General features: G+C 29.5%; 8 protein-coding genes and 3 long non-coding RNA genes across 19 annotated transcripts; 4 read left to right on the top strand and 7 right to left on the bottom strand.

Annotated features, from left to right (window-relative positions):
• Positions 1-49,736: 49,736 nt before the first annotated feature.
• Positions 49,737-51,724, bottom strand: LOC130445087 (transcription factor Sp9-like). The gene is made up of 2 exons (XM_056780586.1): positions 51,647-51,724; positions 49,737-50,627 (listed from the first exon to the last, which is right to left on the bottom strand). Exons 1-2 carry the CDS (start codon positions 51,707-51,709, stop codon positions 49,737-49,739), a joined length of 954 nt encoding a protein of 317 aa, XP_056636564.1. The 5' UTR covers positions 51,710-51,724.
• Positions 51,725-59,160: 7,436 nt separating this feature from the next.
• Positions 59,161-61,125, bottom strand: LOC130445030 (uncharacterized). The gene is made up of 6 exons (XM_056780501.1): positions 60,840-61,125; positions 60,604-60,764; positions 60,090-60,218; positions 59,784-59,839; positions 59,497-59,704; positions 59,161-59,436 (listed from the first exon to the last, which is right to left on the bottom strand). Exons 1-6 carry the CDS (start codon positions 60,886-60,888, stop codon positions 59,224-59,226), a joined length of 816 nt encoding a protein of 271 aa, XP_056636479.1. The 5' UTR covers positions 60,889-61,125; the 3' UTR covers positions 59,161-59,223.
• Positions 61,126-63,898: 2,773 nt separating this feature from the next.
• On the bottom strand, positions 63,899-87,839 carry LOC130445466 (syntaxin-1A). Of its 5 annotated transcripts, none has more exons than XM_056781087.1 (11): positions 87,648-87,786; positions 87,245-87,334; positions 86,717-86,816; positions 79,782-79,856; positions 78,119-78,301; positions 77,547-77,620; positions 76,838-76,975; positions 73,011-73,121; positions 71,666-71,736; positions 71,537-71,580; positions 69,872-70,619 (listed from the first exon to the last, which is right to left on the bottom strand). In XM_056781087.1, the coding sequence occupies exons 1-10, from the start codon at positions 87,678-87,680 to the stop codon at positions 71,574-71,576; spliced, it is 882 nt and encodes a 293-aa protein (XP_056637065.1). In that variant the 5' UTR covers positions 87,681-87,786; the 3' UTR covers positions 69,872-70,619; positions 71,537-71,573. The 5 variants fall into 5 exon arrangements, with proteins under 5 accessions (XP_056637063.1, XP_056637065.1, XP_056637067.1 ...); XM_056781089.1 differs by lacking the exon at positions 73,011-73,121 and adding an exon at positions 72,526-72,636; XM_056781085.1 differs by lacking the exons at positions 69,872-70,619; positions 71,537-71,580; positions 71,666-71,736 and adding exons at positions 63,899-65,324; positions 65,496-65,589.
• LOC130445468 (GTP-binding nuclear protein Ran) lies at positions 87,241-91,497 on the top strand. 3 transcript variants are annotated; one of them, XM_056781092.1, is made up of 3 exons: positions 87,241-87,557; positions 88,601-89,044; positions 90,337-91,323. In XM_056781092.1, exons 2-3 carry the CDS (start codon positions 88,613-88,615, stop codon positions 90,550-90,552), a joined length of 648 nt encoding a protein of 215 aa, XP_056637070.1. In that variant the 5' UTR covers positions 87,241-87,557; positions 88,601-88,612; the 3' UTR covers positions 90,553-91,323. The 3 variants fall into 3 exon arrangements, with proteins under 3 accessions (XP_056637070.1, XP_056637068.1, XP_056637069.1); XM_056781090.1 differs by lacking the exon at positions 87,241-87,557 and adding an exon at positions 88,038-88,173 and having other exon boundaries at positions 90,337-91,497; XM_056781091.1 differs by lacking the exon at positions 87,241-87,557 and adding an exon at positions 88,230-88,482.
• On the bottom strand, positions 91,317-93,960 carry LOC130445465 (elongation factor Tu, mitochondrial). The gene is made up of 6 exons (XM_056781084.1): positions 93,775-93,960; positions 93,419-93,709; positions 92,974-93,351; positions 92,564-92,878; positions 92,224-92,425; positions 91,317-91,752 (listed from the first exon to the last, which is right to left on the bottom strand). Exons 1-6 carry the CDS (start codon positions 93,809-93,811, stop codon positions 91,566-91,568), a joined length of 1,410 nt encoding a protein of 469 aa, XP_056637062.1. The 5' UTR covers positions 93,812-93,960; the 3' UTR covers positions 91,317-91,565.
• Positions 93,961-95,964: 2,004 nt separating this feature from the next.
• On the bottom strand, positions 95,965-114,060 carry LOC130445475 (uncharacterized). The gene is made up of 2 exons (XR_008910055.1): positions 113,820-114,060; positions 95,965-96,176 (listed from the first exon to the last, which is right to left on the bottom strand). It is a non-coding gene; the product is annotated as an uncharacterized LOC130445475 (long non-coding RNA).
• LOC130445476 (uncharacterized) lies at positions 97,341-106,192 on the bottom strand. The gene is made up of 2 exons (XR_008910056.1): positions 105,994-106,192; positions 97,341-97,663 (listed from the first exon to the last, which is right to left on the bottom strand). It is a non-coding gene; the product is annotated as an uncharacterized LOC130445476 (long non-coding RNA).
• On the top strand, positions 98,090-115,232 carry LOC130445474 (serine protease nudel-like). 2 transcript variants are annotated; one of them, XM_056781104.1, is made up of 10 exons: positions 98,090-98,305; positions 110,427-110,580; positions 111,300-111,431; positions 112,024-112,367; positions 112,424-112,586; positions 112,648-112,859; positions 113,230-113,345; positions 113,509-113,690; positions 114,737-114,913; positions 114,976-115,232. In XM_056781104.1, exons 1-10 carry the CDS (start codon positions 98,255-98,257, stop codon positions 115,005-115,007), a joined length of 1,563 nt encoding a protein of 520 aa, XP_056637082.1. In that variant the 5' UTR covers positions 98,090-98,254; the 3' UTR covers positions 115,008-115,232. The 2 variants fall into 2 exon arrangements, with proteins under 2 accessions (XP_056637082.1, XP_056637081.1); XM_056781103.1 differs by lacking the exon at positions 98,090-98,305 and adding an exon at positions 109,864-110,036 and having other exon boundaries at positions 114,976-115,230.
• A 111-nt stretch (positions 115,233-115,343) lies between these two features.
• Positions 115,344-118,164, bottom strand: LOC130445086 (uronyl 2-sulfotransferase-like). The gene is made up of 7 exons (XM_056780585.1): positions 118,117-118,164; positions 117,841-117,913; positions 117,291-117,547; positions 116,872-117,029; positions 116,655-116,777; positions 116,207-116,373; positions 115,344-115,603 (listed from the first exon to the last, which is right to left on the bottom strand). The coding sequence occupies exons 1-7, from the start codon at positions 118,162-118,164 to the stop codon at positions 115,452-115,454; spliced, it is 978 nt and encodes a 325-aa protein (XP_056636563.1). The 3' UTR covers positions 115,344-115,451.
• Positions 118,165-118,588: 424 nt separating this feature from the next.
• Positions 118,589-123,097, top strand: LOC130445337 (protein kintoun). 2 transcript variants are annotated; one of them, XM_056780913.1, is made up of 4 exons: positions 118,589-119,350; positions 119,954-121,208; positions 121,563-121,926; positions 122,027-123,097. In XM_056780913.1, exons 1-4 carry the CDS (start codon positions 118,946-118,948, stop codon positions 122,223-122,225), a joined length of 2,223 nt encoding a protein of 740 aa, XP_056636891.1. In that variant the 5' UTR covers positions 118,589-118,945; the 3' UTR covers positions 122,226-123,097. The 2 variants fall into 2 exon arrangements, with proteins under 2 accessions (XP_056636891.1, XP_056636892.1); XM_056780914.1 differs by having other exon boundaries at positions 118,684-119,350; positions 121,566-121,926; positions 122,027-122,512.
• A 2,062-nt stretch (positions 123,098-125,159) lies between these two features.
• Positions 125,160-126,348, top strand: LOC130445627 (uncharacterized). The gene is made up of 4 exons (XR_008910072.1): positions 125,160-125,297; positions 125,493-125,651; positions 125,706-125,918; positions 126,238-126,348. It is a non-coding gene; the product is annotated as an uncharacterized LOC130445627 (long non-coding RNA).
• Positions 126,349-133,553: the final 7,205 nt, after the last annotated feature.

Here is a 133,553-nt window from a genome sequence, read left to right as displayed (position 1 = left end):
ATCTGGAAAATAAACTAGCGACTAACGTGATTGAATTTGAGTTTTGGATGTTGTAGTACATTCAAAGTGTTTTCTTCTTCTCTCCAGTTAAAAAAAAACGAATTTTGGAAACTAATAGTTAATTTATATACTTAGTTTTGTTTCTAATGAGAAAATGATATTAAAAAACGTTTTTTCGTAGTTTTAAAAACACGTTCGTCATTAAAAATATCTAAAATGTCAGATTTGACATAATTAAAACAGCGTTGCCATATCAGGAAACTAAACTAGCGACTAACGTGATTGAATTTGAGTTTGGGATGTTGTAGTACATTCAAAGTGTTTTCTTCTTCTCTCCAGTTAAAAAAAAACGAATTTTGGAAACTAATAGTTAATTTATATACTTAGTTTTGTTTCTAATAAGAAAATGATATTAAAAAACGTTTTTTCGTAGTTGTAAAAACACGTTCGTCATTAAAAATGTCAAAATTGTCAGATTTGACATAATTAAAACAGCGTTGCCATATCTGGAAACTAAACTAGCGACTAATGTGATTGAATTTGAGTTTGGGATGTTGTAGTACATTAAAAGTGTTTTCTTCTTCTCTCCAGTTAAAAAAAAACGAATTTTGGAAACTAATAGTTAATTTATATACTTAGTTTTGTTTCTAATAAGAAAATGATATTAAAAAACGTTTTTTCGTAGTTGTAAAAACACGTTCGTCATTAAAAATGTCAAAATTGTCAGATTTGACATAATTAAAACAGCGTTGCCATATCTGGAAACTAAACTAGCGACTAATGTGATTGAATTTGAGTTTGGGATGTTATAGTACATTCAAAGTGTTTTCTTCTTCTCTCCAGTTAAAAAAAAACGAATTTTGGAAACTAATAGTTAATTTATATACTCAGTTTTGTTTCTAATGAGAAAAATGATATAAAAAACGTTGTTTCGTAGTTTTAAAAACACGTTCGTCATTAAAAATATCTAAAATGTCAGATTTGACATAATTAAAACAGCGTTGCCATATCTGGAAACTAAACTAGCGACTAACGTGATTGAATTTGAGTTTTGGATGTTGTAGTACATTCAAAGTGTTTTCTTCTTCTCTCCAGTTAAAAAAAAACGAATTTTGGTAACTAATAGTTAATTTATATACTCAGTTTTGTTTCTAATGAGAAAAATGATATAAAAAACGTTGTTTCGTAGTTTTAAAAACACGTTCGTCATTAAAAATGTCAAAATTGTCAGATTTGACATAATTAAAACAACGTTGCCATATCTGGAAAATAAACTAGCGACTAACGTGATTGAATTTGAGTTTGGGATGTTATAGTACATTCAAAGTGTTTTCTTCTTCTCTCCAGTTAAAAAAAAAACGAATTTTGGTAACTAATAGTTAATTTATATACTTAGTTTTGTTTCTAATGAGAAAAATGATATTAAAAAACGTTTTTTCGTAGTTGTAAAAACACGTTCGTCATTAAAAATGTCAAAATTGTCAGTTTTGACATATTCAAATCAGTGTTGCCATATCTGTAAACTAAACTAGCAACCCTCGTATAGAAATAATACATCCTATGAGGCAAATTGTAATTTTATATGTCTCATTCTAATAATAAATTATTTTTCGAATATTACGACACATATTAACAAGTTTTCGTTTAAATACTGGCCTACAACCAGACTGTTACTATTTAGTCAACGTTTCGCCTTTTTTGCAGAATCACTTTTTGGTATTATCATTATGAAAAGTGTCAATTACTGGCAGAATGTTGTATACGTGAGTTAACGAAGAGATAACGAGGTCGTTCCAAAAAAAAATAATTCGAAATGAGTATTATTAAACTCAGATTCTTACTATTTCCATACGTAAAATATTTAAGTTAGTAGTTTATTCTAGAAATATCTGTATGAAATTTAAAATTATAAGTTGTCATTTACCAATAACCATCGATCTATATCATTTCGAGACACGCCAATAACTGAATTAAGAGGTAGACTAGTTATATGTCAAAAAAATAAATAACCGTTCCATCAACACAATTTCTATAACACTTTAAAACATAATATTAGTTTTTTAGTATATTTATTTCCTATTAAGTTGATACTTTTGTTGTATTCTATTACAAAACGTCGAAATAACATTTCGATTTCCAAAACAACGCGCCCAACTCAATTTTATTGTCTTTCTAACTGTCAGTCGTCGATCTTAGGTTATGATACGTTTGAAGTGTTGACATTAGAAATAATTAGAGTAATTTCAGTCGAAGCTATTAAAGGCACTCGCAATTGCGAAAACAATTGCTTTTTATTTTTTTGTTTTCAATAGAATAATTCAAACAAAACACGAACGATATTCAATAATAGTTTTACCGGGTGTAGTCGTTATATCTTCGAATAAAATTCTAGTAAACTAAAGTTGTTAAAATTTAGACTCGGTTTATAAAAATCGGTGCTGAATTAGTTGTGGTATTCTCACTAAAGCACTATTGATGTATGGAATTATGATAAAACTATAAATATAAGCAAACGGGGATGATATTTCACCCTAAATACTAATCGAATCCTAACCTAACCTAAAATAAATAATAAATTACGTTTTGCTTTCGCTGTTTGTTTTAAACGAATAATATCAAGTAAGGTGAGATTAAATCGGGTTATTTGGTGGTCGATTTCAATTTTCTACGTACAATTAATACAGAAATAGACGTTTAATTTTTACATACGAATGTTTCTATTTGAATTCGAGTGGAACGGCCTCAATTTCCGAGGTAGTCGAATAGAAATTTGCATACCGACTTTCCAACCCTACCTTTAATTACCCTCGGCGAGCGATTCCATTTTCTATTTAATTTAGTTATTTACCGGTCCGAAACACGTCAAAAAACATTCAAATGAAATTGATTCGTTTCGAATTTTATAAGTACAGTTAAAATAGGTTGGTCACATTAAATAAATGTTATTACTTCAAATTTTCGATTCGTAGTTCGTAGTTCATAGTTTTCGGTATCCGTTCGACGCATAAGTCTTCAGATAGGTCCGATGTCTTTCGAGAATTTTCCACTTGGACATTTCGATGTCGTTAAGCTGGTTGCGGGGTTTGTCTAGGTGTTTAAACCTCGGCGGGACATTGAATTGTTGAAAATAATCGATTTTTAAAGAACTTTTGTACTAATTTAGCGTATTTCCTACATTTATATGAAGATGATTGGCGTTCGGACATGTCTAACCGCGTAAACCATAATGGCTATATAAAGACGAAAAAATAATAAAGAAATTATAAGATTACAACTCCCTCTATTCGCTAATAACATTATTCGCGTGTTTAAACGGACATGAACTAATTTTGTGGCTAAAAACCAAACAACGTAAAGTGACAGATGGTTTCCCCTCGTCGTCACACATGTCCCGCACACGTTATTAGACTGGTTAGAAAATTTTCCTATTACTCAATCAATTTTATTACCAAATTATATTATTTTCGCCTCTAAAGTTAATATAAATGATTATTTTTCTTAAACGACAATCGAAATCGCAAATTTGACATATTTCACATCACGTGACACAAATGAAATCGTCGTACGTGATTTTATAGGTTAAATTTTCGAAATACCCCGTATAATCGCATTATTCGGGATACTAAGTATTTGGAAACATTAAAAATGTGTTTTTTAATCGAATATTTACATAAAATAACATTTAAATCAATATAAAGATACGTAAATAAATAGTTTGAAATAAAACGATCGATATAATGATTGATAAATTATTCTATAATCGAAAAATTACATATTCTGATTTAAACACTTGCAAAATGTGTGTTAATAATATGGAAATTGTCTTGGGGTACAACCTCTGCCTTGGGCAACATCATAAATTGTACAGGTAGACACATAAGTCGTCGAACGTTATACGGGGCGCGAAAAAATAAGTAAATGACGTGAAAATTCTTTAATACGAATAAGTTACGAGCCTTTCGAGTTGTTAAATTGCTAAATATAATCCCTAGGGATAATCTAAAACCAATCGGCGTAGGTTAGTTTTACCGGGTAATTCCCTACTTCGATGGCACGCATTTTTGTAGATCTAAGTTCGAATAAATATCCTATTTTATCAAGCTACTCCTTTTTTGTTAAAAAATCGTTTACAAAACTCATTTAAATCATAGAATTTATCTCTTTGAAAATCACGAATTGTTAACCATCGGGCTGGAGCCGCCCCTGTTCTTTAAATACGCTACAAGTACGTCGTAATTATCCATTAAAACTTGATAATATTCAAAAGTATAATTTAGAAAGTATATTTAAATATAAATTCTGATTTCGAAACCATAAAAGGCTGAAACGACGAATAATTTTCAATAAAACAGTTTTTTTTTATTGATATTTAACAAATTACCTGTAAATAATCAACTCCGGTAGCCGAAGGCGGTGATTGGGTTTGCATTTGATACGTATAAGTACAATTCATCTCGTAATAATCACTATTTAGTCCGCATTTAGAACCGATGAAACCTAACCTCAAATTTATATCACGAAATGAAACAATATCGGCGTCCCGAAGGAAGATGATGGACCGGAACACGTAAACTCGAAAACCTCCTTTCACTTCTTTAAACGTATATGTGTGTATTATGTGCGAGTGTGTGTGGATTTGTAACGGTACGCCCCCGCGTCGATGGGGCCCCCTTATTGGAGGCTTACCTGACGCACGCCCCGCGGCGAATGTATGGCTGTTGAAGTCCGGGATTACGCGGTATCTCGACTAATACGTAAAAAAAAACTAAAATGAAAGACTTGTAATACTTTTATTTGTAATAAGTCGAATTTTCAATCTTATATTACGAGATTTGCGAATTTGGAATTGAAATTTCACTTTCCGGAAATTATAGAATACGAATTCGTGTACTAAGATACGTTTTTTAAGTTATGGATATATATAACAGAAGTTTTTGTTTTAATTTTTCGTTTTTATATTAAACGTATCATCAAATGGCGTAAATTATAGTCCGGAATTAGCCTTAAGCTTGTATCTACCGAATAGTTATATCTTACCTGTTATTAAATATTATATAAACTATAAATTAAAAAGTTTTAATAATGATTTATTCACGTGCGATGTCAATTTTGATATCGGATATCGTCGATCGGGATTCGTTTCGAAAAATGTAGAAAAAGATCGTATTTCGTAATTACCTCGAAAAAAAGAAAAAAATAGTGTATCGAAACTAGATTCAAAAATGAACCGGAAAAAGAGTGTTCATTTCATTTATTGTCGATCCGTTCGCTCGGTAGGGTTACGTAGTACAAAGGGATGATTGCCGAGAATGAATTGAAACTGCAAGGAGTTCAGGAGGAGTGTCCAAAGTAATTCGAATCTTACAGCGGAACTGGGAGGATCGCTTAGAGCACGTGTGAAAGGACAGACACCTGGGCATATACTTATATATATACGTTTAATACAGGGTACAATCTAATTTATGATAAAGCTACGATTATTACCGTTTTAAATTACATCACTTGATAAATCGTGCAACTGACATATAGATGACGCTGTCATTGTCAAAGACATATGACGTTTACGAAGTACCAACTTTCAAGAAACTATGTTTAAAATTTTAGAACATTTCGATTAGTCAATAAAAAGTTACAGTCATTTAAGTCAAGTTAGTTTTTAACAATTTAGTTTGTAATTTATTATGGATTCTTGAAAAAAAGCGTTGAAATTTCGTACAGATATTTGTGGAACTCAATTCTTTGGTGACATTTACGAAGTACCAACTATCAAAAAACTATGTTTAAAATTTTAGAACATTTCGATTAGTCAATAAAAAGTTACAGTCTTTAAGTGGGGTTAGTTTTTAACAATTTAGTTTGTAATTTATTATGGATTCTCGATGAAAAGCGTTGAAATTTCGTACAGATATTTGTGGAACTCAATTCTTTGGTGATATTTACGAAGTACCAACTTTCAAAAAACTATGTTTGAAATTTTAGAACATTTCGATTAGTCAATAAAAAGTTACAGTCATTTAGGTGGAGTTAGTTTTTAATAATTTCGTTTGTAATTTATTTATGGATTCTTGATAAAAACCCGTTGAAATTTCGTACAGATATTTATGGAATTTAATTTTTTGGTAATGTTTTTTGAAACATTTGAATCGAATAAGTGACATATTTAATGGAAAAACTGCTTAAACGTATACAGTGCGAACTAAAAATAACGTAAAAACGTTATCTTATTTGTTTATTATTGTTATCCGTTCTTATCGTCGCACCTAACCGCAATATTTAGTAGATAGTTGAATTCGTTTGGCAGCACCACCCATCTGACGATATAAAAATCCCGAAACAATGGGATCAATCGACGAAAAAGCATAAAAGGATAGGGCTGCATAGGGCCTTCTGGGCAGAAGCATGCGGGATCTACACAGAATTCTTAATCTCCCTATTATTATGATAAAACACGCGATTCTCGAATCGAAAGATTTTTTTTTTTTTTTTTTATTAATAAATACAATGGGCCTTGATATCGAGACAAATGAAAGCTGCGTGTAGGCGAAGTTTGTTATTCGATGGGCGTCGAAAGATGCGATTATTGATTGTTTTGTTTGTACGTTTCGTAAAGATGTTTTATTGAAAATACAATGGACTCTATTAAAAAAAGAAATTAATTAATTTCCAATCATTTATTTCCATGCACGATTTCGTACGATAAAATCGTCGATAGACAACGAAATTTCCCATTTAATACCAATCTAAATACTGAAAATGTCCAATCTCGTCATCAAATTCAAAACTAACTTACAGATAATTCGAGTTTGAAGACACCACGTCGTTTAATAGGCCTAAATACTACCCTGGATGATATTAATCCATCAAGAATAAACCAAAACTAATGAAACAACTAACTCATACACTCTATTCACCAGATTTAGTCCCCTCGGATTATTATCTGTTCCCAGACGAGTGAATCGAACTTTTTAAACAACCCTGTATGTAGTTAAAAAGTGATTACGTTGAAAATTAAATATATTTTCTTTCAAATATTTCAAGTACTTTTCGAATCATCCTCGTAATCATCTTCGAGGATCGAAGTTTACTTATTTAACACCAAAATTAAATGAGAACGACCGAATATTTTTTTAAAAAATGTTTAATAATCTCGGTATTGAATTTATATCGATTTATAACCGAATGTTAATGTCAGATAGATACGAACCCCTCCCGTATATCAATTTTAATTTCCTACGTTCCATACCCATAAGTCACATGTTAGAAAGTAATAATCCATCCGTGCATCTATCAATACTAATTAAATCACAAGTCAAATTTACTAGACTGTTTATCATCGAATAGTTCCTTTAACTATCGTTCCTCACGTGACCTTAAATTTCGACGCGTCCAAAAATACACACAAACACACACACACACACACATATGTAGGTGGATAGTGACACGCCACCAGCGTAGTCGGTAAAATAGAAATCTTCGATAACATAGAAATCATTAATATCAACTTTACACTCGTATACAATATTTTTAATAAATAAAAAACTTGATATTACGTATCTATAATAAAAAAAATCGATTGTTTAATTATACGGGATAATTTGTTTTATAACTTTAATAATAAACATTTGATACGGCTATGAAAATATTTTTATACTCATTTGTCAAATTTAATGAAGTTGACAGTTCTAACGTTAGGTGCTTCGACACCCTCGACTAGACGTTGCTATGGACACCAGAGGGCGTGGAGGTCGTATATATACCTGGTTGTCACCGTAGTTTCTCGATCAGGAGGAAAAAAAAATAACAGTCACAGATAATTATCGTCAAAAACGAGAGATCGTAATATAGGATTAGATTTTGAAGAAAAACCGCAGAAAATTTGAGAAAATTGTAGGAATCTTTATTGGAATCGATATAACGATATAACGATTAGTTTTTTTATTGAAATTTATTACGAAAACTGTTTTGCTTCGTGTAAACTTTTGAATAGAAGTTCGATTTAATTGGTTCGATGCAACAATTTTAAAAATTTCGATCGATTAGAAAAGAAAAGCTTCGGTGTTGTTCGACCTCGTACAAAATGGGTGCGTCACCGTATATTTTCCGTTTAAGACGCGTTTAATCTAGCGGTTAATGTAATTCATAGAAAGAGGTTATTCTATGCCGACCACACAATTCAAAACCGATTAATTGCAGTTGGATCGCCGTTAAATCGCTAACAGATTAATGATTCAGAAGTGGTTGGTAACGGAGAACTCAATTAAAATTTTCCGGCGTTCAAAAAATCGAAACGTACTACATTATACCGAAAAATACGATGTGAAGTGCGATTTGAACATTCCGAAAATGAAAAACGACATTTGCTTTTGCTTTTTAACTAGCTCAAGATATTTAAATTTACCAAAAATTGACATTTTATTACCTGTCAACGGAATACGTTCTTGATTTGAAATTCCGACATCTGACAGATGTCAGAATTTAACGTTTCGACTTGTTTTAGTTTCTATCGAAGTATAATTGGTTTAAAGGAGACTAATTTTAAAACAGAACGTTTAATTTTCTTAAAAAATATGTACAATAATATTCCCCCCGAGTACGACACTGTAAAAATATCATCGATATATACCTAGTTCCGACGCTGTCTAATTTTTCTTCTTCTTTCCATACATACGCGACTTCTGTCATTACTTTGAGAGAGTTGAAGATCATAGATAAAATGATAAAATACGCCACGGGATACATCGTGTCATTTATTGGAAAATTATACGTTTCGATTTATTGTGAACATATATTTTTTTCGACTGTACGTTTATTAATTATATAGTTATTATAATTCTATTGATGTTTTTTATTAATTATTATCATTTCACAATTTTGAAACGAACCCATACATTAATTCATTTTGTTATTGCGTTTGACAGCTAGAGTCTGTGTCGGATTCATCTTGCATCTAGTCACGTGGACACTTTAAAACGTTTTTCTAAAAAGGGTGCACAGACAGTTCGAAGTCAAGGGGTGAAACTACCACTTGCCGTTGTCGCTTTATTGTTAACTATGATCGATTAGATAAAAGGGGGTACCTAATCGACAATTTCATTTTCGGTAAAGAATCATTTTGATCGATCGATTGACGTAAAAACCGTTAAATCAAATTATCAAAAATTAATTCGACGATTCGTGTTAACAACGGGGTGTCGAAAGGGTGGGTTTTTGTTAAAAAAATATCAACGAAAAACTAGTTGATACGTCAATACGGTCAACCGGATATTCAAAGATCTATACTAGTTGAATCCGGATTGACGATTTTTATATTTATAGGTTAGGTTATAAAAGTTCAATCAATTACTTTAATTTAACCCCTATCCACGGTAATTATCGTGTGTGGGGGTGTTAAAAAGCAGTTTGAATGTTGTTTTAGTCGGTATATACAGAGGTAAAATCGAAAAGTAATAAATAATAATATAGATACACACACACTCACACATGTTTGTGAAGTGATGGTTAAATTACTGTGATCGAGTCGATTCTTGATTTTTATTGCCCATCCGTCAATCCATTCATCATATTTTCTTAATCGTTTTTCGATATAAAAACAGTTATAAATTGCATATAAATTATTGTTATTATCGATATTTATTAGGTGTTATCGCTAAATTGATTTGTTTGTTTTATTTTAATTAGTTGTCAACGCGAATTAAACCCATTATTTAAACGCTACATTAAATAAAATTTTTTTTTTATTAAAATTTATAAATAAAAGAAAAATCTTGTATTTACGACGAATTTATTAACGAATCGAGATATCGTTATCTAATTTTCTCACCCCCTAATAATCTTTGTTACTCTATTTTATCTAATTTGTCTTTAATTGACCCAAAAATTCCCCGAGGTGGAGCTCTATTGGATAAAGCCACTCGTCGTAACTAAGTACGCGTGCATAATCGTTGATTTTAAAACAGCGGCGGAGATATATAAAAAACGGATTTATCTAAACTAGAGATCCATCGTCTATTCCGGACCTTACACCGTCAGATTATTATTTATTCGGATCTATAACGAAAAATGTTTGAATCTAAAGTAGTACGCGACGAAATTTTCAATATAATGAATCAGGATTAAATTATTAGGGAAGAAATTGTAAATATTTTCGTATTGTGACGCTAATGGTTTTAGGCTATTAATAAACGTGGGAGATCGAGGGAAACTTTTGATATTGGACTCACCCTGACGGGCTTTAATCGGATTTAGTACAACTACTGAATACAATTTGGGGTATGGAATTATATAAACAAACCTCCTCTTCGAAATTAATGTTTTTTTTTTGATTATTTATTATCTTTCGATACTAGAAAAGGTGTACCAAGATTACGTCGTAAAAATTTGTGTTAAAACGTACCAGGATTTTTGATAATTTTGATAATTTAATCCTTTTAAAGTTAGATTTCAACAAGGGTTAATTCCTGTGGATCTGTGGGTGAACTAAAAGCATTGAGAAACTGATAATTTCGTCGATTTTTCTTCTTATAAACAACGTACGGAATATAATTATATCAAAAATCGAATACGCAAGTTTAAATTGAGTTTTCTAGTTCGAAATAAAACTACTTACAATAAATTCTATACCATTTAATATTGAATATATAATAGTTTATTAAATCATAATTTTTGATAAAAAAAATTGATAAATTTTTGAATTTATTTTGAGGGAAAACCAGTTTGGTACCCCGGGGAATCCGGGATATCCACGCGGAAAATTAATTACCATTAATTCCTGATCGAAATACTAGTTTATTTAATTTATAATGGCTCCGGATTACGGATACACTTGGTATATATATTAATTGGTAGTTGTGTATGGGAGTATCTATGGCGATTCTAAATCATCCTCGTTATAATTATCGTCATTCATATACAAAATAGAAGCCGATAATTCATATTGAATCTCTATCGTTCGTAAAAAATTTCAATGAAAATTATCTGCCCCACAATTTTCCGATTAAAAAGAAAATCTTGAAATTATTTTTTTGTATTTACGATCGACGAAATATAAACGATTAATTAACAAAAAAAGTTACGAAAAAACCCGATCAGATTTGATCAAAAAATGAATTGAAACTGGATTTAGATTTAAGATAACGAATTTTTAGATATGAATCTACATTTTTGAGATATTTCGAGTTATTTTTCACTAAATTTCAAAAAAAATTAAATTGATTTAGATAAAATAAAACACAATTTCGAAATATGCGAATATCTTCTGTAAAACTGATGTGGTAACATTGAAAAAACTGAAAAAAAAACGTAGAAAACTATAATTCGATAATTATATTTTAAATGATCGATTTTCATGTCTGGAAAATCAAACGACTTGTTAGTTTCCAATTTTTCTAATGGTATCTCGATTATAATTACATTTGGGGTCACCGGAGGGGTTGTTATTGTTGTTTTTTTTTTGGAGAAATATCTAATAATATTTAATTTTTTCCCTAGCTACGAAAAAACCGATCAGATTTGATCAAAAAATGAATTGAAACTGGATTTAGATTTAAGATAACGAATTTTTAGATATGTATCTACATTTTTGAGATATTTCGAGTTATTTTTCACTAAATTTTAGAAAAGCTAGTTCGATTTTCATATGGAAAACACAATTTTGAAATATGCATTTCCGTAGAAACCGCTTTCGTAGGTATTTTCTTACCAGATGAAGATCAGACACTAAATGCAGCTACTGAAGATGTTGCTGAAGATTCTGCTCCAGATGAGGAGTAATTAGAAACTTGTATATCCAGAAATATGAACAAAGTTTCAATACCTACAATATAGGAAAAAAAGTCCTGGAAATACACCTAAGAAACGATTAAAAAAATGCGGGAGTTGACTGGATTTGAATTTAAGATAATGAATTTATAGATATGAATCTACATTTTTGAGATATTTCGAGTTATTTTTCACTAAATTTTAGAAAAAATTAGATTGATTTAGATAAAATAAAACACAATTTCGAAATATGCGAATATCTTCTGTAAAACTGATGTGGTACATTGGAAAAACTGAATTAAAAAAAATGTAGGAAATTATAATTCGATAATTATATTATAAATGATCGATTTTCATGTCTGGAAAATCAAACGACTTGTTGGTTTGTAATTTTTCTAATGGTATCTCGATTATAATTACATTTGGGGTCACCGAAGGGGTTGTTATTGTTGTTGTTTGGAGAAAAATCTAATTATATTTAATTTTTCATTTTTCACGGTAATGTTAAAAGATTACTAACAACTCAATTATATAGTAATTGTTTCTAATTTAAATAAATACGAATATTTGGATGATCCATTAGAATATTAAAAGGAGATTTACACTTTTAATTAAATCGATATATAGGGTGTTTCGTTAAAAATAATATGCTGTGGTGTATTTTCATTTTACATTGTTTTTGGAGATCGAGATCTATCACAAATACCGTTTTATCTTTTAGTAAACCATCGATTTATATAATCGGTAATAATTCCAATTAAACGTATTGATTTGGAGATGAAATCAAGTTTATTTTGATAATAATAATTTTGGAAAAGATATTAACTGCATGTCGATTCGATTGCGATCAATTAGATATTTATATTTTGGTTTTTTTCCATTTATAGACACGCAACTAATATTTTCCCAACAAAATACAATTATTTTTATTATATTTGAGTGTTTTTAAACATCGAAACTTATAAAAATAAAATGGTAAATTTATTTATTCTAATTTTACCATTATTAAATATTTATTTCTCGACAAGGTTATAATTTATCGATTGTTTTTTGATTCATAATTTACTAGTGTAAATATAAAAATTACTAACAGAATAGGGGTGAATTTGTAGGGCAGAAACTACGGAATATTACTGATTAAAACCCCTTTGGACTTTCGCATTTTTTAATCGTTTCATAGGTGTACTTCCAGGACTTTTTTTTCTAATAAACATCCTATATTGTTAGCATGGAAACTTTGTTCATATTTCTGGATATACAAGTTTCTAATTACTCCTCATCCGGAGCAGTACCTTCAGCAACATCTTCAGTAGCTGCATTTAGTGTCTGATCTTCATCTGGTAAGAAAATACCTACGAAAGCGGTTTCTACGGAAATGCATATTTCAAAATTGTGTTTTCCATATGAAAATCGAACAAACTTTTCTAAAATTTAGTGAAAAATAACTCGAAATATCTCAAAAATGTAGATACATATCTAAAAATTCGTTATCTTAAATCTAAATCCAGTTTCAATTCATTTTTTGATCAAATCTGATCGGTTTTTTCGTAGCTAGGGAAAAAATTAAATATTATTAGATATTTCTCCAAAAAAAAACAACAATAACAACCCCTTCGGTGACCCCAAATATAATTATAATCGAGATACCATTAGAAAAATTGGAAACTAACAAGTCGTTTGATTTTCCAGACATGAAAATCGATCATTTATAATATAATTATCGAATTATAGTTTTCTACGTTTTTTTTTTCAGTTTTTTCAATGTTACCACATCAGTTTTACAGAAGATATTCGCATATTTCGAAATTGTGTTTTATTTTATCTAAATCAATCTAATTTTTTCTAAAATGTAGTGAAAAATAACTCGAAATATCTCAAAAATGTAGATACAAATCTAAAAATTAATTATCTTAAATCTAAATCCAGTTTCAATTCATTTTTTGATCAAATCTGATCGGGTTTTTTCGTAACTTTTTTTGTTAATTAATCGTTTATATTTCGTCGATCGTAAATACAAAAAAATAATTTCAAGATTTTCTTTTTAATCGGAAAATTGTGGGGCAGATAATTTTCATTGAAATTTTTTACGAACGATAGAGATTCAATATGAATTATCGGCTTCTATTTTATATATGAATGACGATAATTATAACCAGGATGATTTAGAATCGCTGTAGATACTCCCATACACAACTACCAATTAATATATATACCAAGTGTATCCGTAATCCGGAGCCATTATAAATTAAATAAACTAGTATTTCGATCAGGAATTAATGGTAATTAATTTTCCGCGTGGATATCCCGGATTCCCCGGGGTACCAAACTGGTTTTCCCTCAAAATAAGTTCAAAAATTTATCAATTTTTTTTATCAAAAATTATGATTTAATAAACTATTATATATTCAATATTAAATGGTATAGAATTTATTGTAAGTAGTTTTATTTCGAACTAGAAAACTCAATTTAAACTTGCGTATTCGATTTTTGATATAATTATATTCCGGACGTTATTTATAAGAAGAAAAATCGACGAAATTGAAAAATAACGATTCTCCACTGATCGGTACTACAACGACGAACGAGAAGAAAAAGAATCGATGGAACCACCATCTATAATTAAATATCGCAACCCTATAATTATGGTCAGTAAATTTCTATATGCGGGGGCCCAAATGTATACAGATAAAGTTCCGATCGTTAGGTCCCATCGGAATTTAGAGCGTTATTAGGGACAAATATTAAAAATAAAAAAAAAATTTGAATTACAAAAGTTTGAAATTAATGAAAATAATTCCGAAAACATTATATTCAAAGTTTCTTTGTTGAATAAGAGAATACTTCGACAATAGCTACTCCACCTTCTTCTTCGAACAATTCTTTTTTCAATTTTATCGATGGCATAACCAAATACCGAACCACTATGTCATTATATTTGTCCATCGCCGATGATAATTATACGCCTCACAATTTGTTTATATTGATTTTATCTAAAGCCGGGGTCTGCTTTACATAATTGGTTACGAAAATCTATGAATTATTTATTATTTCATATTCGTTTCCATTGAATTTATCGATTTGTCCCACTCGACGCGCCATTGAATTTAACGACCTATCTATTATGTCATTTCATTCTAATTTATTTCAATTAAAAAAAAAAACGTAGGCATATTGTCGTATGAAATTTAGAAATTACCACATTCGCCTCGTATATAAATACTTTTTTGAATATTATATATACAAAATAACTAAGAGTTACACATACGAAATGACAAATTTCTATTAAACAACTCATTTTATTAACTTCAAACATCATGGAATATGTAGAAATTTACAATCGAAAACAAACATTTTACCAGTAGACCGAGTTCGATCATTTTCAAAACAAAAAAATAAATAATAGTTGAATAAAACTCATGGAAAATTAATTTAATCGAGATCTGAGTTTTAAAACGTAAAAAACATTTACTTCCGGATATACCGGAAGCGGCCATTATCTCAGAATGGCCAACATATATCGAACCATAGATAAATTTGTTGCACAGATCTCGTCAAGATTTATGTATGCGTGATGATTGACGCATGCGCAGTGCAAAAAGGTATCATTTATAAATATAATATAATAACGAAAATCTGAACCGAAAATTACTTTTCAAAAAAGATTTTCGAATGTAAAAGTTATAGATTTAAGTCCAATTAAAATATTTGTTCGGAGCGAATTATTTTCGTTTATTTTTATTTCGGTCGTTACTGAATTTTCATTTTATCTAATGCGTTTGATAACTTTTAAAACAGAAACTGTTCTGCGCTTGCGTCAATCATCGTACACAGATCTTGGTGGGATTCTATCGAACAAAGTGATCCATGATTCGATATCTGTTGGTCGCCACTTCCGGTACGTCCGGAAGTAAATGTTTCCGATATAATGAATCGATTTCCCGTATCATTGTTAGTCTAGTGTATAGAGTTGTGCGGGTGAACAACTTTTGTATTTACGCTTTATACACATAACCTCAAAATTTATGTGAAAAATTGAAATAACCGAGTTTTTTGATTTTTTTGATGGAAAGTTACCTTCTTATGTCCTAAATATAATTTATTCGATTTGAAATATTCATTTTTTAACTTTATTTTGATTTCGTATCGAAAATTATCCTAATTATCAATTGAAATAAAAAAAAATCGGAAAGAAACTCGCATCCGAAATTTTTTTTTAATCATTATATGTACATTTTTTAGATATTTTTGAAAATTTCACACTGTTATTAGTTAGGTTTATCAATTTAACATGATATCTCAGAGTGTAAAATTTTCATAATTATCTAGAAATTGTATATAATTGAAAATTAAATCAAAATAAGGTTATATTTAAGTTATATTCAGGACATAAGGAGGTAATTCTCTAAGAAATTTTATAAAAAAATGTTTTTTTGTAAAAGATAAAAATATAGAAGCAAAAATCCGGTTATTTTTGAATTTTTCACATAAATTTTTAGGTTATATGTAAAAAGTGTAAATACAAAAGTTGTAGATCTTTTTATTACCTACAATTTAACTATTTGACTTTTTTCCATAGGATTTGTAGTTTTGTCGGAAATCGAGATAAACCGTTTTTTACCCCTTCGCCTTTCTTAATTCAAATCACCCCTAAATTATTATTCCTTGCATTTTTAAAGGCTTCCATCCTGATCTATAGACGCGAAAAAACTGAATTTCGTAAATAGTTATATCAATTTATTTATTGATAAGTAGAGTTGTCGTATGAAATTTAAAAATTATCACATTCACCTCGTATATATATACTTTTTTGAATATCATATAAATATATATACAAAATGACTAAGAGTCTCCTATACACATACGAAATGAGAAATTTCTATTAAACGACTCATTTTATTAACTTCAAACATCATGGAATATGTTTTTTTTAAATAATTTATTTACTTTAGACGTTGTACAACACAGAACATAATCTAAGCAGAAACGCCACGTTAGTTGTTATTCTGTGTAAACAAATCTTGACAATTGACATTGACAGTAATATTACATTTTTATTGGTGTCAAAACTAAATTTGTGTTTTTGAATTTTAATACAAAATTACCTTCTTATTGGGTATATACAGGTCGACTTTATTCAAATTAAGAATTAGTAAACGCAATTTTTGTTACTAATATTGTTACCGAATATAGATATAGGACTGAATCGATTGATTGAGTCTACCTATCGCCATATTGTACGAACCTATCTGGACGATGAAACAACGAAGAAAACTATAAAATAATAAAAGAAAGAAATAATCCAAATAATAAATGTGCGACACCAGATACGTTGAGCCTTGATACGATTTATCAAACTTGACTTGGAAGCGACCGGTTGGTCGAAAAAGCAGCTGGTCAGACCTGGTCGGCGTGCAGCTATTTTTTAATTGGTCTCGGCCGGTGTGGGAGGCCAGCGAGGGTCAAAAAAACAAGTGAGAGTCGTTGCTGCTTCGGTCGTAGGTACATATAGACTTGATTAAAAACCGGCTCACTGTGGATTTATGTGTTCGCATATATGTTGAACAACATCGTTTGTAGGTACCTAACATTACTGGGGGTTATAAATATTACTAGATATATCGTAAATTTATTAATCTACCTCCAGTGTATGAAATACTAACTTATAATGTGAGACCTAAACTCCAAAAATAAGACTCGACATAACTTTTCTTGTTGCGAATATTTCGCTCGGCGTGGTAGCCACTGTATTCTCCTGATTTGAACCGCATCGATTCTATGATGAGCGTACGTACGATTTAACAATTTCCAAGAACGGTATTATCATCTTTGGAAACATTAAAACTAATTTAAACGAAAAACTTTTCAATGACAATAATTTTAATTCGTAATGAACTTGTTTAATTGGTTTATAAACGCGACATGGCATGTCAATTATCAAGTTGCGGTAATTATCTATCAAATATTAAGTAATGTCCTACTTTTACCGTCAATGATCAAGGAAATACGGCAAAACACGTCAAAAACGTTTTTTTTTTTTTTTCGATTGTGGCAGATATAGTTCGTTATATTAATTATTATTGGCAATATAATTGATCACGCGACATTTTAATTATTTACTCAATAATTACAAACCGGTACCAAAAAAAAACTATTTTCGGACGGGACAAACCAAAAGTCAACTTGTGTATTAAAATTCAACAACACAAATTTAGTTTTGACACCAATAAAAATGTAATATTACTGTCAATGTCAATTGTCAAGATTTGTTTCCACAGAATAACAACTAACGTGGCGTTTCTGCTTAGTTTATGTTCTGTGTTGTACAACGTCTAAAGTAAATAAATTATTTAAAAAAAACATATTCCATGATGTTTGAAGTTAATAAAATGAGTCGTTTAATAGAAATTTCTCATTTCGTATGTGTATAGGAGACTCTTAGTCATTTTGTATATATATTTATATGATATTCAAAAAAGTATATATATACGAGGTGAATGTGATAATTTTTAAATTTCATACGACAACTCTACTTATCAATAAATAAATTGATATAACTATTTACGAAATTCAGTTTTTTCGCGTCTATAGATCAGGATGGAAGCCTTTAAAAATGCAAGGAATAATAATTTAGGGGTGATTTGAATTAAGAAAGGCGAAGGGGTAAAAAACGGTTTATCTCGATTTCCGACAAAACTACAAATCCTATGGAAAAAAGTCAAATAGTTAAATTGTAGGTAATAAAAAGATCTACAACTTTTGTATTTACACTTTTTACATATAACCTAAAAATTTATGTGAAAAATTCAAAAATAACCGGATTTTTGCTTCTATATTTTTATCTTTTACAAAAAAACATTTTTTTATAAAATTTCTTAGAGAATTACCTCCTTATGTCCTGAATATAACTTAAATATAACCTTATTTTGATTTAATTTTCAATTATATACAATTTCTAGATAATTATGAAAATTTTACACTCTGAGATATCATGTTAAATTGATAAACCTAACTAATAACAGTGTGAAATTTTCAAAAATATCTAAAAAATGTACATATAATGATTAAAAAAAAATTTCGGATGCGAGTTTCTTTCCGATTTTTTTTTATTTCAATTGATAATTAGGATAATTTTCGATACGAAATCAAAATAAAGTTAAAAAATGAATATTTCAAATCGAATAAATTATATTTAGGACATAAGAAGGTAACTTTCCATCAAAAAAATCAAAAAACTCGGTTATTTCAATTTTTCACATAAATTTTGAGGTTATGTGTATAAAGCGTAAATACAAAAGTTGTTCACCCGCACAACTCTATACACTAGACTAACAATGATACGGGAAATCGATTCATTATATCGGAAACATTTACTTCCGGACGTACCGGAAGTGGCGACCAACAGATATCGAATCATGGATCACTTTGTTCGATAGAATCCCACCAAGATCTGTGTACGATGATTGACGCAAGCGCAGAACAGTTTCTGTTTTAAAAGTTATCAAACGCATTAGATAAAATGAAAATTCAGTAACGACCGAAATAAAAATAAACGAAAATAATTCGCTCCGAACAAATATTTTAATTGGACTTAAATCTATAACTTTTACATTCGAAAATCTTTTTTGAAAAGTAATTTTCGGTTCAGATTTTCGTTATTATATTATATTTATAAATGATACCTTTTTGCACTGCGCATGCGTCAATCATCACGCATACATAAATCTTGACGAGATCTGTGGAACAAATTTATCTATGGTTCGATATATGTTGGCCATTCTGAGATAATGGCCGCTTCCGGTATATCCGGAAGTAAATGTTTTTTACGTTTTAAAACTCAGATCTCGATTAAATTAATTTTCCATGAGTTTTATTCAACTATTATTTATTTTTTTGTTTTGAAAATTATCGAACTCGGTCTACTGGTAAAACGTTTGTTTTCGATTGTAAATTTCTACGAAAAAATTAACAAAAGGAAATTCGTTTCAACCGTCTAGTGTAAAGCAGCCGTACAACAATAAAATACTTGAATTTCTCGACGTACACACTCATATTCAGTGGACTTTGCGTGATCTCATTTCTTTTAACAAGTTTCGAGAAATATCTAATTGTTTCCATACATGTAATACCCGCATACGTATTCTAAACGAATAGCCCATATTTCAACATGCGAATATTTGTTTCCCACTCGTTAAAAATTACGCCCTTTAAAAAAAATCGGAATTTTTAACTATGGGAACAATCGAAATATCAATAATTCGTCTCGGTACGTGTTAAAGTTGAGGCTTCTGCATTCGTTTCTTGCGACGCAGTGTAAAACAGTAAAATTGTTTTAACCACAAACTTATTTATGGAATTTTGAAATATATTTACATCGTGTAAACGAAATATCATTCAAATTTATTTATAAAAATTAATATAATTGATTCTTGTATAATGTACGTCAATGTTTATTTTCGTGTATGCGATATGGATGTAATTAGCAACAATTAAAAGTGAATTTACAAAATATTACTCATTTAAACGACTTGCTACACGGTAAAAGACAAAAAGTTATTTATTGACCGACGAACATTTGGTTCGAAGTGCCTTGTGTACGAACAATTTTTATAGTCCGGTCAAATTAGACCGAAAGAGTGAAGTTACGTAAATTCGAATCAAGCTGAAAATTATTAAAATTGTTTAAAATTGAAATTGAATATAGAATTTGAATGTGCCACATCCTTTCTGTGTATGGAAAAAATTTATTCAAGGTCAAAAGTGAAAAAAATGAGTTTTTCGCGATTATCAGTAAAACGATGCATTTTATCATGAAAATACCTTCAACAAAAATTGTAGACCATCAAATTATCTACAAAAAGCGTATTAATACTTTTTTTCTTACGAACTACCGTTTCTGAGATATAACGATTCAAAAATTTGTATAGGTAAAAAAATGAGTTTTTCGCAATTATTCAGAAAAACGGTGAGTTTTATCATAAAAATACCTTAGACAAAAATTGTAGATCTTAAAATTATCTACAAAAATCGTATGGATACTTTTTTTCATACGAGCCACCGTTTCTGAGATATAAGGATTCAAAAATTTGTAAAGGTAAAAAAATGAGTTTTTCGCAATTTTTCAGTTAAACGGTGAGTTTTGCCATAAAAACACCTCAAACAAAAATTGTGGATCATAAAATTATCTCCAAAAAACGTATTAATACTTTTTTTCTTACGAGCCACCGTTTCTGAGATATAACGATTCAAAAATTTGTTAAGGTAAAAAAATGAATTTTTCGCGATTATCAATAAAACGGTGAGTTTTATCATAAAAATACCTTAGACAAAAATTGTAGATTATAAAACTATCTACAAAAAATGTATTAATACTTTTTTTCCTACGAGCCACCGTTTCTGAGATATAACGATTCAAAATGTTATAAAGGTAAAAAAAATGAGTTTTTCGCATTTTTCTGCAAAACGGTGAGTTTTATCATAAAAATATTGAAATCAGAAATTGTGGATCATAAAATTATCTCCAAAAAACGTATTAATACTTTTTTTCTTACGAGCCACCGTTTCTGAGATATAACGATTCAAAAATTTGTTAAGGTAAAAAAATGAATTTTTCGCGATTATCAATAAAACGGTGAGTTTTATCATGAAAATACCTTAGACAAAAATTGTAGATCATAAAATTATGTATAAAAAACGTATCAATACTTTTTTTCTTACGAGTCACCGTTTCTGAGATATAACGATTCAAAAATTTGTAAAAGTTATAATGTCGTATTTAATCGCTGATTGCACGAGAAATACCAAAGTTGCAGAACAACATCGTCGAACTTTAGCAACATCTTCGTCAATTCATAATTTATTTGATGAACAATTTATTACAAGTTTTGGTTCATTTTAATGTTAATTAAATACAACTTTTATAATTTTTTTAATAATTATATCTCAGAAACAGTGGCTCGTAAGAAAAACAGTATGAATACGTTTTTTATACATAATTTTATGATCTACAATTTTTATCGGAAATATTTTTATGATATAACTCACCGTTTTACTGATTATCGCGAAAAACTCATTTTTTTACCTTTACAAATTTTTGAATCGTTATATCTCAGAAACGGTGGCTCGTAAGGAAAAAAGTATTAATACGTTTTTTGTAGATAATTTTTTGATCTACAATTTTTGTTTGAGGTATTTTCATGATAAAACTCACCGTTTTGCTGCAAAATTGCGAAGAACTCATTTTTTTACCTTTACAAATTTTTGAATCGTTATATCTCAGAAACGATGGCTCGTAAGGAAAAAAGTATTAATACGTTTTTTGTAGATAATTTTTTGATCTACAATTTTTGTTTGAGGTATTTTCATGATAAAACTCACCGTTTTGCTGCAAAATTGCGAAGAACTCATTTTTTTACCTTTACAAATTTTTGAATCGTTATATCTCAGAAACGGTGGCTCGTAAGGAAAAAAGTATTAATACGTTTTTTGTAGATAATTTTTTGATCTACAATTTTTGTTTGAAGTATTTTCATGATAAAACTCACCGTTTTGCTGCAAAATTGCGAAGAACTCATTTTTTTACCTTTACAAATTTTTTAATCCTTATACCTCAGAAACGGTAGCTCGTAGGGAAAAAAGTATAAATACGTTTTTTATAGATAATAGATATAGATCTACAATTTCTGATTTCAATATTTTTATGATAAAACTCACCGTTTTGCAGAAAAATGCAAAAAACTCACTTTTTTTATCTTTACAACTTTTAAATCCTTATATCTCAGAAACGGTGGCTCGTAAGAAAAAAAGTATTCACACGTTTTTTATAGATAATTTTATGATCTACAATTTTTGTTTGAAGTGTTTTTATGGTAAAACTTACCGTTTTGCTGAAAAATTGCGAAAAACTCATTTTTTTTACCTTTACAACTTTTTGAATCGTTATATCTCAGAAACGGTAGCTCGTAAGAAAAAAAGTATTCACACGTTTTTTATAGATAATTTTATGATCTACAATTTTTGTTTGAGGTATTTTCATGATAAAACTTACCGTTTTGCTGAAAAATTGCGAAAAACTCATTTTTTTCACCTTTGCAACTTTTTGAATCATTATATCTCAGAAACGGTGGCTCGTAAGAAAAAAAGTATAAATACACTTTTTGTAGATTAAAAAATGATCTACAATTTTTGTATATAGTATTTTCATGATAAAATCCACCGTTTTGCTGAAAATTCCAAAAAACTCATTTTTTATAACTTATATCACAGTATATCACATGAAAATATTCAATCGAAACGACTTGAGAATCCCCAAATACCATAATAGTTTAGTTTTAATTTTTTATACTATCATGCTTAAATAAAATATAGTTATTACAAAATTAGTACGTGTCATTACAGCCTACAATTCTATTTGAATATAACATTAAAAATGGTTGATTAAAAAACTATGAATTGAACTATAATTTTGGTTTAACATAACCTCACTTTTATAGCATAATGGAACAGCTCTAGATAAAATCGATAAAAACTCGTAACAAAGTTTTATAACTGTTATTGAAACATTAGCAGAAAATTAAATGATTTTGATATCGGTTTATACCAGGTTGATCACGAAGAAGCTTATTTTTTTAACTCTTCAATCAAGTTGATTAAGGGATGAAAGGGTTATGAAAGGGACAGACATATATACGTAACTGATCCAAGTTACTCAAATTTACATTTTGAATTACGTAATTACTACTATCTAGTAGTTAATGTAAATACTACGCGTCTATACTATGTTAGAACGTGCAAACTACGAGAATTTAATATAATCGATTTTCCTTACATTCACCTAAACGATTTTGTCAAAAATTCGTAAAATGGAATCACAATTAACTTATTTATACCATCGATGGGAGTTTTGTAATTTCGGACGCAGATTTGTACTAGTACGTAAGCTTTTCAAAATTTTTTTCTCCTTTTGACATTCATTTGTATATCTCGCATTCGTTTAATAGAAAAAAATTTTGTTTTTCTCTTGACTGGGTTAGAATTAACGAAAGAAAAATTCTAGGATACGTCGACTTGCGTAGAAGATAAAATAGGGATACCGTCGAGGGTCTTAGAAGCACTTTCGTGATGCGGTTTACTGATTTATACCACTAGACACGCCTACTCTTCAACCCTTAGCCCTTCGGTAGTATCGCGGGGGAGCTATACACCCCCAAAATTCACCCTTAAAACTTCGATGTTGTACGCATCTCGTTGTACGCACAATTTTATACGATCCTGATCCAGTTTCCCGACCGAACAGGGACGAAATTTTATTATTAGATTAGATTTTAAAAAAGAAAAAAAAAATAAATTTGAATCATAAGCACGCACTTTTAATCTTCTAGTCGTTGATATTGATCAGTGTTTTTTTTTTTGGTTGTTTTTCGAAACACAATTTTGTCTTGAAATAAATTAACTCTGCGATCAATATTAATCGAAAGCGTATTAGATTGAAGATAGGCACTGAAGTAACGAAACGATCTTGATGGGTTATCGGTTGGTATATAGCGAGAGAGCAATTTTAAAGTAATGGGACCAAAGGGGAAATGAGCGATCAAGGTAGACAGCTGTCGTTGACCCAAGTTTTTTTTTTCTTATTTTTTTAGTTTTTCGAATCATTTTTTTTAAGTTGTTTCTTGTTGTAGGGAAAAATATATAACAGTCGATTTGAATAAAAAGAAATTTCAAATACTTTTGATGTTGTAGATGGTAGATTGTTAACCCGAAAAGGAAATTAATTACCATGGAATTTTATTTTATCTACAATTTTTTACAATTATTCGTAAAAATATTGTATTGAAAATTTTTCTCATCGATTTTGGGCATCCGCTGGGAAATAATGTATATGGATAGGACCGGTTTAAGAACCAATTTCGCGAGCTTGTTCGTAATAGTATTTTAACATACTACAAAATGCGAAAAACTCATTTTTTTACCTTTATAACATTTTGCAAATTTTTAAATCATTATATCTCAGAAACGGTAGCTCGTAGGGAAAAAAGTGTCGATACATTTTTTATAGATAATTTTAAAATCTACAATTTCTGATTTCAATATTTTTATGATAAAACTCACCGTTTTGCAGAAAAATGCAAAAAACTCACTTTTTTTACCTTTACAACTTTTTAAATCCTTATATCTCAGAAACGGTGGCTCGCAAGAAAAAAAGGATGAATACATTTTTTGTAGCTCACAAAATAATCTACAATTTTTGTCTAAGGTATTTTCATGCTAAAATTTATCGTTTTACTGATAAACGCGAAAAACTCTTTTTTTTTACCTTTGCAAATTTTTGAATCGTTATATCTCAGAAACGGTAGCTCGTAGGGAAAAAAGTGTTAATACATTTTTTATAGATAATTTTAAGATCTACAATTTTTGTCTAAGGTATTTTCATGATAAAACTCACCGTTTTGCTGCAAAATTGTGAAAAACTCATTTTTTTCACCTTTGCAACTTTTTGAATCGTTATATCTCAAAAACGGTGGCTCGTAAGAAAAAAAGTATTAATACGTTTTTTGTAGATAATTTTATGATCTACAATTTTTGTTTGAGGTATTTTCATGATAAAACTCACCGTTTTGCTGCAAAATTGTGAAAAACTCATTTTTTTCACCTTTGCAACTTTTTGAATCGTTATATCTCAGAAACGGTGGCTCGTAGGAAAAAAAGTATTGATACGTTTTTTATAGATAATTTTAAGATCTACAATTTCTGATTTCAATATTTTTATGATAAAACTCACCGTTTTGCAGAAAAATGCGAAAAACTCATTTTTTTTACCTTTATAACATTTTGAATCGTTATATCTCAGAAACGGTGGCTCGTAGGAAAAAAAGTATTAATACATTTTTTGTAGATAGTTTTATAATCTACAATTTTTGTCTAAGGTATTTTTATGATAAAACTCACCGTTTAATTAATAATGACGAAAAACTCTTTTTTTACCATTTACCTTGAATAAATTTTTTTCCATACACGGAAATGATGGGGAACATACAAATATTATTTTCAATTTTTATTTTAAACTTTTACTTAGTTTTAGCTTGATGGGAATTCGAATGTTTAATTTCACAAAAAGTCACATAAAGATATTCAGTCGAAGCGAATTGAGAACCCCCAAATACTATGATTCGTTCTTTTCACTTCGACCATTTATCTAAAACTAAACTAACTCCGTTTAAACAAATCATTTATATACTTAAATAAAATTCTACAAAGGTCTAGAACAAAAAGAAACAAAAACTTTTCTTCAAATTATTCAAAAGTTCATTAAAAGCGCATTCACCATTTATAAAACAAAACAGATGAAAAGCTCCGCGCGAATTTCAAAATTCGTTTGTATCTGGACAGTACCGGGCTAAGGAGCAATTTCGAGAACTTATTTTGTGGATCTTTCGGCAACTTCAGATAATGAATATCTGAAGATATTAAGACCTGCAAAATATTTTATAATTGATGTTCTTTTATGTTTAAATATTATTCGGTCTCTATAAATGTCGAACAACATATTTCCACTCATACATGACAAATAAATCTAATGGAAAACGTTTTATAAAACAGCGTTTTCCCTTTTAATTCACTAACAGCTTATTTACATATATGCTATTCGTTTTCGAAAATACCACGAAAGGTAGTCACGAAACGAAAATACGAGGGCTTTCCGAAAATTTCCGCAGTAATTATTGCAAACGCTTGTTATATATTACGTATAATCGTTAAGTTTTAGATCAAGTGAGTTTATTTGATAAAAAAACATCTACATTTACATTAAATATAGGAAATTTCCGTTTTTTATTTCAAAATTAACATCAACTTCAAATGTCAAATCGAAATTTGACGGGTACGTCATTATGGAGAGCGTTTTTCAAACGAGATATATAAATTATGACTGATATGTCAGAAAGAGCACTCTAAGAGCAGCTTTGTTTGATACAACGTCATTTGGTTGAATTACAATCAATTTAGTGATGATTTTTTAAACAAATCGTTTTGCAAACATTTACATTTACACTAAATTTCCGTTTTTTATTCCAAAATTAACATCAACTTCAAATGTCAAATCGAAATTTGACGGGTACGTCATTATGAAGTGCGTTTTTCAAACGAGAAATATAAAACGATGACCGATCTGTCAGAAAGAGCACTCTAAAAGCAGCTTTGTTTGATACAACGTCACTTGGTTAAATTACTATCAATTTAGTGATAATTTTTTAAACAAATCGTTTTGTAAATATCTACGATTCGATTAGATATCGAAAATTTACGTTTTTTATTCCAAAATTAACATCAACTTCAAATGTCAAATCGAAATTTGACGCGTACGTCATTATGAAGTGCGTTTTTCAAACGAGAAATATCAATTACGACTCATCTGTCAAAAAGAGCACTCTAAAAGCAGCTTTGTTTTATACAACGTCATTTGGTTGAATTACAATCAATTTTTTTAAGCAAATCGTATGGCAAACATCTACATTTACAGTAAATTTCCGTTTTTTATTCCAAAATTAACATCAAATTCAAATGTCAAATCGAAATTTGACGCGTACGTCATTATGAAGTGCGTTTTTCAAACGAGAAATATCAATTACGACTCATCTGTCAAAAAGAGCACTCTAAAAGCAGCTTTGTTTTATACAACGTCATTTGGTTGAATTACAATCAATTTTTTTAAGCAAATCGTATGGCAAACATCTACATCTAGATTAAATATCGGAAATATCCGTTTCTCATTCGAAAATACGAGGGTTTTCCAAAAGTTTCCGAAATAATTGTTGGAATCGCTCGGAAATCGTTATATATATATTACGTATAATCGTTAAGTTTTAGTTCAAGTGAATTTATTTAATAAAAAATCGTATTTGATATTGATATTTTGCAAATGTTTCCAAGTATTTTACGAGTCGCTACTGTCTAGCGACTTCTTAGGAACATTTTAGTATTTTTGCTGTGCTTCAACGATTTGACAGATCTAGATATAAACAGTTGCGTGCACGAACGCTTTCCTAGAAACCAACACAAAACGACCGACGTAGAAATTGTTAAAATTTCATTTTATAATAAGGGAACCTCGTTTTATTTTAAACTGTTTGTTTCCTTCTATAATAATAACCGGCGGTTAAATGCCATCGTATATATATATATATATATATATATATATATATATATATATATATATATATATATATATATATACTGACTAGTGTCCGATTTAATTAATTAAATTACCCTCCAATTTTCAATTAGAACGGAATTCTTTGAAGCAATTACCGACTTTTGAATAGCCTTGAAACGCAATTGACCTTTAACGTTCGCGTCTTTTTATTCCGAAAGTTGTAAAACGTAACCCTTAAAAACCAATTAATTCGCGTTACAAATAAGTAAAAACCTAAACTGACGTCAAGGGCTGTTTTCTATTATAACTTGTTTAACGTTCAAACATCGACCGCGCCCTAAATGGGTGTTTTGAGACATAAAACCGATTTGTGTGTGCTCCGATACGACATTAATTAGTTCTACCGTCAACAAAAAGTACCACAAAAAAAAAAGAACGATAACGTATAATATACACTGAGAAAACACTACACACTAGTCTACTAAAACTTTCTCGACGCGTAATAGAAACAGAAAATAATCTGAGGAGATTAAATCTGGTTAATTTTAGCGTTTGAAATAACGGATATAAGACCTGGTATACTCGACGTTGATTATTTTTTCCTTTTTCATGATAATTATCGAAAATTATCCCCCGAAAAATCGTCACCTGCAGGTGGAACTGTGTTTGTCTTCTTCGGAGCCGATTTCCGCGCGTTGCGGTATTTTTCTAGCGACTAGGTCATACCAGAAACCATCACCGTACGTAAACCGATAAAGAATGTAATTTTTTTTTTTTTTGTGATATTAAAAGTATTTTCGAACTTTTTTCAAGAAGATTTGTATAAATGGAAAATATCTTTTTCAGTGTACGACGATGTTATAGACAAAGTGTGAAATCGATTTGGCCAGTTGGTCAGGTATCAAGTATAAGAAGTAGTCGGAAGCCGAGGCGCCATGCCGGCGGCATTTGAACTCCCCCGCCCCTTTCGCCTCCCTTAATTAGAAACGGGGGATATTAGCGATCAAATTTAAATACACTATTATACTTTGTGTTAACCGACTTTTTATTTATTGGAAGGAGGTGCACGACGCCGTTCCGGGCCGAGATGAAGTTGAAAATAGTGAAATGTGCAAAATATATAAAAACTCGGTATATTTTCGAAGCGATTTTCTCGTAGTCGAAATGTAATTACACCCTCGACGGCGGGGTCTATAATTTGATAGAAGGGCGGCATTTGTTGTATCACCTTTGATACTACTATGTCAATTTACAACTTCGCTTTGGAATTTCGTCACTTTGATCCCCGTTAGTCGACTAGAAACATTTGTGAAGCATTAATTTGATTAAATTAAGTATCGGATTACTGACGATGATGATGATAATGATGGTTGATTGCAGAATTGGGTGTAGTCGAACTACGCATTGCGGCAAAAACTACACGGAGAAAACTCGAAATATTTAATTAAATTCGTTTATTTTGGCACACCGTGTATACGTACGGCGGATACTTCGATGATCAGTTGAAATTTTTATTAAAAAAAAATTTTGGAACAATAAAATGAGAACCGAAGACTAAAAATGATGTCCGTAGGGCACGTGTGTGATCTCCACCCACGTGGTTTTATCCAAGAGATCTAAAGAATTTTTTAATGTCGCTATTATTGAGACCAGTAATGGTATAACACACACGCATTTTATTTTATTCACCGCAGACCGTGCCTTCGACGTGTTTTCTGTCTTTTCCTTTTTTTTTACAACGGCGCGAAAGATGATAATCCCGCCAGATAATACAACGTGATTTGGTTAAATTACCGTCAATTTTTTTTAGCGAATCGTTTTGCACAACATCTACATTTACATTAAATTTCCGTTTTTTATTCCGAAATTAACATCAACTTCAAATGTCAAAGCGAAATTTGACGCGTACGTCATTATGAAGTGCGTTTTACAAACGACAAAAATAAATTATAATGATCGATCTGTCAGAAAGAGCACTCTAAGAGCAGCTTTGTTTGATACAACGTCATTTGGTTGAATTACACTCAATTTAGTGATGATTTTTTAAACAAATCGTATTGCAAACATCTACGTTTCGATTAGATATCGAAAATTTACGTTTTTTATTCCAAAATTAACATCAACTTCAAATGTCAAATCGAAATTTGACGCGTACGTCAACAGGAAACAAATGACGATCGATCTGTCAAAAAGAGCACTCTAAAAGCAGATTTTGTTTTATACAACGTCATTTGGTTAATTACAATCAATTTTTTTAAGCAAATCGTATTGCAAACATCTACATTTACAGTAAATTTCCGTTTTTAATTCCAAAATTAACATCAACTTCAAATGTCAAATCGAAATTTGACGCGTACGGCATTATGAAGAGCGTTTTTCAAACGAGAAATATAAAACGATGACCGATCTGTCAGAAAGAGCACTCTAAGAGCAGCTTTGTTTGATACAACGTCATTTGGTTGAATTACAATCAATTTAGTGATGATTTTTTAATCAAATCGTATTGCAAATATATACGTTTCGATTAGATATCGAAAATTTACGTTTTTTATTCCAAAATTAACATCAACTTCAAATGTCAAATCGAAATTTGACGCGTACGTCAACAGGAAACAAATGACGATCGATCTGTCAAAAAGAGCACTCTAAAACCAGCTTTGTTTTATCTTTGTTCATGAATTTTATATGTGGAAACACTCTTTTTGGTTATTAACAAGTCGGCTTTGAACAAACACAGTGTTAAATAAGTTAATCACCGAAGAAAGAAAGGTAAATGGGCAAAGACGCCGACTAAGTTATGGTAATTTGAGGGTTAGTCTCGGTTAGGTAAAGAAATATTAGTTACGATGATTCGGTAAATGTACTCGATATTTTCGAATTGATAATTTCTTCATTTTTCTATTGTGATATTAACATTATCTAATATCAAAATTTTTATTAGCAATAAAACATAAACGGTGATAAAGCAGATTCCATAATTGAATTAAAACAATTACTATCCGGTATCGGATAATTGTTAGTTTATACCAGAAAATGATGATAATTCAAATATAAATTAATTAATTTCGACAGGATAAACAAATTTATTACTTGGTTCGAACGTACCGAGACTTGTAGTACCTACTTTTATTATAACGAATATATTAGTCGTTTATTATGAACAGATGTTATGTTTGATAAAACGTCAACTACATTCACGATAAAACCATAAACAATATAAATAATTGTTCATAATTAAAAAGGTTTGAAATCAATTTAAATCAAATTTGAAATTTTTCTACTATAAATTATCCTTATAAGTGAAAATATCCTTAAAAGTGACGTGCAAACTTTTGAATGTTTGACTTATGACATTATACAACAAACAATTCTAATCGGGATCATCGACATCAACACCTACGTTCTACAAAACATAAATATCACAGATATATATCTATATAGGGAAAACCATAGAAATAATCGGGAATTAACTACTTATAAGTCAGTCAGTTGTCAAATAATTGACAGATAAAATAACCTAGTAAGTACGTATTTTATATAAACGTTTCGTAAATTGTTGATTTAAATGTAAAACGTTTACAATAAATGATGTATATATATATATATATATATATATATATATATATATATATATATATATATATATATATTCAATCGAAACCGCATAATGAACGGGAAAATTAAACTACGTTACCACCGAAATTTCTCGGTCTATCAATCGTCAAAAATTCGCCGCAAATTTGAAAGTCGTTTAATAATATTTTTATTATTTTTTCACCCTAGCTAAAATAGCACGCGAATGTGCGGTTCGACGCGTTTCCTATCCTACCATATGCCGTGCAATTAATTCGTTACGGATCAATTCAACAATCAAATATAAATTAACAAACTTATTAGGCCCGTTTTATACGTATACGGTTCGGTTTGGAACCGTCTAGCACGTACACTGTTTTAGCAACGTTTTTTTTTGTCTATTTAGGTTTGTGGTGGTGAATGGGGGTCATGTTTAGATAATAGATTATTTTTTTTTTTAATATCTACTATAAGATATCGATTAGATCATTTAATGAATTGCTCGTGAAGTTAGAGGATCCATACGTGTGAAACAGGCTTTACTATTATTACTAAAAGGAAAAAGATTTATACGATGAAAACTAATTGTATCAACGTTAAATTGATAAAATGATATAATACGAATCAAGTAAATAAAATTGATGACGTCTCGTGACAAAAGTCTCCGAGTTTAAGAATGAGACGCATCTCAAACATCCGTTTCCAATCAAGGAATGGTGGTCATCCGAAACTAACGACTTTAGCACATCGCAGTCGGATAAAGAATTATTGTGGAAATGTTTTCGATATGGTTTGTCGATAATGATGGGCGTCGCCGCGCTGTCCGACGTCCACTATTCCACACACATATATATATTAGTGTCCCTAGAATGTGACACACGTGCTAGGAAAAGTGATCTCTCGCTTCAAAATTTATTATCCCATTTGCCGGTATTTTTCTCGAGAGGATATCTAAGAGGGTCCAAAGAAGTCCCGTCTGGATTGTCAAAATCGAAACGTATCTTATTGTTAATAAATAACTTAACTATAACAAAATGTATGAAAATATTTATCGAATATTGTGTTAATTGGGGGAAAAATAATGAAGATTCAAAAAATTACGTTTCGTGAATTGGAAACAACCCCGAAAATCCCTTTTTATCGAAATATTTTCGATAGAAATTGCTTCGTTGATAAATTTTCCTAAATAAAACAGATTTTTGTTTATATTTTAGATTTTAAGCTCCTTTTTATTCAAATTTGTTCTACCTACTCGTTCCTTGTTTATTAATAATAATAAAAGATTAAAAACAACCCCGAAAATCCCTTTTCATCGAAATATTTTCAATAGAAACTGCTTCGTTGATAAATTTTTCTTAATAGAACAGATTTTTGTTTATATTTTAGATTTTAAGCTCCTTTTTATTCAAATTTGTTCTACCTACTCGTTCCTTTTTTAGTAATAATAATAAAAGGTTGAAGACAACCCCGAAAATCCCTTTTTATCGAAATATTTTCGATAGAAATTGCTTCGTTGATAAATTTTCCTTAATAAAACAGATTTTTGTTTATATTTTAGATTTTAAGCTCCTTTTTATTCAAATTTGTTCTACCTACTCGTTCCTTCTTTATTAATAATAATAAAAGATTAAAAACAACCCCGAAAATCCCTTTTCATCGAAATATTTTCAATAGAAACTGCTTCGTTGATAAATTTTTCTTAATAAAACAGATTTTTGTTTATATTTTAGATTTTAAGCTCCTTTTTATTCAAATTTGTTCCACCTACTCGTTCCTTCTTTATTAATAATAATAAAAGGTTGAAGACAACCCCGAAAATCCCTTTTTATCGAAATATTTTCGATAGAAATTGCTTCGTTGATAAATTTTCCTAAATAAAACAGATTTTTGTTTATATTTTAGATTTTAAGCTCCTTTTTATTCAAATTTGTTCTACCTACTCGTTCCTTGTTTATTAATAATAATAAAAGATTAAAAACAACCCCGAAAATCCCTTTTCATCGAAATATTTTCAATAGAAACTGCTTCGTTGATAAATTTTTCTTAATAAAACAGATTTTTGTTTATATTTTAGATTTTAAGCTCCTTTTTATTCAAATTTGTTCTACCTACTCGTTCCTTGTTTATTAATAATAATAAAAGATTAAAAACAACCCCGAAAATCCCTTTTCATCGAAATATTTTCAATAGAAACTGCTTCGTTGATAAATTTTTCTTAATAAAACAGATTTTTGTTTATATTTTAGATTTTAAGCTCCTTTTTATTCAAATTTGTTCCACCTACTCGTTCCTTCTTTATTAATAATAATAAAAGGTTGAAGACAACCCCGAAAATCCCTTTTTATCGAAATATTTTCGATAGAAATTGCTTCGTTGATAAATTTTCCTAAATAAAACAGATTTTTGTTTATATTTTAGATTTTAAGCTCCTTTTTATTCAAATTTGTTCTACCTACTCGTTCCTTGTTTATTAATAATAATAAAAGATTAAAAACAACCCCGAAAATCCCTTTTCATCGAAATATTTTCAATAGAAACTGCTTCGTTGATAAATTTTTCTTAATAGAACAGATTTTTGTTTATATTTTAGATTTTAAGCTCCTTTTTATTCAAATTTGTTCTACCTACTCGTTCCTTTTTTAGTAATAATAATAAAAGGTTGAAGACAACCCCGAAAATCCCTTTTTATCGAAATATTTTCGATAGAAATTGCTTCGTTGATAAATTTTCCTTAATAAAACAGATTTTTGTTTATATTTTAGATTTTAAGCTCCTTTTTATTCAAATTTGTTCTACCTACTCGTTCCTTCTTTATTAATAATAATAAAAGATTAAAAACAACCCCGAAAATCCCTTTTTACCGAAATATTTTCGATAAAAAATGCTTCGTTGATAAATTTTTCTTAATAAAACAGATTTTTGTTTATATTTTAGATTTTGAGCTCCTTTTTATTAAAATTTGTTCTACCTACTCGTTGTTTCTTCATTAATAATCATAAAAGATTAAAAACAACCCCGAAAATCCCTTTTTATCAAAATATTTTCAATAAAAACTGATAAGCTATTAATTTATTTATTGAAAATTTTCGTGGCTACTCTATATATAGTATTTACTAACTAAATTCCAACCCCTGAATATTTTAAACATTTTTCCCTATCATCCCCTGATTTTCATAATATATTTATCAATTTACGATCTAAAATTCTTATTTATAATTTGACTTTATTAAACTATAAGTTATTTTATATTAATAAATTTTCTTTATACCGTTTTAAAGTCATTTTTTTTTTAATAATTTGACGTTACGATTTTTCTTCAAGTCTTTATCAAAAGTTATTTAATATAGATAAAAAAAATTATCTATCAATATTTTCTTTCTAAATCGATTTTCATCGAAAGATATCATCAGATTTTTTTAATAACGATTACTGGTATAGTTTATAGTATATATAGTTTATATTTTTTCTCAAACTGTAAAAAATATACCAGAATACCAATTTTATAGTTTATCCACGTTAAACTTTTTTAGATAAATATATATTACCCCAAATATTAATTCACAACCGACTAATATAATTTATACGACTGGGATTGCTGTTCCAGGTAATTTAAATCGTGTATACATCCATAATATAGACCAGGTATTCTTTGAAACACTTCAAGATTGATCAAAAAAATAATTAAGTAGATACGACCAGTCCCATAAATATTAATTCGATTTTTTCGTTCGATAATCAATAGAGAAATAATTCATTTTTGTATCTCTTTCGTATAAGTTTCGAAAGGGAAAAAAAACAAAATATAACATTAAATAAATGGATTTATTATATTCGAGATAAGTTTTTAGATACGTCGAAGAATTACCCTGTATTAGAATAATATTTATTTATTTCTCACTCTATTCCAATTCAATAGAACTCCAATTTCGTTACTAAATCGTCCTCTATCTATCTACACTCTAAAAGTGTTGAAACCAAAGTAAAATTCGTGGTAATATTATTTATATTCGCTGGTAAGTAAGTGAACAGCATCAAAAATTATTTTGGAGAAACGCGTCCGGGTATAATTTGTTTAATCTCCATTAATTTTTGTTGTACTAAAGCAAATTTTGTAAATTTGGCGTGTAAACTCGTATTTTTTATTTATTGCAAGACCAAAACAAATCGAATAGAACAGATTTTCGTTTATATGTTTGATTTTAAGTTGCTTTTTTATTCAAATCTATTCTACCTACTCGTTCCTTCTTTATTAATCGGTTTTACAACTACCAAGTTGGAAATCGACCGCACCAAGGACCCAATCAGTACACCACAATCTCGTTAAATCAACTACAACAATTGGGAATTCAGTTGGGGGCTGCAACCACCCCGAATTTCCATAGATAACTCTTTTAATATTTAGAAATCCGAGTTGTTTGTAATTTTGTTACTGTTTTTATTCGTCGTGTTCTTTTGGATACGCTTTTGATGTGAATATCAAGTGAACAGCATCAAAAATTAATTTGGAGAAACGCGTCCGGGAATAATCCATTAATTTTTGTTGTATTAAAGCAAATTTTGTAAATTTGGCGTGTAAATTCGTATTTTCTATTTATTGCAAGACCAAAACAAATCGAAAACAACAGATTTTTGTTTATATATTTGATTATAAGTTGCTTTTTTATTCAAATCTATTCTACCTACTCGTTCCTTCTTTATTAATCGGTTTTACAACTACCAAGTTGGAAATCGACCGCACCAAGGACCCAATCAGTACACCACAATCTCGTTAAATCAACTACAACAATTGGGAATTCAGTTGGGGGCTGCAACCACCCCGAATTTCCATAGATAACTCTTTTAATATTTAGAAATCCGAGTAGTTTGTAATTTTGTTACTGTTTTTATTCGTCGTGTTCTTTTGGATACGCTTTTGATGTGAATATCAAGTGAACAGCATCAAAAATTAATTTGGAAAAACGCGTCCGGGAATAATTCATTAATTTTTGTTGTATTAAAGCAAATTTTGTAAATTTGGCGTGTAAATTCGTATTTTTTATGTATTCCAAGACCAAAACAAATCGAAAACAACAGATTTTTGTTTATATATTTGATTATAAGTTGCTTTTTTATTCAAATCTATTCTACCTACTCATTCCTTCTTTATTAATCGATATTTTTCAACCGATTTATGTCGGATTCGTTGCAATGAAATAAATTAAACCGAACCGAGTATCTAACCGATATTTAAAACCGTATTAGATAAGACAAAGCTTCTTATTGCGTACCAATGGCCCGAAGAGTCAAAAAACAAAAAACGCCTTTTAATCAGTCCTTCTGACAGTTACTTTCGAAAATCACAGTATTCATCCGAATAATATGTAATTAAATGTTCGTATCTTGATATGTTAAATATCTCTTTGGTGAGGTACAACTGCCACCAAGTAAATGAATAGCGGGTAGTAGGTAGGTACTGTTGCGTTGGGTTCCTTTCTCTCTTTCTCTCTTGTTCCGATGGTACCCATAAAGTATTCTCGACCAAGGCAAAACTAATGGTCGATTTAAAATATTTTTTAATTGGCCGTAATTATAGGGGGAGTTTTTCTGAGAATGAGAGAAAGGGTCTGTGAAAAATTAGAAGCGGGTTAATGTTTATGGAGATTATGATTTTTGTGAGAATATGGCGGGTAAGATAAAACGTAAAAAATCCAAAAAGGAAAACGGAAAAAAAAATAATAATAATGATAAAGAAGGATCCTTATTCTGGGGGCGTTCTTCGAGAAAAAAAAAATTAACGAAACTTCAAAAGTGCTTGAATAAAATGGATGTCCAATGAAACAAGTGATTAATCCAATAAAATGGAAAAATGGAAACATTTCTAGTAGTAAATCGAAGAATATCGATTTTCAATGAACGATTTTGTGTATTTTCGAGTTTTCTATGAGTAAATTGTTCAGACGTCGATTAGAATCGGTTAAGAAATCGATATATTCTTCAAACGGCAACATTTCTAGTAGTAAATCGAAAAATATCGATTTTCAATGAACGATTTTGTGTATTTTCGAGTTTTCTATGACCAAATTGATTTTTTCTTCGATTATGTCGTAAAAGCCGTTCGATTTTCCACGTTTTTAATAGAAATAAATGGACGTTTATTTATTTACATAACCTAAAATAAGATCCATTTGTTGAATTTCAATATTGAGAATAAAAACTAGTGGATAGTGAATCGAAATAATTTCGTTTCTTATGAAATCGATTTTTTCAGTTTTCGATTTGAATCGATATATTATATAAACCACTACATTTGAGATATTAAATCGAAAAGCATCGAACTTAAAGTTGATTTTAATTAGAATCGATTAAAAGAACGATATTTCTTCAGTCGGTATCGATTTTCATTTAACGATTTTGTGTATCTTCGAGTTTTCTATGAGTAAATTAATCAGACGTCGATTAGAATCGATTTAGAAATCGATATATTTTTCAAATATCAACATTTCTAGTAATAAATCGAAAAATATCGATTTTAGATGAATGATTTAGTGTATTTTTTAGTTTTCCTTGACTAAATTGTTCTGTCGTCGATTAGAATCGATTAAGAAATCGATATATTCCTCAATCTTCAACATTTCTAGTAGTAAATCGAAAAATATCGATTTTCAATGAACGATTTTGTGTATTTTCGAGTTTTCTATGAGTAAATTAATCAGACGTCGATTAGAATCGATTGAGAAATCGATATATTCTTCAAACGTCAACATTTCTAGTAATAAATCGAAAAACATCGATTTTAGATGAACAATTTTTTGTATTTTCGAGTTTTTTACAACAAATTTAATCAGACGTCGATTAGAATCGATTGAGAAATCGATATATTCTTCAAACATCAACATTTCTAGTAATAAATCGAAAATATCGATTTTCAATGAACGATTTTGTGTATTTTCGAGATTTCTATGAGTAAATTAATCATACGTCGATTAGAATCGATTGAGAAATCGATATATTCTTCAAACATCAACATTTCTAGTAATAAATCGAAAATATCGATTTTCAATGAACGATTTTGTGTATTTTCGAGATTTCTATGAGTAAATTAATCATACGTCGATTAGAATCGATTGAGAAATCGATATATTCTTCAAACATCAACATTTCTAGTAATAAATCGAAAAATATCGATTTTCAATGAACGTTTTTGTTTATTTTCGAGTTTTCTATGAGTAAATTAATCATACGTCGATTAGAATCGATTGAGAAATCGATATATTCTTCAAACATCAACATTTCTAGTAATAAATCGAAAAATATCGATTTTAGATGAACAATTTTTTGTATTTTCGAGTTTTTTACAACAAATTTAATCAGATGTCGATTAGAATCGATTGAGAGATCGATATATTCTTCAAACATCAACATTTCTAGTTGTAGATAAAAAAATATCGATTTTCAATTAACGATTTTGTGTAGCGGTTTTCAAATTGAAATTTATTATAACAACAGTAGTTAAATAAAACTTAAATTAATAAACTCAATACCCTCGATCATCTAAAATTCCTATAAATTCGATTTTATTTTATTCCGTTGATGTAATCGAACTTCCCGAAGATTTTTACATAAAATATCGTATGAAAATTAATTAAATGAAAAACGATTATTATTTAAAAATGATTTGCGACGCGAAATCTTTCTCGATTTAATGAAGACCACCTAAATCCTCGTGTCTTATGCAATAAAAACAAAAACAAGGATTTAATTACAAGATATCGTGTTTGCAATATAATTTACATCCTTCGGGCCGGGCAGGATGTTTTCAAGTAATTTACCAGTTTGTTATCATGTCTTAGTAACCTACTAAATATTTTTATTTTTTCCTCAATTTATGTGCGAAGCCAGATTCGTTTATTTTTGTAATCGGTTTTATACATTCGGAACCAAAAATAAAATAGTATTTCGAGAGAAAATCTCATTAATTTATTTATCCAAAAAATATATATATATATATATGTGTATATATTTAAATAAAAAAAGGACTAACTTCCTCTGTAATATGAGCTTCATTAAAATATATTTCCTTTTAAGCGACGTTCGAAGCTATAAAAAAAGAAATGTGTTTCAACTAGAAAAGCTTTTTCTTCGATGTGTGTTTAGTATTCAATTGAGACGCTTCCCGGTCAGCGTAATTCCAAAATCTGAAAATCGAACTCAATGATTCGGAACACTCCTCAACCGGATAAAAGACTTTGATTCAGCACTTTTGGAACGTTCTTCGTTACATTGAAGGGTGAAAATACTATCGATTTCAACAATAAAAAAAAAGTGGCTCATTAAAAAATATATCGAAGGGTCTTCTTATTTTATTCTAATAATAATTTATTGTTGTAATTTTCAACTATAATACAAATTTTGACGTTTGAAGAATAAATCGATTTCTTAATCGATTCTAATCGACGTTTAATTAATTTTGTTGGAAAAAACTCGAAAATACACAAAATCGTTCATGGAAAATCGATACCGACTGAAGAAATATCGTTCTTTTAATCGATTCTAATTAAAATCAACTTTAAGTTCGATACTTTTCGATTTAGTACCTCAAATGTAGTAGTTTATATGATATATCGATTCAAATCGAAAACTGAAAAAATCGATTTCATAAGAAACGAAATTATTTCGATTCACTATCCACTAGTTTTTATTCTCAATATTGAAATTCAACAAATGGATCTTATTTTAGGTTATGTAAACAAATAAACGTCCATTTATTTCTATTAAAAATGTGGAAAATCGAACGGCTTTTACGACATAATCGAAGAAAAAATCAATTTAGTCATAGAAAACTCGAAGATACACAAAATCGTTCATTACAAATCGATATTTTTTCATTTACTACTTGAAATGTTGAAGATTGAGGAATATATCGATTTCTCAATCGATTCTAATCGACGTTTGATTAATTTTGTTGGAGAAAACTCGAAGATACACAAAATCGTTCATTGAAAATCGATATTTTTCGATTTATTACTAGAAATGTTGACGTTTGAAGAATATATCGATTTCTTAATCGATTCTAATCGACGTCTGAACAATTTACTCATAGAATCCTCAAAAATACACAAAATCGTTCATGGAAAATCGATATTTTTCGATTTATTACTAGAAATGTTGACGTTTGAAGAATATATCGATTTCTTAATCGATTCTAATCGACGTCTGAACAATTTACTCATAGAAACCTCAAAAATACACAAAATCGTTCATTGAAAATCGATATTTTTCGATTTATTACTAGAAATGTTGACGTTTGATGAATATATCGATTTCTTAATCGATTCTAATCGACGTCTGATTAACTTAGTCATAGAAAACTCGAAAATACACAAAATCGTTCATTGAAAATCGATATTTTTCGATTTATTACTAGAAATGTTGCCGTTTGAAGAATATATCGATTTCTTAATCGATTCTAATCGACGTCTGAACAATTTACTCATAGAATCCTCAAAAATACACAAAATCGTTCATTGAAAATCGATATTTTTCGATTTATTACTAGAAATGTTGCCGTTTGAAGAATATATCGATTTCTTAATCGATTCTAATCGACGTCTGAACAATTTACTCATAGAATCCTCAAAAATACACAAAATCGTTCATTGAAAATCGATATTTTTCGATTTATTACTAGAAATGTTGACGTTTGAAGAATATATCGAATTCTTAATCGATTCTAATCGACGTCTGAACAATTTACTCATAGAAACCTCAAAAATACACAAAATCGTTCATCTAAAATCGATATTTTTCGATTTATTACTAGAAATGTTGCCGTTTGAAGAATATATCGATTTCTTAATCGATTCTAATCGACGTCTGAACAATTTACTCATAGAATCCTCAAAAATACACAAAATCGTTCATTGAAAATCGATATTTTTCGATTTATTACTAGAAATGTTGACGTTTGAAGAATATATCGAATTCTTAATCGATTCTAATCGACGTCTGAACAATTTACTCATAGAAACCTCAAAAATACACAAAATCGTTCATTGAAAATCGATATTTTTCGATTTATTACTAGAAATGTTGACGTTTGAAGAATATATCGATTTTTCAATCGATTCTAATCGACGTCTGATTAATTTAGTCATAGAAAACTCGAAAATACACAAAATCGTTCATTGAAAATCGATATTTTTCGATTTATTACTAGAAATGTTGCCGTTTGAAGAATATATCGATTTCTTAATCGATTCTAATCGACGTCTGAACAATTTACTCATAGAATCCTCAAAAATACACAAAATCGTTCATTGAAAATCGATATTTTTCGATTTACTACTAGAAATGTTGATGTTTGAAGAATATATCGATTTCTCAATCGATTCTAATCGACGTATGATTAATTTACTCATAGAAATCTCGAAAATACACAAAATCGTTCATTGAAAATCGATATTTTCGATTTATTACTAGAAATGTTGATGTTTGAAGAATATATCGATTTCTCAATCGATTCTAATCGACGTCTGATTAAATTTGTTGTAAAAAACTCGAAAATACAAAAAAATGTTCATCTAAAATCGATATTTTTCGATTTATTACTAGAAATGTTGATGTTTGAAGAATATATCGATTTCTCAATCGATTCTAATCGACGTATGATTAATTTACTCATAGAAATCTCGAAAATACACAAAATCGTTCATTCAAAATCGATATTTTCGATTTACTACTAGAAATGTTGACGTTTGAAGAATATATCGAATTCTTAATCGATTCTAATCGACGTCTGAACAATTTACTCATAGAAACCTCAAAAATACACAAAATCGTTCATCTAAAATCGATATTTTTCGATTTATTACTAGAAATGTTGCCGTTTGAAGAATATATCGATTTCTTAATCGATTCTAATCGACGTCTGAACAATTTACTCATAGAAACCTCAAAAATACACAAAATCGTTCATTGAAAATCGATATTTTTCGATTTATTACTAGAAATGTTGACGTTTGATGAATATATCGATTTCTTAATCGATTCTAATCGACGTCTGAACAATTTAGTCATAGAAAACTCGAAAATACACAAAATCGTTCATTGAAAATCGATATTTTTCGATTTATTACTAGAAATGTTGCCGTTTGAAGAATATATCGATTTCTTAATCGATTCTAATCGACGTCTGAACAATTTACTCATAGAATCCTCAAAAATACACAAAATCGTTCATTGAAAATCGATATTTTTCGATTTATTACTAGAAATGTTGACGTTTGAAGAATATATCGAATTCTTAATCGATTCTAATCGACGTCTGAATAATTTACTCATAGAAACCTCAAAAATACACAAAATCGTTCATTGAAAATCGATATTTTTCGATTTATTACTAGAAATGTTGACGTTTGAAGAATATATCGATTTTTCAATCGATTCTAATCGACGTCTGATTAATTTAGTCATAGAAAACTCGAAAATACACAAAATCGTTCATTGAAAATCGATATTTTTCTATTTACTACTAGAAATGTTGAAGATTGAGGAATATATCGATTTCTTAATCGATTCTAATCGACGACAGAACAATTTAGTCAAGGAAAACTCAAAAATTCACTAAATCATTCATCTAAAATCGATATTTTTCGATTTATTACTAGAAATGTTGATATTTGAAAAATATATCGATTTCTAAATCGATTCTAATCGACGTCTGAACAATTTACTCATAGAAAACTCGAAAATATACAAAATCGTTCAATGAAAATCGATACCGACTGAAGAAATATCGTTCTTTTAATCGATTCTAATTAAAATCAACTTTAAGTTCGATACTTTTTGATTTAGTACCTCAAATGTAGTGGTTTATATAATATATCGATTCAAATCAAAAAACCGATTTCATAAGAAATGAAACTATTTCGATTCACTATCCACTAATTTTTATTCTCAATATTGAAATCCAACAAATGGAGCTTATTTTAGGTTATGTGAATAAATAAACGTCATTTTATTTCTATTAAAAACGTGGAAAATCGAACGGTTTTTACAACATAATCGAAGAAAAAAAATAAATTCTATTAGTATCGATTATCGTTCCCCAATAATCGATTTATCATAATAAAGAATATCGGTAAACACAATATATATATTTGACAAACCATTTTCGCGTATAGACCCTTTTGAAAAATTTGAAGGTTACGTTAATGATAAAGTGAGAACTGATCTGGCGAGTTGGTATATACGGGAAAATATTAAATAAACTCTTTACGTTCACGGCATCGTCATCGAGCACACAAACACGTTTTCTAATCAAGTAAGTTCAAGGTAGAGGTAATTATCGATAATAATCGAAAAGATGATCGATAAAAACTCGGTTCCGTCGATCCCATTGGTAGGTATATAAATATATAAACGTAAACCGTATTGGTTAATTTTAACTTTAATATATTAACAGATTAAAAAAAACTATCGAATAACACATAAAAAAAAAACGTGATAAAATTGAAAAAAATTCAAAAAGTATCTCGCTAAGAATGAAATAAGAACCTTTTGACTCAATTACCTGGTTTTTAATTAATTATTACATTATTTGATATGTAATTTGAAGAACGGAGTCTTAATTGGTTGAACAAAGAATCGGCCGCTTCTTAATTACATTTTCTGGTGAATTAACCACGCTATTATTGTAAACAAGCCGGGTAAATAAAAATTAGCGGAAGTACCGGCGTCAATCTTAAATTTTATTCCAGTACCTTGTTGAAAATATCTAAATTATTCGACATCTCAATTCAAATTACTGTAAATCGGCGTTCAAAAAAGATCCAGGATCGATTAAAACATCCCCTAACTCGAGTTTTCTTAACCAAGAACCGGATTACGTGTAATATTTGATTCAATTGAAAATAGTATCCATAAAAATGATTTTTTTCAAATATGAAATAATTATCTTGAATCGTATTTGACGTATTGTTGTTTTTGTTATTATAATCGACTCGGTAATAATGATATTTTTAACTAAAAAATCGTTTTTTTATTGTTTCTCAATCTATTTCGTAAATATTGGATGTTTGACATATGTAAATATGTAGATTATTACATGAAAGTACCACAAAACTAACACATTTTTATATAAAGAAATAGTATTTCTATAGTTTTAATATAGTTTACTTCATTTATCTATGGTTTATGATGTCTGTGATAGATGAATGTCACAAATGTCACTGTCACAACTGTCAATTGTGATTGTTTAGAATAACATAATTAATTAATGTGGGTCAAGAAATATTGCTTATTTAAGAAAGAATTGAAGAAATAAGCATCAAAGCAACACATGTGTTTATTTCAATTAATTCGAGGTAATAGGGTAAGTCACAAATAATAATTTTTAAAAGTTCATCGTCGTTAATAAACATTACCAATTCGTCCACTAGTAGTGCCACCGACGTGACCATTGCACGTGGTAATAAATTCAAAACGGTCGATCAATTATTTACCATCGAAAGATTCCTCGTTGACAATCAATCAAATTGAGCTCTCCGTTCGTATGAAACGTTTCGGACGTTTCGACAAATCAAAATAGCCACATCTTGTGCAGACACGAGTGCGGTCGACATTAGTTAACAATCCAGCATCTCGTCATTAATCCAATAAACATGATCGAGTGCGCCAGTTCTAACTGATAATAGACGAGCTCGACGGTAGCGCGCCGGTATCCCGCTGATCGGACCGCGAAGCCCGACAGCGTATTATTTATATTCGGTAGGGAGAGATGTTTGACATATTATTTAATACGAGGGGTGATTGTTAGGGATATGGGCTTACAGGGGTCGATTATAAACTGGACCGAGTTAAAGTGATTTAGGTTTAGGTTAGGTCGAAAGATTTTTATCGGTCAGTTTAGGAAGCTTACAATTGATTCAACGTTCCGTGAATTGAGGTTATAATTTTATTGTTTTATCGTATTCTATATATAGCATTATATCGAAATGAAATTTAATAAAATTGTTATTTCCTTTTTCATTTGTAATAATAATATCCCCAAAACCACTCTTCGGAAATAATAATAAAGCTTTTTAGTTAAATAAGATATAATTTTTTTAATAGACATGGATATTTATATTATACTAGCAATCGTAGTACATTAAATATACAAATTACGATCGATATGGGTAATTATTAAAGTAAATTTTACGTAATTTCGCATTTTTGTTGTACTATATTAATAATACACATACAGGGTGGTCATATATAACGTAAATAATCGCATTTCGAAGCTATTTGTACTTGAGAATTCGATTTTATTGACAAATGCACGATTTAAAAACGTTTTTAGGTTTCCAAGGCAAGCAACTATACTTTAAAATATGTTTTTGACATCGTAAATTATGTAAAATTCATTTTTTTACATCTAAATGATCGTATTGTTGTTAATATACATACACAAACAATCGTATTCGATTAAATATACAAATTATGATCGATGTGGGTAATTATTAGAGTAAATTTTACGTAATTTCGCATTTTTACTGTACTATATTAATAATACACCTACGGGGTGGTCATATATAACGTAAATAATCGCATTTCGACGCTATTTGTACTCGAAAATTCGATTTTATTGACAAATACATGATTTAAAAACGTTTTTAGGTTTCTAAGGCAAGTAACTACACTCTAAATTATGTTTTTGACATCGATTAATTATCTAAAATTCATTTTTTTACATCTAAATAATCGTATTGTTGTTAATAGACATACACAAGCAATCGTAGTTGATTAAATATACAAATTATGATCGATGTGGGTAATTATTAGAGTAAATTTTACGTAATTTCGCATTTTTACTGTACTATATTAATAATACACCTACGGGGTGGTCATATATAACGTAAATAATCGCATTTCGACGCTATTTGTACTCGAAAATTCGATTTTATTGACAAATACATGATTTAAAAACGTTTTTAGGTTTCTAAGGCAAGTAACTACACTCTAAATTATGTTTTTGACATCGATTAATTATCTAAAATTCATTTTTTTACATCTAAATAACCGTATTGTTGTTAATATACATACACAAACAATCGTATTCGATTAAATATACAAATTATGATCGATGTGGGTAATTATTAGAGTAAATTTTACGTAATTTCGCATTTTTACTGTACTATATTAATAATACACCTACGGGGTGGTCATATATAACGTAAATAATCGCATTTCGACGCTATTTGTACTCGAAAATTCGATTTTATTGACAAATACATGATTTAAAAACGTTTTTAGGTTTCCAAGGCAAGTAACTACACTCTAAATTATGTTTTTGACATCGTAAATTATGTAAAATTCATTTTTTTACATCTAAATGATCGTATTGTTGTTAATAGACATACACAAGCAATCGTAGTTGATTAAATATACAAATTATGATCGATGTGGGTAATTATTAGAGTAAATTTTACGTAATTTCGCATTTTTACTGTACTATATTAATAATACACATACAGGGTGGTCATATATAACGTAAATAATCGCATTTCGACGCTATTTGTACTCGAAAATTCGATTTTATTGACAAATACATGATTTAAAAACGTTTTTAGGTTTCCAAGGCAAGCAACTATACTTTAAAATATGTTTTTGACATCGTAAATTATGTAAAATTCATTTTTTTACATCTAAATGATCGTATTGTTGTTAATATACATACACAAACAATCGTATTCGATTAAATATACAAATTATGATCGATGTGGGTAATTATTAGAGTAAATTTTACGTAATTTCGCATTTTTACTGTACTATATTAATAATACACCTACGGGGTGGTCATATATAACGTAAATAATCGCATTTCGACGCTATTTGTACTCGAAAATTCGATTTTATTGACAAATACATGATTTAAAAACGTTTTTAGGTTTCCAAGGCAAGTAACTACACTCTAAATTATGTTTTTGACATCGATTAATTATCTAAAATTCATTTTTTTACATCTAAATAATCGTATTGTTGTTAATATACATACACAAACAATCGTATTCGATTAAATATACAAATTATGATCGATGTGGGTAATTATTAGAGTAAATTTTACGTAATTTCGCATTTTTACTGTACTATATTAATAATACACCTACGGGGTGGTCATATATAACGTAAATAATCGCATTTCGACGCTATTTGTACTCGAAAATTCGATTTTATTGACAAATACATGATTTAAAAACGTTTTTAGGTTTCTAAGGCAAGTAACTACACTCTAAATTATGTTTTTGACATCGATTAATTATCTAAAATTCATTTTTTTACATCTAAATAATCGTATTGTTGTTAATAGACATACACAAGCAATCGTAGTTGATTAAATATACAAATTATGATCGATGTGGGTAATTATTAGAGTAAATTTTACGTAATTTCGCATTTTTACTGTACTATATTAATAATACACCTACAGGGTGGTCATATATAACGTAAATAATCGCATTTCGACGCTATTTGTACTCGAAAATTCGATTTTATTGACAAATACATGATTTAAAAACGTTTTTAGATTTCTAAGGCAAGTAACTACACTCTAAATTATGTTTTTGACATCGATTAATTATCTAAAATTCATTTTTTTACATCTAAATAATCTTATTGTTGATAATAGTCGTATTAAAGCCTAAATGAGCCTCAATCTCACGGTATATCACATAACTATGAACCACAGAATCAATTTTGAATTTATTATACTTGTTTTTGACGGACAATGATGCATTCCACTTTTTAATAATCCTCAAATGATAAATTGTTGTAATCGAGGTTACGTTAAACAGTATCGGCGATGCCAATGATAAAAATTGATTGAATAACGAATAATTAAGCAACTGGGTGTAATATAACGCGAATTATTTCAAAATATGATACCTCCTAATACCATTAACGATATTAAATACTTCGGTTCCCGAATTTTTAGTATTTTACCGTACTATTTACGAAATTACTGTTTTACAACTTTATTCAACGTGAAAATATTGATATATATATTTAATAGTCGACGAAAAAATATTCAGTGCGAGGTTTTATATTAGAAAAAAGTCGTTTCTTCAGCCTATTCTGTTCTTGCGGGTCGTAGCGTGTCTTTACATAACCTATAACCTTAGAATCGTTTCTCCAATTGAACCAAACGACACTAATACTTTCAAAACTTCAAAAATGAAATAAATATTAGTATTTAGTATTATTATTATTCGTATATGATGATTATTGAATTAAATGTTTAGTGGCTTTAACGGTTACCGCAAAGCGCTGGCGCGAACGAGAGAGACGACAATACGGATTCTGTTAAAGTTAAAGCGAAAATATCCCAGTTTATTGTGTATAAAAAGAAAACTTACTGCAAGCATTTCCGGGGATCCTCGCCCCTTATCTCTATCCGTCCTGCTCTCCAGTTTGACAGTTAAAAAATCACAGGTAGACACGAACTACAACACAACAAACACACTCACAAAACCGCCAAAACTATAAAAAACAAAAAAAAAAAGATAAAAAAAAAGAAGAAGATATCTCGATACGACGCAGAAGATTCAGCACGGCACACGCGATGACGAAGCCATCGAAATGTACGATTTTTTTTTTGTTACAAAAACAATAGACGGTTAACGTCAAATTGTCTACGCATATACATTCATGTGTTTTGATTGAAACTGAGTTAATTTTTCGAAAGGCTAGTTGCTGCCGTCAACGAATGCTCGTTTCCTCACAACCCCACCGCGCGTACATAAAATCTCACTATAATTTGCGTTTTTTGTCTTTATTTTGCTTCGATGCCCTCCTCTGGCCGGGGCGGCCATGCATCCGTAAAACCCGCCCAGTTAATAGCACCCTCAATTATACCGATCGAACGGCCATCTTGCGGTACGCCGAACAACCGACGGTGCTTCCTTACAAACGACATAGGTGGCGTTAGCCAACAGCTCGAATCCGAATTTAAGAAAATTAAATATTCCGAACCAGTTTAGTGTATAGAAAAAATTCGATAGATAAATCGTTGTAATGAATATTCAATATAATTTATAACCAAAAAATCGTATCGAAATAGATCGGTTTGACACGTCGTTTTTTCTTCTTCTTTTTTTCGAACTACTACTACTACGTCTTTATGGAAAAAAAAACGAAGATTCGATATAAATAATACGAGATTTTTATTAAAATAAATTTAATTAATATATACAAATAGATAAATATATACAAATTGGTCCCTAAATGATAATTTTTTCGAAAATCACTGTTCGTTGTAATTATGCAAATACAATCCGTTATTATACGAGGGTTGCGCGTGTTGTATTAATTGCGTATCGTAACGCGATTGGGAAACCGGTTGCAATTTGAATTGCGGTCGAGGATCCGTTTTAATTTCATTATCGTCGTCTTCGGTAACTTCTTTTTCGTTCTTCTTTGCCGGACTAACGGCGCCGTTTTTATGCGTTTTGACGTGTTTGGTTAGATGATCGGATCTCATGAATCTTTTTGCACATATCGTACAAGCGAATCGTTTTTCGCCGGTGTGCGTTCTCAAATGCCTCTGCAATTCGTCGGATCTGGTGAATCTTTTGCCGCAAAACAACCAATTACAAACGAACGGTCTTTCGCCCGTATGCCATCTAAGATGCGCTTGAAGATGCGACGTTTTTCCGTAAACTTTATCGCAACCCGGATAATGACAAACGTGAACTTTCTTAGCGCTCGGTTTCTTCAAACCGTTTTCTTCGTTAATACAATTCGGACATTGACATTTAATACATCGACGAGCTTTAGAAGAATAATTCAATTCCGGTTTAACGATCATCTTTGACGCCAAACTACTCATGTAATTAGTTTGGGACCATTGGTATTGCTGATTTATACTCTGGTGATTCGGTTGGTATCCGCTTGTCGCTATATCGCCGTGGGGCGGAGAGTGTTGAAACCAATATTGATTGGTATAACCGTGGTTGTAGCTCGGTTGATAATGGGGTGAATACTCCAATGGGGATCTTGACGATTCGATCGGAATTTGAGATGATACGTAACCGTCGCTGCTACAAGACGTCGCCGACGCCGGCGAGAGCTGGGTATAAGGTTGATGGTTGTAGAGTCGATTACAAGTCGCTGCCAATAGATTTAAAGGGCTCAACTGCAACAACAAAAACCTTTTTTTTACCCCTTGTACAAAATTAGAATGTTTCTAAACCACATAATAGTATTTATACGAAATATCATAAAAGTGTTGTAACCGGCACCTTCGCCAAAATATAGAATTTTTATTTTAAATCATTTTTTTTTTTTTTTAATTTTAATTGATTTTAAAAGAAACTAATGAAGAAAATAGATGAAAATATCGAAATATGTTGTAAAAATTGAATTTTTTTCACGTAAATAAATATGATAATGAAAAAATTACATCTTCAACGATTTAATTAATAAATTTGTTGGGTTATTTGTACGAAAGACGAAATCCCTAAACCGCTCGGGCGATTAAAACTTTTATTTGAGTTTCTATATACCTCTATAATGAATAAGCAGTTTCGGAACTGAAGGTCGTTGCTTTTTATTTCAAGGTGAACATGCCGATATCTAAATGATTTATTAAAGTTTTCGATATATTTTCATAATGGAAAATATGTAAAAATTATTGAAATTTACGCGAAAACATAAAATAAAAAAAAGTTAAATTAAAACTAATCGTATGTTTTTGCTTAAATATTCGTATCGACAACACCCCAATTTAAATTAATAACTCGACAATTAAATTTAATCTGAAATAGAATAATCGATGTACTATATATTGACGTTTTCATTGATTTTTTCGTTTATTTTATCAATTTAGTTTATTCGAATATAAAAGAAGTTGAAGTTAACCTAAAAGTTTATCGTGTCTTATATTATTATCGATAAATATTCGAAGTGGTCAAATCTACGGTTTAATAAATTGTAATATAATTAAATCGAAAAATATTGATAATTTCGAAAGCTCGAATCCAAAAAAATTTTTCCGCGAAACTCCGTATAAATATAATAATAAAAAAAAAATATCGCAACCGCTACCGGAATCGATAATATTTCGATAAAAATAAACGAATCGAGTACAAATAAAAACAAAACACACTAATGAGGGGTGTTATTCGGAGATTACTATGATTATAATGAACGCACCTGATGCGCTTGCGTCGCGCCACCTTGATGATACTGATGTAGTGGAACCGAAGATGCCATCATCGTGGACTTCCTCGACAATCTCGACACTTAAACGATGCACTAATAACTGACTTGGCTGAGATTGCGGCGTCGCCTAGGAGAAACAGATGACGATCTTGATGACCGTGGGCGTGGATGCGCAAGAGAATTGCGCGACGCGCGTATATACCAGCTCCGGGCTATCCCGGACCTAAAGGGGATGTTGAGACGATGACTTGTATTCTTAATAACCTCGAACGACGCGTAATTGCACTAAACTCGTACAAATAAATCTCGTTGATTTTTCGAAAATGATATTTCGAAATTTGTCGTAGATAAATATATAGTTTTACGAGCGCGTTCAATAACATTTTACTTTTTACTTATATAAACAAATTTTGTTTTCTTTTCGTATTTATATTCAAAGCATACGCGTTTGAAACGTCAAAAAGATATTCAGAAAGCGTTCGGAATATGATCAAATTATCAACAATTATATCCGATCATTTCACGTATAACTGTCTAAACCGACATTTTGTATAATCTTTACGGAACGTGTGCAATTATCCACCACCGTTCGAAGTTTTATAATATTTGAGGATCAAAGACGGCATTGTCTTATTGTCGATCCGCGATGGTTATCTCCTGGAGCCGAATATATCGAAATCGAAGTGAATCGGGTGATTTATGTCATACGAAATTTATTTTATAATTATAGGTGTGTTTTTTGAAAGATAATCTTGTAATAATCGATACCATCTCGCCAATGGCCACGACAAATTTATTATTATAACGAAAAATTTACTTTTCAATTGAATTATTCGATTGATATTGTAATACGTCAAGGACTAAAAAGTTGGTAATATTTTTAGTACCTCGCACGACGATAATCATCGAAGTTAAACTGTCAACTGTCAACATTATATACTCCAGAGCGACTCGAAAGTGTTTTGCAGTACGGAACTGTCACTACACGGAACACTCGAAACGCAAATTTCGATATGTGAATTAATACAGAACGAACAATTTTCAGATGACATTGACTAATAAATAAATAGTGAAACGTCAATTTTTTCTCGGGAAGAAATTTCAGTTTGAATTAAATAAATAAATTATTTATTATATAATCGGTACCCAATTAAATGGTATATTTCGAAATTATTCATAATTTACCTGCTAGGACAAAATTAAATTTTATCGGGTGACCTATAACGGGTTAAATTCACTTTCACTCGATGGGAACGCCAGATTAATTTCTTATTAACCTTATATAATATTAGAAAAACCTGTCGGTAATAACCGGTTATATAGAAAAAAATGATAATGTTTTCGGCGGTAACTATAAAAATTTTTATAAATCGATTTTTTAACAATTTCTTTCAACCAAACCGTCTCGCTATATCATATAAAAGTATAATTGATTAATTAAACAAATCTTGTCGATTATGTAAATTATGAATAATCACGTAAAAAGCTTAATCTGACAAAGCAACGCCCGAATGTTTGTTAAAAGTAAAATAAACAATGGATAACAACCTCACAAGGAGTGCCGAGCTTTCACGCCTATCAAAACATGAAATCCGCCACTGAATGACTTTTTTTTTTTTTTTGTTGAATACAATGTATAAGCCTTAGGTAACCGTTGCCTTTTTGGCAAATGCGTCCCTCATTGTCCAGTGGCGGTCGTCAACAGGCCCCCGGTAACATCGGTGATTTATGTACGTGAAATGGTCGAATTTTTTGATTTACCGTTTTCGGCAGAAACGAAAATACATTGTCGTAGATGAAACTTTTATTTAATTTATTACAATTACCGATAAACGTTTCCAACGAATTAGCATTTATGAGACGATTTGTTATTGCAAATAAATCATTGAAATAACTATTTGTCCGATGATGTGAGACGGTTTAATCGTCAAAAAAATACTCGGATATTATTTTTACGAATTTATTCGGGTCTACGACGCTGGCAATGCGAAAATTACATTCGATAATGACCGTCATGCCTCGAGGAATGTTTCCTAACCGCATCATGGCAATTTTGAAAAGTATACAATGTGATAAACACAAGTATACTAACTAACCGACCTGCCTTGTCGTAAAAAAATGATGGTTTATAAAAAAGAATACACGTTACCTCTCTATATAATATATCAAAGTTTTAACAGGTATATAATTGATATTCGTTTTATATGAATTGTCATCGACATACTTTGATAAGTTGAAATAAATAAATGTTTTGACGTTTAATCATAAACCTAACCTAACTTAATTATAAACTGTTGGAAGTTTTATATTTTTCGAGTTTTTGTTATATCAAAATGTTTTTTTTTTATTGTGTTTTATTACAAATATATTTATGTTATTATTAATTGATGGTAACACATCTGGACGTTTCTGAGACGAAACATAATTTTCGTTATAAAACTGTCTATCATTTTTGTAAAATCGTGAAACCAAAGAAGCAACTAATCCGGAACAAATCGGGCCCCTACGGGAGACAATTTACTAGAATTCCAAATGACAGTTTGCATTGTTAAAAAGTGTTAGACGGGCATATTCGGTTTGAGGATTCAGCGAACGATTCTCAAAATGTTTATAAAATGATCGTTTTCAAGTGAAAATATTTTTCCAATTTTCTATTTTCTTAAATCTATATTTTAATGGTTTGCGTTTTAAACGCATCATTCGTAGTATTTTATAAACGTTTGTGTTCAAACAATCAAGTTTTCGATCAATTTTTTCTTTTTTAATTCCAACGAAAGTTTATTGAGAACCTCTGGTATTACTAGACGAACACATTCGGTTTGAGGATTCAGCGAACGATTCTCAAAATGTTTAAAAAATGATCGTATTCAAGTGAAAATATTTTTCCAATTTTCTATTTTCTTAAATCTATATTTTAATGGTTTGCGTTTTAAACGCATCATTCGTAATATTTTATAAACGTTTGTGTTGAAACAATCAAGTTTTCGATCAATTTTTTCTTTTTTAATTCCGACGAAAGTTTATTGAGAACCCCTGGTATTACTAGACGAACACATTCGGTTTGAGGATTCAGCGAACGATTCTCAAAATGTTTATAAAATGATCGTTTTCAAGTGAAAATATTTTTCCAATTTTCTATTTTCTTAAATCTATATTTTAATGGTTTGCGTTTTAAACGCATCATTCGTAATATTTTATAAACGTTTGTGTTGAAACAATCAAGTTTTCGATCAATTTTTTCTTTTTTAATTCCAACGAAAGTTTATTGAGAACCCCTGGTATTACTAGACGAACACATTCGGTTTGAGGATTCAGCGAACGATTCTCAAAATGTTTAAAAAATGATCGTATTCAAGTGAAAATATTTTTCCAATTTTCTATTTTCTTAAATCTATATTTTAATGGTTTGCGTTTTAAACGCATCATTCGTAATATTTTATAAACGTTTGTGTTGAAACAATCAAGTTTTCGATCAATTTTTTCTTTTTTAATTCCGACGAAAGTTTATTGAGAACCCCTGGTATTACTAGACGAACACATTCGGTTTGAGGATTCAGCGAACGATTCTCAAAATGTTTAAAAAATGATCGTTTTCAAGTGAAAATATTTTTCCAATTTTCTATTTTCTTAAATCTATATTTTAATGGTTTGCGTTTTAAACGCATCATTCGTAGTATTTTATAAACGTTTGTGTTCAAACAATCAAGTTTTCGATCAATTTTTTCTTTTTTAATTCCAACGAAAGTTTATTGAGAACCCCTGGTATTACTAGACGAACACATTCGGTTTGAGGATTCAGCGAACGATTCTCAAAATGTTTAAAAAATGATCGTATTCAAGTGAAAATATTTTTCCAATTTTCTATTTTCTTAAATCTATATTTTAATGGTTTGCGTTTTAAACGCATCATTCGTAATATTTTATAAACGTTTGTGTTGAAACAATCAAGTTTTCGATCAATTTTTTCTTTTTTAATTCCGACGAAAGTTTATTGAGAACCCCTGGTATTACTAGACGAACACATTCGGTTTGAGGATTCAGCGAACGATTCTCAAAATGTTTAAAAAATGATCGTATTCAAGTGAAAATATTTTTCCAATTTTCTATTTTCTTAAATCTATATTTTAATGGTTTGCGTTTTAAACGCATCATTCGTAATATTTTATAAACGTTTGTGTTGAAACAATCAAGTTTTCGATCAATTTTTTCTTTTTTAATTCCAACGAAAGTTTATTGAGAACCCCTGGTATTACTAGACGAACACATTCGGTTTGAGGATTCAGCGAACGATTCTCAAAATGTTTAAAAAATGATCGTATTCAAGTGAAAATATTTTTCCAATTTTCTATTTTCTTAAATCTATATTTTAATGGTTTGCGTTTTAAACGCATCATTCGTAATATTTTATAAACGTTTGTGTTGAAACAATCAAGTTTTCGATCAATTTTTTCTTTTTTAATTCCGACGAAAGTTTATTGAGAACCCCTGGTATTACTAGACGAACACATTCGGTTTGAGGATTCAGCGAACGATTCTCAAAATGTTTAAAAAATGATCGTTTTCAAGTGAAAATATTTTTCCAATTTTCTATTTTCTTAAATCTATATTTTAATGGTTTGCGTTTTAAACGCATCATTCGTAGTATTTTATAAACGTTTGTGTTCAAACAATCAAGTTTTCGATCAATTTTTTCTTTTTTAATTCCAACGAAAGTTTATTGAGAACCCCTGGTATTACTAGACGAACACATTCGGTTTGAGGATTCAGCGAACGATTCTCAAAATGTTTAAAAAATGATCGTATTCAAGTGAAAATATTTTTCCAATTTTCTATTTTCTTAAATCTATATTTTAATGGTTTGCGTTTTAAACGCATCATCCGTAATATTTTATAAACGTTTGTGTTGAAACAATCAAGTTTTCGATCAATTTTTTCTTTTTTAATTCCAACGAAAGTTTATTGAGAACCTCTGGTATTACTAGACGAACACATTCGGTTTGAGGATTCAGCGAACGATTCTCAAAATGTTTAAAAAATGATCGTATTCAAGTGAAAATATTTTTCCAATTTTCTATTTTCTTAAATCTATATTTTAATGGTTTGCGTTTTAAACGCATCATTCGTAGTATTTTATAAACTTTTGTTTTAAAACAATCAAGTTTTCGATCAATTTTTTCTTTTTTAATTCCAACGAAAGTTTATTGAGAACCCCTGGTATTACTAGACGAACACATTCGGTTTGAGGATTCAGCGAACGATTCTCAAAATGTTTAAAAAATGATCGTTTTCAAGTGAAAATATTTTTCCAATTTTCTATTTTCTTAAATCTATATTTTAATGGTTTGCGTTTTAAACGCATCATTCGTAGTATTTTATAAACGTTTGTGTTCAAACAATCAAGTTTTCGATCAATTTTTTCTTTTTTAATTCCGACGAAAGTTTATTGAGAACCCCTGGTATTACTAGACGAACACATTCGGTTTGAGGATTCAGCGAACGATTCTCAAAATGTTTAAAAAATGATCGTTTTCAAGTGAAAATATTTTTCCAATTTTCTATTTTCTTAAATCTATATTTTAATGGTTTGCGTTTTAAACGCATCATTCGTAGTATTTTATAAACGTTTGTGTTCAAACAATCAAGTTTTCGATCAATTTTTTCTTTTTTAATTCCAACGAAAGTTTATTGAGAACCCCTGGTATTACTACACGAACACATTCGGTTTGAGGATTCAGCGAACGATTCTCAAAATGTTTAAAAAATGATCGTTTTCAAGAAAAAATATTTTAGAAAGTTTCCAAAAGATAATAAGACAATAAAATTAGACTTTTTCATTTTCTTAAATCTATATTTTAATTATTTGCGTTTTGAACGTATCATCCGTAGTATTTTATAAACGTTTGTGTTGAAACAATCAAGTTTTCGATTATTCGAACGAAAGTTTTTTGAGAACCCCTGGTATAACGCACATGTATAACCTGTTACATCACTGTCGAACCGAAAAATCACAAAAGGGCCCACTACAAACTACGATCCGTGTTATCCTATTCTTCTATTGAAATTTGTAACTTTTATAGGTGCCCATTTTTGCGAAAGAAAAAAAAATCTCTTTTGATAATCATGGGAACGCACTTGACACTCGATATCTGTTCGGAGTCGACAAAAGCCTTTGATACAGAGGATTAGGTACCAATTACTCCCACCACAAAATAAGAAATGAACAATTTTCTATTAAAGATTCGGTTAATAAAAATATTCGTAAAACTAAAACAAAAAGTTTAAGCATAAACATAAACAAATTGAAGCAGCCTTGTTTATAGGCGGCCAAGAGGTCATTGACCACATAGGTCCTCGAATGAACAAATTAAACAAATTGTGTGTGCACCACAGATCGTCCGAGATGTCCATGCTGTACATATGGATGTGAAGGAAGATAAATTTTGAAAAAATTTCGTAAAAACAAGATTTTTCCGGACGTTTTTTCTTCAATAAATTATTTATTATGTAATTTTGAACGATTCTTTATAGATAACTTGTACGTAAATTATTTTGGAAAGGTGCGTCGTCTGTATAGTCGAAAGATAATTCCTTTTAACTGAAAACAAATTAGACAGGTGATTAAAAAAAAAAAAGCCAATATATTTTCGGCGAGAAACAAAGAACTAGTCGGTCGGTAATAATTTCTCGGTATATCGTATACGAGAGTTGTGACCAGTCGCCCCCTGCAGCTAAAATGACCCGACAAAAGTAAAGTGTCAGAGAAAACTGTAAAGTGCCAGGTCAAGAGGCATTTTTAAGATCTAGTTTCGGCAGAATGTCCTTTGTGTAAACATATGCTTCTAAAGAATATCATTGATCTTATGAAATTGAGAACCACTAAAATTAGACGACAAGTTTCAATTTATTTTTTAATAGTAAAGTAGCTTGAGTTTAAAATTTAACGCTACGAAAGATTTTAGAATACTATTATCAAACTTACATCATAATATCAATCGCCTTTTGTAGAATTAATATATCTTCGAAATATTTTCTAAACTCTAAATAAACCTCACAATTAACTTAAATTTCATACTAAACTATTTGATTTTTATCAATTTCTTCATCAATCCGCCGTACTAAAATCTTTTTTTATGACAGTTGACGTCACTCGAATCACGAGTGACTTTTACGACTATGTAAATATATTTTATCCCGAATTCAATACTTGTGTTAATATTCATTCTTTGAAAATTTTATTATTTAATAATACACGATAATAATAAATATAATTTACTTTTTTCTACTTATGTAAATCTTATATCGAAACGAATTATTTTTTGACCTGACAACGCCATCTATGTAGCATTTGTTGTAAACAAATAATTAACAGAGTTATCCGATATGTCCGATCGTGCGGTACCAGCTTTAAACGAAGTATCTAATAAGATGATTGGCGAGGTTGCCAAATGTAGTTTAATTTCCCGGAGCGTATGTATAAAAAGAAACGGTAAATAAAACTACTAAAATAAATAGAGATTGTTTATTTATAGCATATATAATAATTTGGTCGTAAATAATATTAGGTACATTTACTTCATAATATTCGTAGCCGTTGGACATACGACCGAATCGTGTAAATCGCTAACGAAATCAGCTCGTTGTAAAATTCCATAATTGTATTGGCCATTTTTGAACGTTGATTCGTACCCTTTGAGAGCGTGTTCCCTTATAAATCTTACCGCCAAATTTTCTGATACTTTGGACATTTCCAAACGATGTCCCCAAGTAACTAAAGCTAACGGCTGTAAGTCAAATAAAAAATTTTTGCTAGAACGAATTAGAATTTCGATTGTACAACTTACCCTCGATGGGTTCAATAAATTATAAGGAGTTATAATGTGTTTGAATAAACATCCCTTAACTAAATTTTTGAGTAATTTAACTTCGTTTTTATTAGCACACGGATGATATAACATAACGACGGCACCGTGTTCGAGGTTATGTAACCATCGCTGTTTCGGAAGGAATTTGTATTCGCCGTATATAGGCCATAACGGACGATGTGTACCACTATTAAGAGTAGATTTAAAACAAAACAAAAAACATCACGTATACAAATTGGTATAAAACAAATGTGAAACAAACTTACAAAGTTGGAATTGATGTACTGTATTGTATCGATTCGTTCATACATTTATGAGAAGCCTGGAAAAAATTTGAAACAAACTCATTTTCAAAGTTACAAATTACAAATTAAATAGAATAAATTCTTCAAAATCTATTAGAGTCTGAGAAACGGTTATCGAAATTTATCTGCGAAATCGATTTCGGTACAAAAATTAAAGCCCGAAGGCAACCACTGTTTTGAAATCAAAATATGGGTAGAAAATACTTCGAGTCTTCTTAAACTCGAAAATTTTTTCATGTTTATGATTTGAAATTGAATAGTACTTACCACATAAAATGTAGGTATCCTTTCAACGGTATGAACAGGATGAATGTAACTACTAGGTTTGTATAAGTCTTTTCTGTCTAGGCAAGTATAATTCACTGGATTATTATCCCAATCAATATTTAAATTAGTCTAAAAATTGGATGTAAATCATTTTCATTATTAAATTTGATGTAATTGAAGAAATTTTTTAAAGTAAAGACAAAAGGTATAATTACAACACCAAGATACCTTTTTTTAAACAAAAATATGGAATATAATTATTAATTTTCATTAATATTTACTTTAAATTCCAAGATATTGATATATAAATCTGATAATGGATTAAGAGCCACAAGTTTTTCATCTTGACAAAAAAATAGAAAACATCCACTTTCCGCACATGAATTTAATTTTAATTTGATGCAAATTGTACAACTTACTACCCTAGTTCATAGGAAGAAACGAGTATTAGTTTTTTAAAGATACACGCGAAAATTTAATGAATACAGTTGGGTAAATTCATACTTTTACATACCTCTCCATCATCACAATGGGGATCACTTATGCCCATTTCAACGCGATTGTCGTTTCTTGTCATGGTATTTTTATTAACAAACGGAGGATTTGTATCTTGTTCGTTAGGTGAATGGGGAAACCAATTGCCGTTCCATTCATTATCACGATAAGATCGATCACCTCAATAAAAAAATTTCATCAAAATAATAAATAAAGTAGATTAACATTAATATGTTGTATGATTTGTTTACTTACCAGAAGTATTCAAAACTGTTAAGCACAAAAAAATTATATTTCTAAACATTAGGATTGCTGGAGCTATCAAAATTAGTATTAAAATAAGTGGGATAAAAGGAAAATTATGAAAAAATCGTCGTAACTGTCTCCGCACTATATTTAAAATTGAATAATATTTATCAAATTTTTTATAATAATATACTGCTTTGATTGTATTTTAATAATTTGGATAATCTCTTGTTTCAAAATACATTTAATCTATTGGGTACAAACCCATAACCAAACCAAAACATATGTTGTTGACAATCTTCAGCATTTACAGTTAATGTAGACTTAATGAGATATTAAGTTAGACTACTGGGACATAGATGGCAATGCTGAAAGTAATTTCATTTGTTTAATCATCAATGCTTTCAATTATAAATTGATTTTTATCGTTGGCTTAAAAAAATTTCATCAATTTTTAGATGATATTAATTTATATATTCCTATAAATCGTTTTATTATCACTAACGCCACCTACTTGCAAGAGGTATAACTAAGTCTTACATCCATATTTTGTATAGTTAGGAAACTACAAAATTTATTTATTTCTAAGTGGCGAGGTATTATCGGTTTCATAATTGAATAATAAAAGCTACCTAAATACAGAAAATATATTTATTTAATTCAAGTTTAACTATTTAAACAATAGTTGGGGTTGTTAACAATGACAAAAATTATTTTAATTGTTAAATTACATTAGTACGTTTTATGATTACTAGCGCCGCCTACTTGCAAGAAGTATAATTAAAATCTTACTTACATATTTTGTATTGGTAGGTAACTACAATTTTTTTTATATCTAGGTTCCTACATTATAGTTGACGGCGTAGTATTATCGGTATCACAATTGAATAACGGATGCCGCCTAAATACTGAAAATATTTTTATTTAATTCAAGTTTAGCTACTTAAATTATAGTTGGTGGTGCAATTATTTCTGAATTATATTTCATGATTCTTAGTGCCACCTATTTGCATGAAGTTTAATTAAGATCATTCTTATATATTTTGTATTGCTAGGTAACTGCAAAATTTATATCTATCCATCTATAGGTGGCGGGGTATTACAGGTTTCTTAATCGGATAATAAATAGTACTAAGTTTAATAACAAAGCCATAGATAGGGGTGCTAAAAGTAATAATAATTATTTTAATGTTTAAATAATTACATTAGAAATGACAATTATATGATTTGTTCTAATCGATTACAAAGTGCAAAGATATTAGATTTCAGTACCGTGCGACATGTATTTACGTAAACAAATTTATCAAAAGGAAGAACTTATTTGACATAGATCTAAGAAAAATTTTGTGTGAGGTTCATAAAAGGTATCTATTGAAAAACGAAACGGTGTGTTAAAAGCAATCGTTTATTCATACTGTGTACAATTCGAATTATTATCTAGTCAGTATAATTATTAACTGTCAACAAACGAAATAAATTTTGGTTCTATGAAACTAGCTTAAAACTCTAATAATTGTTATAATACAGTTATAATTCGATCAATATATTTTATCTTATTTTTAATCTACAACTTGAAATAGAACATAAAAAAACGAACCAATAATTTATTTCTATTTAAATGACCGAAAAACGAAACAGACAATTCTTTTCCTATTTTTGTGCAGCTTTTTAAAACGGAATAAAAGTACACATTAATCACTGAAAATGTATCTCCTCTATTTCTATTCATGTTTCTGTAAAGAATAGTTGATAAAAGTGAGAGGCAGTAGCTGAGATCAAAATTTTTATCATATCTTTCCGCCTCTAAAATTACAAAATAACCCAAACATCCCGATAAGGGTTTTTTGAACTATATAGATATCAGTTAGAAGATAGAGGAGATTAAATATATTGCCATTATTTGTACAGAGTGAACTTCTATAAACTACGAAAGAGATTACTAAAAAAGTTCCTAATTCTCGATTATCAGTTGTGATTAGTTTCAAATTAAAGTAAAAATCAATTTTAAACATTACCGATTAATTTTATTCATTGCTTGTACTATATATTATTTTTGAGCTATTAAAATGAGTTGAGATCTGATTTTTATGCGTATATATATTAAGGAACCGTTTCTAGTAACCGTCTATTCGAAATAAATTTTATTATCAATTCGATATTAACATACATAAATGCGGAACACCACATATTTTTTTTTTTTCGAATTAATCTATACACTACAACATTTTTTAATATCCGTAGAATAACTACTTATATGAAATGTATGTGACTACTCAAATCTCACTTTTTATATGCACCATTTCAAAAATGACGCTAGATTTTTAATATAATTACATTTAGTAGATGAAATATATTTTTTATTTTTAAATTGAATTGACACTTATATAACTTGAAGTATATCCTGGTGATAAATTTAATTCTAAAGAATCCAATAGGTACAGAGGGAAATATGATTTTCGATTTAAAACAAAAAATTTCGGTTATTCTAATTCGAAACAGAAATCGACCTAATTATTTTTTTTTTCTAACATTCTCTAAATAATATGAGAAACATCTCCAATTCGGACACTTCAGAATTAAAAGAGTAAGTACTTAAGTTTTTCAAAAAATAGATACCTAATTCACAAAATGCTATGCTAACTTTGGAATTGAGTATAAAATTATCTACATACCTATATAAATATATTCTTTTGAAAATGACAATATAGGCAAGTTATGTTCAATTTTATAGAGATCTTTGAAAGCCTACGAGAATGCTCAACAAAATATTGACGATAACAAAACACGTATCAAACAGTGGTTGGGTCTGGCATTTCACTAGCGGAAGACAAGAAACATATTTTCGATACTTATATAGATGTACATATATATATATATATATATATATATATATATATATATATATATATATATATATATATATATATATATATATATATATATATATAGAAAGCCGATGAAATTTCAATAGATTCGTCTAAAATTGCAAATTAGAAAGATTTTTGTATACAGCAAACAGCCATTTTAGAAATTCTCGTTCGTGTGTCTACAAACGTGATTTGAAATTATTTCTTTTTTCAGTTGTACAATTAGTTTGATGCGTCTTCATATAATTCGAAATCTTTTTCAAATCTATCCCATTGCTTGACTTCTTTTCTTAATTAATGGCTTTGTGTTTTAAAGGAAAAAATAATGGGGACGAGATAAACAGTACCTATTAACAAAATTTTTCGTAAAGAAATACAGGTACTCGAAAAAGGTACTGCTTTCGAGTGACGTTTTCGTTTTAGGCCTCTCAAATGCTACTGATTGTGCAGATAGTTCTTGAAAAGAACAATTTTTGTTTGTCGTCTACCCATCTATTTCTACTGTTTCTAGAATTTTCTAAAAATTAGCAAATAAACGTTATAAACAGTCGATAATAAACGGAATAAACTCGTTCTTCTGGAATTTGTTTTATTTCCTCAATCAATTCCTCATCTTTTAAATCTCGGAAAGCATCTATAATAAGTATTTAATTATTTTTGTATGACGGATACTTCCAAAAATGAACTAATCAAATATAGAAAGAAACAAACCACTTTTCATGTACGATATTTTAGGTTAAGTTTCTACTAAACAGTTTCAATTGACAGTTGTGACTTATTTGGCAAATAACTCGATTTATTCGGAGGTTAAGAAACCCGGCCTTAGTTTAATGTTCATAACGTTTATCTGCTATATCGGTAATAGGTATTTTGAGAATTTTTTTACAAAATTAATTACATTCCCAAATCGGGTAAATATAAATATAACCATTTTTTTGCTTCTAAAATGGCATATTCAGGAAAGTTTTTAAATGCCCCAAAAATAAGTATTCCAACTTTTTGGCGGAATACTTCCATTTGTTTTGTACACTATAAATTAGATTAGATAATAATGTATGAAAAAACATCTCGACAATAATTTTTACGAGTTAATTAAATAAATATAATAATTCAATGATTACGGTATGTCAATGATTCTCACTGTATATTTTACATGTGTGGTTGTGGCGAAATGTATTTTCACTTTGGGTATTATCTAAAACTCGCTAACAAGTTTTAATATTTAACAAAAATATTGAATATCACACAGTAAAAATCAGAATATTATTGCTATTCAAATTCTGCAAAAAGGATATGACGTTAAAAATATCATTTGTCGCATTTACTGCTCTCAGATTAAAATTGTGTTTTTATTTTTCTTCTTAAATTCACAGCTATTGTGACAATTTGTTCACTATCGGAAAAGAACACATTGATTTATTTTATTCTTAATTGCGTTTTTAACAACAAAATTTTAATCTTGATGCAGTTAGTATAAACATTTTTTTTATTAGCTCACTATATTACAGCTTGACTAGATTTTCTCTAACGTAATAATAAATTTACACCATTTTTATTTAAATTTGGAACCAAACACAATTGTTGTTGTGATAAGTATGCATATGCGACAGGTTTGTATTATGCTTGTCTGAAAACGAAAATAAAATCATTGAAATCCAATAAGGATTAATATTTAATGTATTATGTGTATTAAAATGGATGAGTTAACAAGACAAACGAGTTTCCAAATTAGATACACCGAATGCAAAACCAGCACTATGAATTTCAATTGTTTTTTTGTTTTTAAATAACGACTTACCCAATAAAATTTACACCAATCCAAGATATCCTCCGATGGTACACGTTATAATTATTGCCAAGATTGTGAGACAGATCAAAATCATAATTTTCTTCTGCAAAATGACGAAACACACAACGTACATTATATTTATTTATATATTTGTATATTTTTTTTCTTCATATAAACTAGACTACGTAATATGTCCCTTTGTCACCAGAACTATATAATATATACCATAAAATTAGATGAGTTTGTGTGTGAGTGTAGTGAAACTTTGATGTCAGTGTGTTGTGTTTGTTTTTTTTTTTTTGTTTTTCGATCCTAAAACATAATAGATGTTTACTAACAATAACAAAGAAAATTATATCAATCATAAAGGGTTGAATCATCGTATAATTTGAATTCCACTAAAACACGTATAATAAACCATTTCAATATAATTTTCTATGTCCAATTCTATGTATCGAATATATACATTTGTCGATGTCGATACTGAAGAATTAGGACACCCTGTATAATCCAAAAATCAATAATCTAAAAATTCCTTTAAATACGAAGAACTTTTGAAAAACTAATAAGGGTTATCTTACGTTTCGACACCTCGTACCAATAAAATTATCAAACATTGAAAGTTTATAAAACGATATTTATAAATTAGAAATGATTATTTATTTATATTAAACTGTAATCCGCATTATTGTAAACATATTGATATTTATATAATTAAACAGATTTCTGTTTTTAAAACTCATACTGCCATCTACACGTCAATTTGTTATTCATATAGTTTATTAATGAAACTTGTACAACTCTCTAGCAGATGGCGTTCGCTACATACTTTAATACTTTCCATATTTTTTCTATCAATATGTGAAAAAATGTTTGGCTAAATTCGATCCTTCTGATAGTTCAGATAAGAGATGATGAATGGGGTATCCAGAAAATTTATTTCTGAAGTCTACTACCCGTGTTTCTTGTTACGACTTAGTAGACGATAACTATCTGATCTTATCTAGAACTAACATCCAGAGCGGATCATTTTTATAAAATTAGAAATATACAGTGTTAATGAAACGATATATTCAGTAATGGGAAGAGGAGGTGTAGATATTTATTTGAGTTTTAAAACGACAAAAGAAATAAATCGGGATAGTTGGGTGGATAAGAAAATATTTATGAAAAATATGGTAATGTTGACGTGTGTATATTTATAGTAATGTACTTACTTTTATGAGAAAAACATGCTGTATACCACGGATACGAGCACTATCAGCAGTATACATACGCAGATAAGAATCATAATCTTCTTCTACAAAATTTAAAAATGAGTAGTTTATGTGGAATGTACAAATAAATTTATATAAAAGAAAGATTCAAATATTAACTTGTTTACAATATTAAAATAACGCTTGTTAATTAAAATAAAAATGAAACTAAAAATGTAAAAAGAAATAACTTTAATAATTAATAAGTTATAAATAATCTGTAAGTGCAAATTATAATAATAATAATGATGATAAAATTCAAAGAATATTATAAATAAAATAGACACATGTAAATAGTTTGCAAATATATACAAAACAATTCCATTTTTTTTCTTTGGTATTGTTATAGGATTATATTACAAAAAATGTATATAGAACACAGTCTATAACTGAAAAAAAAAACATAGTTTGTCTAAAACTTACGGAATATCTTTTGAAAAGATTACCAATATTCGTGAAACTTTTCAATTTGAAAAATAAAACAAATAATATTAATTTTGAGACTGGGTGATTTTTATATTTTTAATTTTAGTATGTTTCCGATTGTTGAAATTGCGATAAGAGAAATAATTTCCTTGGTATTCATAGTTTCGCGAATATTGGTATTCAGAGTTTAACATTTTATGTAATCTTATTAATGAGTGAAGATCAAAATATTAAAAATTAGTTGAAAATAAAGCAAAAAAAAAGCTTAAAGCGCCCCATCCAATAAAATATTTATAGGAATCTGTTGTAATTTCACTTATTTACCGCTTATAGGGGGAAATGATAACAATAATAAACAAAAAAATTATTGAGTATTAACAAATAATTTACCTTGTTGTGACGATGCCCACATACTTACTTAATATGGTCGATTGATTGCGAAAATATTTCCACAAGAAGTTAATGTTTTGTTTTTATGGCAAACATGAAAAAAATATTTAGCCCCGTTGCCGTAGGTACAAGTTGTAAGCAAAAATGCTTCAAAATAGTCTAATTGATATAAGAATAATTTGTGATGGAGTTAAAAGAAGACAAAAATCAATTTTTTTGCTTATAACTTGTTTTTTTTTTTGATAAAACATTGCCTCCACCGACTGGGCTAATTGTAATATTTCGGTCTTCGTTGTTTCATTTTTTACATTAACATTAAATTCTTGCAGAAGTTTCGAGTCAATTTCAAGTTATTATTTCAACATAACAAAAATTGATTTTGTAATAAAACCTAATTTTAAAAATACTATTTAAATTTAATACTGTTTTTTTTTTCATTGTATTCAACATTAACGAAAAAAAAAATTGTTTCAGGGGACTAGTACCGGTTATAAGGCTAAAAAGACTCTATGAAAATTATAACCGATACTAGTCCCTTAATAAAACAGATTTTAAATTAAATTAATAATTATTCGAACAGCATGATATTTTTAGAGACTGATTTTGGATTATAATTTGTTTATAGTTTAAATTTCATACTTGAAATTGACGTAATTGTTAAATTTAATACTAAACTACATTTTAATAAAATAAAATAGACTAATTTCGGCTAAAATAATCAACTAGTCGAAGCAAATATATTAACAAGTTCTAATAACCAAAAATAATATATAATATTCGGTGATTTGTTTATTTTAAATATTCATTACTACATTTTGCATTTAGAAGATTTTTAAAAAACTATTTCATTTTGATGTATTTATGTAAAATGTGTAGTTCGAAGTATAAAAATTACTTAAATCTCATTATATTGATATATACTTGACAACGTCGCGAAAAACCGAATAGGAGAACAAAATGTACTAAAACGAAAAATATTTTATTGTAATTAAATTGAAAACAGCATATATTTTTTAATAGATGATAATAGGGGGCTAGATTCGTTAAAAAAACGTGTGTGTATATATAATAATTGTTTCAATTTATTTATAAACAATAATTTAACATAATTATACTGCCTGATATGTACGTTACGGTAACCAGATTACCGTCTTCGGGGATTAAAGATAAACTTTCAGTATTTGAAGACGGTAAATCGGTTATCGAAACGTTCATATCAGGCAGTGTTGGCGCGAAACAGTGTGTTCATAATAATAACTATTTCTGGTTAATAAAAATACCTCTTGTATTGTAGCAGGTTTGTTTAACATAATTTGAATATATAAATATATATTTTTTTTTCAAAAATTTCATATACATGTAGTATCGGAATATTGCACATATACTTATAATATACAATAATAGAATTAGAAAAAAAAAAAAAAAATTAATAATAATAAAATATTATTAATCGATGAGTTAGAACTTTTCCTGTACTCATAACCTCAATTATTCAAAGATGTAAATAAGAATTGAAATATTTAGAAAATTATGGAAAATATTAGAATCAAATGTAGAGTATAAGAAAAGCTCTGATGAAAGAAGAAAATATCGGGGTCGTATAGGAAAAATTCGCTACAGATTTTTGGAGGAAAATCAAAAAAATATTTTTAGTACGTACCATTTCATTATAAATACCTGCTATTTAATTATATATTTAACAACAATCTATATACGTATACGGGGCGTCCCAAATAATAATATTCAATTAATTTTTATAAGGAAAAATAGTAATTCAATAAAATTCGTTCATTATCATGTATATTTATTATTTTTTAACGGGTAATATGCAAAAAATATAAAGAAATAGGTTAGAGCTGGAAAATTTTTTATCATACATTTTATAATCTCAGTGACCTATTACACCGTATACATTCGTGCATGACACGGACCGGGATGTCGAGAACTTACTGAACACACCGTTATCATCTTCAGATACTGAAAGTAAACAGTCTCTGAAGACGATAAGTTGTTTACCGAAACGTTCCTATCGGACATATCACCGATACTTTTGGAAAAAGAAATGGGGATCCGAATCGACGTCGAGAGGGAAAACAAAAATAACGGAGAGTGTTTCCCACGGAAAAATATGACAAAAGGATGGTAAACTGTAGCGACAAGTATCGGATAACATCAAAAAACAAAATTAGAGCGAAATTGATAATTTTATTTGGGACAACCTGTATACATATTTATAGTATAACGGCGCGATATATATTTTTGAATAACTTTTTAAACAAATGAATTTTATTTTATTATTAAATGTGGATTGAATTTTTTTTTTTTTTTTCGATTAAATTAGTTTTAATTGGAATATACAGGGTGATATATAAAAATGTTGCTTTTGAAGTGCTATACGTTTGTTTTTTTTTTTAATTATTAAATTGCTATATTATACATCGTATCGATAAAACGAAAAATACGATCGATTATCAAAAAAAAAAAAATCGTATTTTTCAGGATGCTGAACAATTTTATTGCTTAAATTTATAAATTTTTGAAAATTATTCTCACAGAAAGATCCTATTGTGATATTTTCAAACAAACTCGCATTTAATTTTTTCGGTTTTGTAAAAATAGACCAGTCGATGGATTTGAATTTTTCTATATTGTTGCGATTTACTGGCCTAAAAAAGCGGTTTTCGAAATATCGGCGTAATTTACAAACACTATAATATATATATATATAAATCTCTGAATTGGATAAATAAAATAAAACGAACAGGATGGTACGGGCGACATCTACCGGGCGGCGGTTAAAACAAAATAATAACGTCCGTAATTCCACAACAAAAAAAAAATAGGAAAGGGCACACCAATTTTTTTTTTTTTTGTTATCCCATTATAAACAATGTTCATTTCCTAAAACAATTTTACGGTTATTGAAATTACACTTTCAAATTATTGTACGATTTTTGTACAATGTTTACATTTTCTTTTTATTTACTTACAATACAACAGATAATATTATTATTAGAATGATGAGAGCTACTACGAGGCAGATTATGATGAAGATCTTTTTCTGAAAAAAAGAAACAAACGAAAATAAAAGTAAACAAAAAGAAAAAAATCAAAAGTGACGGTTTCATTCAAGATACGTGCTATTTTTAATAAAGAAAAACGACATTATTAATTCATTCAAATTAACACATCGAAATTTATATTTTAAGCAAGTTCAAATTTTAGCAATTCATTCGTTTTTCCATATAAACAAAGCAGATTCTTTAGTAAAATAAATAACGAAAATTACGAATATGATATTTGTACAACACATAATTACTTGTAAATTGACCTTTACAACATTCACAAGCTTAACGTCATTGTGAAATTTTGCAACGGCCATTTTACGATACTAAACACAAAAAACAAAAAACCAACGCAAAAAATGAATAGCGTCTAAGCGGCAAATCGAAAGAATAAAAAAAAAACACTTATAATCAAATGGGTTTAGGTGTATATCGATAACGGATAGATGCATAAAGAGTTAGAGAAAATGCTTCTATTGTTCACATTTGTTAAAACTACGACGCGAAACGATAAGACGACAGACATTTTTAATACAATGTATACACACACTTGATATACCTGTCTTATCATAAATTTCCCCACCAATAAACCTTCTCCCGCGAAAATTAATTCCGACGGGAATCTTCTTTCGACTACTAAACCATAGAAAGGGTTGTAAGGAATTAGTCCTAGTTTAAATAGGGCGATAAAGTCAATCGAGTCGAGTTTTTTTTTCCCGTTGGTATTAATTTACGAGGGAGAAGGTTTATCGCTGGGAAAATTTGTGATAAAATAGGTATGTCAAGTTTACGACGACACAAACAAAACAATAACGGACGATTATTTTAGATCTAAAGATTTATAAAGACCCAGACGCCCCTTAAAAACCACCCACGGACACACGAAATACTATCAAAGTGAAATAAAACTTACAAAATGTTACGGCGCGATTATTTTTTTATAAAGTAGATTAACTTCTGAAAAACAAAAAATAATAAAAATATCGTTGGAATATTTCGATTTGATAAAATAATTTTTACGGAAAACCCATTTGACACTTACAGGGTGCTAGCTAAGATAATTGCTATTACGGCGAGTAATATTGCAATCAGGATTATGATGTAGATTAATTTCTGGAAAAAAAAATTTATCAATTTAAAAATAAATAAATAATTTTTACTTATATGTATATACAAATTCGGGTACAAAACGTCCTACAAAGTTAACCAAATACCTAATTCTTGTCATCGATTTTCCTATTCCAAACGTCCATGACGATTTTCGATCTTCTTCTCTTTCCGTTCTCCCGTGAAATCCACTCAATTATTTTCTTTTCCTCCCCCAATCTTTCTACAAATTCACCTAAAAATCGTCTGCTTTTCCTCAATTTATTCTATAATCGTTTCTTTCTATCTAACTTCGACGTTTTTATGTTTTCTTTCATTCCTTTTTCAAAATCGTTTATAGTTCCCACGTCGCGTTATAATTACGTATTTTGTCTTTTCCACGTTTATCTGACGTTTCCATTTTCCGCATTCAAGTTGTATCTGTAGTTTGTATGTACATTGATCCCCATTTTTTCTCTTCCAAACTTTCGAAACATATTTTTCGAAAAGTTTTTGTTATACGTGAAGTACCGCCAACTTTCATTGGTTAAATTTTTTGTTTTTTTTTTCCTAATTCGTATTTGAAAAAAAAAACATGAAAATGTAAATAGTAAAATTTGTAAATTTCGTCAACAACAACAATATATTCAAATAAAATATTAGATTGGAATTGAAAAAGTTCGACAACGTCGTATTAATCGATAGTAATATACGAGGTTTATCAAAAGATATATCGAAATTTGACGGATACCTCGAAGGGGCGCGGAACAATCCGAAAAGCATTTTCTCTAATAAAAAACCTACCCTACCACCTACCTTTCTGGCTTTGGTTTGATATCCTTCGGCTTGTATCAATTCGGTGCGACCTTGTTGTACGTGAGTTTGAGCATTCTCTACGTGATATTCCACTCTATCGACGAGTTCACCCTAATTTTCGGATACGTTCGGACGGGAGCGGGTTAAGGGATACGAAAGAATAAAAAAAAAAGAAAGAGAAAGAGAGAATGTACAACATAGAAAGTAAAACATATCGCAACCATATATATAGGTATATATATATATATATATACGTACAAACAACAGTTAAAAACCCAAAACATTGTGACAAAGGCACATATATAAGTAGTAAAACCATTTATTAGTAAGGGTGCAAAGCAAAAGGTGTAGAGGAGGACGTGGGTATGAAAGGTGATGATAAAAAAAAAAAGTATAAAACCAAAAATCAGAAGCGATCTTTTGAAACACCACGTGTATGTAATTATATATATTTAATAAATAATTGAGGGAATGAATTGACTCACCCGTCTGGCACGACTTTGATATCGTAATGCCTTTTTAGTATCTTGGGTGGCCGTTTGTACGTAATCCACTGCATGTTCGACATGGTATTCGATACGATCGATCATTTCACCCTAAAATGCCCAGCGGGTGGAAAATATTGTGTTAATATTAAACAGATAGTCGCCCATAGAAAAACACAACGTGCAGTTTTTGGTGTTTTGTTAATTTCTATTTTACTTTTTTATTTATTTTTCTTTTTTTTTTTGTTAATTCCACCGGTAAATTCAATGAAAACCACCAATTTTTGTTAGTAAAACGATTTAAAGTTTCAATCAACGTATAGAATTGAAAAAAGTTTGTTAATAAAAGTTTAATTATTATTATGATAAATAACATGCAGTTTAGTAATAAATATAATCCGCTGGGAATAGGTGGAGAAATGTGTCGTTTACGCGATAATTTTATTTTCTTTTCACTTTTCGATATGCAGATTTCATTACAAAAGTTTAATTTTCATATTCAAATACGACTTTAAACCAAAAATTTCGAAATTTTTCTATACGAGGTCTGGTTATTAAAAAAATTATTCTACATTCCACATTTCCAAAACGTTTTTTTTTCCATTGATCGAAGCAGTGCTGGAAATTTTCTTTGGCGAGGGTCTTTTAATCTAAAATCGGGTCCGTTTCAAAGCAAATCTTTCAAAGAAATCTGAGCAGACCAATTGACGCTAGAGTTTTTAATCGGGAGGCATATTTTTTGGCACCAAAACGTTTCTTGGTGTTTACAATTTGTCGATTTTGATCGATGTTTTCGGAGTTGAAACAGTCATCTTCAGTGCCTTTACTCAATAACACACGCACGTGTTAGACCTTTTACAACAATTTATAGCACTCACCCGTGTAGGGCGCCCTCTAGGCGCGCAGTCTCGTTATTTAATAACCACACCTCGTATATAAAATATTTTTAATTTCAAACGAGATAAAATAAATGATCGACGTGAATTAAATGACTTTTTTTAACTAACAAGATATTATATAATCATATATTCCAGACAAGATTATTTCCCATAAATGCTATCTAATTAATTTTATTTTATATGGAAAAATTAAAGTATGGGAAATAATATTAAAAAAAAAAAAATTGAATTAGATGCACGCCCATATGAACTGGAAAATTATAGAAGTACAGTAGAAACTCGATTATCCGGCTATCCGATTATACTTATTCGCGATTATCCGCTCTATTAATTGAGCCAATTAAATAATTAAGTATTATTGAGTCAGGTTACGGAAAGTTCGACAAACTAGTACTAAAAAATCGAATTTGCGCAAACACTAACGACTCGGAACCGGTTTGGAACCGAATTAAACGTTTTTTTTTCCATACATTCGATTATCCGGATTTTCGATTATCCGAATCACTAACAACAACAACCTTTAGTCCGGTAAATGGAGTTTTCGCTGTATTTTATAAACAACGACAAAAATTAGAGGATTATTTCGAGTTTAATGTTTCTAGATATAGATTTTCGTGATTAGACGTAAATATTTCAACAAAATTAACAAAAAATTAAACGTTAATCGACTGTTTGAGTCTTTTAAGATCTCGAACCGAATGTTTATTTTATTAATGATTAGATTAGATGTCACCGTTCCATTAGAGCAACGTAAAACTGTCAAAAATGTCAAACAAGATGAATCGCGAAAATTCGAACACTCGCAAATCAGTTCAAACAAAAACGTTTTCGAACAGTCAAAACATCGAATCGGTAGGTAATCCGCCGTACTATCGTCCGATGATTTCTTTTTATTTTTGTAGTTCAGAAATAAATTTAAAAGTCGACGACGTTTTTTTTTCTCTTTTGAAGCAGCGGTTGGATGCGTGAAAATATTTTTGGAATTTCCTAAATTTTTGGAAATCAAAGCGTTCGACCAATCAGAATGTAATTTCTCGTACATTTTTTATTATCACGTAGTTTTTAAGGATATTAAACGATTCAGAAGAAATAACAGAAAATCTAGTTGAAGAGACAATCAGATATTTTAAATTTTCAACGATTAAAATTCGTTTATTCATTCATGTTTGTAAAATGTAATTTTTTGACGTGCACCTAATTTTTTTTTATATGTATATATAAAAAAAGAACTTTCTCAATCGATATCAACACACACACACGTACAAATTATCTGAAATCTAAATCGGAAAAAATGACGCGAAGAAAAAACGATATTATTTCCTGACAATTTTTCTTTTTATTTTGAAAAATATTCGACACGCAAATACACGTTTTATATTTTTATATCGTAAAATATCAATTGTTTCGACGAAAACAAAACGTTTTTATATTTTATTTCGACCGTATTCGACGTTTGTTTATATTTTTTTGACACATACAGTGTGTCCACGTAAATTGGCGGCATACGGGACATAACTTTTTTATTATTAATTTTACGAAAAAAATTTATTCTTTATAAAATATTCTAAATGGTCCAAAACCTAAAATTCGATCATCGGATGTTGAATTTTTTCAGTCGTATACGAGGTTTGTCAAAAAATGTGATTTTTACTTTAAAGTACTTTTCTTTTTGACAATATCGAAAATTGTTATAAAAAAAAGATGTTTAGAATTGAAAATAGCTTTCAAATTGTTTATTTACATAAAAAAAATATTTTTTTCTGCATTTTCTATACGATTACGTTGGAAATTCAAGTTTGCACTTTAATGCGTTGCATTTATTAATTATAAATTTGATTAAACAATTCTAAATAAACAATTATCTCTTAATTTTTATCTAACACTAACAACCTTCAAGTTGCTTTCGATATTGTCAAAAATAAAGGTACTATAGAGCAAAAATCAAATTTATTGACAAACCTCGTATACGATAGAAAAAATTTAACATCTGATGATCGAATTTTAGGTTTTGTACCATTTAGAACATTTTATAAAGAATAACTTTTTTTCGTAAAATTAATAATAAAAAAATTTCCCATATGCCGACAAATTACGTGGACAACCGGTATAATTTGACTGTATTTTAACACCTGATAGGTATAAAATTTTTTCTTGTATCTAAATGTTGTTGATTTTGGGTCTTTCCTGTTTTAAAATAATTTTTTTGTAATACTTTTTTAAAAGAAAGATACATTTTGACGTTTCGGAGTAATTCTTTAAGTCTTCATCGAAATATTTTAATAAAGTATTACTCCGAAACGTCAAAGTTTATCTTTCTTTTAAGAAATTATTACAAAAAAATTATTTTAAAACAGAAGATACTGAAAATCGAGTACATTTAGATGCATTAATAATAATTTTTTTGTTTTAATGAATCAAATTTTTAGTATAATTTATAAATTACACCCTGTATAAAGGATATTATTTAAATTTCTTATTTTTTAGACGTTTTGATATATTAATGCATCTAAATTGTTCTTGATTTTAGGTCTTTTCTATTCTAAAATTTGACGTTTTTACTCATTTCTTCGAGTCTTTATCAAAATATTTTGATAAATAAAAGTCGAAACGTCAAATTTTATCTTTCTTTCAAAAAATTATTTCAAAAAAAAAACTAATTTTAGAATAGAATGTCGAAAGGTCTAGAAAATGAGAAATCGAAGAAATTTTTTTTGTTGAAGTCCTAAAATTCCGCGCGAAAATTTATGGTTCAATATTTTTAAACGGAATTCATTATAAGTCAACGTGCGTACGTGTGTGTATTTTGAGATATCGATTTCGATCGATTCATTCAATACAGAAACAAATTCAATCGATATAATAAAACTTTCGACGGAATTCGTTTATTTTTCGATAAAAAAAAAATTCTAGATGGGAAACATAATGTACCTGATTCTCTACCAACATCGCCATATCCATAAACATATCGTGCAATTCTCTAATTGAATTTTCTAACTTGATGATATCGGCGTGCCTCGCTTCGATATCGGCTAATGTCTGTTTCGCTTGTTGCGTTTCCATTATGATCTACGGAAAAAATCGCGTCGAAAAAATAAAAACTCCAAAAACAACGCGCGTCAACTTGAAAAATAGACAAATAAATCACACGTTTTAACTTAATTTCAAAGTTCCATTCAATTTACGAGCGTTCAATGGATATTCCAAAGTAATTTGAACAAGTCGAAACTATTTGATTGCAAAAATATTATTTCCAATCGATCCAAGTTGGTAATTTCTGATATATTCCGATAGGAATCCAAGGACTCCAATTTTCGCTTGACTTTTGGTCTTTCCATTCTGTATACTCTTGGTGTCGAGTATTTTATTGAAAATAGTCTCGAGTTTTTCGGTTTTTTAATCAAAATTTTCTCCAAAGATATGGTACATATCTCAATTCGTTAAAGTGCTTAACGTACGACGAAGAAAAATCAATTTTTTCCGCCGATTTATTCTTCTTCGGTCTGTTTGGATTTCCTCTCGACGTTGATAAAGGTTGTTAACCGTATAAACTATATATATACAAAAAAAAAATGAACCGATTTACGCATCTAAATATTTGAAATATACGGTAAATAAAATGATTGATTGAGAAACTTACACCTTGGGTGAAAACTGCCGGATTTCCTTGTTCTAACATTTCTTCTAATTCCTCGTTAGTTGTTTGCCTACCGGCTGTAGAAAGACGAGGTAATTAGCACAAGGTAAAATATAATCCAGATAATGTCTTATCGAAACAGAAACTAAAGATATAATCGGTAAACTGTAAAAAATATCAAGATATTTAAAAAAAAAATCCTATCATGAAAATTTCTCGTTAGATTTTTTTTGTTTCGCTTTTTGTTCATCTCCATTCGACAAACGTATTAAACTCGAACAACGAAAGGAATTAATTGAGCTATAAATAAAATAGGACACGGGAAGGAACTTATTAAATATACGACAATCTCCATTATACCAATTTTATTTTCTTGCTTTAATTTAATCAACGGATTCCATCACGAAACTCGGCACTTTTTACGAATAGATAATAATAATAAAAAAAAACAGCAGCTATTCGCCTTTTTGGTACTTCGATTCATAAAATAAGGAATTTAATTATTTTTTTTTTTTTATTATCGTAACACATTCTAGTACATTCGAATTACGAGAAAAAGAATGATTAATACTTACTAATTTCTAACTGCCTTTGTATTCTTCCTTTACACCTTTCTCTGTAATCTGTTTGAGTTCGGTTATATTCAGTCATAACTTCTACGAATTTTCTGGATAACGTCGAATGTTGAGTTTTTCGTATCCTCAGATCCGCCGACGATTTATTTTTTTGTTCTTCCGTTTCTATATTTTGTTCTATAACTGTAATAACGGGATAAAAAAAAAAAACACAAAATAGATACGCCTAAAACATCGTCGAATGCGTTACTCAATATCCAGATATAAATTTATTATAATGCGAGTTATACAAGGGTATCGGGTATTTGTTTTCGCGCCGCATCCGAAACGGAGCGACGGTGATTCAATGCGAAATATCGTACACGCCACGCCACGCCGAGCGACGATAGCATTAGGAAATGGATCGGGATGTTCGCGATGAAGAAACAATTGAAGAAGTTGTGGTGTCAAGCGTTAAACGTCAAAAAAACGTCCTTACATTCGATTTTAAAGGAAGATTTGCATTTAAAAGCCCGTAAAATTCAATTGGTTCAAGAATTGAAGGAAACTATGGACTATGGTAATCGAATGAATTTTGCGAACGAAATGACGCAGCGATTTAATAATTTACATAAGTAGCAAATTTTCACCTGAATGTGGTTATGTTAATAAGCAGAATTGTCGGTACTGGGCAGTCGAGAATCCGAGACGAAAGCATAAACGACCCCTGTACATCCTACTAAAAACTAATTATTGGTCCTTATTTTCATCAAGATCAACGAGGCCGAGTAATCAATGTGAATAGTGACCGTTACTTTTGGTCGCAGAGTTGCAGGAGTTTGTAGGTTTCAATTCAAGAACGTGGTTCCAGCAAGATGGGGCCATTTGCCATAACTCGATGGAAGTTGTGAATGATTTATTCCCTAATAAAGTCATTTTGCGAAAGGGTGACATCAACTGGCCTCCCAGAAGCCCCGACCTTAGCCCTTAGCTTGACTATTTTGTATGGGGATACCTTGAAAGTAAGGTTTATCAAAATGATTCAATCGAAGGAAAACATCAGGTCAGAAATGGCAGCAATATTAAGAGTTTTAGGTCGACGTGTTATCGGCAATCTTCGTTCCCGTTTAGAACAGGTGCCATCATTTGGATAACGTCATCTTTTCCAATTCGTACGGTATCAAAAAGTAATAATAAAAGTTTACTTGAATTTCCAAATACCCGATACCTTATCTGGACATCTTGTACAAATGGAGTTTCCAGTTTCGAATTCATCATCTTCTACCAAATTCGGAATGTCCGGATTAAAATTTAATACAATCATACAACCGACGGTTGTTGAGAAAACGCTTTTGTCTCTGTCGATGAATGTTTCATTGGAAATCGCTTTTAAATCCAACTAGGTAACGTAAAATCGTTACTAGGATGTATATAAATTAGAAAAAAATTTTTAAACTTATTATCGTTACGTAATTTAATAATACGCTTGATATCTACAGCTTCAATCGACCGATACGAAAATCGACATCCTAGTTAGAAATAAATTTGAAAATTTGAAAATTACATAACATTTAGTTGCTTGTCGAGTGTTGTATTTCGATACGGGAAAGCTATGGCGTATCGAAAGAAACTAAATCATACATTTTTGTGGTACCTAAATACGAAAATCGTGAAAAACGCTTACCCTTTAGCTTGGCACGGACTTTATTGGCAGTTTTCTTGATATCGGCCATTAGATCTTCCAATTCCTGTTTCGTTTCTAAAGCAAAAAAAAAAAAAATAAAAATCGTCATCTTAATCGCGAAATCAACGGCGATTAAAACTTTTAAAACAACGTATAATTAAAAATATAGAGAATAAAATAATAATAATAATAATAATTAGGGTAATTGTTATTGATTCTGGGTGTAAACCAAGTAAATTATTTACTTGAAACAATCTATTTCCTTTAAAATTCGAGTGTAGAACTTTCACCGTATCGAATTAATGACAGACCAGTGAAAATCATTCAAAGAACACATTTCACAGACCGTAGTATCTCCGGAAAATTAAGCCCGTTAATTGGAAGCCTCGCTTCGTCTCGTTTCCCATCGATATTAATTTACCGAAACAGTCAATTACCGAAATTAATTGACAATTTCCTTTTGATGGTAAACACAAATTAGGACATGGACATATTTGAACCATATTTTCGTATTTTTAATAAATAGTTTGTATGTTTCAAAAAATTGCGTTACAGTAGACGCCCTCTTGTTCGGCCTCGGCTGGATCCGCCGCCGGATGGTTCGGCCGGTCCTAGGAGGACGAATCATATCCGACTTTCGACAGGTCTTTACTTGAATTTTTTGTTTCCGGTCGGTTTAGTGTACGGGTGGTTTCGTTATCGATGGGTTGCACTTTACCTGTGTTTCCTAAAATTAGTGAAAAACGTAAAAATACGTTCGTGACTATGCAACAAAAACTCGATATCCTAGAGCGTCCAGATAAGGGTGTATCAGTCCAAAGTATTTGTTGAGAATCGAAAACCCATTGAATCTTTTTGTACACAAATTGAAACTGAAGCACGGTCGCCAAAAAATATCGCCCGGCGCGCTCGCCATTTTTTTTTCAAATCCAGTATTCGAAAATCGAAGATTGAAAACAACCGGAAAATAAAATCCTTTCGGACGTCGCTGTATCGAAATCCGGTTATCAATTTACATGACGTAGTCGATATCTGCGCGAGATGTTGTAGCCGATGGCGGTTCAAAATAAAAAATTTATAGTTATTAGAATCGTCCACTTTTATTAGATTTTTCATTTCGAATTAAAATTTTCTTTGATGAATAACACTCTGTATTTTAAAATCTTTCAAAATTGTTTTGATAAAAAAGAATTATTTACGAATAAAATGGCGAATGTTTTTCGCATCCGCCAGTTTTTGCAGCATAAACTTTCGATAGTTTTATTACTAAAATCGATTAAAGTTTCGCCTAAACCGTTTATAACGATCAATCAATTAAAGGAGACTTGTCAAAAGCACGCGATTTCAACTTCCAACAGACACAAAAACCCTTATAAAAAGACGCAATAAGAAATTTCCGCTGGTCAGCTTGTTGATTTCCGTATTAATCAGTCCGCTATTATTAGATTGTACAATAAAACAAGGACCATCTATCGAGGATTAACAAAGAGCTCATTAATCGAAATATTATCGATTTTCTATTCACAAATTTCGAAATTTATTAGATTAAATTTTTTCGATATACGATAAATCGACAAAAATTTGTTTCGGTTTTTTTTTTCTGACCGTTTCGGAATTAATGACGGCTACGAGAAACCGGAAAATATTTACATAAATTGAGTTGATGGGAATCTTTGGAAATTTTTCGATATCTCGCATTCGTTCGCTAAACGTTCTATTTCTTTGGAAAAGGGGGAGATTTTCGATAAGCAAATTAATACAAACGTGGGTAAAGTATAACGGAAATTTTGAAGATACAATCTTACGAATTGATTATTAACAAATATCCGGTATTTATAAATATAACATAAATTAACCGAGTCTTTTTTGAAGAAGTCATTTGTGGAAATCCTTTCAATATACACGTTTTTATATTGAATATTTGTCGAATTTTGTCAGATTGTACAAATTTGTTTTTCTATTTTCTTTTCGGGATATTATATTTGCCGCTTTTACATTATTTTGTTATTATTTCTACGTCGAAAAATATTCTCGTTAATACGTAACTCACTCGAAACTTGTCGATGCGATACTCAAAATGTTTTATTAGACGCGAACAATGAAACATTATCGCGATCAAAAAAAATAACAGTTTGAACGTGATTGATGATTTCTAAACAAAGAATATTTTCGTGTCAGCAATATTACATTACATATATATATATATATACGAAAATCCCGATGCCAAAAATTTTGTTTTCACGTAACATATTATAAATTGATATTTTCCAATTTTTTAATAGTTATTTATTGGATTGGATGCAGATACTAGATGTTGATGTGTTTGTGATTTTGATATTCGTATTTGTGGTGATTCTATTAGCAATTTCAATCTTTTTATTGAATCATTATACAAAATCATCGAAGTGAAATTGTCAACTGTCAAATGTCAACATTAAAGTGGCTAGTGTGAATCCAGAGTGTCCCGAAAGTGTTTTGCACTTTAACTACGCGGAACACTCGAAACGCGATTTATTTTATAGGCGCGGTAATTCATGAACTAGGTCAACGATATGGAGGCGTATCACAAACTTGGAATATCGGTATAATATAGCCAAACTTCTCCATTTAATGTTGTACTAACGAATATAGCGACTATCAAACTAACTTACTAATTAACTGAACTTTGGTAGACCCTTTATTTACATTATACTTGTCGGTATTTACATAATTGCCTTCAAACTTTGTACTGGAAACTGTTTTCCCGGTATGTAATAACGTTTGTCATTTCCAAAATTTAACTCAATACAAACAATAATAAAACGATAAATTACCTACAGAAAAAACATCATTGTTATTCATTAATTTAGGCAAAACTTCGGATGAAACAAATAATTTGAGAAAACGCAAAATCATCGATGTTAAACTGTCAACTGTCAACATTATCTACTCCGGAGCGACCCGAAAGCGTTTTGCAGTACGGAACTGTCACTTTCGCTACACGGAACACTCGCAACGCAACTTTCGGTATGTGAATTAATACAGAACGGTCTCGGCGAGATAAAGTTTATAAAACAAAAACAGATAAGTGTTGAAATTTTCCATTAAATTTGAACTTTTCAAAAAAAAGGGACTTTTTTTATCGTGGTATTTAAATTTTTTCGAAATGTTATTTGGTGTACACTGTAAATTATTTGGCGCATATAATTTGTCCTTGAAAATCCAATCCATTCATTAACCAACGAAACATTTAAACGCACGAGCAAAAAGAGAACGCCGATAAAAAGCTTTTTCAGCTTAGATAAGCCCCTTTTCGTTGTACTGCGGTTGTAAAAACAATACCGAGTTTGTCGAGGAGTTTTTCCACTCGTAATCCCCGATATCGCCCCCGAGAGAAACGATACAGATACACACGGATTTGATATAAATTTTTTTTTTCTTTTCGAATTAAATTAACGTAAGTACTTGCGACTCGATGTTTTCTAATTAAATCCAATTACAAAATTTTGAAATCAACGACGGATATACGAGGGTAATTGAACAAATTTCGTAAATATTGGTATTGAAGCGCGAGTGAACCAAAACAAAAACCAATTTCGACCTTTTCGAATTTAAAATCCCTCTAAGAGATGAAAAATATTAGTCGAGTCCGCAAAAAGCTGAAGATTTGGACGTAAAATCAAATCGGTTGGCGTTTTACTAGAAAAATGAGGTCGTCGTCGTCGAGATTTATATTTTTTATTACCCCAATAAAAATGGGGTCGAACGTTACTTTTCTTTAAAAATTTATAGCTCGAAAGATGCTGATAATGATAATGAAACAAATATATTAACAAGAAAAACATTCAACAGATATAGATCAATATTGAGTCGAGAATAATTTCTCAAACTGTTTTATTATAAATTTAGTGGCGCATCTGGAAAGGGGGTACGAAAAGGCATTAGCCTTAGATCTACAATAGCGCATTGACAATAGTTCTACTGTAGATCATCCTGATACTATTCATCAGTCGAACTAAATTAAATGCATTGTTCCAAATTTAGATAAATCCGGTGAGAAATGGCAACAGCCTCAACTCAACGATTATTTTAACAATTTTACAGTGTAAAAAAAAAAATATTCTAATAATGAAATAATAAGTTGTAAAACACGTTTTACGAAAAGAATCAGCCGGCTAGTCGATGAAAATTTAATTATCTATATTATAACACCATACCGATGTCTTTTACGTGGTTAAAACAAAAAAAAAAGTTTATGCTGATTAAAATAGAGTTGATATAAGATAGGATTTTTTAAAATATTTCATTTATTGCGTAAAAAACACCTTCGTCGATCGAATTTTCATGAAATAACGAATTTTAAAAACTTTTCCCTCTCTCCGCAAGGCCGGCAAAGCACTAAACGTCAAAGACTAATTAACCTGACCTAAATACCTGTTCACGGAATTGTGTACATGTATGTACATGCATTATTCAGCGCGTAATTTATATAAAAAAAAAAAATAAAAAAGAATTTAACACGATTTCCACGAATTCGCGTAAACGGCTTTGGTAATGATGGTACTTATTGAAATATGGCGATGGGACGTTTCGAGTTGTTACAAAATCCAAAAATTTATCGAAATAATAAAAAGTAATTGATAATTTTCAGTGTTAAAAATCAAATTTGCGGATCAATATGTTACGAAAACCACCGCAATACAAACAAGTTTCGTACCTTATAAAAATTTGATTTATCGATTTTTGAATACGTTGATTTTAATATAATCGACGTACTAGGAAATATTTAGCGAATCATCATGAAACGTCGACATATTCTTGCGTTGGCGTCGCTCGATATCCTCGAGTATTTTCCCCTACGCGCCATTGTCGCTAACCCTCAATTCGATGCTTAAATCCAATTTCTGGTTTTTTACTGCAAATGCGAAGGTATGCAAGCGACAATTCACGACATTCAAATCTTCTGAAATTCCTTTGAATACCGACCCATTTTATAAAGAATAAAATCATCGGGTATACAAATACGGGTAACGCACGAAAATGTTTCACGTACATCTAAATGTCAAACTTCACGATGACAATGTCAAATTTGATATATTTACATCGGTGTTGCCAAATCTCGAAACAATTATATTACAGCAATCCTCGTAAAAGTATTCGGGATCTTTGTCTTGTTATAAACTCAATTTTAATCATCATCATCATGAATTTATTTTAGTTTATATTCGGAAAGTCTAACAAAGAATTTATACTGTACCTAATCGCTTGGACTAAAACTTTTTACGGCAATTATAAATAATGATCTAATCAATCAAATAGTCGTATTTACAACCCGCTAATGACCTTTGTGGATCGATAGGGAAATAATAGGAGATTTTCCACTTCAATGTTTTTTTATAAGCGTTCAATATGATTAATAATAGTTGTCCCACTAATTTTGTTTATAATAATAAAAAGTATGCGCCAAATCGAATTTTAAAAAACGAAACATCACAGTTGATACCGTATGAAAAATGAAGCACGTGTTCGGGATTAAAAGTAATGTAAAATAACAAGGGAAATCCCTAAAGTTCAACTTGATTTACGATACAAAACAAGCGACAGATAACACAACCTGTCGTCCGTGATCGCTGAATCAACGTTCCACTAACGTAAAAAAAAAGTAATCGTACATCACGAGCATTTTAGATCCACAATACAGCTGGTTTAGTACGAAAATGCTGTTTATAATATACATATTTCGCACGGATTGACGTAAAATTTAATTCAATATGGAATCCCGTGGATTTGACGTTACGTTTTAAACCGAATATTATTATATTCATAAACATCGTCGAAATGTCGTTAATTTCCTATGAACTATTCCGAACAAACTCTGAATGACATTTGAACGCACGTTTAGATTGACATTTGACATTGACATATTAATGAATATTTGAGATGTTTGTGAACATAAAGTGATTTATCACGATTTTTAATCACGTAGAAAAAAACATATAGGGTAGTTCGTAAATACCACAAAAATGACGTGGAAGACGAACGCGCATGCTGGGATACATTGGAATTATTCAGAACACGTTCGGAATTAGTTATTTATGTTATATATGCTCCAGAAACATAGAGTTTTGAAACGCACTATTTCAAATTGCTCATGAATCTAATGACAGATCATGTTTTGAACTTAATCGAGAACAAAGCTACAATTTCGCAAGATCGATGTCGCACAGATGATATAGAGTTTGTGGTGGATGCAATGATTTTGGATTTTACACATCAAAGACCTTTTCCATAAATCAAAACCTATCTGTAGAAATATTAAGGGAGTATATATATATTATTTAGATTTAATTCCTCAAAGGAGACTGATAAATACACATGGATAGATATTCTTTGGGAAAATGAACTGAAAACAGGGCCGGATTTAGCATTTTGGGGCCCTTAGATCCAATAATTATTTCCGCCCTTAATTCTGGTTAAAGTTACTTTCCTAACAACCTTTGTTGAGAAATTATATCAGACTTATATGTTAATTGCTTTAATACCACTCCAGGATTCAATTTTATCATTTTTTTTTCGGAAATTTACTCGGTACTGGACTGAAAAATGTCTGAATAGAGCATGGCCATTGCTGCTACAGCAGGGGCTTCAAATTTCAGGCCCACAAACATGAATTACATACAGCTCTGACTGAAAGGGACGCTAAACCATAAATTTCATAAATAATTCCTATTAAGAACAGTGCGGAACAAGATAAATGAGATTGATACATCATTTTATTTATAATTTGGTTCATTCGTGATAAATGACTCATAATTTGTGTAATCGTATTAATACAAGTGAAAAAAATTCATCTAAAGAGATAATAACGATGATAACAAGTGGTTCATTTATAATAAATTGTATCAATTAAATAATTTTCAATTCGATTGAAAGATAAGAAACGACAGTTTACTCACTTTCATCACTCTGCGGTGCTGAAAGTATGGAACTGTGTTTTTTCTTAACCTCTTCTACATTGGCCTGTATCTTTTCTATCATGTCCCGTATCTCTTCAACCTGTAAAGAAATGTAAAATTCATGCGACCAAACAATAATAGTTGTCCCCTTACTTATATTTTCAACGGAATTACCCCATTTGATTGATTTTTAATATTCATACTAAATAGAAATTTAATTTTTGCATATTAACTATAAACAATGCAACTGATTCATTTGGAAAATATTAATATTGTTTTGATTGAAGAAAATATTTTCAAATGAATGTGTACGTAATAATCTATTAATAATAATAATATTCATAACTTTAAATTTTTAACTATGTATGCATAATATGAGCAACAGTAGGGTTGTGTGTTTACAATGCACTATTATGAAGATTAAATGTATGAGTCAATGGGTAATTCCAAAATCGGTCAGGTGTTTTTCGGAATTCTGACGTAATTATTAAATAATAATCGTTTGTAAAATACAATTAAAACACATACCTCTCCGAAAAACGCGTCCATGAAGCCGTCCCTGCCTTCAACGTTGACGGCAACATCATCGGGGCCCACATCATCATCGTCGCTTTGAGCCTAATAACAAAAAAAAAAGAATAATGTTACAACGAAAAACTGACAAATATTCAATTGAATTTGATAGGTGAGGCTAGGACGTGAATGACATTTCGGTAACAGTTTTTCTTCACCTAACCTAATTGTTGATAATCTATCAATAATTTCTCGTGAAATTATCCGAGCAATATAACAAATAATTCTTTCGTCGATTGTCTCCAATTTACATCAACTGTCATCAAAGGTAAATATTAAATAAATTAGATTTTTTAATAGTAACTTTATTTGATATTATATTACTAGATATGCGATATGTAGGTAGATCGGGACCTACCGCAACAAGAGCTGCTAATCTATCCTTTGTCATTTTAATCCGATCTTAATATCACAAACCACTGGAAACTTGAGTTTTATAAAATAATCCCATTCAAACTATCGTTTAAATACGATCACAACTAGAACGAACACCCGACAAAACTTGGATCAAACGGCCACCAGTTTTCTAAATAAAAATCGATAGAGATCTGCAGTACGGTCAGGTTTCTGCGCCTGCGTCGGTGACGTATAATTTTCACGTGACGTCACTGAATAATTTTAATCTTTATTAATTTTTTTCTTGAAATTTATAATCAATTTTGAAGTTTATTCGTGAAAATTATAATTTAAATACTTTTTTCAACAAGTCGATGTATTCGAATGACATAAACTCTATAATTTGTAAAACATTTGGCGCGCATACCCAACACCATCTCACATCTTGTTGTGAACGCCATTGTGAACTCTAACGACTTTGGAAGAGAGCAAAAGTAATCAGTGATTTTTTGTGCCATCGGTGTTTCCCAATACTTTTTATTTACAAGGTAAACATTATTTTTTATGCTGATTGCATCTCACCATTTATTTTCGTAATATAACTATTACTAACCTAGCAAAATTATAGTGAAGTCGGTCCGTTGATATCAAAATCCTATGTAACATTCTCGTAGCGCCATTCGACATTGAAATTAAAAAGTTACAAAACGTGCTTTGTAATATCATTTCTCAACCGTGTTTTTACGTTATTAACAATACTTTTTATTATATTTTTATGTTGCAATTTATCCGTTTCGAGATTTTCTTTGACGTGTTGTGGTGATAATATCATGGCAATATCGTTATAAAAATTAAATGTATATGTCTAGTATTCCTATGTAATGGTAGATTTGAAGTATTATAATAAAAATTGAATAGATTGTAATACTAAATTTTGCTAGTTCAAAAATCCGTTAAAAAAGGTACTTCTTTTAGATATATTTAATCATGGCTGCTGAACAAGATATGCCGACTTTCAAATGTGTCTTGGTCGGTGATGGTGGTACCGGTAAAACAACATTCGTCAAAAGACACATGACTGGTGAATTCGAAAAGAAATATGTAGCAACTCTTGGAGTAGAAGTTCACCCTTTGGTTTTCCATACAAACCGCGGACAAATTCGGTTTAATGTATGGGATACAGCTGGACAAGAAAAATTCGGAGGGTTACGTGACGGTTACTATATTCAAGGACAATGTGCGATTATTATGTTTGATGTAACGTCCAGAGTCACATATAAAAACGTACCCAACTGGCATAGGGATCTAGTAAGAGTTTGTGAGAATATTCCTATTGTGTTATGCGGGAACAAAGTCGATATCAAGGATAGAAAAGTTAAAGCTAAAAGCATCGTATTCCATAGGAAGAAGAACTTACAGGTATGTAACGTTCAATTGAAGTTCTGTTTTAATTTATGAATCATCAGTGGGTAGTTTTTTTTATTTTTGGTTTGGGGACGTTTTGGGTTATCAAATTATCTAACTAGCAGGCGATGTGTCTCAATACATATATTTATCTATGCAGACAGGCTTTAAATAGCTCAATAGCATCTTATTTCTTGTTGAAATCAGTCGGTATTAGATTAGGGAATTAGAGAATATTGGGGCTGCTTCAATTTCTTAATAATTTAAAAGTAAATAGAGACCTAGTACTATGTATGAACTATGTCTAAATGCATTTTTCTGTATACTTGTCCCCTATATTTCAAAATTGTTCATTTGGAATGTATTACCTCTGAAATTTACAAAATATGTTTTAAAACCTTGGAATTTTAATTTTGGTTGTTAATGAATCATTCTAATTTATCATTTTCTATAAATAGAATTATTTATATGTAATAATGAAATATAATTAATTGATCAATACTAACAATTAATTACCTAAGTATATATATATATATATATATATATATATATATATATATATATATATATAAGGAATATTCACTTCATTCATTTATTTTTTTTTTAATTTGATTAAGGAATTAATTCAAAATTTCCTTTTTATTGATCTTCAACTGAAACTTTATAGAGTAGATACTCTGCTGTTTTAAGGGGATATTTAACCTACTACCAGTTTGAAGTCGTTTCTGTTCATTCTGTGAAGTTCTTCAGACTTCTCATATATTTATCAATATTTTGGATTGTCTTGGACTTTCAGTGATACTCCATCTGATTCTTTACGGGTTTGTTATTGATGTTGCATCTCAAGAGGCCACAGTGAGTCTCTGGTCCTAGGTATAGAGTCGTTTCCTTTCTTTTGACTGCTTCCTCATTGCCTGATGTACTCTAAGAGTACTCTATTTTTGTTAACTAGTGCTTTTAGAGTTTGTTTGTACTTACACACTAGTTTGGGCGAAGGTTTCAGGACTTTTAAAGCCGCTTAACTATATGAAAGAATGTGAATGTGCTTTTTAGAGAAGTTTCTCAAACTTTGCTGAGCACTATTGTTTATTGCAATTCTGGATTTTAGGATTATTTTAATAAATCTTTAGAGATATTTTGTTGTTAACTTAATAAATTTGATAGATTTCCTCACAGATGTATTTAATTCTTTTTTAAGGATTTACGTATCTTCATAAGTGTAAATGTTTTTGGTACTAAATTTTTAGAATGTGTGTAAAACAACATTTAATGAAGAAAAATTGATTGTATTTCCATTTTTTTTGTAGTACTATGATATTTCCGCAAAATCTAATTACAATTTTGAAAAACCTTTCCTGTGGTTGGCAAGAAAACTCATTGGAGATCCCAACTTGGAATTCGTAGCCGCTCCAGCATTACTTCCCCCCGAAGTCCACATGGACCCACAATTGCAAGAACAAATTGAAAAAGATCTTATCGAAGCTTCAGAAACTGCGTTGCCCGACGACGAAGAAGATTTGTAATTCGAATTGACTTTTAAAAACATTTTTTTTTTTCGCAACAACGCCTTGGAATATTGTAAAAATTTTGTTAGTTTTTTATTTTTTAATTTGCCCTAATTCTCAATACATTTTTGTCGTTCACGAGCATAAAAATAACGTTTGAATAAATTTTTTTTGTGTTTCATTCTGGGGTGTTAAAAAAAAGACACGCGATTCAACAAAGTGTAACGCAATTGTGTGGATTGATAAATTACAAGACTTGTTAACTTAATTTGTACTTGTATTTCTGAGTAAGAACTGTTGATATTTTTATATATAAATATTTTCTAAATTTGTTAAGAGAGTTTTGTCTGAGAGAGAATGTTATTTGGAATAATCCTTGGTATGTTTGTTGGATTGAGATATCGTATCTTGATTCATTTTTTTTGTAATTTTTAACAGTTCTTTGTAAAGAGAAATAGTTTTAATTTCAATAAAGAAATTTTCCTTAACAAATTATTTGATCAACAAACAAAAACAAATACCTATCCTCAGACTATTTACGAGTCTATATCTTTGAACTGAATTACAAAATCATTAAAAATTATCATGATAATTACACTGGAGAAGCTACTTCAAGAAGATCGGAAAGAAACTTTGAACTACCCAAGAGACTGCAAATCTTATTACTTGCTTATAACTCTGCATGGTTGATAAACCAAAAATGGTGAAGAAACGTTGACAAAAATTATGTATTTAATTCCAGATAAATTAGGGTCGTAAAGGGTAATAAATATATTAAAAAATGATTTTTATCCTTTATTACATTCAGGTATAAACAATAATAGTTGATACTTTTTAACAATTCATTGGTTTAAAAGCAACCATGTTGAACTACTGGAATAATAAGAAAAAACTTGTGGGAGAATCATGAATTTGAATTTTTTTCCAGTCCTAATAGATACATTTCGTTCCTGATAAAAAAAATCTTTAATAAACAAACAGTTCACACACTATTTTTAAATAGTTTTTCTTGTTATTAACACAGGTAGTGCTTATTTTGCGGACGCCAGTTTCTTTTCTCTGGCTTTTTTGCCTTCTGTTAGAGCCATGCGTTCGTTTTCTGTAAGACGAGGTAAAGTTTTTGTCACTACGCCCGTTCCTAACGTCTGTGATCCATCTCTTAAAGTAAATCTTTTACCTTGTTCCAATACCATTGGTCTCATCATTTTCAATATCAACCTAAAATCAAAATATAACAAAAGTATCGGAAAAAATTAGATATTCAAATTATTCGAAGCTTGACTTTAAACCTGAAATCCGTATCATTCGTGTTTGTTATTTCATCCTGGTAGACTGGCAAAACTGAAGGAAAGCGGGATTAGTTCAGTTTTTGAAAGACCCAGTAGATCCATTAAGGATGTATATTCTCGCAAATTCTCTGTCCTGTAGCAGAAATTTGCAATTTTTGAAAGAGGCATGATTTCTACTCGACAGTCAGATGGATACTGCCTTTATTCCGTGGCATCAGGATGCCACGTGACCATCTAGCATCCTGCAGTGAGGCCTTATCTTAAGGAAGATATTGCTTGTCATAATTTTGTATGTACTTTAAGTTAATTTGTTATTTTAAATACAACATGTACTGGTGTTTTTGGTCATTTTTAATAAAAAATCTAATAACTATTTTACTTTTTTGTTATGAAATTTTACCTAGAATCTTCTCCGGGCATAACCATTTCCTTATCAGGAACAACAACTTGTGCAGCACAATCCCATGTTCTGCAGAACATCTGTAACTGTATGAATGATGTGAATGGCTTTGTACGACCACCTTCGTCTTTACTTAGTACATATACTTGAGCTTCTATATGATCGTGACTTTTAACCGTACCAGGTTTTGCCAGAATCATTCCTTTAAAAAACATTATTAGAAAATTTAATCAGTAATCATCTTGATTATAAAACTAATTACAGTAATTCTCTATAATCAACTTGATATATATTCAAATAAACTTTGAATAAGTTAGACATGAATTTTATTATTATTCACCTCTCTTAACATCATCCCTTTTCAATCCCCTAACTAATGCTCCAACTTGATCTCCAGCATGGGCTTCGTCCAATATTTGATGGAACATTTCTATACCGGTAACAACACTTTTCAATACTTTATTGTATCCCACAAATTCGCATTCAGCTCCTTTTTTCAAAATTCCCCTTTCTAATCTTCCAGTTACCACAGTACCTCTTCCAGGAATTGAATAAGTGTGTTCTACTGGAAGCAAGAATGGTTTGTCTAATTCTCTTACGGGAGTGGGAATATACCTATCAACTTCTTTCAATAATTTCATAACTGCTTCGGAACCTGTGAATTATAAAATTGTTATGATTAGATATGAGAAAAAAAAAAATGCCCAATTTTGTACCACTTTGATTATAGATGATATTTATCAATCTCACCTATTTCAGGATTTTTTCCTTCCAAAGCACAAAGAGCAGATCCAGCAATAATTGGGATATTATCTCCATCGAAACCCATTTCTGTTAATAATTCCCTAATTTCTATTTCTACTAATTCCACCATTTCTTGATCTGCAGCATCAACTTTATTGATGAATACCACGATGTGTTCAACACCGATTTGTTTGGCTAATAGTAAATGTTCTCTAGTTTGAGGCATGACACCATCAGTTGCCGCTACTACCATTATAGCTCCGTCCATCTGAGCGGCTCCTGTGATCATGTTTTTTATATAATCTGCATGTCCTGGGCAATCGGTATGCCCGTAATGTCTGTCTTCTGTTTGGTATTCTATATGAGCGACATTGATAGTGATACCTAAAACAAAATGGGTTAATATTGCAATAAAAAAATAAATAAAAATAACACGAATTTTATAATTTACCTCTTGCTTTTTCTTCTGGTGCATTGTCAATATCAGCATATTGGCGCGCTTTAGCCAATTTTTGTTCTGCTAAAACTTTGGTTATTGCTGCGGTGAGAGTAGTTTTACCATGATCGACATGACCTATCGTACCGACATTACAATGTGGTTTGATACGTTCGAACACTTTTTTTTCGGAATAAAACCTTTTTTGATTATATTGAATAGTGGCAACTTGTATAGTTTTACAATAGTTTCTTATTTTTGTCGTAGCCCCACTTGTAAATAATTGTTTGAGGGAACGATGTACCGCTAAAATGATTTAAGAAAAAATCATGAGAATAAGCTAACCTTCAAATATAATAAAACATATTTACCAGGTGCCAAAGTTCTCGCAACAATAATTGAAGTCATTTTGTTAATAACTAATTGTGTTTTAAATAATGTACTGTTTATTTTTTGTCTAAAACACCGGGCATGAGCTTTATTATTTAATCATAGGATAATGGCGAAATTAGTGACTATTGAGATGGTACGATATATTTATCGCAAGTGAAAAATCACTGGTGCCAGAACTGTCGTTCTTATATCGTTAGTGTACTTGGATTAGAACAGTTGAACGTAAATTTAAAAAAACAGTTAAATATTGGACAGTTTTTTTTTTATTCTGAAATCTAAAAACGATAATTTATAATTTCAAATCTTGAAAATATGTAATACGTATGTGACGCAATATATACATATTTATATTATTGAAGTTTCTAATAGTGAACACTGAATTTTTTTGCAGTGCTACATTTATTGATAATACATATCGAAAATCATAACGTGATTCATTGTTCTCGTAACTTTTTCATTAATATTCCGTAACAAACAACAAACGAAAATAATTGTCATGTTTTTTAGTTCTATGATCTCAGCTGTCATCTACATAGACAAATCACTTACCTGAAATATATGCAATTCTTTATACCTGTAAAATTATGATGATTTACTTTATTTTGAATTTAGAGATTTGTTCTTGGTAGCTACATTGGCAAAACTAGTACAGGAAGTGTACACTAAAGCGTTCTACGTAAGAAACACGCTAGTTCGCTGTTCATAGTAACAGAACTAGTTGACAAAGTTTATTGTACTATTGGCACTCGGTCTAGAGTCTATGTAAAATATCAAAAAGTACTAAAATGTTTTCCATTATCATTAATATTACAAGTCCTGAATCATATCAAATAACCTCAAATACAACAATCGACATTATATCGTTCTTTGTATCCGATCGAATTAATTCTATATACTCATGATTGGTCTGTATTGGTCCAGTTCAGTACAGAAATCAAGAACAAACCTATCAGGATGTTACACAAAAAGAGAACAGTAATTTCGTATAGTTTTAGAAACGACTGTACCTATATTATTTATTTTAAAGAAATAGAACTTTATCAAATGATAAAAAAATATAATCACACTACACTGTTAAAATATATTTGCGGAAAAATTCGCATAGACTATATGGAGTTTTACAATATGAAACTTGAAAATTAAAAATGAATTAACTGATCACGTACTACTTTATTTCGAATGAATAATACATCGTAAAACAACTGTTATTTCAAACACCTAACATTATTTTTACCGAATGAATTTCTATAAAAGAATATAAGTGAAGAGGTTTTCGTTAAGGATCATATGTTAAATCTTTAACTCGTTCATTATTAATGTTTTTTCATACCTACTTATACAACGTCACAAGTCATAAATCGCAGAATTTTATTCATTGGAATTTTTTCAGAATTGTTTTATAAGAACGTGCTCTCGATTTAAGAGGGAAACAGACTTATGAATATTGAATAGGAAGGGATATCAGAGGGTGGTGCAGTAAAAATAAGAAAATTAGAGTTATTAGGGAAAAGTTGAAGTGGCGACAGAAGGTTTATTTAAATGAAGAGGTTAATTAACCGCTAGGTAAGCATCGTTATTTATTGTAAGAACCTCGTAGCTTGAAACAATGAACCTTAAGATAGATTATATTCGAAATATCGATGCGTGGTTTAAAAATAGCGTGGGAGAATCGACTCGATTCACGAAATTCACACATACTACCACGCATAGTGTGGTGACAACTACTGAATATTACGATTATTAACGTTACATTATTTAAAAAAAAAAAAAAAAAAAAAGAATCACTTGAATATTCACGCAGCATTTCTCTTTAATTCTTACATTTTTATTCGCGTACACGACCGTCTATAATTCTCACAACGTATTAACACAGAAGTGTTTTCATTTCCATGAAATTTAATCTGCGAAAGCATAAAAAAACCTCTCGAGAGCAAAAAAAACAAAACAAAAAGGGCGCAGTCATAAAAACGCATACTAAATAAAGATAACGAAGAACCTAATTTATATTACCAGTTGTAAGTGCTACCACGTGGATTAATTAATAAAAATTATTAAAAACTTTAAATATGTACAGTGAGGTACTAAAATATCCGATTAATAAACATCTTTTCACCTCATTAACTTTTTATGTCTTATTTAAATATTCTTGTAATTAAAAAAAAATCATATTGGATAGTAGTGAATTATTATTGATTAAATAGATATCGAATTACAGGTTTTTATTACAGAAAACTTCGATTTATTTTTCTCGTCCACCGTGTAGGTACTTGCGGGACCCTAAGGCTTCCTCGTCGTCGTATTCCCTCCTATTGTAACAGGATGTTCGTCGTCCTTATTGGGCGTCTCATCTCCACTTTTCGGTACATCATGACAATTGAATCTGAAACAGATCGATATACATACAGATTGACTCTCGATGGCGATACATTATATTATAGTCTTGAAATAGAGGTGTGGAATAATACTTATCGATTTATAGTTATTGTTTAACTGTTTCCATATTTAAAACATCTCTTTTTGTAATATACGGGTGATAATAATAATAATAATAATAATGCACCCTCTATGGAATTCGAATAAGATTTTTGTATCTAGAGGCGGTAACGATTTAAATTAATTATCCTGCAGTTAAGTTTACGCCGCAAGTTTCGCGGTTTCTCACAGTTTGTTTTTTTATTTATTCATTTTCCGTGTTAGACACGAAATTGAACGTATCGAAAAGTTACTATATTAATTAACCTCCTAATAAATAATATGAAAAAATTAAAATAAATTTTATATTTCAACGAAACAACGTAGAATGTAATCTAATTAGTTAACTAAAACATTTCCAGTTTCTATCGAAATAAAATACGAGCGTACACGTATACATATATTTCGCCCATCTCTACAGTAGCAGAAATAAATTGTTCGGGGTATGGGGAGATGCGAAAATGGAGGGAAATGGTATCTCACGTCACCAACAGACGTAAATATTATGACTGGACTCCAGCAAGGTGCTGAACTTTTTCTTTGGCGTTTTGTTGCCTTTTTATACGATGTTTGCCTTTCCAGAAGGTTTCTGTTATTTATTTTTCTTTGTAATTTTAGTCCAGACAACAAATTCCGATAGAAAAATATTCCTCCGCGTGTACTTTCTTCTTGACGAATTTTATTTATTAACTGGTCTATTTTTATCAATTCTTATTTTGAGTTTGGATTCTGATAATGGGAAAACTTACGTTTCAAAGCAATTGAAACGTTTGTAAGGTAATTGTTTCCTTATTTTTATCACCACTTTAATTTTTTCATTATTGAAATTGATTTTTCAGTTAATTTGGAGGGTTAAACAAATTCATGTTGAACTGGGATAAATTTCTCTCGAATATAACCAACACTCTGTATCCACTTAATATAATTTATTGTCGTTATTAGGTTTTAGTCATTCTCTTTGTTTTTGTAAATTGTATGATTACCTCATTTGCAGTTTCGCTAATTATACAAAGTGTTTGTCTTAAAAGTTTAATTTGTCTTTAAAACGTTTATGAAATAAAAAAACGCTAAATAGAATTTAAAAATTTAATTCAATAAAATAATATGCTGATCAAATACGAGCAACAAGTGAAAATATACATTTTAACTCCATTTTAAAAATGGACGATTTCATGACGTAAAGACTGTAACGCACCAGCTGGGAGGCAGCCAATGAGAATTCGCTCCCAAAACGACGCGCCAATTTGAAAAATTTGAATTGAATACAAGACTACAAGGTGTGCTATTGCGCACCAGCTGGGAAGCAGCCAATGAGAATTCGCTCCCAAAGAGATGCGCAGAACGAGACGAAAATGAGCCCTCGGGAAGAACACACCTTGTGTAGTTTAGAATATGCTAAAAGAAACAGGAAATCGGTTCATTATTTTATTCAGTATAAATAATTTTTATTACAATAAACACAAAGTTTATGCCTTTTGGTTAAATAAGAAAAATTCTTTGTACGTTTTCCATTACAAAAATTGATATTTGAAATATTATTAATGGAAAGTTTGTCATAATAACTAAAATAAAGTTTTTCAATTCTTCCGAGCCTTTTCCATTATAATAAGTTTATTTTTTCAATTAAAAAATATGTAAATAAGTATTAAAATTGAAAATTACGAAGATACTTATAGTCGAGATCAACATTTTTTCTTCAATTCTTTCACGTGAATGCTTCAATGCAGTTTCTTGTTGTTGGTTTGGTCCTCCCTGTAGCTTACCCAGCCTACTATTCTGTCGAAACAGTAAAGTAACATCTTCTTCTCTTCTGCCACCATTCAGCGCGCGCGCTCGCGACGGAAAGCACGCGACGTTGAGCTGAAGAAGTCCTCGAACGCGTGTTATTTACGAAATTTCCAATTTGCGAAAAAAAAAAAAAAAACTTTTGGTATTTGATGAGTGCGCGCTAAAGTAAATTTTGTGGGTTGGTTTTTTGATAAAAAAATGAATCTGGAAGAATTATTTAGAGGCTGGCTCTTACCTATTTTATTTCTGGTAAGATTACACATAATATTAAATTTGTATTTAAATTTATACCTGATACGAACTTGTTATAAAAGAAAAAATGTTTAATTCGAACAAACAAATCTTGTCTGTAGAATACGAAACTACAGGTGAACCTTAAATTGTTGGCAGGTATTTATTCAGAGGGAAGCTTTTATCCAGGACCGGAGCGGTGTTTTCTTATTAACAGTTCTTTAGAACGCAATTTTAATTTATTATTAGATATAATACGATTTCGTTTTAGCCCATTTATTAAATTTATATTTGGGTGATTATAATTATATTCTTAGATTTGTAATTATTGTTTATTTCTGTACATTTTTTGTTTGCGATGAATTTAATCCGGCCCATATTTTTTTTAACAATATCTATTGTTATTTGTACATTTGAGAACATATATTTAGTGTGTGTGCTTTAGGAAAATCGCATAAAAGAAACTTACCTCTACAATGGGTGTTCTAATTTTGCCTGAGAAATTTGAAGGTCTGATGTTTTCCTATCATTTCGTCTTATTTATTAAAGGGAAATAATTTTCAAACGACATAAAATATATGTGATTGAGTACTTGTAAAAAAATTTCATTCCCCTTCATTATTTTTTTTTTGAACGATTACGTTCGAGTAATGAAATTTGGAGGGTGAGAGCGAACGGATGTCAGTTTCTTCAATGATGTACTTCATCGATGACGTCATAAAATCCCAAGGTTAAATCATAATGATACACAATAAGTCGTTACAATAAAATTTTATTTCGTTTTATTAAATATTGATGATGATTCGGTGTGAACAAAAAAAAAATGATTTAATTACATAAAATTTTATTCAAAACAAAAAAAACCTCAAATTCATTTGTATCGACAGTTTATTTAATTCTTACTGAAAATAAATCGATTATTCTAGATCGCGTGTGGTAAATAAAAATTTTAATCCCCTCGTATCAGTATACGAGGGGATTAAAACTTGTTTAACGCTAGTAAAAACGAACCTTAAAACTTTCCGTTCGTGAATCCTCAATAATATAATCCCATAAATTAATCAAATGGAGATTATACCCTTAAAATCCCTAAACCGTTTAAATATTAACTCGGAAGTTTTATTAGAACCTTTATCACGTTTTTGGATATAACCCAGCCCGGTTTAATCTTCGTTTTGTATAATTTATCGTCAAGTAGTTACTACTAATTCATTATTATACTCGTTTACTATATAAAATATGTATATTTATTGGCGTTGCATGATGAATTTGCGTGTTATTCGTTCACATTCAACCACACTTGAAATTAACGACGACAAAAAAAAAGTGAGAAAAAAGTCTATTTCCAAACTCGTTATAAATAATTTTTTCTCTGTTTTGCAATACGTCTAAATAATTATTACTCGTTAATGAATATTCAAACGAGGCGCTCAACGAAAAATGTTTACTTATTAATATTCCGAACGCGACTTTTCATTCGAAAAATGGAAAAATTCTTTTTCGAACCAGTACGTTCAACTCGTATAACCAAAATTATAAATGCACCTATAAGTTTTCGCATTCCGATATATTTTAATACGCGGTGAAAAATAACTCTGATGGTATTTGAAAATGCACTTAACTTGTTTCGTTTAAATACACCTAATATGGATGGATTTCCATTTACGTGAACATTTTCCACATAAACACACCACTTGCAGCTATGAATTCGAGAATGAATTAGCGTTTTTAATGAAGAGTCATCAGGTACGAGAATCAATATTCCCATAAATTATTGAAAAGCGATTAATCGATGTATAGTGTTTTATAAATTGACCTGTATATTTTTGTTTTGGATTTTAAAATTATTTTGCATTAAGACAATTCTCGTTATTAACTACAACCGACTAAATTACCTCAAACGTCTTATATAAACAGTATATACACATATTTATATAATATAAACTCCACACTATATATTGTAAAATAGTCTCCGTTCAGAGTTCCGAGTTAATATCTTAACGCCGCCGTAGAACGATTACCGATTTAATTGTTTACAATGTGCAACGCTTATTTGGATAAAATGAATCTGTGTTGTTAGATTGACTACAACTTCCATTTTACGGTAATCGAAGAATATAACGTTTAAAAAACTGTAACTATTCGTTGATTACATATTTAGCACTAAGAAATAAATGGGATCATAAGCTCAAACTGATTGTTAGCGTCTCTCATATTATGTTATTAAGCCGCGTTCGTGCAACTGAAAAAATGATTCTCGAAACAATCGGTCATGTTTTATAGTTCTATGATCTCAGCTGTCATCTACATAGACAAATCACTTACCTGAAATATATGCAATTCTTTATACACGTAAATTTTTAACCACTGCCGTATATTTATTAAAAATTAAATTTGTTTGCTAAGCTCCTACTATGAAAATTTTTGAATTATTATGATAACTAGACGTAGAAAAATCTTGAAATATAGTTATTATTAGTTTACATCTACTATGTACGATATAGCTCAAAACTTAACCTCAAAATAAATAGTTTTATACAGTGGTCCAATAAATCTTGCATATGGACTGATTTTACGTACTTGGGTGCATGAAAATATAAGATGTAATCAAAATAGGGCGAGGTTAAACACATATCAACGATGTGGAAAGAAATAAGAAATATAAAAGTTTGTTTAATCCAACTCCGAATAAAGTTTATCGACCTATGAACTTTTATTTATAATTTGAATAAATACCTAGGCGTATATATATATATATATATATATATATATATATATATAGGTGCGAATTTCGTATAAATATTATTCATTATATTAATCAGACAATCGCTTCATCATTAATTGGTTCTATTAAAACGCGATAAATCATTAAAATTATTTACCGCTTAGACTTTTTTGTAAATAGCATCTGTTTAGTTAAAAAAATATATTGTCTGATTTCTAATGCGAAAGCAAGAATCGGTTTTACGGTGGTTAATTTATAATTAAATAACACACTTCAAAAACCAGTAGATATTCAGTTTCATTTCAAGGAAACTATGAAATTGCTAATAACGTTTTGAATTAACCGAAAAATTTCATCCGATAAATAAATTTTATCCGGAAATTAACCAATTCTTTATGCTCTCTACTTAATATCAAAATATATGTCGTTCCGACGTTACACGGTATAAAAATCAAATCAGTCACACTATTAAGTAAAGTAAAACTACGATTTTTCATTTATTATTTTTCGATAGAAATGTACAAATTTTACACGATTTTCTTGCTTCGCTATTTTATCGGGCGACCGATCATCTTCGAAAAACAAATTTAATGTAATTTGAAAACATGAATCGGTGTTAGGTATCATTTTAAAATATCAAATTGGAAATACGTGAATATTAGTCGTGATACTTTTGAACTAGATTAAACTACTATCAAGTTGTGGGAAAATCGTAGCAATTTCAACTTAATAAAACGTAGTTACAGGAGAAAAAATTGATGATTATTTTAAAACCTGAAATTATCTATATATATATAAAAAAAAAAGGTTAATGCAACAGTTATACGCGGTATATAGTGTGTGTAAATAAATGCATGTTTCGTAAACAGTGCCAATTATTGATACCAGTACGGTTAGATATAATTGTAGAACAGAAAACGTAATAATAATTTCATTACGTAATTACTCGTTAAATTCCCGTCTTAGACTATTGACGTGACGATCGAATAAAAATATATTAAAGAAAATTCATATGAGTACGAAGAGGGATTAAACTCATTATTTGAACATGTGTCATCACCAACACAAAAATAAGTAAACCCCAAATTAATTTCCCAACTTGTGTAATTTCCCTGCATAAATTTACATTTGATTTTCACCCTAATGTCGAATTGGTTTTGCGGCTCCCCAAAAAACCGCTTAATATGCACCTTGCACTTTCCTCTTCAATGCATTTAAAAGAAGTGATTTACTCACTTACCCGATACCCTCTATTTGTCCAACAACCAGAACCGTAACATATTGAATTGAATTTCATCATGAAATTCCAATATTGATCGAAATGATTCTTAATTATCTAATTATATACCGATTTTTTAAGCTTTCTCCGAATTAACAAAATTTTGTATAAATAAAGTCGACTTAGTATCGAGTCATTAAATTTTTTTTTAGACGACGCCATCTAAAAAGTTGTTCGTTTCGTATTAATTCACATACCGAAAGTTGCGTTTTTGAGTGTTCCATGTAGTAACATTGACAGTTCCGTACTGCAAAACACTTTCGGGACGTTCTGGAGTAGCCACTTCATTGTTGACAGTTGACAGTTCAATAACAAATACGATTATCAATCAACAAGTAGCACTTTCGGTTATTGGTATACACATAACTATTTCAATCCAAATCACACTATCGTCGTATTTCGAATTACTTTTTGTAGGTCCGATTCTGGGTTACGCATTTGAATCCCTCAAAATCACATCTCCTTTATTTGAGGTTAACTATTTCGGATTTGTCAATCCCCTAGTTTTCGTTCGCCGTGCCAATCCACAATCCAATTCGAGATTGATTAATTTGCGTTTTTCCAAATATTGGTTCTATTGAATTTCTTTCGTGGAAGATTCATATTAATAAAATGTTAAAATAATTCAAAAGTATTTTTATTATCGAAATAATTATAATAATATAATAAATATTTCTATATACAGTTTTAATAACTTTAGAAAATGATATTATCTAAAGGTAAAGATTGATTATACGTACAGGCCTATAAAAGATATTAAAGTAAACGACCGAGGAAAATTTTATTCTAAAGTATATTCCAAAGTCGTTTCAAAATATTCTAAATATTGTCTATAATTTTCTGAACTGTGACGACAATCTATTGTTGTTTTAAAGACATTAAAACGCCCGTTATGTAAATTGTAAATATCCGCAATTTTCTTCATTATTTTCAAGCAAAAATCATTAATGTATCGATAAAAACTTGGTAATTAGATGTAGTAAAATTAATGTTTTATACTATCTAACGAAATCGCGATGCAACACGCAACCGATAGTTAAATATTATCCGTGTTTGTAATTGCGTACATAACCTAAAATGTTTAGTTTGACATAAACATATTTCTTCTTTTTTTTTACGCCGTAAAGAAAAAATGTTCGGAATACACGACGCCGTGCGTTATGAATCGAAGTAATTGATAGGGTCAAATGTCGGTGAACTTTTTATAATTCTTTTACAGTACTTATTATTACCAATTGTGATATTACAAACCAATATAGGTATGTACTTACTCACCATCTGCGTGGATTTTTTATTGTCTATTGAAAATTCGTGACGCGTATACAGGGTGGCTTTTAAAAAATAAGAATAGAATATATAACATCCTTATTATTATATTTTTTACCAACATAAAAAAATCGATGTCAATTGAAGTGTGTTGAAAAAATATCGGTCTCGCTGTCTTAATGTATACAAAATAAGAACGAATGTTCATATAACTGAAAAAAGTGTTTTTTATCACCGCGAGACGTATATTTTAAAAACGTGTTTGCTTAAACAGTGACACTAACTGTAATATTATACAGTCTGCAAATATTTTCGACTGGATCCCCAACAACACATGTAACAAGTATTTATTTCAACTCGTTAGTTATTCGAAACGGTAACCGTTATAAATATTACACAAATCTTAATAATAAGTGGGATTCAAACAGGTATAGTTTCGAGTTTAGGATGGTGTCAAAATAGGTATAATAAAAACTACTAGAAAAATCATTGGGTAAATATTCAAATGATAAAACCAACTACTAACGAGTAATTTAAAATTATATCACCGATTTCTTTTAAGATAAAAAACAGGTTTAATATACCTATTAAGTCACAAATCAAACGAGTTTATATTTGTGGAGAATGTTGAAAATAAGTTTTTCTTCTTCTTTTTCTACGATATCTCGTCAAAGGATTGCTATTATTAAATTTGTTAGAGCCAAATATAATTGAAATTTACCTGATATGTCGAAGATAATCAAAATTTAAATATTAACTGTCAATAGCTTCTGTTTTCCGGTGCTCTAACTAATCCGACATTCACATACATATTTTTTTAAAGAAAACCAGACAAGATGGTAATAATACTAAAACAGGTGACGTTCAAATAGCGGATTAAATCTTACGATAAACCACATATTTGTATCCGTTGTTTGTAATTGCGTACATAACCTAGAATGTTTAGTTTGACATAAACATATTTCTTCTTTTTTAACGCCGTAAAGAAAAAATGTTTAGAATACATATATTTTGTAAGCGCTTAAAGTATTTTATGATAATTGAAAAGGTAATTTCAGAATTATTCTTGAAGTGCCGATGAAAGTAAATAAACTAGGAAGTAGTAGGCACGAAAAAGCAACACCCTCGAGATATGCGAAAGAAGACAAAATAATGAGATAACTGTTTGTGTTTTTTTTTTAAATTATTCTTCTATAGTTTTCAAGGTCCAATGTAATTTTAACGTCTGTTACTCGATAGAAGAACTCTTAGGTTAAAAATATCGCATATTGTCGAAGTGTTTTTTAATTTTCTAGAACAGATTTTTTTTTTATTTCAATGTAAAATTCATTTAATTGATTATATATCTCAAGATATTGAATTATAAAATGGATAATTATTTACATCTTTTTACTACGTTAATATTATTTTAGCTCAGAATTTGTATGAAATGAACGTTTCGCGTTTATAACTTGTTTTTAGTTGTCTTTTTGTTTTATACAGGATGCTTATTAAATATACATCATAAATTATTTATATTTTAAAAAAAATTTATAGTTATAATTACCTTATATTTTCTTTTAAACGAGAATAAATATTGACAGCGATTTTTTAACACATATAGAATTCTACAAAAAAGCAATGTCTTAAAAAAAACCAAAATGCAATAGTCAAGTTGAACTTGAATCAGGAATCACGTTTGTAAATCAAAATGTCAATTAATAATAATAAAAAAACTTAAATTGGTTATTTAAATTTTGAATAGATTCTTTTATAAATTAGAATATACATTAACAAGGAATTTCAATGTCAACTTTGATAATTTATATAGGTTATGTTTGAAAATCATTTCGAATATATCATTAATAATTTTAAATATTTTACATAAAACATAAAATTAATCACATCTAAATAAAACAGGATATAAATATGTTAATTATTGCATCCGTTCAAATTTCCACCCTAAAAACACCGCTTCTATTTAAAATGTCCCTTTTGAATTATTAAGAACATGTTTAAAAAAACTATAAGTAATTTAAATTACGAATAACAAAAAGTATACTTTCGTAATATGAACGTTATACGGTTCAAAATTTAACATCGTCGTCGAGAAGGCATTTTACATAATTGACTAAATAACCTTGACCAGAGGACTTGATAGCTCCTTAAGATAACGTGTATATGGACATTTCATAATTAAACTAAATCATCTAGGTACAATTTACGCATGTTACAACAGTTCAAACATAACAAAAAAATGAATTATTCAAAATAGATGTATAGTTGATTAAATTAAAACCGGTATGAAATTCCACTACTTTCAAAATATTTTTATACTTGATAGTAAGAATGTTGTTTTTTTCTAAAATTAAGAGGAAAGTTAGTATATATATGATTATATATAAAACTACAAGACACAAAATAAAAGCATAATATACAATTCTTTTTTTTTTTTACCGTGGAATTTAATGCGCCACTGTCTTCACATGTGATAGTTGTCGTTCCTTTGGGTCTCATAATGGCAAATTTGAAACAATAACTTCACAATAAGTCTCAACAATGCTCAAATAAGGTGGAGGTTATTGCACAATAAATAACTTTGAACGTGGTTTAATTGGAAACGCAACGAACAACGAACGGTATAAAGGCATCCTTTTCGTATTATGACTTTGCTTCTTCTTTTTTATGGAAATTAGGCTACATTTAAAAAAATGTACAGTAATTGACCCACTATATTATCATTGTTATTCATTCACATAAGGACTTATATTTTACTGGCTTATTAATATACACTGTTGTAATCAAACTGTACGAGGTAATTTAAAATTGTATATGTGTAATAACGTTTCTACGTTTAGATGTTTTGCATAATATGTATAAACTTCATTCTTTGGACATTTAAATTATATTGAATTCATCGTAATTTATTGACAAAAAGTCTTATCTAGTTAATTCTTTTGTTTTGTTGTTTTTAAAGTATCCTCGGTGACTGCAATTGTATAGTTTTATTTTATTTCCTGGTAATTTTTCAGCCTCGTCCGAGATCTTACTAGATAAAACTCGAAAGATCAATGGGACATATTAATTCAATGGAACTGTTATTTTAAGCATCTTACGAGTTCGTTCGAATTGAAAACTTAGTTAATAAATATAAGTTCTTCCAATACTTTTAACAATCGACATATTGTTAGTAACTTGAAAAAAATATAATTTATTCCATCTGTATTTTTTCGCAAATATTTCGGCTATTCAATTTCAAAGAATTTCGTTTGCAATCTAATATCTAATTAAATAAAACTATCCTTATACAAACATCGACGATTATTATTAGGAACTTCTAACAAGTTTTTTCTATGTCCATGTATGTAAACGTCAAAAATCGCACTGTCAACATTCCTTGTAAATGACATTTGACAATAACATACCCGTGCGTTTTGAGAAGAAAACTTAAACTTCTTGGTTTAATCAAATTGTCATTTTAATTTGTCTATTTACACAAATTTAATCAATTAAAAAACTTTATTACATTACCGAGATGTATTTAGAATGGAAAGATTTATGCCCCTAAATGTAGGCAGCACATTATACATACAATTTCTTTAAAAATAAGACACGTTCAAGTCTTAAGTAGCATGTTACGAATGGGCGTAGAAAAAGTATAGTACGTTACACGAGTTGTAAGCTCATTACGCACTCACAAAATTTTTCGCATTCACGTGCGTAATGGTTTACTTACAACTCTTGTTACGTAATATACTATTCTATTCTTCGATAATTAATATCAACATGAAATTTTCAAATCTAATTTAGCAAGTTGGTAATAACAGTTAGAATATATCATCCAACTTGACGCATCAAATGTGCCACCAGAGACCGGATACTAACGATCAAACAACAGGCCAAAACAACACTTGCCCTCCCAACTGTTACATTCGACAAGGGATAATTTGTTTTTGTTCTATATAGAATAATTAAATTTTGATTTTAGTATTCTAGGTGATTAAATTTTGTTTAAACTTGAAATAATTCATATTTTTCTGTATTAGTTTTTACGTTTTACGGAATTATATCAAAGTAAATATTATGTTGAGTTGTTTCTTTTTCGTGTGACGCCATCTTGAAGTTAATATTTAACTCGATATCAACATCGAAGTATTATTTAGTTGGGGATTCTGAGCTCTCGCGGATCGATAAATTTACGACGAGACAATTAGATTTTCTAAATGATCGACTCGAGACTTACAAGATTCATTCAATTTACACACTTCAATACACAATAAAAAATAACTCGAACAGGTGTCACATTAGCGGACTCGCCCATTTTAATAAATTGAATATATTTCTCTGTAACGCATTTTCGGTTTTTGAAACGGTTGTTTATATAGATCACGTAAATTCGCAACACAAAAAATTGTTTTTCGCATTTTTTTTTTACTGAATAAATAGAACTTTCGCGGTCACAAAAACTAAATGTTCAGTCAGTAAAAAAATTAATGATAAACGATCTAAATTGATTGACGTAAAAGAATGCTTCGTAACATACAGGGTGTGTGTAAATTCATGCTATAAATTTAGACACACCCTATATGTAACAGTTAACAGATGTACTGATCGCATTAAATATATGTTTTAAATGAATTATTCGTATTAATTCAAGTTCTTGTCTCACGTGTAAATCTAAGGAAACGAAACAATGAATGGAGATGAACTGGGAAACTCGAAACGTATTCATTGTTTATTTTCATACATGTAATACACACTTAATTGCGTTTAACAAAGTATAAATTGAGGAGGATCAAGTGGGCGATATGCATAAAAGGATAAAAGCAATGCGTTATTCATTCTAAACCTTCACTACATTTAATATTAATTTTTTATTAATAACCGGAGACATTTTAAGGTTAATGATGTCATTTTCTTTTTACGTTTATCACAGGGTCGCATCTCTTATATTTTATCGATTAAATTTTACGTAAATTGATGAAAATTCTACTACAACAAAAACTTTAACGTGATAAAAAATCGATAGAATTCAAATCTGTTAACCCAGTAGTTCTCACATTATCTAAAAGTTGTTTTTTTTTTCTAATAGGCTAGTTGACAAATTTTGGGAATTAGTTTAAAACTATAGCTTAGCATCTATTTCACCCCAAAAATATATTATTTTAAGAAAAATAGGTTTTTTACGTTAATATCTTTAGTTTTTTGAAATTGACCGCGAAAAAGGCCAAGACTGTCATGGCGTCGCGAAACAGCTGTGTTTGTTTATGACAGTCAATTGTGTTTTTTAATAAATAACGAATTCCTCGTATTATAAATACTGTATAGTGCTCCAGTGTTAAAAACGCCAGACAAATTATTCATATACGTTCCGAACAATAAAGAAATACGAAGAAAGTGGTTAAAAATGGCAAATAGGAATATGCTATTACTTTATCAACTAATTCCACAAAATATTTCTGTGAAGATTATTTTGATGTAAGTATCAAACAAAACTCGATGTATATATTTATAAATGTATAGTAAAAGGAATGAATTTTGCAAAATATACCATCATAATATACCAAACATAAAATTTTATAACTTTATGATTAAGTTATTGAAACTTTGTATTCGCTAACCTCAAAATCAGTAAATTATTTTCATTCCACAGTGTGTAAATGCAACTCTCTAATAATTGCTAATTAAATAATACTTTCGACTTCCGATAAACAAAAGTAGGTGTTTATTGAAAAAAAAAAAAAAATTGTCAAGCATAACGGCGTTTATTTTGGGCAAATTACTGCCCCGTTTGCTTTGTTAAATCCTGATTCCCTGGCAATTTATACCTGTCTTTCTAGATGTTTGTGTTTCGGTATTAAACACCTCATTTTGTGCGATTTTATTTTCCAAAAATTTTCAATGGAACGAGCCTATTGTTGAGACTTTTTAATGTGTACTGTCGAGTATTTATCAACTGTTGATACAATACAATTATAGTGAAGGAACATAAATTTATGTATAGTATATTTTGTAAATATTTGAACCGTAAAAAGTTGTAATGTATTCTTTGATCAAAATGGACTTACCGTGTAATTGTTTTTTATATCTTGCACAATTTTTTCCACCACAGAAAAATACCTTTTAGTAATACTAAACTTACAAAATCTCGATAAATCATAATTTGTAATATACGATGTTCTTTTATGTTTTCGATGAGATTCTATTGTATTAGAAGCAAGAATCTTCGATGGTAAGGGATATGTGTTATTTTTGATAAAAAAAAAAAGAATTGGTGGAATCAAAAATTATAATTATCAAAAGTATTGTAATTGAATTTGACTTGCTAATTTTCTTCACTTTAGAAACATATAAAATATTCAGATATATCAATTTTGGAAAAGTCTTTTTATCTTCATATAAGTACCATGATTTCATTTGGAATAATACAATTGATAATAGTTACTTTAAAAGTAGAAAGTGAAACGTGTGATTTTCTCGAAAAAATCTTGAATCAACCGGTATGTATATGATTTATAAAATGAAGTAAAAAAAACTAGTAGATTAGAGAGAAAAAACTACGAAATGAGGAATAGAAACCGAACCATATTACAAACACGCTTAAGAAAGAAATAGATAATAAACATGAACGTCAGAAAAATAATAAAACTTCCCTACGGACAAAAACATTAAGTTTCCCGTTAATATACTATTATATACTGAAGATGATTAACATTTCGTTTAAAATAATTGACACTTAGCCCAAGGAATAATAACGAACATGATATATTATCGTTTTATAACCACGACGTTATCTATTTAATCAACTTACCTATACGAAATTGAAATACGGTTGTATATACAGGGAATCATAATAAATATATTATCTATAATCCGAATTTATATTACAGGTATGTGGACAGTCGACAAAAGCTCACGTGCTAGGTGACGAATGTAATAGTGATTGGGAATGCAAAGAAGATATATTAGGATCAATTTGTAATAGAGGACGATGTGCTTGTCAACCATTTCATGCCAGAGTAAACCAAACAAGTTGTGTACAAGGTAAAATTTCGAGTATATTATACCCATTACGCATAGAAATTGTAAAATGTGTTGCATACATTTAGGGGCATCACTCTTTCGGTCCTAAATATATCTCGCTAATGTCAAAAGTTTTTATGTTATTTAATTGACTAAATTTGTGTAAATAGACAAAATAAAGTTTTAGGTAAATAAAAATTTGATCGCAAGAAGTTTAAATTTTCTTCTCAAAACGCGCGCGCGCGTGTGTGTTATGAGATCACATGTTATTATTAAATGTCATTTACAAGGAATGTTGACAGTGCGATTTTTGACGTTTACAGCTTGTTATAAAAAAGAAATCTATAAATTCCCACGTAAATCGAAGGATAAATTGAAAATTAAAATATTAAAGTATGTTTATTAAAAAATCAATAATTTTTTTATAGATTGTGCTACATTTTATTAGAACAAATTACAAGAATCCAATTGATAATTTCCATTAATAGAATCTGATATTTCACACTTTCTCCTTGTGGTATTTTATAGTTATCTGCCGATCTATTCGTTCATTCATTTGTAACTTATACATTATATACTATTTCAATTAATTAATTACAAAATTTATGGGCAAACTGTCATTTAGCATACGAAAACCGTTTAATTTAGTTTGCTAATCATTAAAACCACGATAATTAATTTCAGTTGTATTCTTTGAGTCTTTAGTATCTAGTTTATTAATTTTTTTTTTTTTATTTAAGCAACTCTACTGGGATATGATTGCGTTGTTCCGGAACAGTGTTCTTTGAAGGTGGCCAACAGTAGTTGTCTAGAAGGAGCGTGTCGATGTGTCGACGGTTTCCTGCAATTCCGGAAGCACACTTGTCTCGGACGTGAGTATTTAGCTAAATTACTTTCATTTATACTATCACTTATTCATATTGAAGTCATTTATTCGATAGGTTAAATACAAAATTTTATTTGTGCCACTTTTAAAACATTCGGAAATATTATCAAATGTGTATTTTTTTCTCTACATAATCTCTCGCCTTTTTTTTTTAAATGACATCACCTCGTATTATTATTTATCTATTAATAATTGTAGTACTGCAACCGTGACTAAAACACTGTGTTTTTTTTTACGTCCATAAAATTCATTATTGTCGTATAGAGAATGAAACGACTGCGAGTTATTTCTATCTCGAAGAAAATTACATAATAATTGTCGAATAATGGTATCTCATTTCCTTCCAATGTAGATATGAAATTTTAGATATTACTTGAAGATTTAACGATAAGAACTACTGGCCTGCGTGAGATTTAACAATTACTAACGTTGAAATTAATGACACTTCCAACTTGAGAAGTTATTCAATTATCATCATTGATTAACTACCTAGATCAGATTATGAAATACTTATACAGAAGATGAACTCAAAATTATATGTATACAGAATGTACATTTATTTTAGTTTTTTATTTTAGCTGCAAGACCTGGAAACGTCTGTTACAGTAACGAACATTGTCGATTATGGACAGCGGACAGCCATTGCGATTTTTTAATACCAAACCTCTTCGGTAGATGTTCCTGTAATACGCCATTCAAACAAGTCGGTGACGCTTGTGTAAGATCGGCGTTCCAAAATAAACCTACAACTGCTTCGACGACTATTTCAACGTCGAGTAGTACAATAACTACCACTTTTATTACTACAACCACGACTCAGAAGACGGAAATTGAAAATCACGATGTTGAATCAAACGTAATTGGACATGATGATGATAATCATCGGGATGTTACTACAGAAAAAGATAGACTTACTGAAAAGGTTGGTTATTTCATTTCATTTATTTAATGATTCAACGATTAATTTGATGTTATCAGGTATCTACAGGACCCGAAACTACCAGTCAACTTGCTCAAGTTACAAAAGAGGTTGTATCAGACGTGGATTTTACTACAAGAACTACAATCTCGAGAATATCCACAACTACGGAACCTAAATCTACCGTCTCTCCAACTAGAATGATACCTTCTATTACAACAGGTACGTTTTAGACACTATATAATGAATTAATTTATATATAATTTACTCGCGTTACTTGCAGTCGTACCTCCGACTACAACTGGCATACGAACAAGAGTGGAAACCGGTGACGAGGCTGTTAGTTTGGGCTTACCTTGCGTAACCGATATGCAATGCAAAATGTCGGATCCTTCGTCCAAATGTTTCGAAGGTATTTGCGATTGTATTAGCAAGACGAACGGTACAAAATCTTGTTCGGCAAAGAATCGTGGGTGCATACCGGGAACATTTCAAGTAAGTATGATTCAAAAAAATTTTACTAAATGATATTTTTTTTGTTGTTTTCTATTACGTGAATGTTTTTTTTTTTAGTATAGTATCTAATATGAGTAAAATAATCAGTTATGAACAAAACATTGATACTACGATCTGAAGAACGGAAATTTAAATTGATAGTGGGCGTCTTATATACAGATTTAATAAATTATGCGATATACGCTATTAAACATTCGCAACACAAACAATAACAGTGATTTAATGATAAAAAAAAAGAAGAATCTTCCAAGGTTCATGTTACATAGTGGTTAAAATATAAATATAACATTCCTAGAATGAATTATGTAATAATTAAAGTTTGAAAATATGTTTTTATAATTGTTTTCAGTGTCGAAGTACTGGAACTTGTATTAGTTGGTTTTTCGTTTGTGATGGCAGGAAAGACTGCAGTGACGGATCCGATGAAGAATGCACACGCAACAAATGCCCACTTGAGGCTTTCAGGTAAAGAATTTTCATTTTAATTGAAGCCGATATTAAATAATTCGTTTAAAGAGCAAACGCTATAATATTGACAAAATATAAAGACTCTGAAATAATATTTAGTATAAATTATTAAGAAAAACTTGAACTAATATCATTATATGAAACGGTGTTTTCATTATAGTTGCAAATCGTCGGGGAAATGTATATCAAGAGCAAATAGATGTGACGGATCAAAAGACTGCCCATTAGGAGAGGATGAATCGAATTGTCAAGCGATTGGTAAAAAAGGATGTCCACCAGACACATTCCAATGTCGAGATGGAAAATGTTTGCCAGAATACGAATTCTGCAACGCAATTATAAGTAAAGATATTTATAATTTCTTTATAAATTCATTCGTTCTACATTATTACACCATTATCAATATCTGTATAGATGTATTTCCGAACGATTCAAAATATAGTTACGCACTTAAATATAAAATGTACATACCTTATCAATTAAATAATAGTTTTGATATTTACACAAAGATTTAATACACGATTATATTTACGGCTAGTGCACATTGTTTATAGGTATGTTTTTGGTAGCTGCACTGGCAGAACTGGTTCAGGAAGTGTTCGCTAAAGCGTTCTTAGTAGTAGAACCGGCGCTAGATCGGTGTTCCAAAAAGTACAAAAATGTTTTCCATTATTACCAATACTCTACAAAGCTTGAATCACATCAAATAACCTCAAATACAACAATCGACATTATATCGTTCTTTGTATCCGATCGAACTAACTCGATACATTCTTTAATTGGTATGCACTGGTCTAGTTCGTAACATTTCCAATGCAGTTACAAAGAACAAACCTAATATGTCATCTATCATCGAGTGTACCACGTGGGCTATAAGAAATTATATCCCAACCTACTAGATAGTCAACAATCAATACACTAATATTATATTAAAAACAAGTAATAGGAGGTTTTCTATTGTAGCACAATTTCCGAATGCTAGAATAGCCTTCTGTTACAATTGTTTTATACTATTTTCTCTGTTTCGGCTTGTACGCACATTATTTATTCATAGAAAAATATTCATTAGGGAAATTACACCGTAACGTAGGCGATAAGTTGGTAGCACTGATTATTGTAAATAAAAATGGATATAACCTCACACCAAAGGACTCTTCGACAAAATAAATGTGTTTTCTTTCATGTTTAATTAACAAATAAAATGTGAGTATATAGATTGGAATCAATTTTTATACGAAAACGTGCGTGCGAAAATAACGTTCTAATACCGAAACGCAATTTACGTTTGGCTATTAAAAAGAAATGGTCAAAAAAGTAAATCTCCAGATAAATCGAAACACTTTCTAATTATTCCTAGTTTGATTTTAAAGCGATATTTATATTTTAAGGTTGCAGTGATGGAAGTGACGAACCACCTCATATTTGCAAAGGTAGGGCAAGGAGAAGACGAACAGAATATTGTCCATTAAGATGCGGTAACGGAAGATGTCGATCAAGTGCAATAGCTTGTTCTGGAAGAGACGGTTGCGGTGATGGTACAGACGAAAATCAATGCTCAGTTTGTAGTAAGTTGTTCATTTCAATTATATAAATAAATATACGTAATTTTTTATTTTTATTTTTTCAGGATGTCCAGTCGTGAAGAGTCGCAATTTATAGTTTATTTAATGATTTCTTTTAACTTGTACAATGCCAAAAATTCTGTAAATTATTTTTATTAAAATAAATAAGTTTGTAGGATTTACTTAATGAATTGTATGTTAGTTAGTATTTTGTAATGCTCAAAAACACTATTAACCCTTTGTATTTTATAGATATAGATTTATTTATTTAAAAATCATTAGGTTTTTAGAATTCTGTAAAAATAAACATTTTAAGTACTTGTCATTTTTATCATATACCATTGAGAAAAAAAACTATTTAGATATCAACATAAACAGACATGGAAAAGAAAATGGTTAGGAAAGGATGGGAGGCTATAGATGGAAACCCTGCATAATTTACAATATTTATTATCAAAAATTAGATGATATCACAGACTCACTCGTTTGTTAAAATAGTGTCGATTTATTTGTTCTTTCGAAGACTGATAATGTTGCATAATTAATGCCGATGATCACCATACAAAATTTGTAATTGTTGAAACAGTCTACTCTTTATCCATAAATAAAAATCTAATTCGTTAACCAAAACAGTTTCCAGTTTTTGTCTGATTAGTTTTGGTGCAATTAATTTCTTTCGATTATTTTGTAAATCTAGAAAGAAATATCATCAAAAATCACAAAAAATAATAAGTTTCAATGCGAAACCATTATTAGGCAGTTAATATTATTACTTCAATATAGATTTATTCCAAATTACTAATCTGGACCGTTCTTGGATGTGTTAAAACGACTTTTTCGTGCAGTTCTTATAACACTAATTGCTATTATTCAAGTATCAAAACAACTGTCTTGGATATAGTTCACAAACGATGCCAAAGTCGATTGAAACAGAAAAGTTTCTGTGGCTTATCGTACTTGTGCCAAATCTTTCGTATATACATATATGTAATACTTCTATATAGACAATTTCTGTAAGTGGAAGCTGTGCGAAGTACCTGGAACGGGAGAATAGTATATTGTCGGCACCTTAATAGTGGGACATTCCTTCCCATTTAAACTGTCCATATAGAAGTATTACATAATTATATGTAAAAGAATCTTTTAATATCAATAAAGAGAAGGTAGAGAGCTACCAAATTACTAGTAGATACATTAGAATAACCCAACTATTACTTAATTAATAAAGAAGAAACTTTTCGAAAGATATTTTCAGTTAAATTTACAAATGAAAAGGTTTGTGTATAAAATACTTACGAAGGTAATCATTTTGATACAACTTTTGAATTCCCTTGAAAAAGTATGGTATTTTGTGTTCTAATATTTCTAATGTAACGTTAAACTCCTCTAGAACGCCTACAACTGGAAAATATTTTACAACATTGTCTTTGGCTCTTTGCAAAGCCCAATTGTTATCGAGATTCCTAAAAGAAAAAATCTTTTCGGCAAATATATCAGATATTAAAGTTTTAATTCTCACTCTGCGTAACTAAGGTTAATTTTCAACACAATTTCTATAAGTGAAAGGTGTTCCGATTAAGTGAAACAAATAGTGTATCGTTCTCTCTTTTCCCCGAGCGCTTCAGTTAGTTCTGCGCATTTTTTGCGCGCATGAAGCATGCGTAGTATAGATAAAGTGTCTCGAACGAGAGAGAAAATTAGAATTGTCCATATAGGAGTATCACATATATGAAAGAAAACTTACAAACATCGATAATCGTGACCACAGAAATAAGGAACCGATAATTCATAGAGTTGTCCATTATTTATGTTGCAATCGTTTCTTTTACTCATAAAACATTTGTAATTATAATGTTTTTTTGATGACCTGTAATAAATATAAAATTAAAAATAAACGGTAGTAATAAATATAATAAGAATTGGATATAGCTATCATATGTAATAAGGTAGTATCAACTTACCTTAATAATACTCTATCAATTGGATCTCTAATGAAATTTATATAGGTAGGAAATTGTTTGTCAAAAGTTGTGAAATTCAAAAAGAATACATGTTGATCAAAACTGACAGGAACCGCCACCGCTTTTACCGTATCGTATATTTCAGACACCACATTATCCTTAAAATGAAAATACTCAAATTATATCATGATGTCAAAACACTACAAGGTGTGTTGTTCCCGAGGGCTCATTTTCGACTCGTTTTGCGCATGCATCTCTCAAGAGCCAATAAGAATTCGTTCCCAAATGGCGCGTCGTTTTGGGAGCGAATTCGTATTGGCTGATTCCCAGCTGGTGCGCTATAGCACACCTTGTAGTCTTTACATCAAGCTTGAGGCTAATTTATATACAAACATTCATTCAACATTATATGTACGTACCTGTTGTAAATTAGTCAAAACTTTGGTACTTCCACCTTTCAACCTTACGTGTCTATAGTTGTTGTAGCCTTGTAATTTTTGTAAAAGTAAAATTAATATTTCCGATCCACATTTAGGGACGTAGTTCAAAAATAATATGTATTTATTTACTTCATCCATTTTTCCTAATTGCGCCAAAGATTTCGTCACATGTTTTGGGTATACGAATGAAACGGCAATTTCCGTTGTTTTGAAAGTAATTTGTGATAAATCGTTGTCTATTTTTTTGAAAAATAAACATCCGCTTATTATTATAATGAATATTATCAAGTTTAAACATTGTAATTTACGATGGAGGCGCATATTTAGCACTAAAATGTGAAAATCATAACATACAAACAAATTATTTGCTATTAAAATGTTTCAAATTATTTTTGATGCTCGCAATGTATATGGATTCTAATTAAATTACAAGCCTTATCCAAATATTAAGCTAGTTATCAGTAACTGAACATATTTTAAATATTATCTAATAATTATATACCAGCATAAAAAATATTTATAAACTTACCATACAGATTTCTTTTGATTAGCCAACTTTTTAGATAAATAATAATGCACCTACGTACACCGTTAAAGGTTGACTACAATTTAAACTCAGATTTGTATAAAATAAAGGTGAAAGGTAAAAAATCTCTTGAACATCTTGAATGATATTCAAGAGAATCGCGCTATTATGATTACATTGATATTTACTTTCAATCCACTGCATGAAATGTTAACAGTTTAGTTGAAAACATTTAAGCGAAAGTAGGAGTACCTATAATTGACGGATTTAATGCAATACCATGGTTTGATTTTGGTATGCAAGGCAATTTGGTTTTAGTCCAGTCATGAAAAGAATTCTAATTGTTTTGAAGTTTTTACGTAGTACAGGCTTGATATTGTGTCCATAAAATCGTTTACTATTACTAAAATATCTTCGATATAACTTTATATATTATATATAGAAAGCGATTTTGTTGAAAATAAAATAAATTTGTGTTATTGTTGTGATTGAAATTATAGTTATATAACCGTTAAGTAATCCCTAATAGGATTATTATTATTTATGACATTTGATCGTGCTAAAAATTTTCGATATTGTATCTAGTACATATGCAACCAGTATAACATTGCGATAGTATTACATTCTACATTTTTTATATTTATTTCCAAATGCATATTTATTAAATTATATATAGGAAATGATGACGTAAATTATGTTAGAGATATATCATGTTAAAATACAAGAGATAAATATAATTAAAAATTGGGTTAGTTCGTTTTCCAATGTCAGTGAGAAATTTCATCCGATCGAGTTGTAATTGTAAACTATACTCTTTTAATAGTCGCTTAATTTGAAGTAAAACAAATACTACTATTAAATTGTATTTTTATTAACTAATCGATTTTAATCGGGTTTTCGTAATATTTGATTCATATTTATTTCCATCATTTCACTTGTCAACAGAAACCGGCTGATTTCGTAGTTCCTATAGTAATAGTCCACGTGAGCTAGGTTATAAAGAAAATTCTAGTTCAGACGCAGTTTGTTTATTTTGGTTGTTGCGCTTCTACGTTTGTATCTTATCAATTATCATTATTATCAGAAAATTACACAATTAATTAATATTATGTCAGATACTTTCGAACGTTTGCAAGAGTTGAATTTAACTCGTGACGAGGTAAATCGTATCGGAGAAGCATTAAAGAAACCGGAATTCAGAAAGTTACTAAGTGATTACGTGGAAGAAATTCAAGATCCTAAAAATAAAGAACTTTACGAAAAGGAAATTACAGAGTTAGAAAAAGAAAGAGGAAACGATATAACTTTTATTCATCCCAAACCTTGTTACGTTATCAAGACAAGTGTTGACGGAAACCGAAAAGGGTTTGTTAACGTTTGCAGCAACGAATTAGTCGGAAAACCGTCTTCCACACCAACAGTTAAAGGAGGAGAAAAGGGTTTGACGTGGTCATTACCTCATTCTTTGTCACCTCCAAGAGAGGACGTCGATAATAAAAGGCAGCGGTGCCAGGTACTTAATTTAAATATTATTGCTCATGTTATCAATCTTAAAATTGGGGTTCGATAATTTAGTTGAACATTTACCTAGGGACTACATTATATTTTTGAAAGTTTGTAGAATTAACATCTACATTTCTGCTAAATTATATTTTTTATTTAGTCACATCTATATGCAATTAGAAGGTACAAAATATGTAATTGTTGAAAGGCAATAAAAGTGCGAAATAATCTCAAGTGCTATTCCAATAATATTGTGGTACTTTATTTAATTTTATCATATGATACATGTATAATTGAACTTTTTAATCACTTCTGGTACAACTTCTAAATATAAACTCTTGATTTAGTTACAACAGTAGTAAGAATAATTAAATAGGTCAGACTTTGATTGTCAACATTATATACTGTGCCAATTTTTATTTTCTCTTAAATAATGCCTTACCCAATTAAATTTACGTTGCATTTGTGAGGATATTAATTTTGAGTAAAATTGTTTTAGTCGTCATGAATTTACAATTATTGGATTTTTGTGAGTAGGAGACACATTCCGATTGTTATAATTGTTTTGTTTTGTGGAGCATTTCCTAATACTTCTTTTTATTAATTATTTCAGGTATTTGATGTGATTTTTCATCCGGATACACTCCATTTGGCAAATAAAAATAAACCTTTCAGAGATATGGTGAACAAAACGGCGCTGGAAGCTGTTGAAAACAATTTCAATGTAATTCTAGACAAGAAAAATTTGAAATTTCCAAAATTATCTTACAAAGGCATAATTCATTCTAGTGTCATAAGAAAACCCTCAGAAAATATACCTGAACATTCTCCAGAAGAAAGAGAAATATTGAACAAATTATTTGCCGAAGCTGACAAAAATCAACCTGCACCTAAGAAACATAAAAAGCCAAGGAAAACCAGTACCGATGATGAAAAATCCGAGTATACTATTCCAAAGTATTTCATCAAACACAGAAGTCATGTGGAAATGGAGGATTTTACAGAACACAAGGGAGCAAAATTGAATGCCGCTATTCCAAAAGAACTTGTCGTTGATATAATGTTGCCTTTGCTAAAATCATCAGCAGATATTACACTAGATGTTACGGAAAAAACTGTACAACTCGTTAGTGAAAATCCTGCAAAGTACAAACTAAACTTAACTCTGCCTTATCGTGTTAATGATTCTATGGGCAGTGCTAAATTTGATAAAGATAAAAAAAAATTAGTCATTACACTACCCGTAAAACGTAATTCGTCCGCAATTATCGATTTTAGCGATAGTGGAGTTGAAAGTGATCAGTGTTCCCGTGAAACTCCCGAATCCGAAGAAGATATAGCCGATAAACATTCGATTGAAAACAACGAACCGGTTAGTGAGGTGTATCTAGAGAAATCTGTCGATTTCCGGACTAAGTTTTTGGACGAAAGTTTACATTATAATTTACCCGAATTTACTTGTCACCTATTCGAAAATAGTATTGCATTTACTTTGAACGTTAAAAACGTCGACGACAAATCCGTCGATAAAGTATTACTCAAAGGAGGCTCGTGTGTTCACATTAAATTTACAAGTATAGGTTCCAGTTTCTATCCGTCTCATTATTCTTTCTTCGTGAAATTTTCCTCAGAGAAGATCGATGAAGAACAAACATCTATTGAAGTATGGGACAATAATGTTATATTACAGCTACCACTTATTTGTGATAAACCTATCATGTCCTATTTCTATGGATCCAGTGAAAATAACCTGTTGGAAAAATATGTAGAAGAACCCGCTGTTATTAATCAGATCCTTGAAGATATTAAAGAAGAGAAATCGTCCGAAGATTTAATCCAAATTAAAGAACAGGGAAGGGATAAATCAGGTGATTGTTACAATTTAATTGAAATATAATTCCTTTCTTTGTTTCGTTTTCATTTTTCATTATCGATTTAAACTAGAAAAATTTTTCAAAAAATCATAGAAATGAAAATTTCTATATAAAAAAAATATAGAACCTTAAACTTTTGTTAAAAACAATATTAAAACGAATGATAAGTTGTTCGATTTGTTTACAGTTTACAGCTATTGAAATTAATTCTGTTTGTCTTTTCACCCTGTAACTGTTTGATGTTATATTAATGATCAGGACAATAATAAAAAATAAGTGATATTATTAAAAATAAAAAAGTTTTGTATAAATTGGGAAATAATATTACATGTTTACGAATTATTACAGAAGTTGGTGTTATTGATTCTTCAACTCAGGCAAAACATAAACAAGATCAAAATGATGGTATTTTAAATGGGAAACAATCCAAAGCTATCGACATTGTTGGTACGTCTTATGAATCGAGTGGTGATGAATTGAGCTGCAGTAGCTTTAGTCCATCTAAAAATAAGGGTATATTAAAAAGGATATCGTCCAATCGATTTTCAGTCGGTCGTAGTATATCTGAATCGAGTTTAGATAATTATGCATTTTCTTCTTATGAAAATTGTTACACCAGCCTAGATTCTGTTATACCCGAAGATGGTCAAGTATCTTCTTCCGAAAAGAAAACTGTCAGGTTCAATGATGTCGTTATGAGTCAATTATTTAGGTACGTATTGATAAAATGTGTATTATTTTAATTTAATTCGTCGATACATAACAAAAATTATTTTCGCAAACTCATATCAATATTTTTTATTTTCTTTTAGGTCAAATTCCAGTATTTTAGGTCAGAAAAAGAAAAATCAGAGGAAAGCTAGAAATAAAAAGCGGGCAATGGAACGTCGTCACAGCGAAAGCGAAGCATCAGGCGATGAGAAAAAAGAGGGAGATTTAAAGGACTGCGATTTCAAAAAGGACAATTTTAAAAAATACGATAATATTTTTCATTTGGAAGTCGATAATTGAAATTTTTTCTTATTATTGATCGTTTTAAGAATTTGTACATGCAGCAATAATGACGACTTGTGGCTGGTTTTTTTTTAATACATGAATTAAATGTTTCACCCTATATATATATTTTGCTTTTGTTCGTTTTGGATTTGGATTCGTGGAAAGTACAAAAAAAATTACAAAAAAAAATAATTGCATGTTATTCATATTTATATATTATGTTAAATTGATGTTACTCACTGATTTCATTGAATATTCCAATTTTATACATTTAGATCATCAGTAAAAGTGTTGAAATGTTTTTTTCTGTTATTTTTTTCATTCCACTATTTTATTAAATAACATAGAGCCTTTATTCCACTCCATTCAATTTCGTGCTTTCTTTTTACTCACTCCTGTATACAATTATCTAACAAATCTCTTTTTTTTTTGATCGATTCTTTTTATGATACCAAAATATATGAGTTTCAAATATTTTAAAAACAAATTTTCACGATAATTTAATAATTTTAGAATCAAAATATAAATAAAATTCCTACTTAGCTGTTTCGAAATAAATTTATGAATTTTATTTTGTTTAGAATAACTAATCAGACCAAAAGTCTGCAGTTTCAAAGAATAATTATAAACATTAGTTGTAGTTACTTCAATGGTTTCCTATTAGAATAAAAGAAGAAGAAAAAACTCTAAATAATAGTAATATTACTCACTGTCAAACGTATACTAATTAGAAAAACCCATGGGAGAAAATCTCTCCCAATTATTTGAAAAGTTTTGTTGAAATATTAGTTAAAATGAATGTTTTTATAATTAGGGATCATCCTGTATATACGGCCACGTCACGATTATACCTCATGCAGTTTTCGTTAATAAAGAATTTCAAAACACAATTTTTTTTGTTAGGTAAGGTTTGGGTTAAGAGAGATTCCGAAAATCACATCAGTTTTCGAATTTGAGTAACGTTTTTCGTGAAAATCCAATTTTTTCCTCTTAATTCACCCATCTCCATTTTCCCAACAAGACACAAACTTTCCTCTCTACTATACAGTGAAAACTGTGAGCAAAGTGTGGTTCGGGCATTGTCGCACAGAGGACGAACGTGTTTTGTAGCGCCTGTCATATTCGCAACCCGTTATACGACTCATAGATAAAATAATATATTTTATTGATAAGAAACCTCAAAACATTTACTTATTCTATGATTTAACGATTTTGTCGCTGTCTACCGAGCGACGCCGGAAACTATTAATTGACTTTTTCCTGCTTATACAACAACCAGTTCTAAGCATTGTGTATAATTGGTTGCCTCTCCTTAAGGGTGAGACTAAATCAATTATATACAAATTTGATATTTCTAAAAATAACTATCTAATCACATCAGAAAAAGGAAAGTATCGAAAAAAAACAACGTGGTATCATGTAGTTTCTCATGAAGATTCCGAAAATCACATCAGTTTTCGAATTTGAGCAATGGTTTTCGTGAAAATTTAATTTTCTTGTTTGATTTTTACTGGAAGTGTTTTTGTAGCGCCTGTCATATCCGCAACCAGTTATACGACTCGCTTTTAATTCTCAATTCTCGATCACCAAGTTTCACATTTTCCATTTGGAGATCTAATTGTACGGCATCGCCATCTTTGAAATTGACATAGCTAAATCCTTTTCCCATACTGGTACGAGGGTCTCTGACAATTCTAACAGCTGATTCTATCAAACCATAAGGTTCAAATAATTTCCATAACTACTTTTCAACAGCACATTAGATCTCAAAGGAATAATAAATATAATTAATACTTATTGAATATTCAAAAATATGTATGACATTAATAAAACTTAGAGAAATTCAAATTTCCAACAAATATTGCCTTGCACATCTTTTTTGTTGTAGATCTACACAAACGAACCCACAAATTGAAAATATTACTATTTTGTTGAATCGCATTTTGAGCATCTTCTTGTTTGACAAATCTGTAAAAAATGAAGGTAAAAAATCCCAATACTAATGAGAAAATATTAAAGTAATCAATAATAAAATTTAATATGAATTTCCATTAGTTACCTATGTTGAATCTGTTAATTAATAAATTTAGATAGCATTTGAAATAATATATCTGATTTGGAAATTATATATTACCTTATAAAATAAAAGTTAGATACATACTCTTTATATCAGGATGAAATTCTTTTTTGATGGCAGCCACTTTTTTGGGTATTTTTGGATCACAAGGGTATAACTTTAAACCTTAATGTCTCCTCAATTGGTCCATATTTATATTTTTAAAACACTTTTGATATTTTTCTTTTTACAATCTATAGAAACATTTCACTATAAACTATACTATTTACAACACTGTTTGTTAATAATTTATATTTCTTTGCCTTCTTTATTTTCAGACTACATTCTAAACTATCTTTTCCATTTACTTGTTCTTCTTCACCATTAACTGATCCATTTAAATGACTGCTAGCTGATAATTTTGTTTTCTTTATTTTTTTTTGTACTTGGTTCTCTAGTATCCTTATACTTATTTATCAACTGTGCTGCCATCCATCTTTTGTTTTCAAAATAGATTCTGAGCTACTCACTTCATTATCGTGTTAATCTATATTATTTTTACTAGTTGATAAGCATTTTTTTCTTCAGATTAGTGTTTGCTTCCTCGTTTACTTGTTTGATATCCAGCTTTCTACCCTTACCTTGTTTCTTTTCGTTTAGTTTGACTGAAATTCTTTTGACTTTAATTTTATCATCAGTGTTATTAATTCAGCTATACTTCTTACAGTATAATTCATCACAAAATATGTAATTATTTTAAGTTTACACAAGAGAAAATATAAACAGAGAGACGTTAACTTTTTGAACTAAGCAATTCTTCTTTTTTCTTCAATATTAAATTCTTCTTTTTCGATCGGATATATAGTCTTCTTTTTTATTAAACATCGAATATTAATTAACCTCAATGGAATAATAAACTAAATATAAATGAAATTATTTCAAATATTAAGATTTGCAGGGGAGAATTCAATATTTTGGAGCTATCTCCATTAAATATGTTTAATTTTCGAATAGAACAAGATTATATTAAGGTTAGGTTCATTTTTGGAATTAGGGATTGTTATTGGGTTATAACAATAACTGTTCTATTTATGATTTATAACTATAATTTTAATTCTTGTATTATTCATCATTAACACTAAATTCGTTGTAGTACATGTGAATCATATTTTTGATATCTATGTGAACATAATTTGATTATATTTTCATGATATTTTAACGGAAAGGAAAAGCAATGCTGAAAATCGGACTAAGATATTTTTTATATGGGAAATTTGAAGATTTGCACTCAAAACGTGTCTACAAATTTGTCATTATTATTTGATAGAATGTATAATAAAAAACGTTGATGGGGTCAGTTGCAAGTAAAACATTAAATTTACCAGGTATTAAATAAATTATTTAATTACATTCAAATTAGGATAACGATCATTCTGCAGGTTAAAGTTTATTCTGGAACAGCACATCTAAAGGACCTAAAGCAACTGTTTCAGGCAAATTAAAGTTATTAATCAAGTTATGGAAGGCACTTCAATATTACCATCAATGAATATGAAGTCTGAGAAGTCTCGGCTAGATCCACCTTGAATTGTAATACATTTGAAAACAAATATGAAACTTGAGCTGACAACTCTTAAATTGAAAAAAAAAAGGTGAATATGTATCTGAATGTCTCAAATTTCATCAATATATTACTTTTCTAATTTATTCGATGTTGCATTGAACTTTGAAAAATTCTTTTTGTATATTTATATATTTGGCAATCGTTTTATTATAGTTAGAATAATAAATCTCCATGTATTTGGTACAAATGAAAACAGAACTGCTTAAAGCAAAGATGTATTCTAGATTTGCTTTTTTATCAATAAATTTCTTATGCAAGTTATCAGTTTTATTATATTTCAACTGCTGTCATGAATGCTTTTGAACTCTTAAAAGCCTGTTTAAATTTTTGTCCTTTATCAATTTCAGATTTGAAGAGCACATTATTGCCTCCAATATAAAAGCAGCCAATGTTCCTGTATGAAAGTGTTATCAAAGATAAGGATGGAAAGGGTCAATTTCATTACTATTCAATATCCTGATGTTTCTTTTGTTGAAAAAATAAATAAAGTATTAAAAATGAATACACCAAACCAAGTGACATTTATGTTGGTTGGAATATCATTTTAATATAGAATAAAAGTTCCAAAACTGTAGCATCTTATTAGTAGTTTTACATAAATGAAAGTAAGTGTGTTAATAATTGGAAAATTATTCCAACAGTTTAATCAACTATTAAATTATCAGGAGTTAAAACATGGTGGAATGTGAGTATGGATTAGATTTTCTGATTCATTTAGTATCAAACTGAAAACAAAATTTCGAAATGGAAGATGCCGTTTGTGCAATTTATGGGAGTTACATCTTTGTGCATTGCTTACTTGTGATGGACTGTTATGGATTTCACTCGAATGAAATCAACATATATTTGTTAGAGTGCAGCCTTGATTTGGATCCAATAGAGCAGCACCTCTGGGATGTTGTAAAAATATTAGTTTTGTATCTTTATCCTTTTCCAACGAGCCTCCTGAAGTTGGAGGTTCTTATTTTCTTTTCAAGGGGAAAACATCACTTAAACAACCATCTAAAACTCAATAATCCTTTTAGAACAAATACAAATCACGTTACTAAAGTCAATTTTTTTTGAAAATAAGAAATTTTTTTATTTTTATAATTTTATTTAATGGTCAAATCTTGTATAATTCTGAAAGTTTAATTTAAAATGAATGTTTTGTGTGTGATTACCTTTGATCATATCACACGAATGGATAATTTTAAAGTACCGAAAAAGATGAAAAAGATATCGAGAGAGGGGTAAAGAGAAAAAAGAAAGAACAATGAAGAAATGGGGATAGAAGAGGTGAAGAAAGGTATAAGAAAGTTTAGGAGGAAGAGGCATATGTCAGGATCAAATGGCGAAAAGCGGTCTGTTTTATATTATATATTATATATGACTATTCGAAATATAGGTTTTCATTGCAACCTAGAAAAGGAAAAACTTCATTAATATTTGTATAGTTAGTCAAATTAAGTACTTATAATTTTACCATCTTTAAACATTATTATTGAAGTAATGAACGCTCTGTATAATTAGTATCCAATCAAGATTTATACTCAAAGATCGTACAATTAAACCTCATTTTGGAAAATTTTCTCAATTACTCAAGGATTTTTATAATCTGTATGAATTCCTTTTCACTGATTAGTAATTTTAGCCATCATAGGTTCAGAAAAACAATGGTTATTCTATAAGAAATTGTTATGATGTTTGTAGAGTGTTTATAATTCAATATTTTTAATGGTTTACAATGGATTCTGGTGTGTTTATTTTAGAAATCTTTCATTTATATTATATTCTGTTATTGACCATTATTAGACCCTTTTTTTGTTGAAAGTATACTTGGGTTGATATTCATATTTGAAAAACAACACGTGCGGTGCAGTTTAGGAACCTTTTTTATCTTTTTGTAGAATAGTTTGTTTACATTATATCGAGGGTTTAATACCGATAACGAAAAATGATCGTGCAGCCCCTTCTTGGATGCCTTTGTCTTTGTTCTAAGAATTGTTTGTTTCAAATATTTTTTTTTTATATTTATGAGATTACGTTCAACAGAATTCTTATAGAGATAAGGACCACCGTACACTATGAGAAATTTTAAAATCACAGTATTCTACATAAATAATTGATAGTAATAACAATACTTGTTGAGGATTTTCTATCGATAACGAAAATTGACCGTGCAGCCCCTTTTTAGATGCCTTTATCTTTGTTGGAAGAATTTCTTATTTATTTCACATTTCGAATTTATTTTTGATATTTATCAGAAAAATAACGTTTAATAGAATATTTTCTGATATCTTTGTCTAATTTGGGGATGAGGACCACCCTACATTATGGGAAGTTTTAAAATCCAGAATTCTCGATATCAAGATAACAAAAATGTTTTGATTTGGTCTTTATACATATGCAGCTAATTTTTTGGAACTTGAAATAAATTTCAGTGACATTGTTTCAAATTCTACGATTCTTAATTAATATAAAAATTTTAATGTACCTGTAATAACTAATGAAAGTACTAATTCGAAAAACGAAGTTATGTCGTAAAACATTAAAAGTATTCCCAAAAGAAAATTACTATTATTTGCTGTCCATAACCTCTACTTATATAGTCATTTAATAATATTAAGTTATTGTGAATTGTAATAATTAAATCTATGCCATATTTTATTGTATGTATTATATCTATTATCACTAATTATTTAAATCTTTCTTAGAAATATTATTAAAAATATATCTTTCTTTATATTGCTTTATTTATTTTCTCTTTGAAAATACCATTTTATTCAATATGTAAATTATATAACAAAATATGTAATATTTAATTACTTATTATTTAATAAATCAAAACTTTACATCTTCTCAGTTCATTGACCCCTTTCGAATTGTTTGTGAATGTCTAGACTTGTTTTTGACTTGCGCACTGTGAATGTTGAAGTCACAAGCTTTAAACAATGCATTTAATTATTTAGGTAATGAAACTTTGACAGTATTACAAATTCGGGCAGACATATTTGATGCTAAATTTTCTATTTGTAAAATTTCGTGTAATTTTGTTTTCGATTGTGAAGTGAGGACTATTTTCTTATTGATATAGGTAAAATATAATTCTCTTTATGTAAAAATTAACGAGATTTGTCCAATTAAAGTTTCCAGGAAAATGAACGATTTCAGTGTATTACATGTCGGCCATCTTTGTAGGTCGACGCAATTATTGTTCACGCCAAATCTTTTCAACTGTAATGTGTTTTTTCATATAAAAATATATATAGATATTAATATTAAAATACCTTATTTCGATTGTAGTACAAAATAGTTATTATTAGATAAATAAAATACAGAGATACCCGGATCTGTTTAATAACGACAAAAAAATCTTTCGATATCTAGTTTTAAAAATGTGACTAATGTTGAAAATTTTTATTGGAAACTTTGGAAATTTTCAGTATATCGATAGAAAATAGTTTTTATTTTAAAATTTTCGTGAAACGGATTGGTGTTCGTATTCGTGGCGTGTTTACAATAATCCGATAAAGAATTTTCCGTGTTTTAATACAATATTGTGTGGTGAAAATCATGGATACCCGGAAAATTCTTAACTACCAAGATGGTGAACTGGTGAGTGATTTTTTGTCTTATTTTTTTGATTTTAAATTTACCTCCTAAAATATTTCTTGTCATTTGGTCTCAGATTATGGAGTGAAAACTATTTTCTTTTATATATCGGTAATATTTAATTACTTATTATTTAATAAATCAAAACGTTATATCATCAAGTTCGTTAACCCCTTTTGAATCCTTTGTGAATGTCTAGACTTTTTTTTGACTGTGATTGTTGACGTTAATAACTTTAAACAATGCATTTAATTATTTAAATAATGAAATTTTGATATTGTTACTAATTCGGATTTACAGGGCGACGAGAAACTTTGGAATAGTTGAAAATAATGATTGTCATTTTTACTAGAAGTAATCTCGAAACAAAAATTCTTGTATATTTCAGCATTGAACTTCTAATTATTGTCCATACAAGGACACTCTGTATTCAAAGAGTGGTGAATTTCGGTTTCATCTATATTTAATAGAAAATCTTTCTCTTTTGAGTATATTCAAAATTATAAAACAAGTTGTCAAGTATCCAGACATGGCAATATCAAAATTCATTTTTCTTAAAACTTGTAAATAAATTAGTTTATATTATTTCATATTAATACTTTGTAAAAAATGTCGTAGGTTACTATAGTTATAGTGCATTACTCCTTTTCAAAAAAATATTCTCACATCTGTGAACCAGATGTTTTATTGCTGTAGTAGTAGGTAAAGATATGGATTTTTCCAATAAGACCCTTTCAAAATGTATAGATAACACAATAATAAAGTAATAAATATTATGGGTTCGGACAGTTTTACAATTTATACAGAGTTGGCCAAAAGAATATAGTTCACTATCATATTTGGCAGGATTGATTATCAAATTTTGATACTAATATTTTTACCGTCTCTCCAAAATAATATAAGTCTCAAAAATTCTTCTCTAATTTATAATTGTTTTCTTGGTAAACACAAACTTGGAAAAACAATATGATAATTAATCAAGTTTCGAGGATTCACAAACTGGGGATCTTTTGTGTCGTTTAATAAAGCATCTTCTTCTTCCATTCAAATCCAATTTAGATAAAATCGTTGATTATATTATTGCAGCTCTGTTACAAAGTGGGCGTGTTTATTTTGGAGGAAATAGAGATAATTTTTTTTAATACCATCATCATTTTGCATTAGTACGGAATCAATTATTTGTACTCACTTTTGATTTACTGAAAACAATATAGAAATAATCTCAAATCATTCTGTAAGATAAATACACGGAGAAAATATGACTTTTCAATGGAACAGTTACTGTTAGAAATAATCTCTTCCTTTGATAAACTTTTTGTCATCACCCCTTCATTTGTTTAGAATCGCTTTTCACATTTTATAGACAAAAAATTCTTTTTTCTTCTTATTAATCGAATAATTAAAGCATTTTTCTTCATATTTGTATAAAAATTGATTGATTCTAAAATAATAATTTAATTTTCTTACGAATTTTCAACAAAGTTGATTGTTATTTTCATTTCATTTAATAGACATCGTAGTATTTATTCTCCAAAGTGCTTAAATGTGCAGATTCTAATAAGTATATAAAAAATTTCAAATGCAGATCGATAGTAATTGGAAAAATAATATAAAAGCCAACAAAGTACGATAACTACAAAACATTACTTTTGAAGAAACTGTACCACAGAAAACTTCAGGGTTTCAAATATTTCAATTATGTTATGTTTATTTTAGATATACTTTAGGGACTATTATTACACCCTTTTTTTGTTAAAAGTATCCTTTATTTATTTTTCTACATTGGTTATCGAAAATTTACAAGAGGTATAATATATTTGAAAAACAACACGTGCGGTGCAGTTTAGGAACCTTTTTTATCTGTTTGTAGAATAGTTTGTTTACATTATATCGAGGGTTTAATACCGATAAAGAAAAATGACCGTGCAGCCCCTTCTTGGATGCCTTTGTCTTGGAGATAAGGACCACCCTACACTATGAGAAACTTTAAAATCACAATATTCTAGATTCACACTCGTAATAATACCAAAATAACTATACATGTTGAGGGTTTAATACCGATAACGAGAAATGACCTTGCAGCCCCTTTTTAGACGCCTTCATCTTTGTTGGTAGAATTTCTTATTTACTTCACATTTAGAATTTATTTTTGATATTCATGAGAAAAATAAAGTTTAATAGAATATTTTCTGATATCTTTGTCTAATTTGGGGATGAGGACCACCCTACATTATGGGAAGTTTTAAAATCCAGAATTCTCGATATCAAGATAACAAAAATGTTTTGATTTGGTCTTTATACATATGCAGCTAATTTTTTAGAACTTGAAATAAATTTCAGTAACATTGTTTCAAATTCTACGATTCTTAATTAATATAAAAATTTTAATGTACCTGTAATAACTAATGAAAGTACTAATTCGAAAAACGAAGTTATGTCGTAAAACATTAAAAGTATTCCCAAAAGAAAATTACTATTATTTGCTGTCCATAACCTCTACTTATATAGTCATTTAATAATATTAAGTTATTGTGAATTGTAATAATTAAATCTATGCCATATTTTATTGTATGTATTATATCTTTGAAAATACCATTTTATTCAATATGTTAATTATATAACAAAATATGTAATATTTAATTACTTATTATTTAATAAATCAAAACTTTACATCTTCTCAGATCATTGACCCCTTTCGAATTGTTTGCGAATGTCTAGACTTGTTTTTGACTTGCGCACTGTGAATGTTGAAGTCACAAGCTTTAAACAATGCATTTAATTATTTAGATAATGAAACTTTGACAGTATTACAAATTCGGGCAGACATATTTGATGCTAAATTTTCTATTTGTAAAATTTCGTGTAATTTTGTTTTCGATTGTGAAGTGAGAACTATTTTCTTATTGATATAGGTAAGATATAATTCTCTTTATGTAAAAATTAACCAGATTTGTCCAATTAAAGTTTCCAAGAAAATGAACGATTTCAGTGTATTACATTTTATGGAATGCTAAGGTTTTATTATTTTTTTTTTAATATTTTCAAAGTAATTAAAATTAAGCATTTTCTTCAGATAATTTGAAATTGTGTGAATCATTAATTTACTTATAAACATTAAACAAACGATAATCTAAAATATAGCATCAAAAAGTTCGTTTATCCTTGTCTGTCTGGACAGCATGTCGGCCATCTTTGTAAGTTGACGCAATTATTGTTCACGTCAAATCTTTTCAACTGTAATGTGTTTTTTCGTATAAAAATATTTATAGATATTAATATTAAAATACTTTATTTCGATTGTAGTACAAAATAGTTATTATTAGATAAATAAAATACAGAGATACCCGGATCTGTTTAATAACGACAAAAAAATCTTTCGATTTCTAATTTTAAAAATGTGACTAATGTTGAAAATTTTTATTGGAAACTTTGGACATTTTCAGTATATCGATAGAAAATAGTTTTTATCTTAAAATTTTCGTGAAACGGATTGGTGTTCGTATTCGTGGCGTGTTTACAATAATCGGATAAAGAATTTTTCGTGTTTTAATACAATATTGTATTGTGAAAATTATGGATACCCGGAACATTCTTAACTACCAAGATGGTCATTTCCTCATTTGTGAGTGATTTTTTGTTTTTTATTTGATTTTAAATTTACTACCTAAAATATTTCTTGTCATTTGGTCTCAGATTATGGAGTGAAAACTATTTTCTTTTATATATCGGTAATATGCGGCCATTCTTTTGGTACTTTGAAATTTCAAGCGCAATAAACTGGGATCTTTTAATAAAACAAACTTAATCTAATCGTCTTTCAAATATATTTTTTTTTATTGATAGATACTCAATACATAATTAGCTAAAGGGTTGTTACTAAATTAATAATTGAGTTTTCTGTTTCATAGAAAACTTTCCAAGTGAAGGTTTCAAATATTTTTTTTCTGGTATTTGACTGATTTGCATTTTGAAAACTGTTCAGTCAAAACTTTCAATATTCACTTTTCAATTATTTAATTTCTTGTATGAGCTTCTCGGGGTACAATAATTCGTAGGTAGGTAGAAGATA

Source organism: Diorhabda sublineata, chromosome 6, assembly GCF_026230105.1.
Source record: "Diorhabda sublineata isolate icDioSubl1.1 chromosome 6, icDioSubl1.1, whole genome shotgun sequence".
Classification (NCBI taxonomy): Eukaryota; Metazoa; Arthropoda; class Insecta; order Coleoptera; family Chrysomelidae; genus Diorhabda; species Diorhabda sublineata.
The sequence above is the reverse complement of the archived record's forward strand: the minus strand, read 5'-3'. Positions and strand labels throughout refer to the sequence as shown.

What these genes read in the sequence shown, in the direction of transcription:
- LOC130445466 (XM_056781085.1), bottom strand. Translation starts at nt 87,680, where the DNA reads ATGACAAAGGATAGATTAGCAGCTCTTGTTGCG. An exon ending in GATTAGCAGCTCTTGTTGCG is followed by an intron (nt 87,335 to 87,647) that starts GTAGGTCCCGAT and finishes TTTTGTTATTAG; the next exon opens with GCTCAAAGCGACGATGATGA. An exon ending in TGGACGCGTTTTTCGGAGAG is followed by an intron (nt 86,817 to 87,244) that starts GTATGTGTTTTA and finishes ATTTCTTTACAG; the next exon opens with GTTGAAGAGATACGGGACAT.
- LOC130445468 (XM_056781090.1), top strand. Translation starts at nt 88,613, where the DNA reads ATGGCTGCTGAACAAGATATGCCGACTTTCAAATGTGTCTTGGTCGGT. An exon ending in ATAGGAAGAAGAACTTACAG is followed by an intron (nt 89,045 to 90,336) that starts GTATGTAACGTT and finishes TTTTTTTTGTAG; the next exon opens with TACTATGATATTTCCGCAAA.
- LOC130445087 (XM_056780586.1), bottom strand. Translation starts at nt 51,709, where the DNA reads ATGATGGCATCTTCGGTTCCACTACATCAGTATCATCAAGGTGGCGCG. An exon ending in GCGCGACGCAAGCGCATCAG is followed by an intron (nt 50,628 to 51,646) that starts GTGCGTTCATTA and finishes TTGTTGTTGCAG; the next exon opens with TTGAGCCCTTTAAATCTATT.
- LOC130445086 (XM_056780585.1), bottom strand. Translation starts at nt 118,164, where the DNA reads ATGACTGGACTAAAACCAAATTGCCTTGCATACCAAAATCAAACCATG. An exon ending in GGTCACGATTATCGATGTTT is followed by an intron (nt 116,374 to 116,654) that starts GTAAGTTTTCTT and finishes TTTTTCTTTTAG; the next exon opens with GAATCTCGATAACAATTGGG. An exon ending in GTATCAAAATGATTACCTTC is followed by an intron (nt 115,604 to 116,206) that starts GTAAGTATTTTA and finishes ATTTCTTTCTAG; the next exon opens with ATTTACAAAATAATCGAAAG.
- LOC130445337 (XM_056780913.1), top strand. Translation starts at nt 118,946, where the DNA reads ATGTCAGATACTTTCGAACGTTTGCAAGAGTTGAATTTAACTCGTGAC. An exon ending in ATAAAAGGCAGCGGTGCCAG is followed by an intron (nt 119,351 to 119,953) that starts GTACTTAATTTA and finishes TAATTATTTCAG; the next exon opens with GTATTTGATGTGATTTTTCA. An exon ending in ACAGGGAAGGGATAAATCAG is followed by an intron (nt 121,209 to 121,562) that starts GTGATTGTTACA and finishes GAATTATTACAG; the next exon opens with AAGTTGGTGTTATTGATTCT.
- LOC130445465 (XM_056781084.1), bottom strand. Translation starts at nt 93,811, where the DNA reads ATGACTTCAATTATTGTTGCGAGAACTTTGGCACCTG. An exon ending in AAGGGATGATGTTAAGAGAG is followed by an intron (nt 92,426 to 92,563) that starts GTGAATAATAAT and finishes TGTTTTTTAAAG; the next exon opens with GAATGATTCTGGCAAAACCT. An exon ending in ATGCCCGGAGAAGATTCTAG is followed by an intron (nt 91,753 to 92,223) that starts GTAAAATTTCAT and finishes TTTTGATTTTAG; the next exon opens with GTTGATATTGAAAATGATGA.
- LOC130445474 (XM_056781103.1), top strand. Translation starts at nt 109,944, where the DNA reads ATGATTTCATTTGGAATAATACAATTGATAATAGTTACTTTAAAAGTA. An exon ending in CCAAACAAGTTGTGTACAAG is followed by an intron (nt 110,581 to 111,299) that starts GTAAAATTTCGA and finishes TTTTTATTTAAG; the next exon opens with CAACTCTACTGGGATATGAT. An exon ending in TGCCCACTTGAGGCTTTCAG is followed by an intron (nt 113,346 to 113,508) that starts GTAAAGAATTTT and finishes TTTTCATTATAG; the next exon opens with TTGCAAATCGTCGGGGAAAT.
- LOC130445030 (XM_056780501.1), bottom strand. Translation starts at nt 60,888, where the DNA reads ATGTTTAGAAATATAATTTTTTTGTGCTTAACAGTTTTGAATACTTCT. An exon ending in AACAGTTTTGAATACTTCTG is followed by an intron (nt 60,765 to 60,839) that starts GTAAGTAAACAA and finishes TTTTTTATTGAG; the next exon opens with GTGATCGATCTTATCGTGAT. An exon ending in GGATACCTACATTTTATGTG is followed by an intron (nt 59,840 to 60,089) that starts GTAAGTACTATT and finishes AATTTTTTCCAG; the next exon opens with GCTTCTCATAAATGTATGAA.